At 42.8% G+C, this 142788-nt stretch overlaps 5 protein-coding genes and 1 long non-coding RNA gene across 13 annotated transcripts in view; 2 read left to right on the top strand and 4 right to left on the bottom strand.

Annotated features, from left to right (window-relative positions):
- The window catches only part of ACIN1 (apoptotic chromatin condensation inducer 1), a 36635-nt gene extending 3602 nt beyond the window's left edge, over positions 1 to 33033 (bottom strand). The window contains exons 1-14 of one of the 7 annotated variants that reach the window (XM_081290506.1): positions 32793 to 33033; positions 31298 to 31363; positions 28347 to 28458; positions 27806 to 27925; positions 21110 to 21198; positions 18830 to 20098; positions 17659 to 17874; positions 14953 to 15068; positions 6885 to 7026; positions 3447 to 3489; positions 1517 to 1647; positions 1266 to 1418; positions 360 to 501; positions 1 to 69 (exon numbers count right to left, since the gene is read on the bottom strand). The exon at positions 1 to 69 is cut by the window's left edge and continues 77 nt beyond it. In XM_081290506.1, the coding sequence (XP_081146632.1) occupies positions 1 to 69; positions 360 to 501; positions 1266 to 1418; positions 1517 to 1647; positions 3447 to 3489; positions 6885 to 7026; positions 14953 to 15068; positions 17659 to 17874; positions 18830 to 20098; positions 21110 to 21198; positions 27806 to 27925; positions 28347 to 28458; positions 31298 to 31363; positions 32793 to 32972 (2848 nt within the window). In that variant the 5' untranslated portion in view covers positions 32973 to 33033. Of the gene's footprint in view, positions 70 to 359; positions 502 to 1265; positions 1419 to 1516; positions 1651 to 3446; positions 3490 to 6884; positions 7027 to 8477; positions 8704 to 8783; positions 8935 to 14952; positions 15069 to 17658; positions 17875 to 18829; positions 20099 to 21109; positions 21199 to 27805; positions 27926 to 28346; positions 28459 to 31297; positions 31364 to 32792 lie in introns of those variants that run through there. The other 6 variants (XM_081290508.1, XM_081290509.1, XM_081290507.1 and 3 more) reach the window with 6 other exon arrangements.
- A 93-nt stretch (positions 33034 to 33126) lies between these two features.
- Positions 33127 to 36059, top strand: LOC308646949 (uncharacterized protein C14orf119 homolog). The gene is made up of 2 exons (XM_081290545.1): positions 33127 to 33435; positions 34545 to 36059. Exon 2 carries the CDS (start codon positions 34546 to 34548, stop codon positions 34972 to 34974), a length of 429 nt encoding a protein of 142 aa, XP_081146671.1. The 5' UTR covers positions 33127 to 33435; position 34545; the 3' UTR covers positions 34975 to 36059.
- Positions 36060 to 36282: 223 nt separating this feature from the next.
- CIROP (ciliated left-right organizer metallopeptidase) lies at positions 36283 to 41879 on the bottom strand. The gene is made up of 14 exons (XM_081290546.1): positions 40620 to 41879; positions 40423 to 40507; positions 40287 to 40338; positions 39850 to 39993; positions 39467 to 39592; positions 39048 to 39132; positions 38759 to 38904; positions 38506 to 38680; positions 38260 to 38329; positions 38088 to 38184; positions 37714 to 37986; positions 37274 to 37503; positions 36927 to 37106; positions 36283 to 36445 (listed from the first exon to the last, which is right to left on the bottom strand). Exons 1-14 carry the CDS (start codon positions 40912 to 40914, stop codon positions 36295 to 36297), a joined length of 2109 nt encoding a protein of 702 aa, XP_081146672.1. The 5' UTR covers positions 40915 to 41879; the 3' UTR covers positions 36283 to 36294.
- Positions 41880 to 51832: 9953 nt separating this feature from the next.
- CEBPE (CCAAT enhancer binding protein epsilon) lies at positions 51833 to 53374 on the bottom strand (the record flags this gene model as incomplete). Its single annotated transcript, XM_081290541.1, has 2 exons — positions 52793 to 53374; positions 51833 to 52168 (listed from the first exon to the last, which is right to left on the bottom strand). The coding sequence occupies exons 1-2, from the start codon at positions 53300 to 53302 to the stop codon at positions 51833 to 51835; spliced, it is 846 nt and encodes a 281-aa protein (XP_081146667.1). The 5' UTR covers positions 53303 to 53374.
- Positions 53375 to 58598: 5224 nt separating this feature from the next.
- Positions 58599 to 118576, bottom strand: SLC7A8 (solute carrier family 7 member 8). Of its 2 annotated transcripts, XM_081290522.1 has the most exons (12): positions 118107 to 118576; positions 117454 to 117642; positions 100019 to 100223; positions 97903 to 98054; positions 72369 to 72494; positions 70648 to 70801; positions 69984 to 70107; positions 68284 to 68387; positions 64329 to 64425; positions 62378 to 62527; positions 61164 to 61341; positions 58599 to 60658 (listed from the first exon to the last, which is right to left on the bottom strand). In XM_081290522.1, exons 2-12 carry the CDS (start codon positions 117602 to 117604, stop codon positions 60492 to 60494), a joined length of 1608 nt encoding a protein of 535 aa, XP_081146648.1. In that variant the 5' UTR covers positions 117605 to 117642; positions 118107 to 118576; the 3' UTR covers positions 58599 to 60491. The 2 variants fall into 2 exon arrangements, with proteins under 2 accessions (XP_081146648.1, XP_081146649.1); XM_081290523.1 differs by lacking the exons at positions 97903 to 98054; positions 100019 to 100223; positions 117454 to 117642; positions 118107 to 118576 and adding an exon at positions 83610 to 83748 and having other exon boundaries at positions 58600 to 60658.
- On the top strand, positions 93900 to 104550 carry LOC308646951. The gene is made up of 3 exons (XR_014021535.1): positions 93900 to 93990; positions 99990 to 100190; positions 103888 to 104550. It is a non-coding gene; the product is annotated as an uncharacterized lncRNA (long non-coding RNA).
- Positions 118577 to 142788: the final 24212 nt, after the last annotated feature.

Here is a 142788-nt window from a genome sequence, read left to right as displayed (position 1 = left end):
CAATTGTAATGGAAACTCCAGACTTCTGCTGGCTAATGGACCGACGAGTTAAAGTGTCTCCTAAAGTCACTATCAAAGAGAGCACAAGAATAGCTTTTACCTCTAAATATTGACTCAAGCAGCCACTCTTCAATCTACATGTGCTGAGCATCCATAATGTACAAGGAACAATGCTAGGCTAAGATTCAAATATTAAACAGATTCTCGCCAAGCTCAAGTAGCTTTAATATCTAGAAGGAGATGGACAAATATGGGAAAAAAAAAAAAAAAAAGAACTAAAAGGTAGAAAACATCAAATGCCTACAGAGGTCCAAATGAAGTGCTTTGGGAATCAGTGAACTGCATTGTATTTCATTCACCTTTCTTTACTTCATGTTCCACAGGAGGTGGCAAGGCTACCTCTACTGACACTTGGGGAGGTACAGGGGGTTCTGCTTCAGGCTCCTTTTCTTCTTCCTCTTCTTCTCTCTGCCCATTTTCCTGGCCTTCTGCAGGTACTACCTATAAAGGTACAAGATAACAGAGGGTGTGTCTATCAAAACCATACTAGTACATTCTTTTCAGCCTCTAGTGCTCTGGTGAGACAGTAGTAGAGCCAACCTAGAAGGTTCCTTCTGCTAAGGGGAGAGTTTTATTTTCTCTTTTTTGCAGCACTGAGGATTGAACCCAGGAGCCCTCTACCACTGAGTTACATCCCTAGCCCTATAGGGTCTTGATAAGTTGACAAGGCTGGCCTTGAACTTGAGATTCTCCTACCTCAGCCTCCTCAGTAGCTGGGATTACAGGTCTGAGCAACCAAGCCCAGCTAAGGGGAGACTTTATTATTTAGTTAACTCCCACCAGATCCTGAGATTGTTACTACATCAACTTTGTCTTAAGAAAAACTAACACAGGTCAGGCATGGTGGCACATGCCTATAATCCCAGAGGCTTGGGAGGAGGATCATGAGCTCAAAGCCAGCCTCAGCAACTTAGCAAGACCCTGTCTCTAAAAGAAAAACTAATATAGAGGTAGGCAATTATTTGTGGTTAAGGCAAGATAATAAAACATTTAGGCTTTGCAAGCCACATGGTATCTTGCAACTTCTTAACTCTGGTGAGGTTGTGTTCAATAAAAATTATTCACAGAAGGCAGCGGACTGGATTTGATACTCTGACCAATTAACCCAATACTTTAGAGTTCTTTTCCAAGTTTTACCTTAGCTCCTCACCTGCCTGTTCTGTGCCTACTACCCTTCCCTTGATGCTAGAGTGTAGAAGCCTTACCTGAGTGACTGTCCGGCATATTTTCAGCCCCTTGTCATGGGTCCCATCGTCACCATTACGCTCTGTCTCATCCTCAGAGATGCGGGAGTCATCAGCATGAAGATCCACAACAGCCTCCTGCCCCGCCAGGGGTTTGATGTCGGGGATGAGGCTCTGGGACACAGATACCCCCCTCCCCGTTACACTGGGCCCATGTCTACTCCCACCTTAACATGTCTTGTCCTCCCTTTCCCTGGCTCTTCCCACCTCACCTTGAGTGATTCAGTGGTGATACTGATGGAGGGCTTCTTCTGTGTGGTGGCTGTGCTGGCTCCCCAACGACGTTTCCGACCAGGCTGGCCACCCTCTGTGTCACTGTTTCCAGCTGGTACCCCCTTGGTAGCTGCTGTCCCCAAGAAATAGGACCCAACAGTTAGATGGTCTCAGGCCCTCTGCTGGTTCACACCATAATACCCACAGGTTGCCTTCGACTGGAGTTTTAGTAAAAGGTTAACTTAAGAAACCATATTAAGGGGATGGGGAAACCACGGCTTCAGAGTGACCAATAAAAGGTCTGTCCCTTTCTGACAGACAAAAACTATAATCTATAAAAGCAAAAAGGGAGAGATAACTAACTAGTTTGTTGAGCAGTTGTTATTTTGGCATTAGGGACTAAACCCACAGGTGCTCTACCACTGACCAACATCACCAATCCTTTTTATTTTAGGGCAGTGTCTAAGTTGCCCAGGCTGACCACAAACTTGTGATCCTCCTGCCTTAGCAGTTTAAGCTTTATTTATTTTTCATCAAATGATAGAGTTTCTCTCTCTTTTTTTTGTAATGGGGACTGAACCCAGGAACTCTACCACTGAGCTACACTGCCAGCTGTTTTCTTTTTTTTTAAATTTAGCTTTTAGTTGGATACAATATCTTTATTTTACTTGTTTATTTTTATTTGGTGCTAAGGATCGAACCCAGGGCCTCCTACGTGCTAGGTGAGCACTCTGCTCCTGAGCCACAACCCCAGTCCCAGTCCCAGCTGTTTTTTATTTTATTTTTGGACTGGGTATTGAACCTGCGGTGAGCTACATCCCCAGTCCCTTTCATCTTTTGAGATAGGATCTTGCTAAATTGTTGAGGCTGCCTTGAACTCTAATCCTCCTTCCTTGACCTCCTGCCTTGGTGCAGTTTGAGCTTTTAAATGGTAAGCAAAAACATCTGACGTGGCAGAGAAGACAGCCTAGGTATAGGAATGCATAAAAAACAAAGAGATGTTGGGCATGGTGGTGCATACCTGTAATCCCAGTGACTCAAGAGGCTGAGTCAAGAGGATTGCATGATTGAGACTAGCCTTAGCAACCTAGCAAGACCCTGTCTCAAAATAAAAAACAAAACAGGTTGGGAATGTAGCTTGGTGGTAGTGGTAAGGTTCCCCTGGGTTCAGTCCCTAAAACGGTGGTGGTGGCAGAGAGGGACCAAATGACCATGTCATGTTAAAAATCTAAGCAGAATTTAAAATTAAAATGTGATCTCATACTGTAATTCTCACACTACAGTTTGATATCTAAATTATAAACAAACAACTATTATACCTTTTTTTGAGGAGGGGGTTTAGGGAGGATTGAACCCAGAAGTACTCTACTACAGGGCTACATTCTCTGCCTTTTTAAAGATAGGGTTTTGCTAAATTATTCATACTGGCCTCAAACTTGCTATCCTTCTGCCTCAGCCTCTTGAGCAGCTGGTATTAGAGGGGTGCTCCATCACACCCAACTTATTATACTTTTGTAATCTATAGAGTTCCACATTGGAAAACTATTAAGAGCTGGGCATAAGGACAGGTGCCTATAATTCCAGCTACTTGGAAGGCTGAGACAGGAGTCCTGATTGTGAATTTGAGGACACACTGGGAAATATGGCAGACCTCATTACAAAAACAAAAAGGCCTCTAAAGCTAGGTGGGAAATGATCTGAAACACAGTGCATCTCATTAAAATATAACTGGAGAAACATGACAAGGACTATCTAAAATTTTAAATTTCAAAATGGAACCCAAAATATGTCAGGTACAGATTTGCTAGGTGAAGGGGCAGAGAAGGGATGACTAAGAATTTCACTGAGAGAGAATGGGACTCCATTTCTCTATGAACACTGATGTGATGGTATTCCTGGCCTTTATCAGGGATTCAGGGCTAGACTTACAGACAACGGAGATCTTCCTCTTGAATGATTTGGGCAGCGAGCTCTGTATAGAGAAGATAAGGGGGAGAAAGAGAAAGAGAGACACCCCACAGAGAGGGGGAAGGAGGTTAAATGGGGCAGTCTTAGCATAGGCTCCAAAGACACACAGAAAGAGACAGAGAAAGATAGAGACACAGAGACAGGGACAGAGACCAAAACAGAAGCGGCAAACGGCAAAAACGAAGCAGAATCAATGCAAGTTAGAGAAAAAAAATAAAAACCGAACATCAGCAGGGAGAAGACATCTATTCCATACCAAACCTATGTATTAGCTTTACCAGAAATAAGCTGGAAGAGGAATCAGCAGCTTCTCATACCTTTATAGATGTTGGGCATGCCCTCTTCCACTATCTCTACAAGTTGAGGACACCAAGCCCAACAAACTGTGCCCAGAACTGGGTCATCTACTCTCCCAGGAACTTCCTTGCTAACCCAAGGAAACAAGGAAAATCAACTTTGGGATGGCAACTTCAGCAGGGCAGTCCTCCTTTTCTCAACCCCCAGCCTGACATCCACTAATAATGTCAGGCTTTGGAATGCTAGAGGGCAGGCTGTCAGGACTATCTAGGCCCCCACCACAGGAAAGGGGCCACATCAGACTCACTAGACATGAAAGGTGCCTCTAGTAAAGGGAAGTTTGTGTGAAGGACAGGCTGTCCCCAGATACATTATCATTCTTTCCAACCACTGTCTTCAGCCTCGCAGAGCCTTACTGTTTTCTCTCCAATCAGGGCTCAAGCCTTAGGGGCTCTGCCAAGGACCAGAAGACAGTTTGGATATGTTTCTCCCCTAAAACACTGAATGGAAGAAAGACTATGGACAGAACTAAGGGGGATGGGGAAGGGCAACAGAGATTTTAGGTGCTTATTTCTGGAAAAACTAAGACTACCCTACCACCCTTCTAAAGGGTAGGGCAGAACCCATTGATGAAATCCCTTTTCCCTAACCACCCCCGGCCCCGTTTGTGTCGTCTAACCAAGTCTCCTTGGTCTCTGTTAAGGGCCAGCCTGACCCTTAGCTGGGCCGTTCTCGATGGGTAAGTTAGTGAGGAAAAAAAAAAGGTCTTAATTAAAACAGGAAAAACATGAACCAAATAAATAAATCCAACAAAGAAATCAGAAAAATAAGGATAAAGAAAAAAATCAAAATAAAAAAGATTAAAAAAAAAAAGGAAAAGAAGAAGAAAATAAAGAAGAAAATAAACTAGGAATATGACAAATGTTCCAGGTACCATCTCACACCTGGGATCTTCAGTTCAGCCAATCGCACCTCACTGTGTACTGTATCTAGTCAACCGCCGGTCCAATCAGAATGAGCCCTCCCTGCTAGGCGCTGTGCAATTGGTGGGGGGTTGGGTTGGCAAAAAAGGTGGGCGCACGGCGTGGTAGTCAGCACGGCACTGCCAGAGTCCTCCCAGGGGCGCAGGGGGGGCGGGAGGGAAACGTGTGGGGGGACGCTGCCCAGTTTCCATGATGTCAAGACAGTTCACTGGCGGTGGCCAGGCTCAGCGAGGGGTAGAGGGGGGAAAGGGGCAGAGACATCAGTCCTGGCCCAGTAGGGGCATCATCTTGCAGTCCCTGATGAGATGGCCTGTGAGTAGCAGGAATGGTCCTTGCCTTTTATCATGAGAGCAAGCAGGACCCTATGTCCACCAGTGGCAAGCGGCAGCAATACCACCACCCAATACTTGGAATCCAGGTGATGACTCCAGAGTCCCTTTCTCCTCTGCCTGTAACTGGGGAAGGGGTCCTCTCATCGAGTGGGATCATGGAGCCTCTGATGAAGGTAGCCTGGGGTAGTAGGTGAATATCCCCAGGACCTGGTGCACATTCAGCAGCAAGGTCAGAATACTTTTCTTCTGAGTTGTGGGCAGCATCTCCTCAGGGACTCCAGCTGAGACAGTGGTTGCAGTCAGGTAGATGAATGAGCCCCTGCCTCCAGGGATGGAGGAGAAGTTGGAGCAATCAACATGCTGCCCTTCACCATGGACAACAGGGACCAAAGGAAAGTCCATCTGATGAGCAAGTGGTGATACATGGGCTGGGCTGTCATCAGCATTAAATCCCTGGGGCACAAACCCTAGACTTCTCTGCAGGGTTCCTAGTCGTCACAGCTTAAGCGAGGGCCCCACTCAGTGTTTTACAGCATGGCACTGTGATCACAAACATTGACTCTTTAGGTTGTCTTGGTGCCCTAGATGGGGATCCCAACAGTCTGTAGCAAACAAGGCAACCCACAATCCTTGATAGGGCAAGGGCATGTGGGCAGGCGCCCCAGCACTGGCACAAGCTCTTCTTGGGGTGTCCCAAGTAGGGAGATGATGCAAGTCCACCCCTTTCCAAATGCTTTTTCTCAATACAAGTCTCTCCAGAAACAGTGCTCTTCTTGGCCCCCTGATGTAAGCAAGACAGGGAGGCAAAAGGGGGCCCATCACAGGAGCCCACATACATGCCCCCCTCTGGCCAAGACACCTGGATAGCAGACTTGGCTCTGATTGGGCAGCTCAGTAGCAGCGGGTGGGTCCAGAGGAAGAGGCGGCATCAGCGATTGGCCAGTTGGGCAGGGTTATATTTTACGGGCGGATTACCGTACATGAGGTACTTGGACAAAGTTTTACGGGGAAGAAGGACCTTGTAATAAATAATATTCTGCACATCAAATCACTTTCACCGGCCCCCGCCCCCGCAACACACACCAGAGAAAGGCTACACACACAACAGTCCCTCCCACCCGTTATCCCACTCCCAAACCCAGCTAATTATATTATTGTAAGAGCCAAGAAGATTTCGCTGGCTCTGATGGGGGGAGCCCCCTGAATTGGGTGCAGGACACCAGAGAGTATATATGCCAAAAAGGGAGGCCAGGGGGTTATAGATATAGAGAAAGGGCCTTCTGGATCAGTCCAAGTGCTACCTTCTAAGGAGCTACATATCTGTAATGAAACCACTGGGGGGCAGATGAGGAACAAAAATTCCTCAGCATGGCTCATCTGGTGAGAACCTCCAAAGCCCACTAGATGGCGTTGACCTCCATCAGGCTTTTAAAAAGGAGGGAAAGCTCAAGGAGTTATCTAGAGCAGCTTGGGAAAATAGCAGGAAAAGCTGAGCCTGGGTCTTAGAAACTAAGATTCATTAACAGACTTCCAATTAGCTACAAACTTCCAGGAGTCTGGACTATACTACTTCCCCCACAGGGAAAGCATGAATAAACCCTGTCCCCATCACAAGGGTCTCCCTTGCTAAACCAGCGAATTCTCCCTTGGCCCTGTCTTGATCCAAGGACCTGCCTCATCCCCTCTTTAAATTATCCCATTTTGTAAGAGGGTTCACCAGAATGGTCTACTCTTTCCCCTAGGATCACTTCAGCCCACCCACCCCAACAGGTGGCTTGGATATTTACCTCTTTCTTCTCCTCATCTTCAGCGCTGACTTCTGGGCGGTCATCGTTACTGATTTGGTCTGCAATAGGCATTGGAGGCTCTGGAACCTCATTTTCAGGTCTGTTTTCACTTGTGTCCATTGTCACTTCCTCCTTCTCCTCACTGACAGGATGGGGGGAGGTTTGGAGGGGAGAGCAGGAAAGAACCAAGGGGAAGAGAGAGCAAGATGTCAGATTTTGGATAATGAAACCCCCATGCCTCATCACTTGGGTAGAACTGGGATGGCCACTTTTCAGATCAGACTAGAGACCTTGCCACCATAGGAAAAGTGGGAAACTTGGGGGGAAAAGCATGGATTATAGCTACAGCACCACCCACTGCCTACATGGGTTATTGCTGTGGAGCTAGGACGCCACCTATTCTTAGATAATAACTCACCCAGAGTACTCTTACATGAAAGAAAGACTCTCCTGGCTGAAAATGGTCCCTCTAAAGTGACTGTGATTTGCCCACAACCCCGTGGCCTCCATATCCCCCCGACTACAGGCACCTTTACCTTGTATGAGAAAGTATGGGGACCTGATTCCTTAAAAACACAAGAAAGAATGGCCATGGCTGTGGCAAATGATCCTATCCTTGTGTTTAATCAATTGCTTAATAAGTAAAGGCCTGCTGACCCACTGGATCTGGAGGCACCAGAACAGTGAAAATGGTAGGGGTGGGGATTGCAGGGGGAATGTAGGGCTAGTTAAGGTTTGAGCTTCAACAAGGATCTTTTCTCATTTAAAAGGAAAAACTAAAACTGCTGAAGAGTACAAAAGCTCAAAGAATCAGGCCACTTTTACCTGCTCAGAGGTGTAGGAACCTTTCTTATATTCATTTGACTTTTACCCAGTTTGTCCCCATTCCCTCATTCCAACTTCCTAGAGATAAAGAGAGCAGGCCTCCCAGTAAGGACACACCTCCCCCACAGCATGTAGCTCCCCCTACCAAACACTGAACCCACTCTCCCACTTTTAATCACACAAGTTGGCACCCACTTTAGGCAAAGAATCCCAGAGCTTCAGTTCAGATAAATTATCTTTCCATCTTTGTTTTTTGTCTTCATTTCTAACTTCTATCTTTAATTTTACTCCTTCTAGTACCCAAATATCAGGCCAAAAAAAAAAAAAAAATCCAATTTATATGATCAGGAGCCCAAGCGTCCCCAGGCCGATAACCACCACCAGAAAATTCAGCATTCCCAACAGACTGCTTGACACTCAGAGGTCAGTATAGCTTCCCAACGGGAGTCAGAGAAGGATGCACAGGTTAGGGGGAGGGGAAGTTGGGCCTGTGCCCCCAGCTAAGAGGCCCCCACAGAAACACGCGATCCAACTACTTGAATCTAGAAAAGGCTTATATATATATTAAAAAAAAAAAAGGCCTATTTCCCACACAGTGAGGGCAAGTGGGGCCAATCACAATTCGGGCAGGAAGGACAAAGGGGGAAAGCAGAATGACTGAAAATAAACCAAAATGAAAGATGGAACGAAATCCATGAGGAAGAGAAGAAAGATGAGGTGAGCTAGAGAGGTGGGGAAAAGGGATACATGGAAATGTGAAGCTCTCACCCTTCTTTGCTTTCTGATAACATGATTTTTTTTCTCCCCCTGGAAGTGCTGTTTATCCCTTTCTGGAATGGAAGAAATAACAAAAACCAAACAAAAAATCCTAAAAAAAAACAACCAAAAAACCACCTTCCTTGTTCCAAGATCCCACCACCTCCTCCCCAGCCACCCGATCCAGAGAGAGAAAATCAAGATGCAGCAACTGGGGATCCAAAAAATGGTAAATGGAAGGGGAGGTGGTGGTGGTGGTGGTGGTGTGGGGAGGCTAAAATAGATCTGGCTTTTAAGAGATAAGCGTTAAGTCCTCACGGCAAACCCCGAGTTCGGCTGGATTGGTCTCTCTGGAGGAGGAGGAGGAAGAGGGCCAGGCTGCTGGTAGTGGCTGGCTCTATTGTATTGGCGGAGCGGCAGCGATCAGCCGGAGACATGCAGGGGAGCCATCTTGCCACTTACCCAGCAGCCCGTGTGTGCGGATGGGGGAGGGCCCTGCTGCAGCAGGGGAGGGGAAAGAAAAGAGGGAGGGAGCTGAGTGAGCAAGGTTCTTATCCTCTGGCAGGCCACAGGGAGCCAAATGCTGGCTCAAGAGGCCTGGCCTTTTTCCTTCTTTTCTCAGATTACAACAGCTACTGAGGCCTAGACCCAAAGGGCCTGGGGGATAGGGGGAGGTGTGCTTTCCTAGTCTTCCCAGGGGCAAGGGAGGGGGCTGGGTGGAGAGGACATAAAGTTACAGCTCCTTGATTGGAAGACTCCAGAGAATAGAAGAAAGGGAAACCAGCAGAGTTGGGAGTGAAAAAAACGATTAAGGAAGATAGATAACGGCATAGTTAAAAAATGATTAAAGAAAACCAAAGCCTCCATTCCTTCTACAAATGGAGGGACATGAGCAATATTTTTATGGGCCCACTACCCTCAACCCAGGAAGCAAGCATGGAAGACTAGTCATATGCTTAAGGTGGGGAGGTGGGAATAGAATTGTCACTATCCAATACTATAGTCACTATCCAATCACTGGCAGCTCACCCAGGCAATGACCACGTGTTACTATTCCATCCAGTCTGTTTCCCAGGATAAGGAGGGAGAGAGAGTTCCTTTTCAAAATACCAGTAGAAGGGAGGGTGGGTGTCTCTGAAGAGATGACAGACAACTTTGTTTCACAGAGTCTTTAATAAGGTCACTCTGCCCCAGGATTCCCTGGAGCCAGTTAGGAAAAGGATAACCGGGGCAATTGGACCTTGCATACCTGAAGCTTAAAGGCTACTTTTTGGAGTGGACTAGACACTGGAAGTGAGAAAGCTGCTACTTGGGACAGGGGAAGGGAATATCAGCTGCGTAGAAAGTGATCAGAAACAAAACAAAAAATATTAATTGTGGGCATTTTCACCAGAGCACATGTTAAAGTGTAAAACAGACCATAAAGACTGAAAAAGCACTCAGCAGATACTCAAAATGCTTATTTGTTGATTGCAAAGGTGCTTTTTTCGTATTTTAAGGGCAGCAGAGGTTTAATACCAGGACAAGATTCTGTGAACTTAATCAAAAAGCTCAGGTTTTGTCTGTTTTTGCGGTGCTGTAGAATGAACCCAAGGTCTTGTGTATGCTAGGCAAGTCCCCTACCACTGGGCATTTTTAACACCAGAGGTTTTAGCCAGGGGTAAAATTTCTTACTGCTGCTTAAAGTCCTAAACTACATGTTTTAAGTTAAGGATTTTTTTTCTTTTTTGGTGCCAGGGATAGAATCCACAGCCTTGTTCATGCTACATCCCCAGCACACCTCCCCCTATCCCCCAGGCCCTTTTGGTCTAGGCCTCAGTCATGTTTATAACTTTAGAAGTTCCCTTTCAGACAGGTTCAGTGCTGCATGCATGTTATCCCAGTTTACTCCTGAGGCTGAGGGTGGAGAATACCAAGTTCAAGGTCAGGCTTAGTGGCAGAGTACCCCAGGATTTAATCCTTAGTAGTGGGAAAAACAAATAAGCAAAAAGTATTCCCATTCACATATGGTCCTTGTCTGCTCAAAATATAAGAGAGAGAAATCTGGATTAGACTGGCTAGGACCTGGCACCATCTTCTTTCAAACTGTGATAGTAGACAGTTTCTGATCCTGTGTATGTTTCTTAATCTGTACAGTGTGGTTAACAATACCTGTTTCATGGAACAGTGTAATAAATGTTAGCTCCAGTCTGGCCTGGACAACACCCCAAAGTGCAGAGGTGCACTACAACACATGTTCGCTATTATCTCATTTGATGCCCCTTCTGAAGTTCTTTTTGACTCAGATTAGTCTCCTCTTTCTCTGAAGCCAAATTATTCAGTGATTAGCATGAAAGATTTTCAGCAATGCCCTTATTACTCTCCACAAGGAAGACTAGTTTGCTTGCCCCTTACTCCCACCATTCAGACTCTCAAGGGGAGGGACTCCATCCCTTGGCTCCTAGCCCACAAAGAAATGCTCTTTAAATATTTCTCAATTAGTGTGCCACAGTGGGCACCAAGTAGATACTTATCAAATGCTTGCTGACCTAAAAATTTCTTTAAAAAAAAAAAAAAAAGACTATTACCCATCAGAAAATGTTACCTTCAACATCCTAAACATTCCTTGTCATTCTAAAATACATTCAGCTGCTAAACTGCCTGTCCAGAAGTAGCTTACTTGGAGGAAGAACTTTTTGTTATTGAGAATTTTATCTCATTTTTTTTTTTAGAATATGAATTTTACAATTTTCTCCTTGGCCTTCTTAAGACACAGGAGATCTATTTCTTCTATTTCCCTTTGGTTGATTTTGTGGGATCCAAGAATTTCTGAGACCTTGTTTTCAGAAGATAATAAAGAATCCTTGAAACTGTCCCATCCTTTTTAAACAAAAGGCACCTCCCTTTCTTCCCTCCACTATTTAAGTTCTTGCACAAATATTCCCAAAATCTTTTTAAAAATCTGTGAAATAGTATGGGGAAAGGGGGTGAGAGATGGGGATAAGCTATCCATAATTAAACAGACAGCATTAGAGCCCAGAAGAAAAGGATGGAACCACTTGGAAGTTAAAAACATTTTGTAGTTCTATGTAAATGAGATTCAAAAGAATTAATGGAAAAAAATAAATTCCTATAGGCATATGTGTTTGAATTTTAGCTATTACAGAAAATTCACGAGAAGTTTATGAACTAATATGGAAATTTAGTAACAAATACTGGGACTTAATACCCTCAGGAACTTACTAGTTCCAAGTTAACTAAGGACAGTATGATTTTGGAAGGTATGTCCTTAGATACAAAGTTCTCAATGAGCAAACTCATAATACTTATGACAAATTATGTTTTTTTTAATTTATGCATCACTTGGGATACAGGCATTGTAGATCCCCTGGAAAATATCAATTACATTGTAATATTGGTTTACAGAAACACTCCCTTAGTATCAACAGCCTTAAGTTGCTAATGCCTGCTAAGTTTGTGTCAGAAGGTTGTGTTTAATTAATTCAGGTTTGAATTAACTACTACTAAATGATATAGCTGCCTATACACTTTTATTATCCTTTTTCCTTTTGCCCCTTATTGTTGGTTTGTTTGTTTTGTGGTATTAGGGATTGAACCCAAGGCCTCATGCATACTAGGTCAAATGTTCTACCACTGAGCTACATTCCCAACCTTTTCTTTAAGACAGGGTCTTGGGCTAGGGTTGTGGCTCAGAGGTAGAGTACTCACTTAGCATGTGTGAGGCACTGGGTTTGATCCTCAGCACCACATAAAGTAAAATAAAGACATTATGTCCACCTATAACTAAAAAATAAATATTAAAAAAAAAGGACAGGGTCTCACTAAGTTGCCCAGGGTAGCCTTGAATTTGAGATCCTCCTGCATCAGCCTTCCTGGACACTGGGATCCCCTACTGCTTTATAATGTTAAAAAAAAGAGTACTATAATTTCTGTTGTATGAGGAAACTTCTGTTAAGGCCATAGGAGGGAGAAGACTAGATTTTGGAACAGGGATTGATTGAAATAGGATTGAGGGCTTACAAATCCCTGCTCCAAGTAATGAAGAAGACACCTGACCTCATAAATCTAGAATTCCTCAGGCACTCATAATGTGAACAGGTTTAACCAAGTACAGAAAATAAGTTAGCCAATCTCTTCCAAATAGTAAGAAGTCCTGAAGATAAAGTCTAATTTATTTTTTAACACTTTACTGCTGTTTTTTAAAAATCATTGTCACTTCTTGTTGAGAGAAGACAACAAAGGTTAAGCCACAAATGGTTTCTTCCATTTGGTACTATTGATCCTACTTTTAAAGTTGGCTAGGGCTCTAGAGGGCTCCCATACTAAACACTAGCACTGTGGAAGGTGAAAAAGACTAGGAGAAATGTTGTGAGTCAGGAAGAATGAAGGCAAACTTCTCAAGCATTCATTCACCAAATTTAATATTAAAAATAGCCTATGAGTTTAGGCCTGTGGGCATGTTTTTTTTGTTTTGTTTTGTTAGGCTGTTGAACAGACTACCTGGCAGGCAGCAGAAGGAAAGAAGGTAAGAGGGATGTGTCTCAGCTATTCCAAATGTAGACTGCATCTCTAGTCTACAGGATGCTCAAATGAAGCTTGCCTAGGCAACAATGGACAATCTCAATATTTGCTGATGGTGTCATTTCCCTAATACTTTGTCAAAATCAATGTGACTAGATTATATCATAGAATGAAGGTCAAAGCCACCTTTACCCGGGAAGGAAAACTCATATGACTCCAAGCTTCATTTGCCTTGGACTTGAATTGGAAAGTTGAGAAATAAAGAATCTTCCAAACAACATAAAATGCTTTTCTGTTGCTAGGATCTTACAAACCCAGAACTTTAAGGCTAGCAAGGAGCTTTTAAGAAAATTACTGTTTCTTGAGGTGCATAGGAAGAAGTTCCTCAGGGCAAATTAGTAGTAGGTTGTCAATACCCACTTTGAAACTGTCAACATTTTGAAAAAAGGGCATGCTGTAGCTTCATGGAATAGGGGAGGGAGAGGGAAAGCAGATGTTATGTCTGTATGAGTTATATGGAAGGAAAGATATCACCCCATTTTCTCATTGATGATATAACTGAGGAACTCTAAACATCTTCCAGTATCCGCTGAGTTTTCTTTTATGGTCCTAGAAGAAAAACCCTTTTCCAAAGGATAATATACCCATCTCAAAAAGGAAAATCAAACCAAAAAATGTAATGGCCACAAGATGGCAGAAGAAGCAACAATATGAGAACGGACAGTAGCAAGGCAGAATCTATGTTATGGCATATGAAACCATCATTAATATCACAAGGATATGAGATAATAAATCATGTCCCCTGCCCACTAACCTCCAAAATTCAGAGTCAAAAGACAATCTGAAGGTCTCCTAAGTGTATAAATTATCATATTATTATACACAGGAAAAATAATACTGATAGTAACAGTACTAAAATGACATAAAAACAATTATGGAACAACTTGAGGCTAATAGTCTGCATAAGACATTCTCTAAAGCAGTTCAAAATTCCGGAAAAATAATACTGATAGTAACAGTACTAAAATGACATAAAAACAATTATGGAACAACTTGAGGCTAACAGTCTGCATAAGACATTCTCTAAAGCAGTTCAAAATTCCTGATGTCTAAAAGCTAAGCGATTCTATTTCTATAATGCTTTTTCTCCCCCCCATTTCCCATGAACCGTTGAAACCATGAATTTTGACTCAATGACTTTTCTTTTTTTGGTACTGGGAGGGAAGAACCCAGAAGTGCTTTACCTCTGAGACCCATCCCTGGCCCCTTTTTCAGTTTGAGACTTTAGTGTCTTTCTTTAAATTAGTGTCTCAAACTGAAAAAAGGGCCAGGGATGGGGCTCACCAAGTATCACTAAGTATCTCACTAAATTGCTTAGGGCTTTGCTTAGTTGCTGAGGCTGGCCTGGAACTTGTGATCCTCCTGCCTCAGTTTCCCAAGTCACTGTAATTCCAGGCATGAACTACCACACCTGGCTTCAATGACTTCTTCTTTAAAAATTTTTTATTTGTTGCTTCAATAACTTCTAATTTCAAGTTCAGAATAATGAATAATGTATTTATTCAATTACAAATTTAACCTGATATAATTATAAGATCAATCGAAGAATCTTAGGGGCTCAGGAATCAATATCTAACTTCATAGGAACTTCATATACTGCTGCACTGTGTGCTGAAAGATTGTGCTTCTTTACAAACCCTCAATATCCTTTGTTTAACTGCGTGGCCACAGGTGTAGTTAATAAATATGAGTTAAAGACTGCATTAAGATTCCCTGAGTTGACTCCTTTATACATCTTGAGTGAGGAGATAGAAGCTTCAGTTGTTTGCTCCTTAAAGTAGCTACCCTCCCATCCTGCCTTCATGTTTTAAAAGGAAACTAGGGCTTCTCAAAGAATCCTAGGCAGCAAAGATTGGTCCCACATTCCTAGTTCCTTTTTATACCCCAGTCAAGATTTATCACTTACACAGTGGGATGAATCCTTTCTGATTCTGGTATATAAGAGGTCTGAGTTTCTGGGGTTTGAGGCTGTGTGGCAGCTGGTGGCTCTGCCTCTTCAGCTTCACACTTCTTTGGGCTCACCTGTCAGGAGATAGCAAAAACAAAGATAACAAAGGATTTAATTCAGTTGGTTCCTTTTCTTTGATCTGGAGCTGGAAAAAGTCAGGGCAGGATGAAAAAGAGCCACGTCTCCAGTGGACTCTGAACACAACTCTTCTATGTCACAGAATATACCTAATTTTGCTTAAATGAAACTCTGTTGAGCATAATTATTAAGTGCTTTTAGATTCTGCCATTCCTGTATTGCTACCAGTCTAAAGAATAATTGGGCCTACCTTCCTTCAGAAGGACTTCCAGCATCAGAGTACTGGAACTGCACTGAGTGTGACACCCTGATTTGCCTCAGTAAAATGAGGGCCTATGTAATTACTTGTCAGAGGACATTGATAAGTATGGACCACTGCAAGAACTTGGGGAGACAGCAACAAGGTGTGTTAAGTCCATTTTGTCAAAGGGACTGTTTGTCAAATAGTCTTCCTCCGGTTCCCTTTGACAAAATGGACTTAACACACCTTGTTGCTGTCTCCTTTCTGATTCTGGTAGATAAGAGGTCTGAGTTTCTAGGGTTTGCTGTGTGGCAGCTGGTGGCTCTGCCTCTTCAGCTTCACACTTCTTTTTATGATGACTTCATTTTTTTTAAGTTGTTGATGGACTTTTATTCATTTATTTATATGTGGTGCTAAGAATCAAACCCAGTGCCTCACACATGCTAAGCAAGCACTCTACCACTGAGCCACAACCCCAGCCCCCAACTTCATAGATTTTGACATAACTGAGGAAGCTCTTATCTAAAGTCTTGGAGTGGTCACTTTGTGAATGTGTGAATCACTAGAATACCACATAATTTTATAAAGAAGAATGGGAAGGGGACCATTCAATTACACCATTTAAGAAGCTAATTAAACAACTGGAGGGAAGTTGTCAATATCTGATGGAGAAAAATGTACAATCCAGTTTCATGTTTATCCATGCTTATTATTATATTTCACTCAAAAACTTGTTTTTCATTTTGATGGTTTAAATCTGTTCTGCATTCTTGAGTTTCTCAGACACTGAATAAGTAATTATCTCGATCAGACATTAATATATAGAAGAAACACAGGCTGAGTATGTAAGTGGATGACACCATTTGTAATGTTACATATTAATAACTACCATTATAGTTAGACAAGACAACTAATCTTTGCTCTATGTAAAAAGATGAAGGGTAGGGCTGGGGATGTGGCTCAAGTGGTAGCGTGCTCGCCTGGCATGTGTGCGGCCCGGGTTCAATCCTCAGCACCACATACAAACAAAGATGTTGTGTCCGCCAAAAACTAAAAAATAAATATTGAAATTCTCTCTTAAAAAAAAAAAAAAAAGATGAAGGGTAGGAATTGGGGATGTAGCTCAGCGGTAAAGTGCTTGCCTCTTGTGTGAGGCACTGGGTTCTATCCTCAGCACCACATTAAAAATAAATAAAGATACTGTGTGTTCATCTACAACTAAATAAATATTTTAAAAAAAGATGAAGGGTAGAATAAAGTGTGGACATTTAAGAAATATGAAATCTGTTCCAAAGCTATTTTTCTTTTTTGGTACTACAGTGTTTGGTACTAGGGTTTTTGGTATTAAGAGGTGTTTAACCACTGAACCACATCCCCAGTCCTTTCATTTTTTTATTTTGAGACAGGATCTCATAAGTTGCTGAGGTTTGCTTTGAACTTGCAATCTCCCTGTCTCAGCCTCCAGAGTAGCTGGGATTATAGGCATGGATCACCACACCCAGCCCAGTACTCTTTTTCTAATCTCTAACAGAATAACATGATGAATCTTGTATGGGAGTAGGAAATAAAATTTTTGAAGTAAACAAAGCCTATTTAACAGAATTATATTGCATAATATTATAACAATAAATTTTGTGTAGAAATGTAAAAAAAAAAAAAAAAAGACAAGAAAGTCAGGCGAGTATATATACAGTACCAGCTCTACCACAAAGTCCTCTATATCTGCATTATTTCATCTTAGAATGTTGACTATAATGTAGCTTAAAGAGAGATACCTTTTTTTTTTTTTTTGGTGGTACTGGGGATTGAACCCAGGACCGTGTACATGCTAGGCAAGTACTCTACCAACTGAACTTTATCTCCAGCTCTCAAGATAAATACTTTTTAAGACCTTATTTCTAAGTCAGCAATCATTTCATTAGGGTTTTTTTTTTTTTTTTTTGGTGGGGGTGGTGAGCGGTAGTGTTGGGGATTGAACTGAGTTTTATCCATGCTAAGCACACACTCTACCACTGAGTTGACTGGGGATATATCCCAACCCTTAGAATTCTTTTTTGGAGAACCGATAAAAGTCTTCCTTTGGGGCAGATAAAGGAGAAGTTCTGAGCAAGAACTGATGCTGAGAGCCCTGGAGATGAGAACACTGCTTCTCAGCCTCATGGAGAACTTTTATAAACCAGGGAGTAGAAATGAGTTAAGTAGGATTAACAGGTGTCCCCTACCCCTACCCTCTACATTTCTTCTGAGGTTTGTCCAGACTGACTTCTCAATTTTACAGTTAAGACAAAAAGGAAAACTATGCCTAATTCTCCATCTCCCTCTAGGGAAGGGTCACGATAGCCTACCCGCTCAGGCTGTAACTTCTGGGTCATGAGCTTTTCGGCTGGATCAGGCTGGCTCAGATGCCTCACTTGGATGGATGAGGAGGTGGAAGTTCTCTCCTTTGGCTCAAGAACCTGCAGCTGTGGCATTGGTGGAACTGCAATCTCCTGACCAGAAGAGGGATCTTTGGTTTCAGTGTAGCTGGTGTTGCTGTCCCTGGAGGCTCCAGGGCTCAGAGACTGAAGAAATTAAATGAAACGCATAGAAAAGAAAATTACTTTATATGGTACATCGTGTGTGTGTGTGTGTGTGTGTAGATGAATGGTAAATAATCAGTAAATCATTGAGTTTTCCAACTTGTGTTAACCCAATTCATACCTGAGATTTTTTTTTTTGGGGGGGGGGGGTACATATTCATACAGAATAATCGGTTTCACTGTGGCATATTCATGTGAACATATATGTAAGCATAAGCTGAACAATTTCACTTCTTACCCTCTATTCCTCCCTCCTGCTTCCCTTTCACTACCCTAATGGTCTCTGTTCTACTTTCATCACATTCTTTTCTCCCCCACTATTTTTTCTTCTATAGTTTCCACAGATGAGAAAAAACACTTGACACTTTCCTCTCTCATTTATTTTGCTCAAAATTATGGTCTCTAGTTCCAACCATTTTCTGAAAATGACATAATTTCCTTCTTCTCATGGCTGAATAAAAGTCTTTGTGGGGGCTGGGGTTCAATCAAATCTTAGCACCACATAAAAACATTAAATTATTTTAAGTATGGACCACTACAAGAACTTGGGGAGAAAAAAAAAGTCTTTGTACTTATTATTCCTGCTTGAATTACTGATCTCCCTTACTACTTATCAACAAATTTACTAGGTTCCAACTAGATGCTGAGTACTGGGATACCCACATTAAGGCATATCCATACCCTCAAGAAATTTATGTCCAGTACAGCATGAGAGTAACTTTCTTTGGAATCAAATGGACCCAGAATGGAAAACAACTCCAGTCAGGGGCCAATTAATTGAAAATTACACTCTGGGATGAGGGTAAATGATCAGTGAACTGGGGACTAAGTGAAGCTTTTCCTATTCCTGTTAGAAATTATGACAGGTTCTTCTGGGCATGAAAAACACTGGCTTACAGACAGAATTTCAACACACACAGGAATCTCTCATACTCACTTTTCTGCTGCTGCTTGATGCTGAATGGGAACGGGAACGAGATCGGGAACGTGACCTAGATTCTGATGTTGACCTGGAGCCTGTCTTGGGTCTACCATGAGGGTTGGCGTGAATTCGTGCCTGGGATATATCTCTCTGCTTGGATCTCGGAGGTGAGAGAGACTGAGAGCCAGAGCTATCAGGAGAACGAGACCTAGATCTAGAACTGGAGGAAGAAGAAGAGGAGGATCGGCTAGAGGATGAGTCAGCTGACTGTTTCAATCTGTGGCTTGGGAAAAGATTATGTGAAGCCCTTCTGCCTTCCTTCTGTTCCAAAGATGGTTGTTTCAGAGATTCCTCAGTAATGCCTTTGGGTGATGTTAATTCCTCCATTTTTAAAGGGACTGGCTGAGCAGATTTTTCTGGCTCAGTTTCAAGACCTTTGTGGGTTGAGTATTCAGCCAATGTGCTTTTCTGAAGTAGAGGCAGAACATTCTCTTCTGGCACTTTCTCTGCTGGAGATTCTGCTTTGGTGTCTGCAGGACTTGACAAAGACGACAGGCCACCTACCAACTGCACAGTATGCTGAGATATTAAAAGCTGTCTGGTCTCAGCATCTGTATTAGGAGATAACTGGACGAGGACAGGGGGTGCTGGGCCTTCCATGGGTTCTATTTCTTCCTCACTCTGGAGTTGTGTATGAGGTGGTGGAGAAGATGCTTCCTTGGTAAGTAAAGGTGGGGGAGTCTCCTCCTCACTGGCAGTTTGCTCCAGTGGTAGCACAAGAGGGGCCTTCTCTAGATCTTCGGTCAGTAGAGGAGGGGAAGGGGACTGTGATTTTTCTTCCAAGCCTTGTGAAAATTTTATTTCTTCTCCTTTCTCCTCAAGGGGGGAAACTGATTGCATCTCTTTCTCTTGTTGCTGTTTGGTGAGATGACGAGTTCTAGCTTCTTCCTGGGATCTTGTAACTTGTCCTCCTCTCTCTAGCCCCTCCTGTTCCTGAGCTCTTATGGTTTTGGGTCTCTCATCAATCACCTCCTCTGGTTTTGCTCTGGGCATCACATCTCCCTCTTCTTCCTGAAACTGTTTCAGGATTGGTGCCTCCCTAGATTTTTGTCCTTCCTCTTCTTCCTCTTCCTCTTCCTCATCTTCCTCCTCCTCCTCCTCCTCTTCTTCCTCTTCTGTTTTCAAATTTCGATCTGCTCTGACCCTCAGATTTCTAGAAGGTACTTCTTGATTCTCTTCCCCCTCAGCAGCTTGACTACACTCAGAGGATTTAGCTGCTCTTGCCTGAAAGAAAAGATATAAAACAGTTCCAAATATATTTGCTCACAATCAATGGAGAAAAAGCATCCCATTTGATACTCCCAAGAATAAGAAATTCAATGATATACAATTTTGTTAAAACAGAATCAGGTATGACAGTAGATAACTATGACTAATGTGGGTTCCTTATGGGAATCAAAATAACAGTAACCAAAAGGAATAATGAAGCTGCTTGTAGTTCATTTTTTAGCTTCAAGTTTTTAAACATCTAGAAACAGGGAGGAAAACAAAAATACTGTCACATAATCTAATTATTTTTATCATTTTAAAAAATATTTTTTAGTTGTCAGTGAACCTTTATTTTTTTATATGCGGTGCTGAGAATTGAACCTAGTGCCTCACACTGCTAGGCAAGCACTCTACCATTGATCTACCACCCCAACTCCTATTTTTATCATTTTAGTATATTTCTTTTCATTCTTTTTTCCTGACCTTTCTTTGCATGGTCTTAATCATGATACACATATGCCTTTGTACTCTGCTCACTTAACATTATTCTAACAGTTTTAAAGTTTTAACCAAAAAATTAATTATGCTGTATCTTTTCTATTAATGTGCTTTAAAAACACGACCAGGGCTGGGATTGTGGCTCAGTAGTATAACATTTGCTTAGCACATGTGAGGCCCTGGGTTCAATCCTCAGCATCACTTAAAAATAAATAAATAAAATAAAAAGCTATCGTGTCCAACTACAACTAAAAAATCAATATATATATATAAAAAGAATGCAGACCAACCTAACTTTCATATATCTATATATATGCTTTGATTTCTAAAGACTAAATCAGACCTAAAAAAACATACAAAAAAACCAAAATAGCATAAAAAAGTGACAAAGAGAAGTGAGAAGATGACTATATAAAAATTTATAAAGATACTACCTCTAAAACAGTTTGAGGAGGAAAAGGAGGAGGGGGAGATATTTCAAAGCACCGCTCAAAGAGGTGACTGAATGCTTAGGAAGTATTTGATTACCTGTCTGACCCTAGATGATCGTCTTTCTCCTTTTCTTGGTTTCTCATCATCAGATTCACCTTTCTCTTCAGAAACAGAGGAGCCTTTTCCTATCAAATGAAAGAAAATCAAGTCAGATTTAATGTCATGAACACTCATTCATGACTTTCTAAAATCCAACAAACTGTAGCATACAAGCTGTTTTGATATGTATCTTTTATCAATATGTATCTTTTATCAATTTCTTTGGCTTCCATGTTCAAAAAAGACTATACATAGCCCTGAAAGTCAGGGTATTGATTATTCCTGGTGTGCATGTCTAGAATATTTTCAACATCACATACATAATACATGAGTTATGTACCACAAATAAGATAAAACTAAAATAACTTTAGAGACTTCAAATTGTCTAGCAGGAATATACAAAGCACTTATTTCTACAAAGTGTTTTGTTATTCTGAACCAAAGCTCAAGACTTCACTCTGTTCTAGGCCCATTTTTCAAAACACCCTACTGCTACTATTTGCTAATTTTGATCAAAATATTATGATTAAATAAACCAGTCAATTTGTACAATGATAAATTCAAGAAAAAAGGAATTAGATGAATGGTTTCCAGGGCCCCATTGTTCCTAGAAATCACTTGAGCTTAACTGGACAGGGCTTCAGAACTGAGTCCTTTTGAGTATATATTATATGTTGGAGCTCAAGGAGAAAGATTTTTTTTGGGGGGGGTGGCTGTTAAAATAAAGTTTGTAAACCACCAATCTAGGTCATTCTGAATGATAATTCCATGTAAAACTGAAGGTTTCACTAATATTCTATGAAGGAAGACAACTTTAAGTAAATCACTTAAGTAATGTGAGTTTCATGTCTTGGATAGGGTTGAACTTGAAGTTTCCTACCAGTATTAGGACTACGAGTATAGTTCAGTGATAGAAGGAAGAGATAAGACCTTGATGCTAGTTGAGAAAAGAGAATAACTCAGTGGTAAAGCACTTGTCTAGAATGTGTGAAGACCTGGGTTGGAACTCCAGCATTGCAAAAATAACAAACAAAAAGCACAAAGGTAACTAACTGTGCTTCAGATTTAATCGACTAGACTGAGTTCAGTTTTGGCACAACACAAAAGGTTTAAATGATCCAGAGAACCATGTTCTAAATTAATAGCATCTGAACTAGTGCAGATAAAGCAGATGGTAAAAACTAATTCCAGATCTTCTTATTTCTATATCCCATTACTCTAACATGAACTAGGCTTTGCTACTGTAGTGACCAAAGCAAAAAAAAAAAACAACAACAACAACAAAAAAACTAATGAAATGACTATAAGACAATTTTGTAAAACTTTATTTCATAATCACTTGATTAACAGGCTCTCAGATTATGACTTTATGTGCAGAATTATGATAATTATAATGATTATGATACTTATAATTATGATACTTATAATGATGGTTCAGACTCTGACCACCGAACTGTACCTCAAGTTCTTATTTTTTATTTTGTGACAGGACCTCACTAAATTGCTGAGGCTAGCCTCCAGCTTGCAATGCTCCTGCTTCAGTCTCCCAAGTAGCTGTGTTTACAGATGTGCAACACAATACTCAGTCCTCACTGTAATTGACAGGGCCTTGCCAAGTTGCCCATGCTGACTTCAAACTTGCAATCCTTCTGCTTCAGCCTCTGAAGTTGCTGGGATTACAGGTGTGCACCACCACACCCAGCTATATTTTAAATATATATATTTTTAGTTGTAGTTGGACACAATACATTTATTTTATTTATTTATTTTTATGTAGTGCTGAGGATGAACCCAGCACCCGGCATGTGCTAAGTGAGCGCCCTAACATTGAGCCACAACCTCAGCCCCTATGATATTATTTTTGATACTATTAAAACTACATTTGATTCTGGATTTTTACTCCTCTGGAAACACTTAGGTCATCAAAAGGATTTGTAGAAACAAAGCAGAAAGTTTTGGTCATCATTGTTTTGTGAAAACCAGACGAACCCTTCAAATACGAAACATAAATAAGAGGTGATGAATCTCTAACCACTTAGAAATGCTACAAACTCTAAGAAAAGGGCTGGCTAAGAAAACCCATGGCTACAACTTTGTTAAATGAATCAGTATTCTGGGGCTGGGGTTGTAGCTAAGTGTTAGAGCACTTGCCTAGCACGTATGAGGCACTGGGTTCAATTTTCAGCACCACAGAAAAATAAATAAAATGAAAGTATTGTGTCTATCTACAACTAAAAATATTTTTTAGAATATCAGTGTTCTGAGAAAAATTTCATATTCTGAACATATATTTTAAAATATTTTTGTATTTTCCCAGATTGCATTTCTTCTGGAAAAAAGATAACTAAGAAAAATACATTCAGGGATGACATAGAAGGAGATATATAGACAACTTCTGACTATGGAGAGTGGATACTAACTCCTCAACACCTTAAAAAAATAAAACGAAGCCAGGCATGGTGCGGATGCCTGTAATCCCAGAGTCTTGGGAGTCTGAGGCAGGAGGATTGCAAATTCAAAGCTAGCCTCAGATAAGCGAGGTGCTAAGCAACTCAATGAGACCCTGTCTCTAAATAAAAAGCCACATCTGGGCATGTGGCTCAGGGGTCAAGTGCCCCCAAGTTCAATCCCCCGGCCCTCCCCGAAAATGTCTAAGTGGTGGAAATAAAAGAAGTCAAAAGGAAAGTCAAGGAGGATTTTATAAACTTCCTGTTTGGGATACTGCCTGCAATACAAAACAAGAGGTTACTGAAATATGACAAAGATCCAAAATGTATTTTGGTACCAGGGACTGAACACAGGGTCTCCAGGGGCTCTTAACCACTGAGCCACATCCCCAGCCTTTCTTATATGTTTTTTTTTTTTAAATATTTATTTTTCAGTTCTTGGCAGACACAACATCTTTGTTTGTATGTGGTGCTGAGGATCGAACCCGGGCCGCACGCATGCCAGGCGAGCGCGCTACCACTTGAGCCACATCCCCAGCCCTTATATGTATTTTTTTGAGACAGGTTTCACTAAGTTACTTGGAACCTTGCCAAGTTTCTGAGGCTGTCTTTGAACTTGCAATCCTCTTGCCTCAGCCTCCCAAGCTGCTGGGATTACAGGCATGCACCATCACACAAGGCTACATTCATGTTTTGTTTTTTGTTTTTTTTAAAGAGGAGAGAGAGAGAGAGAGAGAGAGAGAGAGAGAGAGAGAGAGAGAGAGAGAGAAGGGGAGAGAAGGGGAGGGGAGGGGAGGGGAGGGGAGGGGGGAGGGGGAGAGAGAGAGAATGAATTTTTTTAATATTTATTTTTTAGTTTTCAGTGGACACAACATCTTTATTTTATTTTTATGTGGTGCTGAGGATTGAACCCAGCGCCTCGTGCATGCCAGGCGAGTGCACTACCACTTGAGCCACATCCTCAGCCCAACACATTCATGTTTTCTAATGCATTTTTCATCTCTTTAAAAAAAATATGTATACACACACACACACACACACACATATATATTTTTAGTTGTAGGTGGACACAATACCTTTATTTTTATGTGGTGCTGAGAATCGAACCCAGTGCCTCACACATGCTAGGCAAGCGCTCTACCACTGAGCCACAATCCCAGCCCTCATTTTCTTTTACTTCTGAATATTTTTTACCCCCATCAATTATAGCCACTGGAAGAATCCTAATAATGACATAAAACAGGGAAGAGAGTGGCTAGCCTTACTCTAAATCTTTGCTTTTGAAACCTTATTTTTATTTCAATATCGATTTCTCACTTTCATTTCAAACTACACTTAGAATTGAGAAAACCTATCTTCTTTCTTTTTTTGGTCCTATTCATAATTTTAAACAATTCCATCTTTTTTTTTTTTTAAAGAGAGTGAGAGAGGAGAGAGAGAGAGAGAATTTTTAATATTTATTTATTATTATTATTTTTTTTTTAGTTCTCGGCGGACACAACATCTTTGTTGGTATGTGGTGCTGAGGATCGAACCCGGGCCGCACACATGCCAGACGAGGGCGCTACCACTTGAGCCACATCCCCAGACCTCCATCATTTCTTATAAAATAAAATTTAAAAAATGCTCATATTTATTGGTTTGGCACTTAAAGTCTTATGTGATATTATCCCAATCTATCTTTTAGATTGTTTCTACAACTAGTCTCAAATATGAAATAACTTTATTCTGCCATACTACATACTACCTCTTCTTTAAAAATATCATAACCATTTCTATCTCTATGCCTTTGTCCTTTCTAATAATATCCTGTGTTTTCTCTCTTTTTTTAATCAGTACTGGGGAATGAACCCAGGAGTGCTTTACCATGCCTAGTCCTTCTTTTGAGACAGGGTCTCGCTATATTGATGAGAATCTTGCTAACTTGCTGAGGCTGGCCTCAAACTTGCAATCCTCCTGCCCCAGCCACCTGAGTTGCTCACATTATAAGCATGTGCCACCGCACCCAGGTTAATATATATTTTCTTGACTGGCTTTTGAGAAAAAAAATATTGACAATTCATTTAAACAAGAGTGTCCCCCTCCCTGTTGGGCACAGTAATTCCAGTGGCCCAGAAGGCTGAGGCAGGATGATTGTGAGCTCAAAGACAGCCTCAGAAATTTAGTGAAACCCTAAGCAATTTAGTGAGACCCTGTCTGTAAATAAATATGGAAAAAAGGGTCTCAAATGTGGCTCAGTGGTTAAGCGTTTCTGATTTCCCCAATACCAAAAAAATCAGAAAAGCTTTCCTCTTCCTCTTGGCATTACAGTCAAAAAGAGCACTCAGACTAAGGAGGACCATCTGAGGGTCTATTACTTTCATATTTGAGGAGAAAAGAAGTCCCTGAAGGAACTTATTAATAATTCCAACATGCTGCCGGTGTTATTTTATTGAAAAAATTTTCAACTCTCCATCCCTCTGGTGGTAAAGTCTCAGCTAGGAGGGCATCTCTCCAAGACCTATTTCTGAAGCCCAGATCTTGAGCTGTGTGGAGGTAGGACCGAACTGTGTTAGTGGCTTCTTCATGTTCTAAGATCCTGGTATGGAGAACACACCCAATCATATTTGATCTCTGCTACATGATATGTGGTTCAGAGGTTCAAAAAGTGAGGTTCAAAAGCTGCCTCACTTACATCATTTCAAGAGTTGCTGAAATTCAGAATCTCAGGCCTCATCCCTAACAATCTAATAACATGCATGTAAAAAAGTTTCCAAGCCAGGCACGGTGGCACATGCCTGTAATCCCAGCGGCTTGGGAGGCTGAGATAGGAGGATTCCAAGTTCAAAGCGAACCTCAGATAAACAAGGTACTAAGCAACTCAGTGAGACCCTGTCTCTAAATAAAATACAAAACAGGGCTGGGGATGTGGCTCAGTGTTTGACCGTCTCCGAGTTCAATCCTTGGTACCAAAAAAAAAAAAAAAAAAAAAGTTTCTAAGTATTATAATACATATCATGGATAGATAAGCATTGGTTTACATGAAATGGCTTTCTCAATATTGTTCTGAAATTAATGAAGAAAATAAAAATTTAAAAAAAATTTTCCCCCTCAAAATTCCCTATGGGTCTAAGAATAGGATCAAGAAAAATAGGCACTGAGCAAATCAAGATCCTAAAATTAGACTCTAAGGTCCTCCATTTTTCCTCACCTTTCAGGAGACTTCTCTCTCATTACATACCTCCCCCAAATCTATTTTCATTAATGAATCCTACATTAATCAAAAGTGCTGGAAACTTCCATAAATTCTTAAAGTGTTGAATAGGTGGCACCCCTACTACCACTGATGACTAACAGCAGTGATAATATTCAAAATACTTGTTAAATTACATACTAGTTTAATACATCTACCTACCATCCACATCTTATAAATATAAACATGCTCTCCTGAAAGTATAAAAAGTCTTAAGTGGTTGCCAAATAGCAAAGGCTATTATTTATAGACTTCTGCATGAGATACAATGCAAAATTGTGTGCCTAATATTTTTTACAACGTGAAAAAATTAATCTTGCCTGAACCAATCCCACATACTAGGTTAGAGATCTTGATAATATGCTCACTTATTATTCTGCACTGCCTTTCAAACACTTAGCACTACTATAATTATGTAATTATTTTTTTTAAAGAGAGAGTGAGAGAGGGAGAGAGAGAGAGAATTTTAATATTTATTTATTTTTTATTTTATCGGCGGACACAACATCTATAATTATTTGTTGAAAGTCCATCCCCTTACTACACTCTTAAGTTTTCTTACAGCTGACTTGGCTTTTTCGCTAGCATTTTCCTGGGGCCTGGCACATGCCAGGTATACAACAGATACTCAAAAAAATTTTTTGTTGAATAAATTAATAACTGTAGTGGGTGCCTAATTGGAGGAATGACTGGATGTATAACACATACTATACACAACTGATAAAGAGATCAAAGTAAATTGTGACCTGCTAAATTCAGAAGTACAAGAGACTGAAGAGGTAGATGAGTAGAAAAATCATACTGCCTCAAAATGCTAAAAAGTTAACACAACACATAGGTGAAAGCAGACTTCAAAAAAGACATAATTTCCCTGAAAAACAGATGTCAAATATCAATGTAATGGAATTTCCCTGAGACTTTCATGAAGGTTTAGCATGAAAGGAGGCATAACTACCTCCCCCCACCAACTACGCAGGATTGACAAAAAAGCGCAGCGGGGAGGGAGATACGTACTGGGTGAATGTCTGCTGAGCTCCAGCTCTGGTCTCTCCAGGCTGCTCTGAAAGTCAGGAGGCAGCAGGGAAGCCACTCCCCCAGGATGGATCATCTCATCCTCCGACTCAGCTGAAGCTTCTGCAAAGTACAGATTGGGTCGGGGCAGGGAGGGAGTGAAGGGCTCAGCATTTGGGAATATGTAGAGGAGTGAAGGATGTCAGGCAAAGTCATAGATACAGAGATACACACCAAAAAGAGCACTGTACATAAAGGAAAAAAAAACTCCCTAGGATTAAGCTCTACCTCATCTAAATGGTAGTTAAATTTACTTATAACTTTTCCTATTGGCAGGAAACCTAACAAGACAGTCAAATTAAGTGTCCTTTCCCTGACAAAGTAAATATAACTCACTTGTTTTCATAAACTACAAAGCAAATGAGTAGTAGTCTCAGCCTTATTCCTGAAATTGCCTAGTTAGACAGGCCTATCTACATTGTGACAGGGATAAGAATAAAAAAAATAAATAAAAAACTTGTTATAAGTGACAATCTGGGCTTACCTTCAAGTTCTGCAGCTTCTCGAGCTTCACGTTCCAAACGCTGTCTAAGTAGCTCCTGCTGCTTTTCCAGATACTGCTTTATGAAACTGTTCTGGCTCATTTCCTCGCCAATCTGTGAAGCGGAAATGGAAAAAGATGATCTAGGAAAGCAAATCAGGAAAATGCAAGGAAGAAAATTTCACAGAGCAAAGGTCTACCCCATAAGCGGAGTCCAAGAAAGATAACAAAAGTGTTAGAAGGTTGTTCTCTGACTATTCCTTTATTAAAATTCAGCCTTGTGAGTAGCAGAAGATGGCAAAAAGAAGAAGACATTTTTTATTTTAAATATTTAGTTCCCGGGCTGGGGATGTGGCTCAAGCGGTAGCACGCTCGCCTGGCATGCGTGCGGCCCGGGTTCGATCCTCAGCACCACATACAAACAAAGATGTTGTGCCCGCCGAAAACTAAAAAATAAATATTAAAACATTCTCTCTCTCACTCTCTCTTTAAAAAAAAAAAAAAAAAATATTTAGTTCCCAACCAAAGAGTGATGCTGGTGCACAACAACTTACAAAGAAAGAAGAATTCCTAGAAACTATGTCCTTTCTTTGGTGCTAAGGACCAAACCCAAGGCCTCATGCATGCTAAGCTCTCACTTTCCCAATTAGTTACATTCTCAACCCAAATTATGCCTTTTAATCTAAATTCTTAGATAATCTAGAACATTCTGTAAAGATATTCCAAATTAAAACTGAAAGGATAAGAACACTACTATTTCCTTCAAAAGATCAAGTTCCCGGATGGGGTTGTGGCTCAGTGGTACAGCTCTTGCCTAACACAGGTGAGGCACTGAGTTTGATCCTCAGCACGACATAAAAATAAATAAGAAAAAAATGTTAAAAAAAAAAAAAGATCAAGTTCCACCAATGTGGGTGCAGTGGTGCACACCTGTAATTCAGGGACTCTGGAGGCTGAGGCAGGAAGATGATCCAGCCTCAGCAACTTAGCAAGACTCTGTCTCAAAATATAAAGGGTTGAGGATGTGGTAAGCACAGTGGTAAAACATCCTTGGGTTCAATCCTCAGTACCAAAAAACAAAACAATAAAAAAGTTCAAGCCCTACCAATCCATCATGTTGTCAAACATCTCCAAAATTCAAGTATAGTATTTAAAATTATGAAATCAAGAGACTAAAAAAAAGAGGGATGCTCATTCAGCACATAGGCAGAACTCCATTTTCCCAGTACCACCAAAAACAAAAACAAAAACCCTCACTACATTTCTTCCTGGAGCAAAAAGAAATCCTTGGAAATAAAATTTAAAATCCAGGGACTTATTCCTTTTCCCTTTTTTTCTGTAACACAGATTTCCACATAACTCTTTTTTCTTTTCATGTCCTCCTCCCTAGAACCTTTCATTTTGTGAGCGGGAAGGCACTGGGGAATGAACTCAGGAGCACTCAACTACTGAGCCACATCCCCAGTCCTATTTTGTATTTTATTTAGAGACAGAGACAGGGTCTCACTGCTTAGTACCTCGTTGAGGCTGACTTTGAACTCACAATCCTCCTGCCTTAGTCTCCTGCCTCAGCCTCCCAAGCCGCTGGGATTACAGCACGTGCCACTGTACCCAAGCCCTAGAACATTTCTTGCTTAGCATGTCCTGTTAGAACATCAGAAAAAGCAAAGAAACCCAAATAAATACTTCCTATGTTATTAGTCATATTTCTTAAGCATAATGTTTATTTTCATCTAAAGTAGAAATTAATCCCTTGGTATTCAATGGACAGTGATAAAATGTGGGCTGCATGTATTAGAGAATAAGCATGTTGATTACAAAACTTCAAAGACCAAAATGCAACTAACAAAAGGAATACAACTGAAATTGATTAGTTTATGCAGTTTTTTTTATACTTGTTAAGATACCAACTAAATCTCTGAAAACCGGCTAGATCATGATACTTACAGCTTAATGAGATGGTAACAAGGGAGTAGAAGGTTCTCTTATTTTCCACAGTATCCTGGGACTTCATCTAGCACTAGGGTTGCTCAACACTTCATTAACAAAGACCTGGGTTTTTCCTTTAAGTGTGTGACACATTATAATGACAGGATTTTAAAAGCTGACAGGAACCCCAAGAAATTGTGCAGTCTAAGAATTTTTGTTTTTAACGACGGAATAATGTCTTTAGAGGAAATCTTATGCAGAAGCTCAATATAGAAAACAAATAAAAATGGTAATTTGGTTTAAGAGAAAGATACAAACTTTGGTTTAAGAGAAAAATACAAACTAATTTGGTTTAAGAGAAAGACACAAACTTTGCTTACTTCTGAAGAAGGTATCTTCTTTGGTAATCCATAAAAGCAGCTACACATAATTCCAGAAGATTAGTTATGAAACTACAGTTCTAGTCCAACCATTGCTCATATTACAGGTAGGGAAACTGAGGAAACCAAGGCCTCCCAAGCTTAAGTTTCTTCTCCTAAATAGCAAAGCTATTAGTGATGTTTAATAGTGACCACATATAGTTAGTAGGTACCAATAGAAAGGGTGGGTGATTTACAGAGATTGAATTTTTGGAAAAATTATGTCAACCAAAGTTCCTGATCAGCAGGTATTTTCCTACACTGTCCTACTGGTGACCTACTTTACATCCGCTACTTTTCCCAAACCAATGGCAAATAAATGATGTCAGACGCTTATACTACATTAAGCCATACCTTTTGGCACACACCACTTCAAACTAACAGGTTAAAACTAACAGGTAGCTCCTGATTCTGTTTTTCACCCCAAGCCCTTGTGTAAAACTGGGCTTGTTTAGAATTCAATTACCCTACTATGAGAATACTTCCAACCAAAGGAATTTAGGAAAATACTGGTGAGAAATTAAGCTTCAAATATACAAAACCAGGTCATTCCATGTGTGTCTATCTCCAAACAGCCCATTCTATCTAACAAACTTTTTTTCTTACCTGGGAATTTGGCTGGAATGCAGCATGGGGTGTTGAATGTTTCTGTAAATTTTCTAGCATTAGAGCCTGGTACAGAGAAGGGCAAAAGTCAGAAACCAGGGGAAAAAAAAGGAAGAAATCAAATCTCCACCCCTTCCACAACCTTTTCATTAAATTCAATAACTTAAATACACATTTAAACTGTACTTCTTTTATGAAGCCCTGAAAGCTCTTTATTAATACTGTTCTCATTCATATTCTGAAGACCCTTAAAGATGGCCTTGGTTACCCCTCCTAATCTACAAATGTCAAGATACAGGCATACAGACAATCAGTGACCTGGTTATATCATAAATCAGTGTTGGTGTGACAGACTAGTATTACAATCTCAATATCTTTGCACTTTTAACTAGAGCCCCTTCTAAAACTCCCCATACAGGTAAGAACATTTCAAATACTCAAATAAGCTTTGAATACATAAAACCAACATGGGGCTGCTGTTTGGGGCCAGAATGAATTACTTGGATCAGTTACCCAGGACTAGAACTACTTGAGTGAACTTGTATATTCCAGCAGAGTGACACCTAGACTTATCAAATTTACAAAAATTTCAAAAAGAAGGCTACATTAGAAAATGACCACAAACCCTGTAAACTGTGGTCTGACCTAATCCACAACCACCCACACAAAACCGTCAGCTTCTGTATAAGCAACGGTTTGCCGAGTCAATCCTTGAGCTAACTTAGCCCTAATGGGTACTACCTGCCACGTATCCTAATGAACTGTAATTAAAGCCAAGACACTTCATCTTCCCTCCATTTTCACCAAACCTATACCCACCAATCCATCTACCTACCTCACGACAAGCCCACCCCCCTGTACTCAAATCGATTCAAAATCTCCAACATATACTAACCTGACTCACTTTCTCTCAACATTCACCAAATCCTTATCTACTCAAATTGCTTCTGGACTCCCTATAAACTAGACACCCCACTATCACCAAGTGCCTTCAAATCAGGGTCTCTTCATCTCACCTCCTAATCTAATCAAGCATTTTTACCCTATCCCAATCGTATTCTTGCAGATACAGATACCAACCCCAGTTACCCCTCCGCCAACTGTAACCCTAACTCGGACCCAGACCAACTCGCCCCCCTCAGGCCAGCAACGCTGGTGGTTGTAGTGGGATTTAACTCCTTCTGCAGCGCATGCGCCGAAACCACAGACACAAACAAGGAGGGGGTGGGGGAAGGAGGAAGGAGCTTAAGACACTCCAGGAGAGTAGCGCGCACCCTCCCATTTTGGGCTCGCGCTGCTGCCGTTAAGGCGGGAACCGGCGCGGTCTCTGTTCCAGCGCGAGCCTCACCAACTACCGTGCGCGCGGATCCGCAGGCTCGCGCTGGCGGCCTGAGAGAGCTCGCGCGGAGCCCGAACACTGCGCCTGCGCCGCGGCAGAGACTAGTCTCTACCGGGTCCGCTCCCCTCCGACATCCAGGCAACGCCGACTTCTCACCCCTTTGAGCCGCTTAACCAGGGCACTCTTCTGCCCGCTCTTGGCTAGGCCTCGCTGCTCTAGTGCGGCCTTCAGGTCGGTCACCCGCAGCGCCTGAAGAGGCTTCCCGTCCAGAGTCACCTCCTCCAGCTCCGCCATCTTGCGTGAGGTACTCGGGTCCGTCCCGACGGCTTCGGGCATCTTCGGTAATTTCCGCCAACGCCCTTCGAACGTACCGAGCTGACCCCGCCCACTGCCATAGTCTGCCCCTCGATTACCACTCAAAGCTCCCCGGATTTTTCCGGAACTGCTCGGGTATTTCCGTCTTCACATCGGCACCAATCGGTTCTTTGCCTCCGCCCTGCAGCTTCTCCTCCCTCACCCTGCTTTGAGGCTCGGTTATATTCGCCTTGCCGAGGCTTTAAATCGAATCTATTCGGAAGCCCTCGACTTTGGCATGCCCGTAATCGGAGATATTCGGCCATCTCCGGTCTTGGAGCTGAAGCGCTGGGGCTCTTGGGTGTTTGGGGCTGGTTCGAGACCGGAAGTGCGTGGGCTGCCGGGCTGGCCCTGTTTAGGGCTTTCAGGAAATATGGAAGCAGCGGCGATAGTTGGAGTCAAAGAACTCTTGTGACAGTCTCCGTGTTCTCTGAGACTCCAGGAGGTAAGAAAGGAAGAAGTCCTTACTTGGGTCATACTCGGTGTTTGCCGATTACCTTAGTAGGGCAAGCCTCGTGCTTCCTTATGGAAATAACTACTGTCCCCCATCTTCCGAATCCCCGCCACTCCATCTAAGGAATAAGTTACTCGTGGCTTCCAAAGCGGGCTAGAGGCAGCACTATGTCTTTAGACACAGATAGTGAACTGACTGATTCATAACACTGAACTTGAGTTTGCTGTGAAAGATATGGGACAAGATCCCGAAATTTTCCCTTTCTTGTTTGGCCACTTTGAAAATGGCAGTCACCTTGAACAGTGTTTCGATACTTGAACCGATGTTAATTGTTTAGGGTTCCTTTATTTGTCATTGCAAATCTTCCAACTTAAGAGCAGAAGAAACACAAACAGCAATATAGGTCATGGACAAATAATTTAAGGTTTTCATTGCTAGAAATTCAGACTGTAGTGCTGGAAACTACTCAAATCAAATTGATCGTTCGATTGCATTCAGGTGTAAAATGAATAGGAGGTCACCTATAGGTATATAAAGCATTAAGGAGCCTGCCTGGTGGTACACATCTCGATTTAGAAGGCTGAGACAGGAGGATTACAAGTTCCAGGCCAGCCTCAACTTAGCGAGACCCTGCCTCAAAATAAAGAATCAAAATGACTGGGGATGTAGGTGAGTGGTAAAATTTCCCTGGATTTCATCCCCAGTACCACAAACACGTTAAGAAACACAAAAACACATTAAGGAAAATAGTTCAAAGACAAATTGTCACACATCAGTATAACACTTGTTAGACCCATATAAGTCAACAAACCAACTTGTTTTTCAGACCCTTGAAGACCTGGCTTCTCTTGGTTTTCTAATTTATCTAATTTGGGACAAGGTCCTCACTCTGCTGTTTAGTGTTCCCTTGTGCTTTATAGAAAATATTAAGGGGATCCTGGATTCATGGATAATATGAAGTTCTTGCAAACTTCAGAGACTATGCATATTGCAAAAAGGCCCTTTCACACTATATGATGTTTTCAATGTTTTTGTTGTTGATGTGACAGGGTTTTGCCGTGTTGGCAATAAGAGTGTATAACAGTGCTTTTATGTTTCAGGATGCCACTGGAATCATCTTCCTCTTCAATGCCACTATCCTTCCCTTCTCCATTACCCTCAGTACCAGACAATATTACCAACTCTTCCCCTCCCCCCATGTCTTACATCACTTCCCAGGAGATGAAGTGTATTCTTCACTGGTTTGCCAGTTGGTCAGGTCCCCAGCGTGAACGTTTTCTACAGGACCTGGTAGCAAAGGCAGTGCCAGGAAAATTACAGCCACTGCTGGATGGTCTGGAGCAACTTAGTGTATCTGGTGTAAACCGACCACCTTGTATCTTTGAATGTCAGCTACGTCTTTGGGATCAGTGGTTTCAAGGTTGGGCTGAGCAGGAACGCAATGAATTTGTCAGACAACTGGAGGTCAGTGACCCAGACTTCGTGGCAAAGTTTTACCAAGCAGTTGCTGCTACGGCTGGTAAGGATTGATAGACATTCAGATCAAAGAAAATAACCACAGCCGGTGGAGTCAAGACCATCTCTTCACAGTGACTCAATTCAAATGTGTCACTTAAAGATTTGGGGATAGTATCTCAATGAGCTGACTGAACTTACATATGAGTATAGGCATGGTTACTTCAACGTTACCAGCATTTCCTCTGGATTCCTAGCGAAATTGTTATCCATTTAAGCAGATCCAAATCAGTCTCCTAGTTTGCTTCCTTCCAAGAGATGTCAAAACCTCATAAATGTAAATGACTTTTGCAACTGTAACTGAAAGGACCTTCATGTTACAACTGAAGTCTGTTGCTGGCTCATGAAGGATATAAAGTAGAATCCTTCCATAGAAACAGGCGAGAAGAACAAGAAAAAGTGTTATTTGGGGGAAGGGTACTGGGGATTAAACCCAGTGTTGCTCTATCACTGAGCTATACTCCCATTCCCCTCTCCCTTTTTTTGAGACAGAGTCTTACTAGGTTGCCGAGGCTGGCCCCAAACTTGGAATTTTCTTGCCTTAGCTTCCCAAGTTGCTCATTTATGGGCATATGCTACCATGACTAAGGAAAGATATTTTTATAGTTTGGTGGGATTCTGGTTTTACTACCCTTCCCATACTCTAGCATAATTATGCAACATCCCAACCACTGGGTCTCCCAGTGGAGATTTAGTAAAATTATGGAAAATCAGGAGAGGGAGATAATTAGTTACTCCCTCCTTCACACTGTTTGACCCCAATTAGCAATGAAAATTGATAAAATACCAAATTGTAATGAACTTTTTCTAAAGCACACATGATATTCTTGAAGTCTGTAGCAGATGTGTCTGTTGTTGCTCTACAATAGTATGTAAATAGCTGGATGTGGTGTTACACATCTGTAATCCCATCTACTAAGGAGGTTGAGGCAGGAGGATTGCAAGTTCCAGACCAACTTCAGCAACTTCTTGAGACCTTGTCCCAACAAGTAAAAAGGGCTCAGTAGTAAAGTGTCCCTGAGTTCAATCCTTAGTACCAAAATAACAAAAAAACAGTGTGAAAGTAAGTGATACTTTACAGGTTAGTTTATTTTTTTGTACCAAAATAAATTTTTATAACCATGAGACTCCAGTTTTTCACCCCACCCCTCCATTGCCAGACTAGTATGAAGTTGATAACCTGGAAGGAGGCATTCCAGGGAAAGTAGGAAGGTGTACACAACAGATTTAGTTGTGTCTTAAATAATCTATGCTACATCCTGTCATGTTCTGGGTAACATCATGCTTCTTTTGTTCTTCCAGTTGGGTCCCTTGTGTATCATGTATCAAGTAATGTTATGGGGCAGATGGTCCCACCTGAAGAGTTGCTTGTTTCTGATAGGCCACAATTCCTATTGCACCCACCAGAATTAGCAGCAGTAGGCAGAGTCCCACAGACAGAGTGATTTGGGTCGTGGAAGGATTATGGTCCCAGGAAACCAGCAACCTAGGAGCACAGAATGTGGCCAAGAGTAATGCCTCAGTTTAGGAGGTGAAGGTTTACCATTATATTACAGAACTCATGAAACCCTGCTTCATTCAAGCAGTAAGTTAAACAGGAAATCTATAAGAAGCAGTATAAAACCTGAATGTAGGAATAAGACCAAGATCCATCAGCAACTTAAATTGTTGGAAGGAGATCTGTTAGGGAAGTGCTTAAGGAAAGAATCAGATTCTGGTATTTGGATAGCATCTCTGGGTAGATGTTATGTAAACATCTAAGGGATCTAGGATTCTTCAAGATGGGGGAACTCTATTATTTGTTGTGAGGTGTCATAATGATGGGTCCAAGGTGATCATGTTAGAGATCCTTATTTTCTGAAATACGTAGCCCTGTCTAAAACAATATGCACTAACGTGCTTAATAACTGCAATTTTGAACATCTGGAGTCCAGGGATTCAAAAAATTGCTTGGAATATTGTCTTACTTGATATATTCTGTGGTAAAACTGGCTTCTCCATGATACACTTCTAAGGGCTTCTCCTGGAGAGTCAGGGTGAGGGCCTTGTACAGCATAGCAACCGAAGGCCCTTGGCAGCCAGGGGATTTCCACATATGCACAGTGAACACCAAACTAGCGGTAATTGATGGGCTGTGGAAATAGCACCTAAATGGACATTTGAGTCTCTTAATGGAGGAATATTTCCTGGAAGAGTGTATGTCATAAAACAGGTGTAGACTTAGGAGTAAGAACAGAAGGTCTTCCGAGGAGAATAAAGAACTTGAACGTTCTCCATGGCCCACTGTATAAATGGCCTGATCTGTTCCCTTTACCTGCCAGTGCCACCTCTGTTCACCAGGGCCTGCAGTACTGCTTCAGCCAGCTCTTCTTTCTGTTCTTCCTGCAGTGTGTGGCCTGGGGGTCCAGCTAATCCTAAAGACAGCTTGAATAGCACGTCTTGGGTTGAAAGATTCACAGGTAGAGAAGTAACAGAGTTGTTACCTTCATTGGCCTGACATAGCCGACCTTGGGGACAGTAGAGAAGACCATGGTACCCAGGTATCTGCAAAGAAATTCATAAAAGGCTTAGTTATAGCCTCAATTACACGTTCAAACTTTCCTTCAAAGGAATACATTCTAGAGTCATGGTCTCAGTACTTGGTTAAAAAAAAAAAATGACTATCACAACAGGTTGTACAATCCTACCAACCATACCAGCATTTCTAACTTCTCTTTGCCAGTGTGCCACAACTCTTCCTCTTAAGGTACCCACCTGAATAGCCTTTCCTGGATGACACGAGACCCAAGGTGATCCCTCTACTTGCACCTCATATGCTCCTCTTTGGGTACATTGATGTAAATAACAACGGCCAGTGAGCTTTGCTTCCTTGAGATTTGGGATCTGAGAGGGATGGCTGGTCTTATCCCCAGGGAGCCGTTGTAAGGTGAGGTTGGCAAGGAAGCAGCGACTCTGGGAATGGTAGATCTCCCCATGGGGATTCTCTGTACCAGCTGGGAGCCCATTTTCCTTCTTCCAGCATTCACTCTGAAAAGGCAGAAAGTAGGAAAGTGTGTGATTTGATTCCTTAGAAGTTGACTCCCTTCCAGGTATACTCCATTGTTAACCCAGCTCACTGGTCTACTCACTCTGTTGGCAAGGGCCTTGTACATGCGGCAGCCTTCCAGTGTGGGATCTGAGGAACATCTTCCCTTGTCCAAGTGCAGGTAGTGGCAGCCCATCCCACTATGTGGAAGGAATGGTAGAGTGACACTCAAATTACAGACGGTTGTTCCATCCTCTACCACTCAGCACACATACCTGCCAGTACAGAAGAAGTCTGAGGAGCTGGTCCCACATGTGGTCACCAAGCCAAATTCTAGACCAGATCCTACAGGAAAAGAGAGGAGAGCCTTCAACAAATGAAGCCCTACACATCCCTCAACACCAGCTATGCACAGCCTGAGTTTCACCTTAGCAGCAGATGATCCCTTCCAACCTATCCCACTTCCCTCAGAGCTAATGTGGGTCATGAGTATTACTCTGCAGATCTCCCTTATTTCTTACCCTTGCCCCACAGCAGCTCCTCTGCAGCACTATGGTTGACCTGATACCAGCCTGAATCTTGGAAGGCAGCAAGAGTGACTGAGTCAAGTCGAGTGCGCTGGGCACCATTGAAGGTAGCAGCCATTATAGAACCCTGGAGCAGTCTGGCCTCCCAGTGTGAGGACGAAGGGCCCTGCTAGAGGAGGGAGCAGATAGCTGGTTGTGTCTCCCTACTCCCTCTTTCTTCATCATCCCACGGAGTTATCACTCTCACCTCTTCTTCCAGGGGAACGCCCAGAGAAACCCCTACTACTCCCAAGTGTTTGGCCAGGCTGTGGCTAACAGTTGGGGTGGTGAGAAGCAGCTGTCCCCACTTATCTCGCCTTGTCACTTGTTGCCTTGTAGAACAATTCTCTCTAACTGGGTACAGAAAGAGAAGATGGCAATATGAGGAGATGAAAACCTAGGAAGTGTGAAGTACAACTGAAAGGAAGGAGGTCATAAGATGGTTAATTCCCTCTGGTTGACACTGCATAATTCTCTCCCTCATTCCTCCCATTTACTGTTGAGTCCGGAGGGGCAATCCCGCCACTTCTTGAAGAGCTGTCCAGAGAAGCCCAGGATATGGAGCAATTCATGAAGTGTGGCCTAAGGACAAATGACTTTAGTGAAGGGGACTGGATTTGCAGCAGAATTAACCAACAGATTCTATAGCCAAATCTACCCATTCAGCTGTTTTAAAATTTCGAGATGGGTCTTGCTAAGTTGTCTCCAACTTGCAATCCTCCTGCCTCAGCCTCCTGAGTAGCTGACATTATAGGCACATGCCCCTGTGCCCAGAGCCATCAGCTCCATAGAGCATGAGGTACCTTCTGTCCCATCCTCAGTAGGTTCTTTACTTCATGGAAAGCTGTGTGACCTGTGTCCACTTCCCCTGCCCCTCCACCCATTTGCTTGTCCTTAATCATCATGCACCAATTACCATTACAATGTCACCATGGCTGAGGCTGGGGCTGACAAGATGTTGGGCACAGTAGACAATGGTACCAGCAAGGGGCCTGTCTTCTGAGTCCAGCTGGCAGCAGGCAGAATAGGCTATGATAGAGGGCTACAGATGGGCCAGGAGAGGGTAGGGGTGGAAAGGAAGAAAAGAGATAACAAGATGGAAGGAATCTCCCTGAAAATGAAGGACCTGGAGATGGTAGAACTCTGAAGGGTGTAACCAAGGCATGGTTTGGTGAGTTCTTAGCTCCTGTGCAAGAAGCACAATTTAATAAAAACTGCATCAATCCTCTCTACCTCTCCTCATGAGATTTAAGATTAAGGGAGGCACAGCAGGGTAGAGAGATTTGACTTGAACCTCACCTCTTGGTGGCACCTGGAAGTGTGGGCAATCAGCACATATAGGAGAAAATCAGTGTTCTGGACCCCAGGCCCATCTGGCTGGACCAGTTGTGGGGGACCCTGCTCTGGCCACAAGGTATAACCATGAAGATGGGCATCAGGTATCTGTAAAGGAGTCAGATGTGGCATCTTGCTCAGCAGAAGGATATGGACAGTGGGAGACTAGGTGCTAGGAGGAAAGGAGAAGAGTATCACTGTCTTAGTGCCTTCCACCCACCCATGAGAATACAGATTTCTGCCTCTAGCCACCTGACTTGCTTCAATATATTTTGGGGTTGTGGTAGAGAGGGACCAATTATTCCACATTGTTATCAAAGCAGAATTGAGTAATTCTGATGCTAGAGGTCCTGGGGAGGTCTAAGAGATCTTCAGATCCCTAAGATTGGAAAGTCTCTTACCTTTGCTCCCAGGCAAGTCTCTCCTTTGTACCCTGGGTTCAAGAGGCTGCACCTGCCAAGAGTATCCGTGTTGAGCTGGAGCCATTTCTGGTATGTTGAAGGCTTGTTGTATGTTCTGTTGGTAACATGAACTCACCTGTGGTAATTTGGGGTATCTGGGTCTCCCCAGACAGCATGACAGTACTGTGTAGGATCTCGACTCAGAAGCAGGGGTCCTTGCACTGGAGGGACTTAATAAGATGAGGCCAATTCTGCTTCAACATCTCTGAGTTCAGTTTGGTGCTGGTCTTGGCCTTCCCTCCCTCTCTGGTCCCCTCACATCTCCTTACTCACCTGCTAGGACACCATGGATTCGCTGAGTGGCTTCTCTCACTGCAGTCAGGGCTCGGGGTCTCCCTCTCATTACATCCCCCTCAGGATCCCAAGCTCCATCAGATGTAGGCTCTCCTATATAGTAAGTTTGGATTCGGAGGGGTTGAGGATCAAGGGAGTTGGGGAGGGTGAGGTAGGAGGAGCGGAAGTCTGGGGCCATTTGGGAGAAAGGGGGCCTGAGAAGTCTCACAGACTTCTGAGTCTCGTCATGTAGACATCTGCCTGTGGCTGCCCCAAGGAGGAATAGTAGCAGCATCTTCTATCAGTAACTTTCCGCAGTCTGCCCTGCACCTTGTCTTCTGTTCCCTTCTTCCCTGATTCACTTGTTTCTGCCTTTCCTATCTTTACTCTGTCTCTACATCCCCTCCACCACTCTTGTTTTTCCAGGATTTTAGTGTTGTTGACTAAATCTACAGTTCCCTGCTAGCAGGTTGGATATGAACCACAAGGACCAAAGCCATCCTCTTCTGGGGGTGCCTGAGGTGCAGTGCTGGGGGAGGGGAGTGTTATCTTGAGGCCTCTTCTGATCTTTCCAGGGATAAGTCTTCCTTTTCCACTGTGGCACCCTTTCCTAACCCACTTTTATCTGACATCCTAATTCTCCTGCCTTTCTGAGTAGAAAATCTTGAAAGCTCTCCAGAACTAAAAAATTTGGTGTCAGCACAATGGTGGTGGTCGGGGCACTCTGCATTAATGCCTGCAACACAGCTGGGCAAACAGGCCTCTGCACTTCACTAGCCTGTGTCACAAATGGCAGGCTTCTAACTAAATTGCAAGACTTGTAGGTATCTCTTACATCTGTGTAGGTCTGTCAGTAGGTGCATAACAAATATGTGTTAGTTGACTGATGCATTCTATGGGAGGCTGTTGTGCTAGGTCTGTGAGACTTCACAGAACCTTCTTAAAGGCCTGCAGGGTAAGGAAAATAAACTCTTAAAATGGACACTAATAGTTGTTCAAAGCTGTTTTTAAGAGAACTTGGAACTCTTTGTTTTGTTTTTCTCATTCTGTGCTTTCACCTCCTGTCCCTTGCCCCATTTGGATACCCCCTCCTCCCCTGCCTGGCTAATTCCTACCTTTCCTGCAATCATTCTGGGAAGCTTTTCTTAACACCTCCAACTCAAATTCCATACCTGCCAGAGATGGAGGGGGACCACCTCTGCAGGAGGGGCCTCTCCTCCCACAACCAGCTTGTCATCCTCTGTTTAAAGGGTTGGCCTAGTGTCTCTCCCTCCATGTTTTAAACTGCTTGGAGTACACCTGCTTCCTATCAGGCTCTGGCACAACCCATAGAGTGGAGCCTTCAGTGTGTGGATAAAGGGGCAAAACCTACTAATCCCATTATTAACTTTTGAGGAAGAGGGTCAGGTTTAGCATGGTGTTGCATACCTGTAATCCCAGTGAGCCTGGGACAGGAGGATTACAAATTCCAGGTAAACATCAGCAAGACCTGTCTCAAAATAAAAAATTTAGAAAAGGAACCAGTGTGGTGGTACACGCCTGTAATCCCAGTGGCTTGGGAGGTGAGGCAGGAGGATCGCAAGTTCAATTTAGCAAGGCCCTAAGCAAGGCCCCAGCACCCCTGGGTTCAATCCCCGGTACCACATAATAAAATAAAAAATTAGCCAGGCATGGTGGCACATCCCAGCGGCTTGAGAGGCTGAGACAGGAGGATCACAAGTTCAAAGCCAGCCTCTGCAGTGGCAAGGTGCTAAGTAACTCAGTGTGACCTGGTCTCAACAAAATACAAAATAGGGCTGGGGATGTGGTTCAGTGGTCAAGTGCCCCTGAGTTCAATCCCCAGTACCACCACCCCCCCAAAAAAAAGGGCTGGGGATGTCTTCAGAGGTGAAGTGTTTACCTAGTATGAAGGAGGCTGTGGGTTTCATCCCCAGTACCAGGAGGAAACAGAAACACACACACATACACGAAAGGGAGGAGGATGATTGTATTCAGAGTTGTGACAATAAGTGAATATTTATAAAGTGCTGAGAACAGTGTTTAGCTCCTGGAAAATAGTCAAGTAAAGAATACATATTATATGTAGACTTTCAACTTTAAGAATTTTTAAAATTTAAACATTATCAACATGTGTACAAATCTTTAGGAGACTCTAATTCTTTCTCTAAGGCAAACCTAGTCTTCTCCAAGTGTTTGAGGTCTTTTTTCTCCTCCAGAGTTCTAGGGGAATATATTCCTGATTAGGATTCCTGTGACGGATTCAAATTCTGACTGCCTGGTTCTCCACTTTTCCAGGCCTAACTCTGCAGGCCCACCTAATGCTTTGCTGCCCCCTTGTGGCCATGATGAGAGGGCGCTCCTCTGCTGGGTAGGGGTTGATCTTGACTACCTACTGTGGGTGGAACTTTGCACACTATAGCAGAAGAAACACAGAATACCTTATTTCCCCTCCCCTGCATTCCTGTGAGCAGGTTCTGTGAAGCCTCACAAAGGATGTGTCAGTCAACTAACATATTTGTTGAGGACCTACTATCAATCCTATGCAGATGTAGGAGACCCTGGAAGAAACACTTAAGTGATTTCCCGTTGAGACACCTCTTTCCTTCATTTGCACTGCAAATTCTTTCAAGTTCCAGGTTATTTTCCTGTTGAGACTTGACTTCTTCTAGCAGAGCTGGCTAATTTTCCTACTCTGTATGTATATGTATGTGTGTATATATATATATATGTGTGTGTGTGTGTGTGTGTGTGTGTGTGTATATATATATGTTAGAATACCTTTATTTTTTTTATGTGGTGCTGAGGATTGAACCCAGGGCCTAACCCACGCTAGGCGAGTGTTCTACCGCTGAGCCACAACCCCAGCCCATACTCTGTGTTTTCCAATAGCATTTCTTTCACATATTTGAAGTAGCACTGCTTGTATTATCCTGACTTTTGGGGGCTGTTTGTTTCCTTGCTAGACTGGGGGTGGGGTTTGAAGGGGAGGAAAGAGCAAGGATGTAAAGACAGAGTGATAATAAAATCATTTTATTGAGCACTACTTTATGCCTAGACATTGTTCCAAGAACTTTATACTCAACCAATTCTTCCAGCAACCTTACAAGGTAGGTGGTATTATCATTATTATTACCCTCCCAGCACAGCACAGTGAAGTTGGCAATGTTCATAGATGGCAAGTGGCAGTATAGGATTTGAACCCTCATGGGCCCTTGAGCACAGGTGTTACCCACAATGCGGTGCTGCTTCTCAGGTGCATAGAGTAGAGAGGAGGCAGCATTGTGAGGAGAGAAAGAGGACATAGAGAGAAGACTAGGGTGAGGAGAAAAGCTGGTGGCAAGCAGAGGGAACAAGGATACAGAGAGAGAATGTTGGGATACGAGAGGATGACCTTAGATGAAAGAATAGAAGTAAGAGTGGTGGGATGAAGGAGACTGGCATGGAGGGGGAACTTAGTGATGAGGGGAGAGGAGGTGATGAGCTGGGTGGGTACAAGAAGGGATTGATAAGGAGCACAGTCATCATGAATGTGTCATCACCCACATGGACGCTCTGCCAGCATGCTGGCCTTTTGGTTCCTTCACCCCCTAACATGCTCCTCCATCCCACTCCAGTGAGCCACTCCCAGGGGTATGCCCAGAGGCTTATCACCAGAAACTGTAGCACCTACGAAATAACTGAATTGAACATCCCCTCTATGATATGATCTTTTTTCTTGGTTCACTTGCGAAGTTGGTTCACTGCAGCTGTTCAACAAGCATTGTGGGGAACCGTGTGATCCTTCCCATCTTTAGGTCTCCCTTTCTTTGCTTTGGGTTGCAGTTTCACCACTACAATCCCTCTTTGATAAATGCCCTCCACTCCCCTTCCCTCTCTGTCCTCCTCATCCCACCTCTCTGGTTAAGTGCCAGTCCTAGATGGACCCAACATTTGCCAGTACTAGGCTCCTGGGCAGCTAAAGATCACTGGATCGAGTGTTGTCACTGTAAAATCCTCATCAGCTTTAGTTGTGTGCTCCCAAGTCAGAAATCACAGCGATCAGTTCCCTTTCCACCCTCAGCAACTGGGATTTTTAAAATTTTTTTTGAGGTTGGACAGAACACCTTTATTTGTTTATTTTTATGTGGTGCTAAGGATGGAACCCAGTGCCTCACACATGCTAGGCAAGTGCTCTGCCACTGAGCTACAGCCTCAGCCCCAGCAACTTGGATTTTATACCTTCAAGCTTCAAGCCTCCCATTCAACTCAGCCACTTTTAGTTACCTCTTTTTTCTTTTCTTTTCCTGTCCCTCCACCCTTTCTTTCTTTCCCCCGGTGGTACTGGGGATTTAACTCAGGGTGCTTTATCACTGAGGTACATCTCCAGCCCTTTTTATTTTTTATTTTGACACAGAGTCTCAGTAAGTTTCTTAGGGCCTCACTAAGTTGCTGAGGCTGGCTTTGAACTTACAATCCTCCTGCCTCAGCCTCTGGAGTCACTAGGATTACAGGTATGGGTCATGGTGCCTAGCTAGTCACCTCTATTTTTGTGTGTGTGTGTGTGTTTAAAATAAAAGCCATAAGATAGAGACAACCTCAGCTTGCCACAAATCTATTTGTGTTGGTCCCCATTGCCATTTCTTCCTTTCTTGTACAAAACCAGGAAATGTCCACTTCTGTTGGAAGATTAGCCCTCCCTTAACACTCTGAACCCCACCTGTGGGAGCTCTGGCCTCAGCTTCCCCTTGGCCTCTTCCTGTGCAACCCTGTCCCACTTGGGTCTAGTCTGCTCTGCCCTGGCTGTAGCCTCTGCCCTGAGAGGAAGAACCTGCTTAGGGACCTTTGCATATACTTGTCTCTCATTAGGAACTACTTTATGTCCTCAAAGAAGTCTTTCCAGATCCTCACATTTAAATCAGGTGTTACCAGTCACTCCTCTCCTTGTGTCACATAACAATGCCCACAATCTAGAATGATATATTTGTTGGGGTATCATATTTGTCTGTCTTCCCTCACTAAACTCCACAAAGGACAGGGACTAACCTTATTTATCCTGTAGCTCCTACAATAAGTTAAGTGCCTGGCCCAGATTAAGTGTTTAATGACTATTTTTTTAGTAAGCGAATAAATGTGGTGAGGGGGCAGGAAGGAGATAAGGATGGAAGAGAGGAGAGGAGAGGGAGAGTGAGGAAAGGGTGTAATGAGGGTAGGAGGCAAAGATGAGGCTAGGGATAAAGGGAAGCGCCTGGGAGAAAGGGTCCTTCTGCTGGGTCTGGTTGGGGCCTTACTGCTGAGGAGTTTGAAGGCAGGGCCGGTGGGCGGGGCTCCACTTTATCTTGGAGCACAGCCCTAACCTCAAATGGTGACAGAGCTGGAGCCAGCAGGGGTTTTGCAAACCGTCCCGATTGCAGCAGGCCAGCAGTCTGCGGGACGGGCGGGTGGGGTCTGAGCTTATCTCCCAAGTACAGTCCTAACCTCAGATGGTGACAAAGGGGGAGCCAGCAGGCGTTTTGCAAACCGTCCCGATTGCAGCAGGGTTGGATAGCCTGGCCAGAGGTCATAGTGCCACTAGGTACGGGGGACTATCAGGATTTGGACAATTTGGGCTTTCAGGGCATGGGGGATGAATCCATTCTACCTCAACAGAGCCCTGTTGCTTCCTAAAAGAGAAGTGGAAAGCTATAGCTCAGCTCTGAAGGTGGGCTTCTCCCTTGGAAGCCTTCCCTTTCCCTTCCTAGGACCTGAAGTCACAATTGGAGGCTTTTTTGATGAAATCAAATTGCAACCTTTTCCTTTGAAACCATTTTTGCCCATGGGAAATATTTCTCATATGCCATTGAGGTTTTCTGAGGCAGGACCACAAGTGCTTATGAGAGTACCTGACAGAGGACACTCAGGAGTTCTGTCTCAGGTTAGGCTACTCTCACTTTGAAGCAGACCAGACTGAGTACTGGGTCTGCTTGCTGGGGGCTAGGTTCAAGAAGAATGCACAGGCCCTCAGCCCCTGCATCTTCTGTACCTTCATCCTAGGTCTCCTCACTGGCTTGAAGCAAGGCAAGGGGTAGAGGTGAAGAGGCCCCTTTCTACCCACAACCCCAACCGGGATCTTGCAACATTGGGATGGGGGCCCTGGGGGCCTAGGCATGTGGCAATCTGTACGTGGGGGGTTGGGAGGTGTGCTCTGAGAAGGGGGTAGCTTTCACAAGTTGCTACCTCCGCCTGTCTGACCTTGACAGGCTCACCTTGGACAGCTTCCGCCCCGTTTTTTTTTGTTTTGTTTTGTTTTGTTTTGTTTTTAAATACTGGGCATTGAACCCAGGGGCTCTTTACCATTGAGCTATATATACTTCAGTCCTTTCTATTTTTAGTTTGAGACAGGTTCTCACTAAGTTGCTGAGGCTGGCCTCAATCTTTCAAGCCTCCAGCCTCAGCCTCCTAAGTTGCAGGGTTTACAGGCCTGCACCACTGCGCCTGATAGTTTCCTCACTATTCACAGTGTCTCCCACAGTCTTTCTTCTCAATGACTTCCCATGGCCTGAGATCCTACTCAAGAAGGAAAAGTGGGCCCAACTATGGGTTCTAAAGCAACAAGAGTGTATATGTGCTGTTGGGGCATTGCTTGCTGGTTTTCAAAGATCCTCTGTTCCCAGTCCTTGAGCCTTTCCCTAGGCATAGGTGGCCACCTGTCCCCTTCTGGGCTCCTTTCCTTGGGGAAGCTCTGGGAATCTGACTTTAGGGGCTAAGTCCTGCTTCTTAGTACCTATCCTCCTGGGCAGAGGAAGTAGGCAGAGTCATTTGCAACTACCTTCTGCAGCAAAGGAAGTATTTTTCTTGCTTGCCACTTGTCTTTCTTTCCATTTGGCCAGTCACGCTTGGTTTCCTTTCTTTTCCTTCATCTATGGACACCTTTTGCATTTGTTCTTCTCTCTGCTCACTTTTCCCAGTTGTACATCAGCCTCCTTCTTGAATATTTTTGTTTCCAGTTAAATATCACTTCCTTCAAGAGGCCTCCCTTAACCACCCCAGCTAACATAGCCTTACTACGAGTTTATTTGGTATTCCTCAAGGGTATGTTCAAATAGAGTCATGCAGAATTGAACGAAGGTACTTTATAACGGTAAAAGAACAGGATCTGGGGAAAGCTACAGCAGTATTGAGTTACCCTGGTCTCCTGCAGCAGGGGTGCCACTACCCATCAGGCCCTAAACGCAGGAGAGGCCCTGAAAGAGGGGGCAGGAAGGGTCCACTCTAGCACATCCATCTCCTGCCAGTCTCACCCTCTCCTACTGGGGAAGCCTGTTGAGGTAGGAAGGCAACCACCTGAGAGCTGAGCAGGGCAGGAAAGTTAGAGGGGGAATCTAGATGGGCCAAGAACATTAGGCCACCTAGTTTATTGCCTTTGCCTTTCCCCTTCAGCTGATCACTTGTCCTGTTCACAGATAGATGCTTGACAGATACTCATCAAATAAATTACTTTGGCCAAAAGCAGTTGGTGTCAGATTGAAAGTCTCCTCTAGGCCTTGTGCCTTCTGGCTGCAATTCATCTCCCTGGATACAATCTGACAGAGAGGAGTGGGGTATGCTCCCCATTGCCTCTGGCTGGGATGCCAGTGGAGAGGTGAGGATGTGGCTCTCCTCTAGATTCTGGGCCAGTCAGAAAGCCTCCAGCAGGCTCTGGTCCTAAGGAGCTGACAGGTGGGCTGGGAGCTTGGTGGATCTCTGGGAAAGAGGCTTGAGGTATGTTGGGGCAACCCAGGTCCCATCTTCCAGTACCTTGAAAGGAAGTCGAGGGGCAGTGGTCTTAGCTGAGAAGAGGAAATCCGGAGGTTGAGTCACTCACCACGTTCTGTACAAACCCCCTTATGCAACCCATCCCTCTTGGCTGAAGGGAAGGTGAGAGGATTCTCCCAAGCGCCTGCAGAGACAGGAACCACTCCCTCCCAAACTCAGGTGGCTCCTGTCGATCCCTCCATTGGGGGTTCAGGTCTGTCCCCTCAGCCCACATCCAAAGCAGGGGGAAAGGGACAGGGTCCTGGCTGGGGTAGTCCTGGTGAACACAAGATGCCTGAAGATGCAGGAGGTATGGGAGGGGAGAGGAAACTGGGTTGATCCAGATACAAGTCTGTCTCCCTCCCAGGGAGTTAGTTATTCCTTCATGTCTAACTCAAGCTTTCCCAGCAGTGAACTAGGAAAGACTTCAGCCCTATATTCTGTCCTGAGTCTCTGCCACTGTCGGGCAATTCATGATCACTTTTTGCCCCCCCCCCCCAGCTTGTATTGGGGATTGCTCTACCACTGAGCCACATCCTTAGCTCTTTTTATTTAGTTAGTTTTATTTTGAGACAGGGTCTTACTAAGTTGCCCAGGCTGGCCTCAAACTTGTGACCCTCCTCCCTTAGTCTGCAAAGTCAAGGATATTACAAGCTAGTGCCACTGTACCCAGTTCATAATCATTTATTTTCTTTATTTCTTTGTTCTTTTTTTTTTTTTTTTTTTTTTGTGTGTGTGTGTGTGTGTGTGTTACCAGGATTGAACTCAGGGTACTCAACCATTAAGCCACATCCCAGCCCTATTTTGTATTTTATTTAGAGACAGGGTCTTACTGAGTTACTTAGAGCCATTGCTGAGGTTGGCTTTGAACTCTCCAACCTCCTGACTAAGTCTCCTGAACTGCTGGGATTACAGGCATGCACCACCATGCCTGGCTCATGGTCATTTCTTGAACATGATTCCTGTCCCTACCTGAACTGAATGTACTTGAGGATAGAGACAAGTGCCAACTATTAAGACAGTCAACTGGCTGAATGAGCTTCAGGAGGCTCTTATCCTCTCTGGCCCTCACTGCTTTATCTATAAAATGTGGCTCACACTATCTTGCTTGTCTGAGGGCAAAGCTCACCAAATGATCTCTTGAGGTCTTTTCTAGCATCTCTTAAAATCTGTGATTTTGCCTGGCATGGTAGTGCATGCCTATAATCCCAGTGACTCAGGAGGCTGAAGCAGGAGGATCACAAGTTGGAGGTCAGCTTCAGGAACTTAGCAAGGCCCTGTCTCAAAATAAAACATAAAAAGGACTAGGATGTAGTTCAATGGTAGAGTGCCCCTGGGTTCAATCCCCAGAAGTAAAACCAAACCAAAAAAATGAAACTAAGCAAACAAAAAAGACTGCTGTGATTTTTTAAAAAACAGTTTTAGTTATAGATGAACATGATATCTTTATTTATTTATTTTTTTATGTGGGGCTGAGAATTGAACCCAGTGCGTCACATGTGCTAGGCAAGTACTCTACCACTGAGCCACAACCCCAGCCCCAACTCTGTGATTTTTATGAAGCTACTTTTTTGGTACTAAGGATTGAACCCAGGGAACTTAACCTCTGAGTCTTTTTTTTTGTTTGTTTGTTTGTTTTAAAGAGAGAGTGAGAGAGGAGAGAGAGTGAGAGAGAGAGAGAGAATTTTTAATATTTATTTTTTAGTTCTCGGTGGACACAACATCTTTGTTGGTATGTGGTGCTGAGGATCCAACCCGGGACGCATGCATGCCAGGCGAGCGCACTACCGCTTGAGCCACATCCCCAGCCCCAACCTCTGAGTCTTAATAGTTGGCACTTGTCACTACCCTCAAGTATATTCAGTGAAGGTGGGCACATCCCCAGAACTTTTCATTTTTTATTTTGAGACAGGGTCTTGATAAATTGCTTAGGGCCTTGTTTAACTGCTGAGGCTGGCTTTGTATTTTCAATCCTTCTGCCTTAAGATGTGTGCCATGGTGCCCAACTATGGAGCTAAATTAGATTCTGCCTCTAAACAGTCCCATGATTCTTGGTTATTTCCTTCCCCTCTCCAAGGCCTCAGTTTCCTTATCTGTAAAATGAGAATTTTACAGTTAACTTTCAGTTATAGCAATGTGGAATCATAACAACTATTCATGCTTATGATATGCCAGGCTCTGTTTTTTATAGGTACACATCTGAAATCCTAGCTACTGAGGAGGCTGAGGAAGGAGGACCACAGATTCAAGGCCAGCTTCGCAACTTAGTGAGACCCTATCTTAAAGTAAAAAAATAAAAAGGACTGGGGATGAGGCTTAGTGGTAGAGTGCCCCTAGTTCCATCCCCAGTACTGACTATGAGATGGGCACCAAAATTACTCCCATTTTGCAGATGAAAAAGCTGAGGCAGAGAAAGAAGAAGTAAATGGTTCAATGTCACACCACCAGTAAATAGCAGAGGGAGATGCAAACTGAGGCTCTTAATTACTGCACTCTTCTGCCTCCAAGGCTTTAATTCTGTGAAAAAGAAACTGCTTTAAATGTGGGTGTTTACTGGCACAGGCACACTGTCCTCCTCCTCCTCATTATCAATGCTCACATACAAATCAAGTCTCCCAGTTGAGCCTTTCCCAGGTGATAACTGATTCCTCTCCCAAACACTTAAATTCCCCACTTTTAGGGAACCAGAGCCCCTAAAATAGGGGTAAAGGATAAAGATGGAAGTAGGTAGGTGGAAACAGTGGTGAGGAATGTCACCATTGACAATGGTGAGGCTATCAAACTGAAGAGAAGATACAGAGTGCTGGATCAAGAGCTAAAGGACCATAAATATGGCAGAGCCATCAGGAATTTTCCTTGATCACCTAGGGCAGGAGCTTTCAGACTACACCTTCAGGCGAGAGCAGGCTAGCACAGAGACTGTATGGTGCTGAAATTGCCCTACCAATTCTAGGGCTCTGTCAGCAAAGTATCCAGAGTTGCACCAGGTTGTGTGTGTGTGGTGTGGGGAGCCTCCCTTCTGCTTGCAGAAGGACAGAGTGGGTGGCTCAAGGGAGAGAAGAGCAAGTTCAAGGGAGAGAAGAGCAAAGTGACAGACATATGATCTGGCTGTGTGGTAGTTTCGAGAGAGCTATAAGAGACAAGACATATGTAGACCCAGGCACACGGCATTACTTGGCCTCAGGGTCCCCTGTGCTAAACATGTGCATGCACATGAAAACACATGTGCACACGCACACACACACACACACACACAAACAGGCCCAGGCCCAGGCCCAGTGAACAACCCCAGCAGCAAATCACAGTGCAATTTATTCAGAATCATTATGGGTCCTGCCTTCCTTAGCCATCAGCTGCCATTGTCAATGGTCTTGGATTTGGTCTGTGAAGGTCTAGGGTCCCAGCAGAGTAAAGATCTCCAGGGTCAAGCCAGGGGTCTAGTGCCCACAGTCCACCAGTCAGATTCAGCTGCAGCCCCCTACACCCTTGATGAGGTTGGCAGCCTCAGGGATCTGGCGAAAGAGGTTGCGAAGGGTGTCCAGCTCCTGGGTGAGCTGCTCAACACGGCTGCGCAGGCGCTCATTCTCCGCCATGTACTCCAACACCTTCTGTTGTGTCTCTAAAATGCGCCTCTTGGCCTTGTCCCGGCTCTTGCGCACTGCGATGTTGTTGCGCTCCCGCCGCAGCCTATACTCCAGGCTGTCTTTATTCACTGCTTTCTTGCCCTTGTGCGACGGGCCGGCTGGAGAGGGCGCCTTGAGAAGGGGACTGCAGGGGGGCGCGGCAGCAGCCAGAGGGGCCTGGAGGGGAAGGCACAGAGGTATGGAGTGATGAGGGCTGACCAAGAGGTCAAGTGGAGACGAAGTAGGAATCTCAGCAGCGGGGCTGGGGGGATCCCTTGGGGGCGTCAAAGAAATCTAGGGTTCTGAGCCAGCTCCTGTTTTCAAGGTAGACCTGTCATTGCCCTGCCTTGGTGAAAGATAGTAACCCAGATGCAAAGGGTCCTCTCCCTCACACCAAAATTCCCTTTTATGCTCTCACACTCTCCAAGGACACTTTTCCTCCATTTATCTGTGGTGAGTCTCTTGTACAATCGACAGGCATTTCCTCTTCAGAAGCGGGAGGCAGAGAAACAAGAAGAGGGGCATGGTGGGCAACAGGGAAGCTGGCAAGGGGTCTGACATCAGCTAAGATCAGCCAGCCACGGGGGTTTCAGGACAGAATGGAGTTCAGGGTGAGAGTGAGTTCACAGAGAAGGAAAGAGTGGGCTCATGGTCTGGTAGTGAGCACAAAGAACCTTGGGTGAGTCCATTTCACAGAGCAACACCAAACACAGACTCAGCATAAGCAATGGCCTCATAATTCCCCCATCCACATAGCCTTGCTGCAGCCCCTGGGTAGCAGGGAAAACTGGTTGCTCTTACCTTGAGGACACGCAGGGGCTGGCCGGGTGCTGCCAGGGTTGGGGGCAGGTGCATGGCTGTCTGCCCACAGTGTGCCACTTGGTACTGCAGGGGATTGTAGCTGCCTCGACTAATGCCTCGGCTACCCTCTGGCCCCCGAGGCTCCTCCTTCACGGCCACAGCCCTAGGGTCGTAGTTCCCTGGGCTGCTGTAGATGCCAGGTCCCAACGCCTTCCTATCTGGGCCGAAGGTATGTGGGGGATAGGCGAAGGGTCGCGGGTCAGGCGGCAGGTAGTGGGGAAAGGCAGGAGTTCCAGGGACCTTAAGGCCTCGGGTCTCAGGCGCTGGCTTCATGGCAAAGAGGTCGGAGAGTAGTTGTTCCTCCCCAGACTCGATGTAGGCAGAGAGGTCGATGGAGGCCTCATGCTCACACATGTCCCCCAGCTCCCCAGGCCCGGCTCGGCCCTCTGAGAACTCAAGTGGCTGATGGCCACCCCGGGGCTCACACTCATAGTAGGTCCCGTGGGACATGGCCGGCCCGCCCCTTTGGCTCCCCGCCCCTGGGCCCTGCTCTTGGGGCACCCCTTAGGATGCTCAGCTTGCCTTCTGTCGATCTCCCCCTGCCCTAGATCTGCCCTCTCTGGTCTACTCTGTCACCCACTCATGTGCTGCTTCTCTCCTCTCTCCTCTGCTCTGCTTCCTTTTCCTTCCTCTGCAGTCAATGCCTCTCTTCTCTTCCCTTTTTTCCCCCTCTCTCTCCCGGGGGTGACTTAGGGAGGGGCTGGGCACACCCCAGAGGGAGGGATGCAGGCCTTTGAGAAAGGGGGGCCCCTGACCTAGTTAACAGCTGGAGCACTTTGGTGAGGTCCAAGCCAGGTCTGGAGATGCACAGGAGCAGAGGTTTTGGAAATACCTCCACTCCCTTGAGCCCAGGGATTCCAAATCCTTGCTGAGGATTCCAAATCCACACCTCACTCTGAACATTCTCCTCCTTCCCAACTGTGCAGAATGAGGTGCCAGTTCAGAGTGAATAGAGAAAGCTCTCTTCCAGTGCCGACCCCCAGCTTGGTCTGAACTCCTCCTTTGACACGCCTTCCTCTTGGTCCCCCCTCCAGAGCTGAGCTCCACCTACTCTGGGGGACAGTCGTTCCTTTTGTAGCCCCACCTCCCAGACCATTCTTCTGAGTGTTGGCCTGGAGGTGTTGTTTGAGGGGTATTGGAAGTAGTGATAGATCCTGGGAACAAGCTATGCACAGAGGCCTGGTGCAGAGTGTGGTCATTTGCTAGGTTTATGCATAGGGTCTGTGCAATAGCCCAAACACTAACATGTTTCCAGCCCTCACTACCTCTAGCAGTCTGGCATAGTCCCTGACTGCCTGGGAACAACTGAGGTGCCTGGTCAGGACTTGGGCCCTGCACCCCAAGCCTGGGGGGCCACTGCCCCCAGAACTTACAGACATGCTCCTCGGGTGGCTTCAGCACCTCTCTCTTCCAACTGCCCTGCATTGCAAAGATTCAGGCAGGCATTTTGCCCCCCACTTTGGGCCTGAGGCTCTGCCCCCCACTTCCTGTGCCCTGGGCTGCCAGCTCAGGAGCTCGCTGCAGCTCAGTTTGCTGTCTTTCCTTTTGCATGGCCGTTTTCTGACCTCCAGCATGTGTCTCTTGGGTCCACTTCCTCTTGGAGGCTTGAGATGCCTTCTCTTTTGTCATTACCTCTTCCTGGGGCTCTGTTTCAGAGTCTTTAGGAGAAGCCCATAGCTCCCTCTTTGCATTTCTTGATATTGTGCTGTCCCCCAGCTTTCTTTTTCTCTTTCCTTTGGGAATTCTCCACTCTGGCATGTTGGAGACACCTGCTATGGCCCTCCTTTCACCTGTGAAGCTTCATCTTCAAAAGGGGCCTAGGTACAGTGAAAAGAAAAGGACACATAAGAAATATGTTACTGGCCCTTTTGTTACCAGCAAGTGCTATAGTGTCTTGGGGTTGGTGGGGGGCAGTGCAGAAGTTTTTATAGGCTGGGTCACTATGAGTGTGCCACAGTAGGGCACATATGGATGGGCTACATGTCACATTTGCCAAGTCTTGATAACATCCTCCTTCCCATCCTCCCTACTCCACACCTGTCCCAGGTGCTTTTTTGTGTAGTTTGAAGTATGGACAGATATTCTTTATCATTAAGTCCTGACCTGGCATGCTCCTAGATACAGATCTCAGAAAATAGATAGGAGATTTTTCTTCATTTCAAAGGACTCCAGCCAAAAGAGGTACCAAAGCCAAGTGACTTCAATTTGGTGGCAGTGCCTGAATTGACCACTAGGTGACAATATTGGCACAAAATTGTGGATTTGGGAGTCTGCGGTTGTTTGGAATCAGGTGGACTGCAGAGGGCAGACTTTCTCAGCCCTGGCACTGGCCAAGACTGTTCAACATTGGGAAGAGGAGGAAAAGGGGTAAGGATGGGGGGCTTGCAGTCAGGTTACCAGGATGAGGGCTTGCTGGGAGCAATGCTGCCAGTGTTTGTCTCAAGGAGGAAAATTTCTACCCTCTCTCTGACTTTGAAATAATGCTAATGGTGAGGGCTTGTATTTTCTGACAAATTATGCTTTTTTGGTGATTGAAACATTCCCTTTTTCCATGCTGACCATTTTGCTGTTGTTAAGTAGGAAGGAAGGCAAGGCAAGCAGTATTTTTATTCTTGCTTTATCAAGAAGGAAAACAAGACTGAGCTGCCCAAGGTCATGTGAGGATGCCTTACTGATTTCAGAAAGGGTCTTGGGCTTGTAAGTGAAATGGCTTGGGGCCAAAGGGATGGGGAAAAGGTTGCTGTGTGACTCAGTACCTCCTTCACCCGCCTTGGGCCACCACAGGGATGGAGAAGTCAGCGTCAGCAGCAGTGAAGTGGGTGCTGGAGGAAGTAGGGTGGTGTGTGTGTGCAAATAGAGCCTGCAGGAAATGAGAAAGTCAAAGCTTGGGCCATGGTGAGATAAGGGATCTTAGCCCCTGGCCTCCCTGGTGGGTGCTGACGTTACCTGCACACTGCCATCAGTGTTGCCCAGTAACTGAGGGCTTGGCGGGGACAGCTGTGCTCCTGACATCAGGGCCAGGGAGGGGGCTCCTGACAGGATAGGATAGGAGTGAGGTGGGAGGGCAGTGCCTATCAAGGGCCCCTCCGGGATTCTTGCTCAGGAGTGGAAAATTTTCTTTTCAGGGCAGCAAGATAATTTTCTTTTCATTGCTGCAGCTGCTACCTGTTTGGATTATCTAAAATAATGAGTGTCATCTCACACTCTGTGACTGATCTCCTTCAAGCACCACGTCTTTGGTGAACCAAGGCTTCTCCAGAGAGAGGTGACTGAGCATGGCGATGGAGTGTTAGAAAGGGCTCAAATCAGCCTCTGTCACTTATTAATGACCTTGGGCAAATTACTGAGTTGTAAAATGGTAGTAGTAACACCTCCTTCATAGGGTTGTTTAATTAAACTTTGAATAAGATAATACATGCAAAGCAACTAGTCCCTGTAAATGTTGATCTTCTATCTCCCTTCCTCTGATCTCTCTTTGCAGTTCTTACCGTGTCTCCAAAGTGCAGACCTACTACCTGCTGCCTTGTATGTCACCTCACTTCCACAGATAGGCTTTGAGCACATAGGTACCAGGCCCTGCCCAGGCTCTGCCATGTACTGTACACATTCTTGGCTTCTTTTCACTGGGGTCAGCTATTTGCTCTTTTTTTTTTTTTTTTTTTTGGTACTGGGGATTGAACACAGGGGCACTTAACCACTGAGCCACATCCCCAGCCGCCTTTAAAAAAAAAAAAAAAAAAAATATATATATATATATATATATATATATATATATATATGAGACAGGGTCTCACTGAGTTACTTAGGGCCTGGCTAAATTGCTGAGGCTGGCTTTGAACTCGTGATCCTCCTGCTTCCACCTCCCAAGCCTCTGGGCTTACAGGCATGTGCCACCATGCGTGGCAGCTGTTTGCTCTTTAAAGGTAGCATTGAATACATATTTTGGACCTCTTCAACTGTGGTGACCATATTTCCTGAATTAAATTAAGGACAGGTGAGGTCAAATGAGGTGGCACATGCCTCTAATCCCTGTTACTCAGGAGGCTGAGGCAAGGCAATCACATGTTTAAGTCTAGCCTGGACAACTTAGTAAGATCCTGTCTCAAAATAAAAAATAAAAAGGGCTGGGAATGTAGTTCAGTGGTAAAGTGACCCTGGGTTCAATCTCTGATACCATAAAACTAAGAAAGAAATAAAGAATTAAAAAGGGCTGAGGATGTGGCTTAGTCGTGAAATGCCCTGGGTTCAATCCCCAGTAAGACACACACACACACACACACACACACACACACACACACACACCCCTACCTTAGGGGGACAAAAAGCAATTGAAGTCTGTGCTGGCTTTGAAAATTCAGGAATAATTTTGCCATTCCCACAGCATATAGCAAAGTCCTTGGGCACAATGATCAAAAAAACAGTGACTTTCAAAAGGTCTCCAAATTCTCTAAATTCAGAGCATCTGAAATTCCCAGCATTAAAGTGATTGGCAGGGTTAAGACAGGGGAAAGGCCCAGGTTAAAAATAAATGCATGTGGTCCAGGAGGACACCCACTTTTGCCCATCTGACCAGGTTGAAAAGATCAGCAGGTATCACTTTACAGAGAGAGGGGGGCCCCAGGGACAAGTGTCTCCCTGGAGGGGGGACTGGGGAGAGCTGGACCTACCAGAATGGGGTGACGCAGAGGAGGACTGGGGCAAGCCAAGAAGAGGAAAATTATATGTGTTGAGGAAGGGGGCCTTGGATAACAGCCTCCTGTACAGGACTGGCCTCTTCCCTTTGGGGACAACTTAATGCCAGAAAACTGAGAAACAACAACAAAAAAAATCACACACAAAAAAATAAGACTGAGAAACGGAGACTGGGTCCAACTCTTTCTCCTTCCTTCCCTCCCCCCCCCCCCCTTGAAATACTGAACAGAAGTGACTTGCCCAAGGGCACAGTTCTGTTTAGTGAATGGCCTGGGCTTAGGAGCCATGTGTTTGGCCTGCCAGCTCAGTGTCCCTGTGGATGGCGAGTTTCCAGCCTGCCTGGAAGAATGACAGCCACAAAGCAGGAGAGCTGGAGGACCAGAAGTGGAGGCGTCCCACCTGCCTGTGTCCTCAGTGTCCAGATGGTGGCGGGTGAAGTCTCAACCCCCACCTCTCATGGGCCTGACCTCTGTCAGCAGTGCTCACTCAGGAATGATGCCGTCTCAGGACAGGCTGCTGGGAGGGCTGCCCAGAAAGGGAGGGACAGAGCAAGTACTGGGTCTAGTCCCATCAACTTCCTCTAGTAGTTAACCCTAGACACCAGGAGGAACTTGGCCTACCTTAACTTCTCCTCCTTTCCACTGTCCTAGTCAAATAATCCTCCTAGTCTTCTTCCCAGATGTTTCTGTATGGCTGAGTGGACCAGCCTCACCTCCCAGCATGCTCCTTGGGCCCTCTAAGTCTTTCCATAGACCCAGCTCATCACTTCCTTTCCCATTCTGCTCAGACTTTGAGGGGCACATCCCTGCTTTTGCCTCCCTCTACTAGCCCATGTCGCATCTTGGGTAGTGATTCTTTCTTCCCAACTAATCTGCAGGTTCTCAGGATGGCACAAAGAGCAGGAATTTAATAACATTTTGAAGTCCTCAGGAGGAATGAGAGGTGACTGTTGATTTATGGGGTTCCTGAGTATGGAACCCCATAGAGGCATGGAGAGGGGGCTCTTAGGAGGACCTTCTAAGAAAAAATGCCCAGTGATTCTGTTTCTGAAAGTCGTTTAATTATCAACACAATCAACTTCATTTGCATTTAAAATTTTATTACATGAAAAGAAAAGAAGAAAACCTCAAAGGAAACAAAACTTAAACCAACTCAATGACATATTGTCATTAAGTTTCTAATGCCACCCCCCCAAACCACCTTACATTTAAAAAATCCAAAAGAAATAGAAATACTAGTTTCAAAAATATTTATCCAAAAAAGTAAGGCATCCACTTTACAAAAAACAAAATAATAATAACAAATAATGGAAGGAAGGGAGGAGACTGGAGGAATGAGAAGAGAGGGAAGACCAAGAAGATGGTCTTCTGGGGGCCCAGCCCAGCCAGTATCCACTCTGGGAGCCATAACTCAGCCCAAATCTAGCATCTCACCAATGTGGAGAGGCAAGCTGGGGCAGGAGCGGCTCCCTGGATATTCCAGTTTAAGCAGATGGGAGGGGGAAAAGGGAATCTTGCTTGGGATAAAAGAATTCTATGTCCCTAGCACAGCAAGTGGGGTGGGGGTGGGGGTGGGGTGGGAGAGGCTGCAAGGTCAGGGCAAACACCATCCACTGCTTTGGAGTACTGGGAAAGGTCAGAGCCCGCATACCACAAGGTGCTTTTCTGAAGATCTTCAAAGTGGCTGCCATTGTGCCACTGTTGTCTCATCCTGCCCCAGGTGAGACCAGAAAGGAGGGAGGGGTCATTTTAGTTGGGGGAGGGGAGAAGAACTGGCCTTCTGAAAACACTCTCTTCCCGAAATAGTCCCCCAGCCTGTGGAATGGGCAGCTCTGGGGATGTGGGAAAGCACCTTCCACACAGGGAAGGCATTTAATATCAGGTCTGTCCTGAGGGTTAGAAATAAGGGAGTATTTTTAGGCCCAGTTCTTGGATGGAAGGTGACTTAAGGCTGATTTGGCTCTGATTTCAGGCCTGGAGGCTTGGGGATCCTTCGAACTGGGCCCCTGAGCCAAGGTCCAGGGAGGAGGAAAGGACATAACTGGTAGCCGGCAGTGCTGGCTCCACAAGGGTATGTTAGGGTGCAGCTTTGGGGATAAGGGGGCCACTACTTCTTCCCATGGAGATGGGGAGGGAGGAGGAGCAGAATGGCTTTGTCTTTAGGAGAGACAGTTACGTGATACTGAAATAAAAAGCCTTTTTGGCCTGGGGAAGCTTTGGCACCACGTTGGGGGCAGGATGCAAGAGGCAGGGGCAGGGCTGGGGCTTCTGCCACCTGAACCTTTCCCATTGTGTTCCACAGGCTTGGGGTTGGGGAAGAGGCATCCTTCTCCTTCTTGGTCCTCAGCTTAATGGGAAGGAGGTGTCACAAAAGAAGGCTTTCTTGGATAGGGAGCCCAGGGTGGATGGGTGGAGGAATGGTAGGATGAGACAGAGAAGGCAGCAGAGGGACGCATCCCCTCTACTTTTGGGTCCCTAGTGAACAGAAAAATGTATGGGTCTCTCCAGTTGACCTTAGGTGGTGACAGACTCTCTTGAGTCTGTCTTCCCAAACCGAGTTACTGTGGTTCTCTCTGAACTGAGGCCTCCTCTGGGCTCAGGGGTGGGGAAGGAAGGCAGTAGTGAGCTCAGGTGCTTAAGAGACATCTGAGGGTTGGGCCTGGGAGGGAGGCCCTGTAGGGCACCCTTGGCATCTCCACTCTCTTCTAATGGAACATGGGAAACCCTTGTGTGAGGGCCTTAGACACAGGCCCTGGGATAAGAGGCTGGTTCTTTGGGTACAAATGTCAGTGTATTTGTTTCTGACTTCTCACCACCCCCACACACAGGTCCTGGCCCTGCCTGATAGAAGCAGAGGGGTGTGTGTGTGTGTGTTGGGGAGACCCAGGCAGGGAAAAGGCAGAGATCAGGATGAGGGAGGGAGTAGCCAGCTGAGGGGATGGTGGTCCTCAGGGCTGGGGATGCTCCACTGAGTCCTGGTCCTTGGTGGGAGTGGGTTGGTATATGGCCTGCTGCTGCTCCTCCATGTCCTCATTCACCCCTTCTCTTTCCGACCCCCCCTCCATCTGGGGGTACACAACCACGCACATCTTCTGGCTCACCAGGGTAAGCAACTCTGTGAAAGGAGACCACACAGAAACCGGGTCAGTGCTGGGTATCCTGCCAACAGGGCCAATAGGACCATGGCTTTAACCAGCTTTCCACCCCAGGCTTTGCCTCAACAGAGCAACCAGTGCCTTTTGGAGATTCTGTCTGGGAAATGGCCACCTCATCTGTCTCCTACATCTTTTGTTAGCTGCCTCTCACTCATCAAGACCCCAGCTATCCACCTTCCCTATGCCCACTGACCCCTCACTTCCAGGATCTGCACTGATCTATAGCCAGCCTGGGGTGGTTTCTGCAGGGCAGCTGGTAGGCTGCCTGTTCTCCCAGGGCTAAAGTCTATATGGAAATCTCAGCTGTTCTCTGCTCAGGGGTCTCTGGAAAGATCTGCTGTTTCTGCCCCCAACTCCTTCTCCAGACCCTGTAGGTGAAGGTAAGCCTAGGCTTCCTGATCCTGGGGGGCTCCCCAACCAGGTGACTCCATTCCAGCCCAGGAGTTCTCGCCTTCACCAACTCACCAATGAAGTCGTTGAAACACTGGGGCTTGTGTTGCCAGTAAACACCCAGGAAATAGACAGGCACTCCTGTCAGCATGATGGCCAGGCCAATGCCGCACACCACTGGCTCCGACCACAGGCTGAAGACCAGCAGGAAGGCCCAGAACAGCAAGTAGATGATGGGGAATAGCAGGTTGATCTGAGGAGCAGAGGTACTGTGAGCTGCGTGGCCCCCACCATCCCCAGGATCGGGGAAACCTCTCTCACCCACATCCTTGAGTGCTAAGGCTGGGCTTCACTTAGCTGTGTGTTCCACAGGGCTGATGCTATGTCAATAAATGTTGATGAACTTGGACAATGGGACAGGAAGAGGATGGGGAAACCAGGGAGGGAGCCATCCTTATTGCTCATGTCCTCCCTCCCAGGTGGGGTCAGATAAGGCTTTGTCATCCAGGCCAAGTGCCTGTGGCAGCCAAAGAAGCCCATGAGGGTTGAGAAGCTTGCTCATATGTTCCAATGTATTTGCTAAGGTCCTGGGTGGAAAAGAGGCAGGAAGACAATGACCTAGGTCTGTCTGGCTTCACTTCTAGGCTCACTGTGGGAAACGCCCATCCCTCTCACCAGGTTCAGCCCCGTTTTGTTTCTCTTAAGCAATTTTGAGAAAAGAAGCACACCAAGACCCAAGAAATCAGGAGAGTGAGCATGGCATAAGGCAGGCTGGGGCCCTGACTTTAGTTCAGAAAGAGTACTAACTCCATGGGCTTCACCCATCCTCATTGACCATTTGTGAGTCCTGATTTCTCTTCCTTGTCTGCTCCTCTCAGAGGAGATAAGGTGATCCTACCTCTTCTTCCCTTTAATCCTACCTCTTCTTCTGTTTACTTGTGGTGATGGTGATTGAAGCCAGGCCCTGCATATGCCAGGTAAGTGCTCTAGCTAATCCCCAGCCCTTTTTATTTTATTGTGAGACAGGATTTTGCTAAGTTGTCCAGACTGGCCTCAAACTCGTGACCCTCGTGCCTCAGGCTTCCAAATCACTGAAATTACAAACATGCACCATCATGCCCAGTTTGCTCTGGTCTTATCTCCAGTGGAGAAAGGACTCTCATTTACATACTACTACCATCACAGAAATGGTCATCTGTGGCCAATAGCCAAGAATAGAGGTAATTCAGAAATGTGCTCTGCAGCTAGAACCAGTAGAGGAGGGGAATTCCAAAAGGACATTTTCTCACCTTGATGGGGCGGGGGATGTCAGGCTTCTTCCAGCGAAGGACTATTTGTCCAGCAACTGTGACCCCATAGAAGAGGTAGTTGATGAAGCCCACGTAGTTGATGAGAGTGTACATGTCACTGGTGACTAGCATCAGCAGGGTGGAGATGCACTGGGGAAATGAGGGGGATCATCAGTGATCAGAAAGGCATTTGTAGACTGAAGGAGATGTTCAGAGGTCTGGAGCAGTTCCCTTCCAGACAGACTGTACCATTTTGTAATGGATGTTTCAAGACAGAGACTTCATGACTACTTTTAATAGCCCAGGTGCTACTATACCTTCTTTGCTAGGAAATTCTCACTTATTACAGGGGCAAAACCAAAAATATTTAACCACTGGTATGGAATAGGGACTAACTACTCAGAATGGACACCTGGATTGGCCAGACAGGTGCCACTGACTTGATGTCAACCTGGTCTCATTTGTATTTCTCCCTGGTTATAGCTCAAGGTAATTTTTTTAACCCCTTAGGGAAGATTATTAACTGCAGATTAGAGTTTTATTCTTGTTGTCACCCTTTTCTCCTAGCTAAGTCATCTAATTTGTTTTCCTATCATTTTTTCTTTAAAAGCAAATATTAACCCTCATAATATCCTTGAGGTTTTCATGATGAAGGTCACTTTCCAACTTCAAAATTATCTCTGTGGCTTTCTCAGAACATGCTATACTCTGATAATCTGTGAAGGCCAATGTGAGATCTAATGGTGAGAATAATCAAGGTTTTTTTTTTTTTTTTTGGTGGTACTAGGAAATTAACTCAGGAGTGCTCTACCACTGAGCTGCAACCTCAGTCCTTTTTGAGATAGGGTCTCACTAAGTTGTTCAAGCTGGCCTTAAATTTTTATCCTGATTCTCATGCTTTAGCCTTCTAAATAGTTGGGATTATAGGCATGCATCATTATGTACTGATTGAGAAGGTTTTAATGGATGAATAGGCCTGATTCTGGCTATACTTGTCTGGCAGACATAGTACTCCACCAACAGTACTGTTAAGGCATGTGACCCAACTGTTCTCTCCAGCCACCTCCTAAAACTAACCAATCAAGATGACCTTCATCCTATACCTGAACATTCTGAAACTTCCCCAATGTTGTACAATGTCCTTGACTCCTAGGAGCTCTGTTATCCAATTTCTAACTACTTCTCCAGTAGGCCAAAGTAATTATTAATGTTTTATTCAGGATCCAGAAGAAAAAAATAAAAAATAACTTAAAAGACTTAATCAGGACAAGTTTTTATTCCTTCCTTTAGCTCTCTCTAGATGAGTCTACTCTAGGGACATGTTACCCGCATGTCTTCCCCATCCCCAAATTCCTTTTCTTCAACTTCAGTTTATTAGTCTCCCTCTATGATTTTTCTTATTTGATGTACCCTTAACACTGAATTAATTTCAATAAAGTTTCCCAAGAGACTGGCAGGATGTCCTGGGGCAAGAAGCTGGATAGGGAGAGGCAGGCACATGCAGTGATTAGCTGAGAGCAGAGGACCAGAGCTGAATCCCTGCTGTATCCCTGCTGTAACAGGTGTCAAGAGGCTCAGGGGAGCAGAACTGTCTCTGTGAGGTCATAGAAACCAACAGCAGTCACCTCATTTTGCTGTAACAGGTGTCAAGAGGCTCAGGGGAGCAGAACTGTCTCTGTGAGGTCATAGAAACCAACAGCAGTCACCTCATTTTGCCCCCAAAGGATGGGAGAATGAAAAGAGCCTAAAAGCCTTAAGGCGTTTCAGAGTCTTTTTCTCATTCTATCCCTTGATATTGACAAAGCCAATGAATACAATTGCCAGATTATTTATGGCCCATTGAAATTTAGGAGATCAGAGGGTGACAAGGAGGTGTGGGTGCACTCCCACTTGAGAGGATTACAAAGAGAGGGAGGGTATGTATTAGGCCAGCAGCATGAGGGGCCCTTACTGTGAAGAGTAGGGCTGGGATTGGGGTGCAGCGCTTCACGTGGATCATGGCCAGCACGCTGGGAAGGTGGCCTTCTCTGGCTCCAGCAAAGAACAGCCTGGCAGGGAGAAAAGCAAGTCAGCCTGGGAGAGCCCATGGACCAGCAAGCCTAGACTCCTTCTCTATGCCCACCTTTTATCCACAGAGCAGCACCCCTCCTCCAACCAGGACAGCCTCTGCATTGCACCTTCCAGCCCACTAGTCCTAGCACCCATGTTCACAGGTGTAGGTGCAGAGACACCACAGGCAGCTAATGAGTGAAGAGGTCTGCCTGGCTCAGGGTACTGATGATGGCATTGTTGCTCTTCTTCATTTCCAATGCCTGCACGGCTGTAGTAACAAGGCCTCTCCTTTGCCTAGGGTCTTCATCCCTTTAAAAATGTGCCTTCCTACCTTCAAGGAATAAAGATTCCCTTATATACTGTGACCGAACTGCATGTGGAATAATTTAAAAACATTCTTATCTTACTTCTATGGAGGTGGTGGACTGGAAAGGGGCAGTTGGAACCTGGGCACACGGGATACGTTTTGGATGTGGTTGTGTGGCTGTCTATGATTGTCAAAACTCATCAAATTGAACACTTAGGATCTGTGCATTTTATCGCAGATAAATTGTACTTAAAAGTTATATACTTAGGGCTACTTATTTTATTCCTAAAAAGCCATGCTAAAGAAACTAATAGAAGCCAGGCATAGTGGCACATGCCTGTAATCTCAATGACTTGGGAGGCTGAGATAGGAGGATCACAAGTTCTAGGGCAGCCTCAGCAACTTGGTAAGACTGTGTCCCAAAAAAAAAAAAAAAAAAAAAAAAAAAAAAGGGCTGGAGATGTGGGTTAGTGGTAGAGCACCTTGGGTTCAATCCCCAGTACTGCAAAATAAAGAAATGAAGAGTAAGGTGGTAAAAGGCATGTGTATACAAAGACATTCTGATGAGAATAAAAAACTGGAAATATTCTAATTTAGCTGAAATGTATGAGATTGATTTAAAAAAATTATGGTATATATGAAATGGAAAATTACAAAGTCATAATAATGTTTTTCGAACAAAAACTGATTACATAAGAACAAGCTTACAACACCACTAAATGAAAAAAGTGGATAGAAAACTGATTCCAATTAATTTAAAAATTATTTATGGGCACAGAAAAATACTCTAAAATGCCAACTGAGTGGTGGGATTGTAAGAAAGATTGATTTTCTTCCTTAAACATTAGAGAAAATTTCTTAGTTCTGGTGATGAGGATTGAACCCAGGGTCTTGAGCATGTTATACATGGGCTCTAACACTGAGTTATGTCCCCAAACCCTAGAAAAAACATTTAAAATTCTAAAATGAAACATTTATAATCAGACAATTATATTTAATTTTTAATTTCTAATTTATTCATTTTTTGCAATACTGGGGGTTGAATCCAGGGCCTTGAACACACTAAGCAAGCACTAAACCTCTGAGCTCCATCCCCAACCCCTAAATGTTTTGAAAATTAAATTTTTTTGAGATAATTATAAATTCATATATAGTTGTAAGAAATAATATACGGGGAACTTTACCTAGTTTTCTCTATTGGTAACATCTTCCAAAGCTATAATATAATATCATGACTAGGGTACTGGAATTTAAAAGTTTTTTTCTTTATGGTGGTACTAGGGATCAAACCTAGACAACTGACTTTTTATTTTTTTAAATATTTTTTTTAGTTGTTAATGGATCTTTATTTAATTTATTTATATATGGTGCTGAGAATCAAACCCAGTGCCTCACATATAGTAGGCAAGTGCTTTTCCAGTGAACTACAACCCCAGCCCAGGCTTTTTATTTTTGAGACATGGCCTCACTAAGTTGATGAAGTTGGCCTCAAAATTGCAATCTTCCTGCCTCAGCTTCCTGGGTCACTGGGATTATAACTAACTAAAAGTTTTTTAAAAAGAGAAATTGAAGATCCTCAGCACCAGAAAAAGGAGAAAGAGAATGAGAGGGAGAGACAAAGAAATCATAACATAAAATGCATAACAGAAAGTATAAGTTGTTAGCAGTCATTTACATAGTAGTGAGGATTAGATCACTTTTTTTTTCTTCCCTTTTTTCTAGGGAAAGAAGGACCTAACTAATGAGAGGAGGATTGTATGATAACAGGAAGAACAGAATCAGAACACTAGGGAGTTCTGAAAAGAACTGTCACTTACTTTGTAATCTGTGTATGGGGTAGGGTGGAGCTAACAATAGCAACTTGTCACTGTGTTGGCGTTGACTGTGGCCTCAAGTACCCATAGCAGCTGCCATCATGAACGATCTAGGCCAATGTCACTGATTTCATGCGGACTCATGCATCCCCCCCTCCCCCACCTCCTCATGCTGCTGGGCCTCCACAGAGCAGCCTCATGCACAAGGAGGAGCCAAGGCTCTGTGGGCCTCATCGTGCACATAGCCAGGGTCTTGCATTCACATCCCTCCTCCACATGCAGCCAGGACTTGGTGTAACTGTCCAGGTCCCACAGCGTTTATAAGTGTCAAGTTTGCAAGAAATAATTCTGGCTGGGCTAGCTGACAACGGAGGAGACAATGACATTAAGCATAACACGCACCCACACACACTCAGACTCCTGGGGAAGGATCATCCTCTCCATACCCCAGTGCACAAAAAAGTGAGAGGAGGGAAGGAGGAGGAAGGAATGAGGGAACTGGAAGATGAGCAGAGGAGGCCTTGGGGGTTGAGGATGCACCTCTGAACCAGAGGCCGAGCACACTCCACGCTCCGTCTCCTGCATGCACACACAACCATACCACATGCACGCAGACCGCTGTATGGCCGGCCTGAGGGACAAACCCCACTCTAAAGCGACTGTGGGCTGTCACTGTCCTCCAATAGATCTCAGAGAGTCTCATGGGTCACTGCTCTTCCACCGCTTGCCCCCGGCTGGGGCCTCCAGGTGGCCACTGCTCCTGTGTAACACGCACATGAGGTTGCTGTGGGTGAGTATCATGGAGTCCCGGGGCACAGGGGACACCCACACTCCATCCTTCCTCTCCTGGATCCTGAAAACATGGCATTCCCTTGTCATTTCACAGGTTCTTCTTCTTGATGTGACAGGAAGCAGTTGAACTCAGGGACTCATCTTTTGAGTAGGACTGTGTTCACAGGGCAGGAGGTGCTTTCTAAGAACTTTGGGGGTCACACAAATGGAAATCATCCAGCATCTGCTAGCCTCAACAGCCCATTATGGAGATGGTAGGAAGGGACACAGAGGTGCCAGACTCCTGAATATGAGAAGATGGGAGTGGGTGGCTCCAGGCCCACTCATACTTCTGGTTTCCTAGAAACCAGGGGGTTGGCTGAAAGGCTCTCTCACTGATGAATGCTTCTTTCTACTCTTCGCCACCCTCTCTCTTCAGATTCTCCACTGAGACTTGTGGGTGGCCTCCTGCAGTGCTGGCCTGTAGAGCAGGGAGTAGCCCTGTATCTTCAGGGCACTCAGAGTGATCCCATCCCATGTGGAGTCTGCTTCCAGAACATTTATGGGAGATAAGGCCCAGGAGACCCCAGGTACAAGTCTCCATCCTGGTCTCTTTCAGAGTGGGGTTCCTTTCTCGCCAGCAGCAGCTTATGTCCAGGCAAGTGAAAAGGGGGCTCTAGGACTGTAGCCAAGACACCATCCTGCTGCCCACCACAGCCCTTGCTCCTTCTGATATGTGCAGGCCACTACATGTGAAGCACTTAGGACCTGCATACCACACACCTTGTAGGTCACCACATGAGCAGCATAACCCCTTGGCACCCATACTCACACGCCTCTGCAGAGCCACCACCCAGGTGCCCATACAACCCTTGCAGACAGAGACGAGCCACCATAAACACACAGAGCAATGTGCACAGAGAAGTGGCCCTGGCTTAGGGAAGGACCCAGATAGCACTCACCGGGAAGAGGTGAAGAGAGACCCATTAACTCCTCCAAATGTGGACAGGGCAACAGAAATGGGCATGATCCAGGCCATAACACCTAGGAGCTTCTCTCCAAAAGTCTGGGAGAGAAAACAAAGGGATTAAGTGGAAAAGGAGAGCTACAATTCCCCACCTCCGGTTCGCTCTCCACTTCTGGAGTGTTTGTTTCTCATCCCCATCTGCTGATTCTCTCTGGCTAAGTTCCTCGAGAGCCTCTTCCCACACTCTTCCACAGTGGTAACTACATATTGGAAGTCAAAACATGCTTTGGGCTAATTATATGGAGAGAGTATGTGTAGGTAATAGTAATAGTAATGAAATGACACTTACATCCTTGTTTAATGAATGAGGAAACTGAGGCACATAGTGATTAGGTAGCTTGCCTCAGATCACACTCCCAGGAAGTAGAAGGGCCAGGATTGGAAGCTGGGTGGATTTAGGCATGTACCCTGCACAATTTCTCTGCCCAGGGAGGGACACAGGCTTGTGAGTTGGGTAGATCTGGGTTCAAATCCTGGCCCCACATTGAGCAAGGTTTTGTTTTTTGTATGTTTGTTTTCTGGGGATCAAACCCAGATCATCATGCATGCCAGGCAAGTGCTGTACCACTGAGCACTTTTACTCCTGGCCCCAGATATGTAATTTTGGGGCCTCAGTTTCTCGTCTATAAAACAGGGATTAATCCTGACTCATAGAGTGAGAATTTCTAAGTCCACAGAAACAAATTATATTGATGGAAAAATAAGAAGCAGCCAGAATTTAGGCTGAGAAAGAGAAGGCTGTGAAGTTATAAATTAGTCTTCTCGTATTGAAGGAAATAAACTGTCTGGGGACCAGTCTTCTCTATAATCCCTGAACCAGATTTGAAGCACCAGGGAGGAACTATTTAGAATAGGCATTCTGCTGGGGAAGGCCTTTGGTCACAGGCTCTGAACAGTCCTTAGAGATGGGACAAGTGATAACATGTTTGGCAGAGTGGGCCCTTCTCAGATATTAAGGATCCTGGTCCCTTGGCCCTTTCCCCAAAGGACATATACCACTCCTATCTGCAAACTGCTTACCAGCACTCACTTCTCCCTGATGAGGGAAGGAGTCAGTTTACACACTACTTTCTCTCCTGGGGATTAAACCCAGGGGTATCTACCATTGAGCTACATCCCCAGCCCTATTTATTTTTTATTTTGAGACAGGGTCTTGTTGAGTTGCCTCAAACTTGTGATCCTCCTGATTCAGCCTGGAGATTCCAGGTGTGTGTCACCAAACCTGGGCAGCTTGCATACTTTCCAGAGGCAGGAATGAAGGCAGAGAGAAATGGTGTACCTTGTGTAATATCATATCTTTGTGAGGAGCAGTCTGTCTCCTTGACACAATCCTCACACCCAGAGTTTAAAGTGCCCTAGATCAGGAGTTGGCAAACTTGTTCTGTAAAGGATCAGACACTAAGCATTTCTGCTTTGCAGGCAGCTACTCAGTTCTGCCATGGTAGCTGCCCTGGAACAAACCCAGCCATCCTGGGCACTTGCAGACACCCTGTCAAGGGCACATGTGGATTCTGCCCTGAGCACTTGGGATGATTTCCAGTTCCATAGGGCCATGGGTTAGGGAAAAGTCAGTGGGCCTAAGGGGGCAAGTCTGACAGGAATCTGGTTTGAGAGAGTGGGAGTTTGATTTCTTACCACAGCAACTGCGTTTGAAGCCAGCAGCTCCTGGGGGGACATTGCAGTGACATACGCGATATTGGCAAAGACATATACAAATGTGACCAGTGGGATGGAGATGAAGATGGCTCTGGGAAGGTTCCTGTAGAGGGAGAGGAGGTAAGAGGAAGGCTGTGCTGGGATGCCTGCTTTGCTATGGGGTCTGCACAGGACTGCCACTTCTACAGGCTCCCTCTCCCCAGGAGGTAGGTTGTGTCTCAACCAGGACAGGATAATTTAAAGGAAATGAACAACTTAGGCTAGAAGTATACTCCATACCTGCTGATCTCTTCCTGACCCAGATCTCCACCATGCACCCTTCCCCCTGCCTCCAGATACAATGACTGGCCTGTCCTGAAACAGGTGAATAAGATGCCCAGAGGCCTCATGGGGCACAGTTCATTCTCTAAGGGAGTGGTGTTATCTGGCATAGCTTTCAGCTTTTAGCTTGCTTTGGGACAGTCACAAGACTGACTAATGGCTTAAATTCCTGGGAAATAGACTATTACTCCAAAATGGCCACAGGCATGGTCAGAGCTGAGGTGATAAAGAGAAGTGGGCAGAGCACACCTGGTCCATTTTTTAGTACCATGTGTTGTAGTGTTCCATGGACAAGAGGAAGAGCTGGACTATTTCAACTCACTTGTAGGGATCAACAAGTTCCTCAGTCACGTAATTAAGAAAGTTCCAGCCTCCATAGGCAAAGGAACCCTGAAGGAAGGCCAGGGCAATGAGGCCGATGTCAGGTTCTTGGAAATTCTCAAAGGCGTTCTTTGGCTCCAACCAGAAGTATTCTCCTGTGGACACAGAGGGCAAGAGGCTGCTCAGAGAGATGAATTCAGGCCTGGCAGCCCCTGGCCTGTCCCATTTGGCCTCTCACCCCTTCCAACAGCAAACCTCTGTTTAGTCTCCAATGAACCTACTGTACTGGAGTATTGAAGGAATGGGGCTAAAAGGAGCAAGAAGATCCAGGTCCAGGACCTCTCAGTACCTGGTCCAAATCAGGTTCAGGTTCAAAGTACAGTTATGAAATTATCCTTTTTTACAAAGGCAGGTTCTTGGATGGAAAAACCATAGTAAATTGGGAGGTTGGATTACTGGCTTTGAAACACAGGAATGCAGTCACTGGCCATCACCACCTTCCTTGACATCTAAGTTTGTACATTTTCATAAAAAAGGATTAAGAACAACAAACAAAGGGCTGGGGATATAGCTCAGTTGGTAGAGTGCTTGCCTCACATGCACAAGGCCCTGATTTCAATCTCCAGCACCACAAAATAAAAAGAAAAAAAAAAAAAAACAATAAACAATCCAACATAAGGTTCTATAATGCTATATTAGTTTGAGCTTGTTTTGCTTACTTTGTTGATATCCTATTTCTTTCTAATGTGTTAGGTCTCTCTTTTCAGAGGCCATTAGTAAAGAGCCTTTAAACTGTCTTCCCAGTGCTTAGCACAGTGTCCTTCACACAGTGGGCCCTCAGAAAAGGTTGCTGGGCTGTAGGAGTAGCTCAGTAGTAGAGCACTTGCTTAGCATGAGATTGTGATGAGATAGGAGCAACTAACCACTTATTCATCTGTAACCCTGTGTTTAGACAGGAAATGAGGAGATTAGTGTGACCAGGAGAAAGAATTGAGACCAGATTAGGAGGAACTCATCACTATCTTTGATAAGATAGCACAGTGATTTCCTTAAGTTTAAATTCCTGAAAACAACATAACCTGATAAAGGACTTATTCCATTAAATCCATCCATTGTATAGCAGAAACTTGTTTCCTGGAGTAAACATCCAGTCTGGCCACCCACTCTGGGCTTGTGGGCAGATGGGAGGTCTCTCTGTCATCAGATTTTCTCCATGAGGCAGTGGCGCTGAGCACAGCCTTGTGGTGCCATGGGCCCCATGGAAACCAAATAGACTCATGCTTTGAAAGGACCAAATCCAGTGGGGAATGCTGGCAGGGGGCCCGGGAATGTAGAGCTCTCTCTTGCAGAGATTATGAGTAATTTTGAAACCTATAAAATTCTCCTTCTCTGTTCTCCATTTTAAGATATATATAAGGTACCACAGAAGATGGGGGGGGGGTCCCTGGACTTTGGGCAAAACAGCAATAGAGACCAGAGATTCGGGGTTACTACCTAGCCATGCTAAAGTCATGAGGCGAGCATTGTCATGGGGGCCAAATGAACCTTTGCAAGCTGGGAGACATTCCTTATCCCCAGCCATCCTGGAGAAATTGGCTTCTCATGCCTTCTGACAAGTGAGTGAAGAAGAGATGCCTCAAAGCCAGAACTGGGAACCCTCAGGGTGTGCACATGCAAGGGGTAGAAAGTTATGTGGGGCCCTTGTGTTCCCATGACACTCACCTTTGCAAATCTGTACAACACCCATGATGATGATCAGGGCCAGAGCCAGGAGTTTCCCGGCTGTAAAGATGTCTTGAACCCGGGTGGCCCACCGCACACTGGAACAGTTGACCCATGTGAGAAGTACTGAAATGACAGAGCCCCAGACATGCCTTCAGCAGCTGCAGAATGCCCACTGCACAGGAGCCAATGTGCTCTTTGTTCCTAATGATGGGGTTGTAACAGGCGAGCCAAACATCTCAAAGCTCAGTCCCAGTGACCAGAAACTTTGGCTCGGTTAATAGGTTACAAATGGGGATTACGTGCCCCAAATTAGAGCTTGGTCAAAGCATGCCCTGTCCCAGGGCTGGAAGCCAAAAGACGGCAGGGAAGTGTAGGCACTAGCTTTGGCTGAGGGAGGGGAGATCAGCATCTGATCAGGGCTTAGTATGAAATGTATTATCTGTTCAAGGCAAGTGCTGAGCTGCTGTGTGACTTTTGGATGTCAACTTCCTGAGCCTGATTTGGGGACAAGAAGGTAAGGGACTCTTTTGCTATTTAGATTTATTAAGGTGCAATCTACATTTAGTAAAGTTCACTTTTTTTTGAGTTCAGTTTGATGAGACTTGAAAAATGTATTCTATTGCTTTATCACTACCACACTCAATATCCAGAACATTACCAAAACTCCAAAAAGTTGTCTACGTGTTATGCTCCTCTGTACTCAGTCAATCCTCTTCCCTTACCTCTGGCAAATACTAATTTGATTTTGGTCATTATAGTTTTGCCGTTTGCAAAATGTCATACAAATGAAATCATGGAAATGTAGGGTTTTTTGTTTTTTGTTTATTTTTGGTACTAGGTATTGAACTGAGGGAGGCTTAACCACTGAGCCATATCCCCAGCCCTTTTTTAGTAGTTTATTTAGAGACAGGGTCTTGCTGAGTTGCTGAGGCTAGCTTTGAACTTGTGATCCTCCTGCCTCCCAAGCTGCTGGGATTACAGGCACCTGGCATACTTAGGGTTTTGTTTTCGACTTTTCTTAACATAATGCTTTGAGAGCTACTCATGTGGTTACATATATTAGTAGCTTGTTCCCTTTTTATTGTTAAATACTATTCTGTATATGGATGTATCGGTTTTTTTCCATTTGGATGGATATTGGGTTGTTCTCATTATGAGCTTATTATGTGAATAAAGCTACTATAAAGAATTGTGGTCTTGGTGGTTGGGGTGGTAGTTCAGTGTGCCAACACATGTGAGATGCTGGGTTTAATCCTCAGCACCACATAAAAATAAATAAATAAAATAAAGGTATTGTGTCCATTCACAACAAAAAGAAAAGAATTGTAGTCTTTGAGTGGATAGTAAAGGGGTGGGGGGGGTCTCATTTTTCTTGAGTAAATACTCAGGAACAGGATTCTGGGTCATGGGTCATTTAACTTTGTAAAACTGCCAAGCTGTTTTACAAAGTAGCTAACTTTTTGCATTTCTACCAGGAATGATGAGATTCCTGTTGTTCCTGTGCTTGTCAACATTTGGTATTGTCATTTTTTTAAAATGGCAGAGTGTGTTGGCACACAACTATAATCCTAGTGACTTTGGGAGGCTGAGGCAGGAGGCTGAGATCTCAAGTTCAAAGCCGCCCTCATCAATTTAGTGAGGCCCTAAGCAAGTTAGCAAGAACCTGTCTCAAAATAAAAAATAAAAAGGGCTGGGGATATGGCTCAGTGGTTGAGTACCCTGGCTATTTTATTAAGTGTATAATAGTATTTCATTGTGTTTTTGATTTGCATTTCCCTAATGACTAGTCAAACAAGTTTTCATGGCCTATTCGCTAACTATCTGTATACATCTTTGGTGGCATTGGGGGATTTCAGTGTTGCCTCCTTATCTGGGGGCTACCACAATAATCCCAACAACACAAAACCTGCAAGGGCTGGATGAAAGCTCAAAGGCTAAGTGCTAGCAGGGGAAGGCTCTCTCTGCTTTACCCTTGTTCTACCCAAGCCACTCACCAGAGCTCTCTCAATTTCCTTATGGTCATAAAGTGCTTGAGAATAAAGGAGGAAAAAAAAAAGAATCCTCTTGCTTCCCCCTCTTCCTGAAACAGTGAACAGGACACCCCACACACTACTCAAAGGTATACCTCGGGCATTTGTAAAAGCATGGGAGTATTTCTGTTTTCTTAAATCTCTCTCCAGGGCTATGACTTCATTTGAGTGGCTGATTAAGTAGTATTAATATCTTATCCTTAAACTGTACTTTTACTTTCCAAGTGTTTTCCAACTTTACTTGATTCTGCAAACATTTCAGCAGGTTAGGCAAGTCCTGACATTATTATTAGTCTGTAATTTCTCTCTCCGTACCATCTCCACCTGGCAAACTCTTTGTTTATCAAGATCTAGTTCAAATGTCACCTGTTCCACAAAGCTGTGTGATTTTATTTATTTCTAACAACATTCCTGCAAGGTAAGATATATTAGCCATGTTTTATAAAGAAGGTACAAAGTTTGTCTTCTTCATTACAGCAATCTTAGCCTACCTTATTTATATCTAATTGGGGTATTTCTTTATATTAAAATAATCTTTGGACTGGGGATGTAACTCAGTGGTAAAGCACTTGCAAAGCCCTGGACCCAATCCCTAGCACCACACATACAAAATAATAATAACAAATAAAATAAGCTGGATGTGTTGGCACACGTTTGTAATCCCAGTTTGAGGCCAGCCTGGGCAATTTAGAAAGATCCTGTCTGAAAAAATAAAAAGGTCTGGGATTGAAGCTCAGTGGCAGACCACCCCTGGGTTCAATCACCAGAATTGCAAAAACAAAACAAACAAACAAACAAAAGATAATAATAAATAAAATAAAATGATGGTCTGGCTCAATGGTACACACCTGTAATTCCCACACCTAGGGAGGCTGAAGCAGGAGGATCAGTCTCAGCAATTTAATGAGACCTTCAGCAACTTACTGAGAACATATCTCAAAAAGGGGTAGCAATGTAGTTCAGTGGTAAAGTGTCTGTAGGTTCAATCCCTAGTACCAAAAAAAAAAAAAAAAAAAGGGAGTTTGTTTCTCTCTCTCTCTCTCTCTCTCTCTCTCTCTCTCTCTCCTTGTAGACTAGGAATGCAGGAACTATAATTTTTTTCATTTTTTAAAAAATATTTTTATTAGTTATTGATGGACCTTTATTTATTTGTTCATATGTGTGCTGAGAATCAAACCCAGTAGTGCCTCACACATGCCAGGCAAGTGCTCTACTACTGAGCCACAACCCCAGCTCTTTTTCATGTTTTTGATCCCAGGGCACATACTGGTGCCTGCAAATAAAGAAAAATGCCACATTCCCATTAGTCTTCCAATCTCACCTCCTCTACACATTCCAGTCTCCCTGTTCTCCAGGAATGTTTTCAATAGGAGACAGTAAGTCCCCAATTAGTTTGAGGGAACCAAAAGAACAACAGGAAGCTCAACTTCAAGAGTAAAACTCCTGACTCCTCGTGGAGAAGCTGTAATCCAAGATGGTGTCATATAAGGAGAATCAAAACATGTTGTTAGAGGAAAGATTTTTAAGTGCCTGAACAGGGAGAGGGAGAACATTTTGTAAATACTCGAATGTTCCAGATGGACAGAGACATCCTGATAAATACACATTGGTTATCTTACTCAATTCAGTAAGGATTTCAAGATCATGTGTCTGGTGACAATCCAACCAAAATCACTCTCAACAACTGGGACTGTGATCTCAGCTTCTCCCCAGGGACCTGAGACATGCTGGGTACCAGGCTGGGTCTCTGAACCCAGGAATCCAGGCAGACACAGCAATAAGGACTAAAGGACACAGGAGGTGGTTTATGAAAGAAGGAAGGTTGGAAAACAAAACCCAAGTGGCTCGAGGATGGGATCTTGACCTTAGAGAAGAAAATCCTCTTCCCCCAAGGGAAGGAAAAGGCAGGGAGGAGAGAAGACAAGAAAGTGCTGGGAGAAACAGGAGCAGAGTAGGAAACTTGAAGAAATCCCTATTCCTAAGAGCAAGAGGGAGAAGGTCGCCACTTCATGTATGCTGGGAGAGAAAATCCTCTCTTTACAAGATGGTCCTTGTCATGGCAGTCAGAAAGATTCCTCAGACTGACTGTCAGCTCCATGATATTCTCCAGTGATTGAGGTATCTGATGATTAGGGACACTCGGTCAAACAGCCTTGCTGTCAGTGTCTTGTTTGGCCAGGCTTTATCTCCACAACATCACAAGAACCTTACCCTTACCCTTACCTAATATTTAACCTCTTACCTTCACAGAGATCTTTCAAAACTTAAAAGAGAAATTCTAAGAATGAGGTGGTGATAGGTAGGTTGGCTGTGCCCCCTAATCTCCTCAGAACAATGCTGCTGGCCCTAGGTCTCACCCTTTGCCCTGCAGTTGGGCCATCACAGCATGTGACTGAGCGAAGACAGGGCACTTTGAGTCTGCTGGTGCTGCAGGACAGCTTCCCTCAAAGCAGCTGAAACCTGAGCCTCCTTCCAGAGAGGAAAGGTCAGAGAGTGAAGGCAATACTGGTTGGGTGTTTGCCAAACCCTGCCCTGCTCAGGAAGCTGGCTACTGCCACCTATCTGCCACCCACCACCCCTTTCTGTTGCTGGCAACTGAGGCCCCCCACTGCTCAGCTGGACCCTGTATTGTGTGTGCCTGAAATCCAGTGACCTCAGAGAGGCCACACATAGATGGGGATCTACTGCAGCCTGAAATGGGAGAGTTTCCATCTATTATCCATCCATCATTTACACAGGATCTACCAGTGCTAGGCACTCTGGTATGTGGGGAAGTTATAAGTAAGACACAAGTCTCTGCCCTCAGGGAGTAGACAGTGTAATGTGGGAGACAGGGGAGCTAAGAGATGATCACAAAACAATTTGTCGATAGCAGAGTTATTCATGGAAGCTGGTGGCATCCCTTAGAAGCCCCTAACTCAGCCCTAGGAAATTAAAGATGCTTCCTATATGAGGAGGAGGAGATCCTAGCAACGTGAGTTTTCACATTTTGGTCCAGCTAAACAATAAAAAATATAAGACTTTGGTTCTTGTCCATTGTAATCTAGCTGTGGGAGTAGCTGCTGCTTCTCTAGAGGCCCCCATAGAATCCCAGGCTTATCTGTTTCTCTTAGGTATTTTTTGCCTCTCTTTCCCTTTTGTTTCATGGGAAAAAAAAAAAAAAAGATGAAAGACCATCCAAGGCTGGGTGTGGTGGCACACATGTATAATCCCAGTGACTCGGAAGGCTCAGACAGGAGGATCTCACATTCAAACCTAGCCTCAGCAATTTAGTGAGGCTCTAAGTAACTTAGCAAGAACCTGTCTCAAAATAAAAAATAAAAAGGACTGGGGATGTGGCTCAGTAATAAAGCACCCCTGGGTTCAATCCCCAGTACAAAAGAAAAAACTAACTATTAAGGACATGAGGCTTCAAAAAGATGCTGAAGTCAGGGGTTGGTTCTTAATCCACTCAGAAGAAGAGTTTTAACATCAAGGTGACAGGAGAGATACAAAGAACGGGGGAAATTAGAAACCAGGATTTAGTGTCCTGCCCAGAGCCTACAGCTCCTTAACTGACAAGTAGGCAAGAGGGACCCAACCCTTCCTGACCTGGGAAAGCTATGACTAGCAGAGATGGGGAGATACTGTTCCCACCCTGGAACTTTGATTGCTCACTATGTAGCTGGTGGGCAAGTTCTGTTCCTTGCAAAGAAAGTGACCTCAACTCCACCTCAAGCTTAACCACCAGACTTTTTTGTTTTTTTGTTTTTTTGTTTTTTTTAAAGAGAGAGTGAGAGAGGAGAGAGAGAGGGGAGAGAGAGAGAATTTTTAATATATTTTTTTTTTTTTTTAGTTCTCGGCGGACACAACATCTTTGTTTGTATGTGGTGCTGAGGATCGAACCCGGGCCGCACGCATGCCAGGCGAGCGCGCTACCGCTTGAGCTACCTCCCCAGCCCAACCACTAGACTTTGATTCCTTGGTATTAAGAAACCTCTCCTTCACTTCCTCCCAATGATGACAGCATCTCATGAGGACTTTGGAAGGCAAATAATGGCCATCCCAAACATGTCAACATTCTAATCCCTGTGATTTGTGAGTATTCAAAAGGAACTTTGCAAATATGATTCAGTTAAGGATCTGGAGACAGGGAGTTTATCCTGGATTATCTGAACAAGCTTGATGTAATCACAAGAGTCCTTATAAGAGGGGGACAGGAGTTACAAAGAGAGAAGTGATAATGGAGTCAGAGGTCAGAAAGAGAGGGAGAGGGAGATGGGTTTGAAGATGGTATGTCACTGGCTTCGAAGTCAGAAGGGGCCATCAGCCAAAGAATGCATGACAAGGCAAGGAAATAACTCTCCTCAAAACCTCCAGAGGCACACAGCCTTGCCAACACCTGAGTTTAGGGCTTCTGGCCTCCAGAATTGTAAGATGATGAATCTGTGTAGCTTTAAGCCACTAAGATTGTGGTGTGGTGGCATGTGCTTGTAATCCCAGTAACTCAGGGAAGTTAAGGCAGGAGGATTGCAAATTCAAGCTAGCTTGGGCAACTTGATGAGACCCTCTATAACTTAGTGAAACCCTGTCTCAAGACAAAACAAACAAAAAGGGGCTAGGGATGTTGCTAAGTGGTACGGTGCCCCTGGGTTCAATTCCCAGTACCATACACACATATACAAAGAAAGAAAGAGATTATAGTGATTTGTTACAGTAGCAATAGGAATGAAAAATGAATATAGGGACAGACATAACACAGAAAGACTAGAAAGCAGGGACACAATCTCAAAGAGAAAATCTTTTAAAGAGAACCAGGTGGAGCTGGGATGTAGAGTATGTATATATAAGGCCCTGTGCTCAATCTCTAGCACCAAAAACCACAAACACACACACACAAAAAAAAAAGGGCAAACAGGCACACACAGTGTACCATGTTGTCATGGACAACACCAGACTCCAGGGGAATGTCTGTCACAGGCCTTGCAGGATAGTAGGAGATGGGAAAGGAGGGGCTCTCTCTAGTAAGTAAGTAGCAAAGATGAGTGACCCTGCATTTTAGTAAGTAGTAAAGATGAGGTCACCAATGTGCAGATACAGTGGGCAAATTTCCACACTATATGACAACATTCCAATTCTTCCGGATTCTCAACCCTGCCTTCTCTTCTTTTCCTTGATAATTCAATACAGTAAGAAACCAGCTTGCCCTATAATAACTCTAGCAATGCTTTTCTTATCTCCTCCTGGTACAAAAATTCAGCGTAAAAGACTCCATAGCCCTTCTTCATCTAATCCCAGGTTTCCCTCCATATTCCATACAACTTCAAGCCATATACAACTCAGTTGTACATACAAATACAGGCCTAAGAATTACAAGCTTCTTTGAAAACAAGTGGAGAGCCAGGATCGTCACAGGTATGATTCCCTTTTTCTTTATCCCATAATTGTGTTGGTCTTATTTTACTGACCAGAGACTACAATCAAAGGCTGTGAGAGGAATCAAGATGGAAAGTCAAGCATGGCGTAGTGGCACATGCCTGGGATCCCAGCTACTCAGGAGGCTGAGGCAGGAGGACCACAAGTTCGAGGCCAGCCTGGGCAACTTAATGAGACCCCCAGAAACTTAGCAAGACCCTATTCCCAAAAATACAATTAAAAGGGCTGAGGATGTAGCTCAGTGGTAGAGTGATCCTGCATTCCATCCCCAGTACCAAGAAAAAAAAAAAAAGCCAAGAGATGTTATCTCCAAAGTCTTGTGTCCTAGTTCATTCAAGACAGAGGGTATAGAGTGCATGTTCAGTGTACCATGTTGTCATGGACAACACCCATTCTGTGATTTCTCTAGGCTGAGTCAACCTAACCTGACTCAGTGGGTGTGGGACACATGAAGTTAGGGGATTATATATTCTGGAAGGGAAGACTGGGAGCGACACTATGGAGGAAATTTTACCTCAATATATTGTAGACTGGAGGTAAAAGAGGCAATTTAAAATTAATCTCTCTAGATAATTTTGAAATAGAACATCCAAGAATCACTAGAATAAACAAATCTTCATTTAGAAAGTTTTAAGGATGGATCAGGGAGTTGTGGGCTGCTTTGAAGTTCCTGCAACATCAAAGCTAGGAATTGTGACCTATCACTCTTCCCCTTGACTCCACTTAGTGACACCTGGTAAGTGAAGGCCCACATGGGATTCTTTTCCAAGGTACTGGGGATTGAACCCAGGGGCACTCTACCACTGAGTTATATCACTAGCCTTTTTAATTTTTTGAAATTTTAGGACAGGGTCTGGCTAAACTGCCCAGGCTGGCCTTAAACTTGTGATCCTCCTGCCTCAGCCTCCCAAATTGTTGGGATCACAGGCATGTGCCACCATGCCCAGCTCCATGTGGATTTCTGATGCTTTTTGAAGGCAGAACAAGCAAGTAGAGTTCAGAGTAACTTGTATACGGAATGAAGTAGTATGAAGAGGCAGGCTTAATAGCAGACAGAAGGAGACAGATATGGCTTCCTCAGAGAGACCTGGCTGGTCTGACTCTGAGAACCATAGAATTTAAAAACTAGAAATTTCCAAAGGACCTAGTTCCCCTCCAAGCTTGGTCTGTTACTCTCAAGGTGCCTGGACAAGTCAGTTAACCTTTTGCTGCTTTCCTTTCCTCTCTGTGAAGTGGAGACATGGTCCATATGAATTGTGAGAGTACTCTTAAATCTTCAAGAGTCAGAAGCTACGGAGTTCTATTGTTGGACAGAACATTAGGTACCTTTTGGTAAATATTCATAGAAATGAAATAAAAAAGAGGACATGATTTTCTCAGGATTATGCTGTCAATGAGAGGACAAGCAGAATGGTTGGGAAAGGGAGTGGTGTGATTGGCTTTACAGGGGCCAAATTGCATATTTGGCATAATTGCTTTGCCTGTCCTTTTTTACTTCCTCCCATCCCCTTGACCTTTTTCCAATTTCTAATCTGATTCATCTTTTTCTCAGGATTCTCCTTCATAAATGACCAACCCTGAGATCCTTCAACCCATGTACAGGCCTGTACCCTACTCCCACAATTCCAGCCTCATGAGCAATCAGAGACAGGAATGATCTTAGAGACCTAGACCTTATTTTATGCTTGAATGAAATAAGACCCCAGTGTGGGGTTGCAGGCACAAGGATGGAGTTGGGGCTGTGGAGTTGGTGAGCATAAGGGTAAGGCACCAGACCAGAAGTGAGAGGGTCAACCCTCTCAACAGAAAAATGACACCAGCCCTTATGATTCAGGTGTCTCTGGAGTGCTGGGCAGGAATGCCCTGAAGAAGGCCAAGGAGGAGTCTCCTCCACAGACCCAGAGGAGAATGAAACTGCCATGTGCTCCCATGTGCCAACTAGCAATGGACAACCATCAATGTCCTGCTGGCTAGTGTGGTGTGCAGACCTTAAAACACTGTGTGGAACAGTAGGTGCTAAAGCTATTGAACAGGTGAATAAATCTATACAGAAAATATCAGGGAGCTGACTATTGAACCACTGCACTGTTCCAGGGAATAAGTATCAGGGTTTTCTACATCATGACATCATAAGACGGCTTTGTGTAGCAGGGAAGGCAAATGCCTGAGATGGCAGAAATGGGTCCCTGAGAAAGCTCACAAAGTAAAGACTATCCCCAGAGACCTCTGGATGAGTGTTTTTAAGTACTCCCATACTCTGGATATAGGTCTCTGGCTTCTTGCTAAGTTGGGCAAGTAAAGGGTCGTTTTGTGCCTTTCTCAGTAAGCCAATGAATGCTTTTCCACATGGATCCTCAGACCGATCTCATTCCTTCTACCAAGCCAGCTGCTGCTCCATGAACCATACTATTCTGGTCTGGATGAAATTTAAAATAGGGCCATTTGGCCAGGGGACTAGACTGGTTATTATAAGAACAGTGCTAAGAAAAATGAGCCAGTTGGGGCTTTCCTTGTACAAAGTTGTCCCTAAAGACAGATATTCCAGGCCTGTACCCTACTCCTACAATTCCAGCCTCATGAGCAATCAGAGACAGGAATGACCTTAGAGACCCAGACCTTATTTTATGCTTGACTGAAATAAGACCCCAGCTAATTAGTGGAAAGGCAGGACTGGGACAGCTCTCCTGACTCCCAGTTGCTTATTTGGCCAAAGCCCCAGTCTTCCTTTCATCATATACACATCAGTCTTGTTTCCCTTCATCCAACCCACACATTATCTCCTTTCCCTGCTCCTGTCAGTGATACCCATGGTCACTACCACAGTGCCACTTGGGACTGTCATTGACCCCAATCCAGATTGGGGTCGGGGCAGCATGCTAACATGTAAAGATGCTAACAAGTAAGATGCTAACATGGTAAAAGTGGAAGAATAAGATGGCTGCTCCCCAGAAACCAAGAATTGGGCACATTACCTCAGGGCTTTAGAAAATCATTTCCCACAGGCCAACTAATTTCTCCACCTTATTTATTTATTGGTACCAGGGATTGAGTGAAGGATGCTTCATCACTGAACTACATGCCCAACTTCTTGTTTTTTATTTTCACATAGGGTCTTGCTAAGTTGCTGAGATTGGCCTTGAACTCGCAATGCTCCTGCCTCAACCTCCCCAGTTACTGGGATTACAGGGGTGCACCACCATGCCTGGATGTTATATCCCCACATCAACTATATCTTATATCCCCCATATCAATGTCTGTCACATATTTCCCCCAACATGGGGACCTCCATTTGGATTTCTTGGTCTGTCTGTCTGGCACCTTTCTCAGAAGTGGGCTGGAGGTAGCCTGAAAAGACTTGTTTTCCTTCAACATCACTAGAATCAAGACTCTCCAAGGAAGTGAAAACAGACAAGTAGGAAGGAGAAAAATGTGCAGAGATGCCAAAGTCCATAAAGGCAGATGGCAAAAAAGAAAGGGAAAGAGTGAACATAAGAAATAACAGGGGGAAGGAAGGATGGGGTGGAACAGCACAAATGAGAGAAAAGGAGCTTCAGAGGAACAAAACAGAAGGCCAAAATGGGAGGGGGCTGGGAGAAAGAAAAAAAGAAAGATATAAAGGACAGCTGCTGAAAAAGGAAGCAGTGACGCCACTTTGTAGAAGTCGGAACGCCCTGTTCCTCTCTAGAACTTCAAAATAAGCACCTTGCTGGGATGGAGCTTCCCAGACTCTGAAACAGTCATCAATTTCATCAGGCTCATGGGCCTGCCAGAAAAGTTGGTTTCTTAGTCTCACCTTTTGCTGGGGCGAGCACTTCTCTGCCTTCTGCTGCGCTCTGGCAGGCTTGCCTCCCTGGCTCTGGAGGTGCAGCAAAAAGGTGAGGTACTGCCCCTCAGCGCAGCCCTCAGGATGCCCTGCGGAGCAGGGGCAGCCGCCCAGGGGCGGGAGGGGGTGTGGCCACGCTCCGCTCTCTCTCATAGGCTGGCCAGGGCTCCTTGGCCTCCGAGGCTGCTCTAGGGAGGAACTGGGCACGAGTTTCTAATTGTGGAAAAACTGCCTGGGTTTGGCTGGTCTAACCTCATCTGTTTCCAGATCTTGGAGGTAACCGGTGCCTGCTGCCAAAAGGGACTGATAGGCAAAGAAAACACCGAGCCTCTGAGTTCTAATGCACACAACCAGAGGCACTGATAAGGTTCTAGTTTGGCCCACGCAAATGGCAGACCGCAAATGGCAGACCTGAAGGAGCTGTCTTTCCTCCACAAAGACCTCAGCGAGGCCTGGGGGCAAATGGGGTAGGGGCGGTGAGACAGAGTTAGCTAGAACCCTCCCAGATTCCCTCCCTTCTCCACCGCACCCCCCCCCCCATCAAGACATTGTTCATATGGGGAGAAAGGCCAAATTATAGTCTTCAGGCACCCTGCCTACCTAAAACAAAGGTTCCTATTATGTAATATAACTTGACCATTGAAGTTATACATGTAAATAACTGGACTGCTGAAAGATTAAAACATCAAAACAAAGAAATAGCAAGCAAAAAAAAAAAAAAAAATCAAAGCAGCTTTCTTCATAAATTACGCTTTGATCCCAGTGTCTTTAAAGTACACAGTGGTGAGTTTGGTTTTGAAATAGATCTTGCCTACCACAGTAGAGTTAACGTTTTCCCTTCTTCAGTCCTGTTCATCTGAAAGCACTGACATTTCAGAAATATCAGAAACTCCTATAAGGAAGAAAAGGTGTTCTGAGCCTTCCCTCCCGAAGGGCCTCTCTCAAGCAAGCAGAGGAGGAGGGGTCAGAGAAAAAGGCCCAGAATCACACAGCTTTTCCGGATTCTATTAGCTAAGCTCTGGCCCCCTGCTGTCCCACCCCCTCCCTACTTCCCCTTCCTTCTTATCCTGCTCCCCTCATTGCCAGCTGCTGAACCTGGAGTTTCTGCTGAATCACCAGCCAGCACTTAGTGGAGCCAAGAAGCCTGAACACCCAGCTCAGCGTTTTCCAAGAGCTGAGTAGTTCTCCCTTCAGCTAAACATGGCTCCTGAGCTTCTGGTGTCGGGGAGAAGAGAAAAAATGAAGATACCCAGAAAGTCAGATTTGCCATGCTGGGCCACCTGGCAGAGCCTCATTTTAATCCTACTCATTATTTTTCCAGCCTGGACCTGAAAAACTTCTGTTATTTCATCTACTATTGCCCCAGACACAAGGTGGATGGAGTGGTTCTGATGACTCTGCACTGCTCAGCAGGGTTTGCCTGACTGTCCAACATATTAAGTTTTGGCGTAGGGGTCCTAGGAGATCTGGTGGGTTCTTGGACTGGAAGGCTGGTGGACTTTGTTAGTGTTCATTGAAGTCTGTAAACCTTTGTGACCTAGATCACAAAGATAGGGGACAGACAGATGAGAATAATAGGCACATGAAGTTAAGGGAATAATTCTATAAAATGGACTCTGTGCTGACCCCCACATGCTTTCTTTTCCAAAAAAGCACATTTACCTGCAGCCCTGCCTGGTTTAAATGGACAAGCTATGTCACATTGCTCAACAAACTACCTGTTATCTGCAGGAGAAATGCAGGCCTGAAATAATGTTGATAATAGTAACCCAAATTACCCTGAAAGGCAAGACTTTTGTGACCCTTTTCACAGATTAAATCCTGAAACTCAGGGAGATAAGGATAATTCCTCCTAACCATAAAATCTGTAAGAATTTATGGTTAAGGCCCCTGCGGTGGCACAAGCCCATAATCCCAGAGGCTTGGGAGGCGGAGGCTTAAGCAACTCAGTGAGGAGCTAAGCAACTCAGGGAGACCCTGTCTCTAATAAAATACAAAATAGGGCTGGGGATGTGGCTAGGTGGTCAAGTGCCCCTGAGTTCAATCCCTGGTACCAAAAAAAAAAAAAAAAAAAAAAGAATTTATGGTTAAGAATCCAATTAGAACCAGTAGTATGAGCCAAGGTGATCTCAAGTTGTCATGGCAGTAAACTTGACAGTCTCATATCAACTTGCTGTCAATCAAAAGTCAAGAGGTGGACCTGGGTGGGACTCCTGGAAACTTCTTTAGGATCCCCAGTAAAACTGGAATGTAGGAGAAGCACACTGTTCCTCTCCTCTCTGAGAGGACCCACTCTCTCCCTTGAGAGTGTCCCCCTTCCCATTTCTTATCCATTCAATAAACTCATGCTTGTTACTCTGAGCAACTGTCTGAAATCTTTCTGACTTGATCACAAGAATTGCAATTTGAGGGAAGGGGTCTTCAGGCTGCCTCCGTTTCTGGGAAGTCCCCAGCCCTGTAATAACAAAGTTCTCAAAATGATTCAGTGATAACCCAACCCTGAAGACAGCGCTCAACCTTGTAAAACTCTCAAAACAAACCTTGCCCTTTCTTCTTTTCCTCAAAGCTCCCAGTACCACTGGTCCTCCTTCTACTCCTATAAGTCTTCTGATTTTGTATTTGTGAGTAAATGATATAAATTTGGTGCGTCATATTAACCCTTAAAAGTTCAGCAGACACGATTAATGGTTAACTTAAACAAAAAAACACAAGCATAAGCTTCCCTGGGAAAAACAAAGTGATCCTTGAAAGTCAGCAATAAAAAGGGCAGAGGAGAATACAAGTTTCTTGGCTGCTACCAAAAAGGAAGCAAGTTGGTACCACACCTGGTAGAATGTTAACTCCTGAAAAACTTCCAGTTTGGGGGGACCTCAATTCACTTTATTGTTTCCCCATGCAGGGGTGGAGATGATCCCACAAGTCCCCACCTCTCGTTTCCCAATTTCCAAGGCATGGCCTATGTAGGCATGCCCTTTGCATAGCAAAACTTTGGACCAAGAGTAAATTATGGAGACCAGGAGAGATACTACAGGGATTCACGAAAGAGGAGGTGATATGGGATGAAGCAAACTGAAACTGAAAAGATTCTGACTTCTGGGATAGCCAGTGGAGGGCAAAAGCCTGCTGAGAACACACAGGACTGAAACCAGTGGAACAAAACAGAAGGCCAAAATGGGAGGGGGCAGAACTGTCCAACACTAATGGCTCGCTAGGGGAGAAGACCTTCATAAAACTCTTGAATTCTTTGTGATATATGCAGTTGCTTACTATGATGTATAAATTATAAAGCACTGTACAAGTTGTTCTTTTCATTAGAGCTTAAGACTGAGTCCCTATTACAGAAGCATAATATGAGGTTAACAGAGATACCTTCATTTCCAGGGCTATTAGAACTAGGAGGCCTGTGGTGGAGGGAGGTGAAATGGCACTAAAGAATGTGTAGTTTTAGGGCTGAGGTTGTAGCTCAGTTGTGGAGCACCTGCCTATCACATGTGAGACACTGGGTTCAATCCTAGCAAAATAATAAAATAAAGATATTGTGTCCATCTACCACTAAAAAAAAAAAAAAAAAAGAATGTGTAGTTTTGCAGGTTATAGTAGTGCATGCCTATAATCCCAGAGGCTCAGGAGGCTAAGGCAGGAGGATCCCAAGTTCAAAGCCAGCCTCAGCAAAAAGTGAAGCACTAAGCAACTCAGTGAAACCCTGTCTCTAAATAAAATACAAAATAGGGCAGGCGATGTGGCTCAGTGAACAAGTGCCCATGAACTCAATCCCTGGTACCAAAAAAAAAAAAAAAAAAAAAAAGGTGTAGTTCACTCTGCCATTATAAACTTGAAGTTCAAAGGCATAGGGGTTGCCTCTTGGCATCGGATCTTAAGTGTTGGAGTGAATGGGAAGGGTGGCAAAGATAGAGGGGCCAACTTAACCAAACTAAACCATACCCATGAAAAACCATTAACAAAAAGAACAAAATTTTTAAAAGACATTAAAATATGATCTAGTATTATCCTTGATTTATTACACATATATCCTCAACAAAATGCACCATCCTTGACTCCTTCACCCTTAGTCACCAAGTCTTGCCAATTCTATTTCCTAAATACCTAAAGACATCTATTTTTCTCAATTCCTACTGCCCCATCCCTGAGTCACATCATTGTCATCTCTATCCTATATTCCTGTCCCTGCACTGTAATGTTTTCTTGCTCTGACATTTCTCCCTGGACAATCCATCCTGTACCCTTGCAGCATGATTCTTTTAAAATAGAAATATGATAATGTCACTCCTCTGGTTGAAAACCTTCGATTCAGCTGGGTGCTGTGGGGCATGCCTGTAATTCTAGCAGTTTAGAGAGGCTCAGGCAGGAGGATTGCGAGTTCAAAGCCAGCCTCAGCAATTTAGTGAGACTCTGTCTCTAAATATATATTTTTTAAAAAGGGTGGGGGATTTGGCTCAGTGGTTAAGTGTCCCTGAGTTCAATCCTCAATAAAAACTTCTTTGCTCTTGGGGTAAAGTCCAACCTCTTAAGCATGGCCCAAAAGGCCCTTCACAATGAGGTTCCCATGTCTGCCACATTTTCTACCTCCTAATCTATGCTGTGGTGTAGGTGTACAGAACTACCTGAAGTCCCCCTGAAAGGGCTATGTCCTCAGACCTTGTCATTGTTAATCCTTCCTGAGAGAACATTCTCTTGGCCCCATCTCACTCTCCCTTCCCCTCCATGCTGGACAGTTTGCCTCATCTCCAAATGGTCTTTCGGCCTAAACTTATATGTTCCTTTCTCCAATATTTTCTTCCACCCTCGTTCCCTACTTCTATTTCTCTTTCAGCTAACTCTCTAGATATTGTCCTCTTGGGAAACTTACCATTTCAAAACTGAAATGTTCTATCTACTTGTTGGAATTATGCACTGGGCTGTGAGTTCCTAAGTATAGGAACTGAGTATTCCCATGCCTAGCACAGTGCCTGGGTTATAAAAGACACTCAGACATTTGAGAATGATTGAATGATTCTGTATCCCCTGGGGTACCTATAGAAGACACACAAGTAGACTCAGTAAAGAGTTGTTAAGAGAGATGACTTCATTTTCTACTGCTGCTGCTTCAAATGAGGGGTTTTGCTTACTGCTGTATCCCCTGTGCCCAAAACAGTATCTAGTATGTCACGGGCATTTGATAAACATGACCAAGAGTTCCCATCCCTTTATAAGTTTCACTGCTTTAGAGCAGGCTTTTGAATAGGATCCAGGGGTAATGCCCCGGGCAAGACTTCTAACCAAAAACCTGTCCAGCTCCCCTCAGGGCCATGGGAGGACCTGGAAGGCAGAGGTAGAAAACATTTAACTGTTCATCATGAGCACTGAATACAGTTAAGCTGAAACATTCCAGACAAACTAGATTCTTCCTCCTTGGTGGTCAAACAATTCAACATGCTCAGCTGATTGTACTCCTAAAATCTTCTGGTATACATGCTAGCTACTTGGGAGGCAGAGGCAAGAGAATCACAAGTTCTACACTAGCCTCAGCAATTTAGTGAGACCCTGTCTCAAAATAAAAAAGAGCAAGAAGATGAGAAATTTAGCAAGGCCCTAAGCAACTTAATGAGACCCTGTATCAAAATATTAAAAAGGGGCTGGAAATGTAGCTCAATGGTAGAGTGACATCAGTCCCCAGTACCAAAAAAAAAAAAAAAAAAAAAAAATTGTAACCTCTCTAGCCTAGACAAATACTTAGCCTGTTTTTCTCCTGGTTTCAGGTTTCACCCAATTCTGAGCCTAATCATGTTTACTCCACTGCTCAAATTCTTCAGTGATTCATTGGATAAATCTGCTTTCTCTTAATTTTTGTTTGTTTGTGGGTTTTGTTGTTGTTGTTGTTTGTTTGTTTCGTATTTGCAGCACTGGGGATTGAACCCCTGAGTCGCTTGGCCACTGAGCGTCTCCAGCCCTTATTGATTTGAGACAGGGTCTCCTTGCTGAGGCTGACCTTAAACTTGTGATCCTCTTGCCTCAGCTGCCTGAGTATAGTTGTGTGCCAAGCATCTGGCAAAGTCTGCTTTTTTGGGCATGATATACAGGATCCTTCAAGATCTGACTTCTTTTTACCTGTTCAGTGTCATTTTCTATCACTCTCTTAGGCTCCACCCACATAAAGCTACTTGTTTTTCTCCAATAAGCTGTTTCTCTTTTGATCCCAAGTCTTACCTGACTTGGTAAGTCTGGCTGTCCCCTACTTTCTGCCCATCTGAAGCCTTTCTTTAGTTCAACCTGAAAGCCTTCCCCAGCACTCACCTCCCAATTTCAAAGCTCTCTCTGTGTTTCATTTTTTAAATCACACTTTATTGTTATTATTTGTTTCGTTTTTTATTTTTTTTTATTGTCATTAATTTGTTGGTATGCCAGTCAATAGACTTTAATCTTTTCCAAGACCATATAAGTCATACCTCCACTACATGTTCAATACGATGCATAACTGATGAGCTTTCTGGTTATCCACTTCCAGAATAATGATGAGCTTTCTGGAAATCCACTTCCAGAATAATTTTAGTCTTAATGTATCATAAAAATGAAAAATGAGCTGGGCATGGTGGCACACACCTGTAATCCCAACAGCTGGGAGGATGGAGGCAGGAAGATCACAAATTCAAAGCCAGCCTCAGCAAAATGCAAGGCATAACTCAGTGAGACTCTGTCTCTAAATAAAAAACAAAACAGAGCTGGGGATGTGGCTTGGTGGTTGAGTGGCCCTGAGTAAAAAAAAAAAAAGAAAGAAAAAGAAAAATGCAGTGCTAGTTGAATTAACCCTTGAGTAAAACTTAAGAGATTTTCCATATACTTAGATTTTAAATGTTGGCTAGTTAGAAGATATTTAGAGAAAACAAGGGGTCTTAGATAAATGGGAATCAAATCTAGACCAGTCTGTATTTGTCGGAATTCCTACCTACAAGATTGATCAGACACACCCAGAGAACTCTTTGGGGACTAGAGAAAGACAAGAAGGCAGTGGCACCCAGGTATCTGAGGCAACATGTTTCATGTTTGCGATGAGAAGTCTGAGGCTAGAGAATATGAAGGCTCAAGGGATGATGAACTGAAGTTAAGGGATTAGAAGCGAGGAAAGACTGTAGAACCCTCAATGCCAAGGGATTAATTTACAGGAGATTTACAAAACTGACAACATCCTGCACCAGGCAGCTGGAGTCTTTGTAGAGGAATTGTAGAGAGCAACTCAGGGTTAGAAGAAATAAAGGAAGTTCTTTCCTTTCCAAATAGCTCAAGAAAGAAGTAGAAATCTGAAGCCCTAGAAAAAAAAGTAGCCTCTTAGGAATCTCAGCAGAAAGATAGAAAACAAGATAAGCATTTTTTTTTTCCTTGTGAAATGCATGCAGGTTATTCTTTTCTGGAAGGAGAAGGAATTTCTTTAGGGCAAGACTTACAGGGAGAACAGGGGGCATTAATGAAAGGGGCCAGGCAGGAAGTCCCAAGGGGGAAAGACAGGTCCCAAAGGAAAGCCTGTGATTAGGAAGTTAAGATGCACAGATCTGGACTGGGGCAGGGGAATGGCTCAGTGGTAAAGCGTGCTTCCCTAGAATGGGCCTGGGTTCCATCCCCAGCACTGAGAGAAGAAAAAGGAAAAGAAAGGAAGGGAAGGAAGGAAAAAAATACCAACTACTGTTTCAGATTCAGCTCCTACACTGAACTCCAACAGATCAGGGTTAAAGTCAAAATGAAGTCATTTATACTAAAGTTCCATCCTACCAAACTGAAAGTAGACTGTTTATCTGACCTGCTGAGAATCAGGACTAGAAAGATAACAGTCAAATTGTCCAAAAAAGTCAGATTCAATTGATATGATAATGAAGTTCTCTTTGCTTTAATCCTTACACAAAGAAGTAATTTGAAATAAACTGATGATGATTAGATAGTTATTTTCTTTTTATTCTGTCTCTCTGTCCCCACCTTATAAGGACAGTAACTTGAAATGACTAATTGTTTCTGCTTTCTTTAAGTCCTTCTTTGTCCATAAAATCAACTTCTTGCCTAGCTTGGTGGCACACACCTATGATCCCAGAGGCTTGGGAGGCTGGGACAAGAGAATCTCAAGTTCAAAGCCAGCCTTAGTAACTGAGAGGTGCTAAGCAACTCAGTGAGAGCATGTCTCTAAATAAAATACACAATAGGGCTGGGGATGTGACTCAGTGGTCTAGTACCCTAGAGTTCCGTCCCTGGTACAAAAAAAATCATCAAATTCTTTTGCTTGGACCATTGGAATGCTTATTCTCTTTTATGGAATGAATTGTTGCCAAATTGTACAATGAATAATAAAGCCAAGGGCTGGGGGTTCAGTGGTAGAGCACTTGCCTGCATGTACAAGGTCCTGGGGGTTGGGGGACTGAGAAAAGCCAGTCAAGAATTTTGTCTGTTGCTAGCATGTTGGTGTACATCTGTAATCATGGCAACTTGGGAGCTTGAGGCAGGAGGATTGCAAGTTCAAGGCTAGCCTCAGCTACTTAGTGAGGCCCTAAGCAACTTAGTAGAGCCCTGCCTCAAAATTAAAAAATAAAGGGCTGGGAATGAGGTTTAGTGGTAAAGCACCCCTGGGTACCAAAAAGAAAATAAGACTGTTGTCTTTTGACACTAGAAACCCAGTAACAGACAAATGATGGGGTTACATGATAAAAGAGTATGTTGCAGAAATAACCTGTCAATAAGTATGACTATATACCCAGATAAATCAATAGCGGCATTTTATTTAGAACTGTAATGATATATATTCACTATTACTGCTAGATAGGTGTTCAGGGACTCCAAGATGGCAGAGGCAGGGTACAAGAAATATGCCACTGGAGGACAAGACAGGGAGAAGAGTCATCATGTCCCTGTTTATGTTAAGTTTTATTATACATTACCCATGAACTCCTGCCACAGGTTCAGGGTTTTTTTTTTTTTTTTGTGTGTGTGTGTGTGTTTTTGTTTTTGGAACCAGAAATTGAACCCAGGGGCAGTTAAACACTGAGCCATATCCTCAGCCTTTCTAATATTTTAGAGACAGAGTCTCTCTAAGTTGCTTAGGGACTCCCAAGTTGCTGAGGCTGGCTTTGAACTTTTGATCTTACTGCCTCAGGCTCTGGAGTCACTGGGATTATAGGTGTGCACCACCACACCTGGCCTACAGGTTCCGTATTCTAAAATAACCAATTGGGGTAAAGTGGACAGCATTTTAATTAGGTTTTCTAAAGTAACCAATGGGGAAAATTGGACACTGTTCTAATGAGGTAATATAAGGTAGCTAATGGGAACAAATGGTAAGGTCTTCAATCCGGTCCCATCTCTATAGGGAAGAGAATGCCTCACAACTCAACACACAAGACACTAATTCCCAGACACCAGGACCCTGAACCTCTTTCTTTTGCTCAACCCATCCCTCTCTACCTTATACAGTGTGTTACTTTGACCTTCTCCTTCAACAAATCTGTACTTTGCCTGTTACTTCTGTGTGTCTTGCTCAATTCTTTGTTCGAGACACACCTGGACCCCAACTGGACATCCCCAATACTAAGGCCACCAGACAGGGGAGGGATCCAGGTGAAGATAAGGGTGATTTTCTCTGTTGACTCTCTTTTATGTCTGACTTGAATCTTTTACATGGAGAATATAATCATTTACTAGGGAGATAATTTTAAAAAGAAGAAAAGAGAGACAACAAGGAAATAACAAAAGGCACTGGAAACCAAGTTTTAATACCTCCCAGTCCCCTTTCCTAACTCCCTTTTTCTGCTAATATGCTTGCTCTGGAGAAGGGAGAAAGGCTTTTCATTTAATTAAAATGTAAAAATACTTTCCTTTTTTGCTGCCGGGTGGCCAGGGATATTCTGCTGACTCAGCAGTGAATAATCAGCTTTGACCTAAATAATAGAATAACTCAAAGTGGCGCTGCAGTTGCATAAGCGAGATCCAGATCTGCAGTTCCTTCTCTCTCTCCCTCTCCAACTACCCCGCCCCTCACCACCGGGCTCCCGGGCTCCGGCAGGCAAGCCAGTTACAGCAGGTTCTTTCCGCCTCTCCACCCCCACCATCTGGCTCATCACAACTTCATTTCTCATCCAATTGCTTCCAAAAACGGCCCCACCACAGAACTATTCTTGACCTCATCTCCTGCCTCATAGCAAAGCCCAACCCTGAGGCTTTGCCACATCCGCTTTTCCCTGCTAGGCTCTGTGCCCTGTCCTCTAGGACCTAGCTATACACCAGTGACCTCTCCACGGAGGGTGGCCCAAACCTCTCATTGCTCAGTGGATGAAGCCCATCAACAGCATGCCAAAATGAGACAGCAGAAAGCAGAATTTCCTAGGTAAATACGTTCTCATCATAACTAAGCTCTTTACAGCTTCTGCCAGGAGTAGAGCTAGGTTGAGCTTCTCCAGGCTTGATTTCCAAAGAAGGCTGTACCAGGGCTCAGTGGTACTGCACTTGCCTAGCAAGTACAAGTCCCTGGGTTCAACACTAGTCCTGCAAACAAACAAACAAAATATTGTACCTATTTTATGCAGTTAACTTATCTGGCACCTGCTAAGAAGATAGAGTAGGTTGGAAGATGGTGGGATTGGGTGAGTCAGAGGGCTGCTGGAATAAAAAATGTTAGTGAAAAATGGCATCCACCAAGCCTTTCTGACAGCCTGGTTTTTGTTTCACTGGATTGCTTAAGAGATGATTTGAGGGGCTATACAGAAGTGAGTTTAGAAAACAAGTATTCAACAAACCAGAAAACAGAACCTCTGTACATGTACTTAAAACAACTGGGAACATTGGGCCTAAAGAAGAGAAGGAAGAATTGTGTGTGTGTGTGTTCACATATGTGGATGTGTACAACATCCAGTGGCCTTCACAGCCACAGGAAAGGGACACCGCAGAGCATGAGAAACAGAGCTGTTCTCCATTTCCCCTAAAGGTGACATGAGGAAGAGGCTTAAGTTTAAGACTTTCTTGGGACTGGTGAGGTTAATGCAGAGGTAGAGCACTTGCCTAGCATACACAAGGTCCTGAGATGATCAATTCCTAGTATAGGACAAAAAAAAAAAAATCTGATTACAAAGGTAGAAAAATACTTGAACATCTCTTTCTTTTTTTTTTTTTAAGAGAGAGAGAGAGAGAGACAGAGAGAGACAGAGAATTTTAATATTTATTTTTTAGTTCTCGGCGGACACAACATCTTTGTTTGTATGTGGTGCTGAGGATCGAACCCGGGCCGCACGCATGCCAGGCGAGCGCGCTACTGCTTGAGCCACATCCCCAGCCCATTGAACATCTATTTCAAGGGCACTGAAAAATTCCTGTCTTTGGAGGACAAGATTGACACTGTCAAGTTGGAAGTAATTTCCTTGCAGTTCTACTTAGAGGACAGGCCAGATAGGTTTTATTGAATCTTTGATGGTGGTAAGAGAAAGAGAAGGATCTCCTCATTTTTGTTATCAGCCAGTTTCTAAGTTTCTCCTGGCTTGGTGCTAGCAGTGTCTAGGTGAGGGGTGAGCTGCAGAGGGGACTGTATGCTATGACTTTCTGGAGTTGGATACAAGCAGGAGCACTCTATTTTTTTTTTTTTTTAGTACTGGGAATTTAACCCAGGGTTGCTCTAAGTCACACACTTATTTAGTTAGTTAGTTTTCAAATAGGGTCTTGCTAAATTGTCTAGGCTGAACTGGAACTTGTGATCCTTCTGCCTCAGGCTCCAAAGGTACTGGGATCATAGGTGTGTACCACCACACCAACTTAAGCTGGAACTCTAATCTCCTGGGAGGATTGGGCCCATCCTGAGGGGAAGCCCAAGGCTGCGCTACCAGTAGTCTTTGTGAAACTGGTCAAACCCTTGAATAACTTCCTGGAGTGTCTTTTTTTTTTTTTTTTGGTAAGGGGATTAAACCCAGGGATGCTTTACCTCTGACCTACATCTCCAGACCTTTTTATTTTTAAAAATTTTGTGACAGGGTCTTGCTAAGTGGTTTAGGGCCTTGCTAAATTGCTGAGGCTGGCCTCTATCTTGATATCCTCCTATCTCAGCTTCCCTAGTGGCTGGGATTATAGGCGTGTGCTGCCACACCAGGTCTCAAAGATCTTTCCTTTGGTGTTGGGGATTAACACAGGACCTGCATCTGCCAGTAAGCTAAATCAGCAACCCATGGGTTCTTGATTTCTAGTAGGAGGGCAAGGGTGGCCTCTTGTCTGAGATACTTCAGCAGCATCAGCAAGAAAAAGGAAGCTGTCTGTGTGCATAAGACACAGAAACAGCAGTGACCAGCACTCATGTGCTTCCCCTTCCTCCCCCTGTTAGCTTGTCTGATGGCAAAACCAGCAACTTTTCCTGCATTCCCACGCCCTCCATCCTCCCCTTCCCTCAGCTGTGGATCCAGCTAAGAACCAAGAATGTAGTGGCCTTGCAGCTTGACATCCTCAGTGACTGACATGACTGGGACACAAGGTGCCCACTGCTGTGCTGAGTGCATCCCATTTCTTCTCTCACACATTTCACACCCTCCTGAGACATAGGGTTACAATTTACAATCCACATCTGACAGTGAAGTGGGTTGAGTAACTATGCCAAAGAGTCAGTTAGATGGTGTGGAGTGGAGATGCAGGCTCAGGGGCTCAGCCTAGTTCAACAGGACTGACCAAGCACAAGGAATAAAGTCCCAAACAAGGGTCTCAACTCCACATTAGAACTTTGTGTGTGTGTGTGTGTGTGTGTAGCTAGGGACTGAATCTAGGGCTTTATGCATGCTAGGCAAGCTCTCTGCCACTTAGCCTCATCACCAGCCCCTCATTAGAAGTTTCTTAGGTGGTGGGGTCTCTCCCTGAATTGACCTCTACTGCCAAAGAGGACAAATTTGTCAAGGCTCCAGATGCTTGCCTGTAAGAGGTATTGGGGTAAGTAAATGGTCCTCCCTCCCCGACCCACCAGCATGATGGAAAAGAAGTGCCTGACTTGGGAAAGTTACAGCCAGGAGCATTCCTATCCTCAGCTAAGTATGTGAGTGTTAGAAGTTGTAAGAAGGCAGGGACCAAGCCAAATATGAAGTATGACCTCTGAAACATGTCCAAGTAGTTGCTTGAGAAGTTGGTGTTTGATTAAGGATGTAGAATACTCCAGGTCAAGGAGACCACAGAGGTCAGCACTGACACTTCCTAGAAACATGGCTCTGTGGAACTTCTCGCTTAAGTTTTTCTACCTTTTCCAGCTCACAGAGATCTTTCCCCTTCCCTAAATTTTTACTGAAACTGACTAAATCATAGCTACTACATCTGTTTATATGACTTTCCCCATTTATAAAGCTCATCCAAGTGGGGTCCGGTGGTACACACCCTGTAACCCTAGCAACTGGGGAGGCAGAAGGAGGAGGATCACACGTTCAAGGCCAGCCTCAACAACTTAGCAAGAACTGTCTCAAAAGATAAAAATGGCTGGGGATATAGCTCAGTGGTAAAGCACCCCTGGATTTAACCCCCAGTACCTAAATAAATAAATACTTAAGTAAAAATTAGCCAGACGTGGTGTCACATGCCTATAATCCCAGCAACTTGGGAGGCTGAGACAGAAGGATGGCAAGTTTGAGGCCAGCTTGGGCAACTTAACGAGACCCTGTCTCAAAACAAAACATAAAAAAGAGCTAGAGATGTGGCTTATGGTTGAGCACCCCTGGGTTCAATCCCTGGTACCAAAATTAATCAATCAATCTTGAAAACTCATCCAGGGCAGAGACCAGGGACAAAGTCTCCCAAGAAGTTTGCAAAGTATGAGTTGGCCAGTTGAGGTAGAAGTGGACCAGACCTTCCCCTACGAAGCCAAAGCAGTCTTCCTATGAGCAGCCAGGAGAAACTGGCAAGGTGTGCTATGCTGGAGAGGGAATCAGAAGACCTGGACGCACTCAGGGCCTGTGTCCTGGGGTAAGCTACTTGCTTGGCTCTCTGTTTCCTTATCTCTTCTAGGAAAATGATAATACTGGCCCAGCTTACCTCATGGTTTTATCATGAGGCTCAAATCAGATAATATAGGTGAAAGTGCTTCATGCTAAGAGCTCTGTCAGTAAAAATGACTGTTCCTCCAATAAGTTTCTCCTTCTTTTTAAAACATCAGATAATTATATGCAGAGTCCATGGTTCCAAAATACACTTGTAAAAAATGGAGAGAAAAATAATGGGGGGGAAAAAAAAACAAAAACAAAAAACCAGGAGAACAGGAAGGAAAATCAGATGCATGCAAGCCAATACTTACATAAACAGATGGCAGCCAGGAGACGAAGGCCAGACTCTGGGGGGAAGCAGGTGGGGAAGAGTGGCTGCAACACATAGTTGGAGAAGGTGAGGGCGATAACGGCTTGGTTGGTGGGGTAGATCACCAGCACAGCAATCCACAGCCTCAAGAACCTGAAGGAGGAAGAGGACAGCCCGCCAAAGGGCACGGCAGGAATTCAGTCATCAGAAGAGAGCCTGGGCAAGTTGGTGGGCAGCCATGAGCAGAGACAGGTAGATTAAAGGGGTGTGTTTCCTTTTTTTTTTATTTTCAGGGATGCTAAAGAGCCCAGCTCCCACCCCCACCCCAAACGAGACACCCAGTGCTCTGCAACGGCAGTAAAACTGTTTAACAATGGAGAGCTAAGTTTCAACTAGCACCAACACCAGTCTTGGCATCTTTCTCTCTCCCTTCTCCTTTCATCATCTCTTCTCTGCCACTGTGGCCCCCAGCATTCACTGGGGGAAAGATTAAATTTGCAACCCAGGATTCTGACAGCCAGGACATGCTAAGGGTGTGGCTATATTAGCAACTGCTGGGGGAAGCATCTAGTGGGGTATTCCAGGAAGTGGCTTTCACACCCATTGACCCATTTGTGAGAGCTGAGCTCCTTGGCAGGTTTGAAGAACCTGAGGAAATTCCAGATTAGGGCTTGATTCTAGAGGGAGGGCATCATCCTCAGTAATATGAAAAGAGGGCACACTTACTGGCCACTCTCATTTCTCTTTTTCTTTTTTTTTTTTTTTTAATTGGTTGTTCACAACATTACAAAGCTCTTTTTTTTTTTTTAAAGAGAGAGTGAGAGAGGAGAGAGAGTGAGAGAGAGAGAGAGAGAGAGAATTTTTAATATTGATTTTTTAGTTCTCGGCGGACACAACATCTTTGTTGGTATGTGGTGCTGAGGATCCAACCCGGGCCGCACGCATGCCAGGCGAGCGCGCTACCGCTTGAGCCACATCCCCAGCCCCATTACAAAGCTCTTGACATATCATATTTCATACATTAGATTGAAGTGGGTTATGAACCCCCAATTTTACCTCAAATGCAGATTGCAGAATCACGTCGCTTACACATCCACATTTTTACATAATGCCCTATTAGTAATTGTTGTATTCTGCTACCTTTCCTATCCCCCACTATCCCCACTCCCCTCCCCTCCCATCTTCTCTCTCTACCCCATCTACTGTAATTCATTTCTCTCCTTGTTTATTTTCCCATTCCCCTCACAACCTCTTATATGTAATTTTGTATAGCAATGAGGGTCTCCCTTCATTTCCATGCAATTTCCCTTTTCTCTCCCTTTCCCTCCCACCTCATGTCTCTGTTTAATGTTAATCTTTTCTTCCTGCTCTTCCTCCCTGCTCTGTTCATAGTTGCTCTCATTATATCAAAGAAGACATTTGGTATTTGTTTTTTAGGGATTGGCTAGCTTCACTAAGCATAATCTGCTCTAGTGCCATCCATTTCCCTGCAAATTCCATGATTTTGTCATTTTTTAGTGCTGCGTAATATTCCATGGTGTATAAATGCCACATTTTTTTTATCCATTCATCTATTGAAGGGCATCTGGGTTGGTTCCACAATCTAGCTATTGTGAATTATGCTGCTATGAACATCGATGTAGCAGTGTCCCTGTAGCATGCTCTTTTAAGGTCTTCAGGGAATAGTCCGAGAAGGGCAATAGCAGGGTCAAATGGTGGTTCCATTCCCAGCTTTCCCAGGAATCTCCATACTGCTTTCCAAATTGGCCGCACCAATTTGCAGTCCCTCTCATTTCTCAAGATAAAAAAAGGCCTACGTTTTTGTGACAACTTTTCCTGGAAGTCTATCATCAGTGTTGTCACATAGCTCTATTTGCTTTGGCTCATACTCTTGCCCACCAAGATCAGTGAAGAGATTAAAATTACAACCCAGTTCTCCATCACTCTTAGGAATATTAAAGGGACACAAAGCTACACTAGCGACCATGACATGGAGGCAAAATGGCAGCACCACGCAGAGACTGCACGTTGAGACTAGAAACCCCCAATCTGACCTGTTTCTGAACCACCTTTCTCCTTTTCTTCTAGACCACTTAGGCCTCCGCAGATGTGCTTACCCTGCCAGTCCTCCAAAGATGTCCTTGACATAGGAGTAGTCACCTCCAGATTTGGGGATGGTGACCCCCAGCTCAGCATAGCAGAGAGCTCCCACGGCTGTGATGATGCCTGTCACAATCCAGACAATGAGTGCGAGGCCCACAGAACCTGCGTTCTCCAGCACACCCTTGGGTGAGACAAAGATTCCAGAGCCAATGATGTTCCCTGTAGAAAGCACCAGGAAAAGCAAGTGAGACAGTGAGGTCAAGACATGGCAGGATTGGCCTTTGTAGGGTGGTCACATCTCTGATCCAATTCTAAATTGCCTATGAGATAAGTAAATGATCTTCAGCAAATGTGTCTAGCAATAATTCTCCCTAGAGTAGGGATACCTCTGAGCAGAGAATTGGCCAGGAACTTGGTTAAAGTACTTTACGTGCTTCATTTAATTCTCCAAACAACACTCTGGAGTCAATAATAACGTTTATTATATTTTACAGAGGAGGAAACTGAGTCTTAGAGATACCAAGAGAGTTGTCTAAATCTACACAGTAGTAAATGATTAAGCAAATACTGAATCTCAGGATACTGTAACTGGGCTACACATGGTCCACCCAAGGTGACAAGGGTCTAAGATTGGCAGATAATGTCAGGACTGGAAAAGTGGGCTGCTCTCAGAGACCATCTGCCAACTAGAAAGCTTAAAAAAGGAGCCAAAGGGCAAAATCTTTTGGACACCCCATGACTGGAGGTTTTCAAAACCTATGAGTATGGACAGCACTCCTGGAAGCTTGGCTTCTACCCCAGACACAACAGCCCCACCCTTAGCGAAGAACATGAAATAACCCCATAAAAACATTCCCCGTAGTCTGGAAATGGTTTGTAGGAGTACAATATGCAAAGCCTCAGTACTACATTCTTCCAAAGGTCATTCCCCTCCATTGTTTCATTTGACCCTCACAACAACCTTTCAGAATCCAGGAAAAGGAGGAAGGGCAGACATTACTCTCTATTTTACAAACGAAGAGACTAAGACACAGTGGGGTTAAGTGGCTTCCTCCAAATTCCATAGTTACTGATGGGTAAAATTGGATCTTGAAGTCAGTCTCCTGATGTTTAATCCAATGCTCTTTCCACTAATCCACTTCTTCTATACACACTGGGCTGGTTTTCTCTGAGAGATGAGGCCAGCAGCAAGTACAGAATGAGGACTCCTGGGCTGTGTTGAGCAGGGGAGGAGAAGGAGTGTGGGGCAGTGCCTGACATGCTTCTTCCCAAGTTTTCCTTTGTCCAATTCTTATGATTAAAATGATTAGAAGTGGTAATAGGGTCCACTGGACAGTGCTTTGAAAACTCCAAGCCCTGTTCAGCTGCATCACTAAATGCCTAAGGGAAGAAGCAAGACTAAATGAATCCAGGTGGAAATGCAGGGCTGAAGTATCATGAGGCACGGTGGGCTTGACAGTGTTCTGGAGACATCTTCAATTCCCAACATCTCCTTTTCATGGTTTGGAGAGTGTAAAAAGTCCTATGCTTAGCCAGGTGTGGTGGCGCACACCTGTAATTTCAGGGGCTCAGGAGCTGAGGCAGGGGGATCACAAATTCAAAGCCAGCCTCAGAAAGGTATCAGACCCCTAAGCAACTTAGCAAGAACCTGTCTCAAAATAAAAAATAAAAAAGGGTTGGAGGGCTGGGTATGTGGCTGAAGCGGTAGCGCGCTCGCCTGGCATGCGTGTGGCCTGGGTTCGATCCTCAGCACCACATACAAAAAAAAAAAAAAAGATGTTGTGTCCGCTGATAACTAAAAAATAAATATTAAAATTCTCTCTCTCTCCCTCTCTCCCTCGCTCTCTCTGTCTCTTAAAAAAAAAAGGGGGGGGGGTTGGGGACGTGGCTCAGTGGTTAAGTGCCCCTGGGTTCAATCCCCTGTACCAAAAAACAAACAAAAACCAAAAAACAGTTTTATGCTTGACTTTTCTGATCAACTATAACTCAACCTCAATTAATTCCTGATACTTTCACTTTTTTTTTTTTGGCCATGCTGGGGATTGAACTCAGGGCAAGGCAAACACTCTACCAACTGAGTTACATATCCCTACCCTCCTGATAATTTCACTTGTAAACCAAAATTCAGTTTACTTATTTATTTACTTACTGACTTACTTATTGCTGTGGCAAGAGTGAACCCAGGGTCTCACACATGCTAAGAAAGTGCTCTACCACATAGTTACATTCCCATCCCCAAAACCCAATTTTAATCCAGGGTCAGGCATCCAGTTATTGCACTTAAAGGGGAAGAGAAGAGAATATTCACGTTCTAAAAGCATGATGTTCTATTCCCCTGGGATGCAGAATATGCTGTCCATTTCCAAACTAAAAAATTGTCACGAGATGTATAGTAAGAATGCAGAACAGGTCCAGAGGACTTAAAAACAGCGAAAACCAGAGAGACTGAGATATAGAATCAGCATAGGGCCACAGCTGGGAACAGATGAAATGGAAGCACATTTCTTGTTTCAAACATGTGTACTTTCTTTCGGTGCTAACAGTCTATCCCAAGAGAACAGAGCTACTTATAGAATGTAACTAAAAGAAGAAACAATCCCTCATCATCAAATCTGTGATACAAATATTAGGCAAAAAGTGAATAGATAAAAGATATCCTGAGTAGCACAAGTTTGTTTTTGTTTGTTTGTTTTGGTACTGGGGATTAAACCCAGGGGCACTTTATCACAGATATATCCCCAGCCCTTTTCATGTTTTATTTTGAAACAAGGCCTTGTTAAGTTGCTTAGGGCCTCACCAAGTTGCTGAGGTTGGCCTCAAACATGTGGTCTTCCTGCCTAAGCTTCCCAAGTTCTTGGGATTGCAGATGTGTGCCACAGTGCCCAGCCCAGAAGTTCTTTCTTTTTTTATTTTTTATTTTTTTTTTTTGGTACTGGGGATTGATCTCAGGTGCCCTTGACCACTGAGCCACATCCCCAGCCCTATTTTATATTTTATTTAGAGACAGGGTCTCACTGACTTGCTTAGCACCTTGCTTTTGTGAGGCTGGCTTTGAACTCACAATCCTCCTGCCTCAGCCTCCCAAGCCACTGATATTACAGGTACATGTCACCATGCCCGGCCACAAGTGCTTTTTCCCCCTCCATATTTTTTTTATCCGTGCATTAAAGTTGTACATAATGGTGGGGTTCGTTGTTACATATTCGTATATGCACATGTGGCACAATTCTTAAAAGATTTTTTTCCTTATATGTTTATGTAAAGTTCAGTGATAGGAATGAGAGGACATCTTTCCATCCTCTTCTCTGCTCAACCAGTCCCCACATGTGCTCGGCATGATGTGTTGGCTTAGTGTCCCAGGACTCAGGACATGTTCATCCCGTAACTCCTCACCTGCCAAAACTAAATGCACAGCTGTTCTCTGGAAGACATCAGTGCTGGGAAATGAAAGAACTAGGGACAGAGTTCCTAATAAGAATAGTAAATTCCTAGCCTACCAGGAAGTTATCAAAAGAGTGATCTACAGAGCATTTCAAAGTCAGCCAAGAAGAGAGCAATAGACCTAGGGTTATAAAACCAGTTCAAGGGGTTACAAAAACAATCAATAGCACGAGAAAAACAAGGTTTGACTTTGGTCTTTAAGATACTGAAAAAGGAGGAGGGAATAGCTAGGCTGTTTCTTAGAGCTGGGAACGGTTCCGAGGGGGAATGTGAGGGTGGGTGTTATTTGAAAGATCTGACCTTCTTAGGAATGAAGAGTCAATGTTCCACTAAGGGTTCTTGGAAAACAAACATGGCAATAGAGATCAGTAAATCAGATTCAGTGAGTCTCTGCTGTTGCTGTGACATTTCCAGAGTGTGTGTGCTCTCCTTCTCTTTCTAGGTCACAGGAGCCACTGGAAGATGGGATGTGAAAGACTAGAAGCCACTGGAGGGGTCTGGCCCACTTCCTGCTTCCACTTGTTCTTGGAGGCTCTGTGACACTTTCCAAGGAGCTGCCATGATTGGGAAGGTCTTAGTAGATTGGCATTGGGACCGGAGTAATTTTATAAAAAGTGCCCCCCATCTTAATTTTGGCAAAACTAAAATTACAAAGAACAGCTCTACTAGCTTGAACTGAGTGCTCAGGAGCTGGAAGGAATGCTTCTCTGATTCTAGGAAGAAGCTTCCTAAAAAAAAAAAATAATAACCTGGGGCTGGGTTGTGGCTCAGTGGTAGAGCGCTCGCCTAGCACCCGTGGGGCCCTGGGTTTGATCCTCAGCACCACATAAATAAAATAAAGATATTGGGTCCGACTACAACTCAAAAATAAATATTAAAAAAAAACCAAAACCATAACCTGAGAACATTTCTTCCACCTTAGTTGCTTCTGGAACTTGTGCAGGAGAGGATTGTTGCTTACAGCAGAGCAATGCTCTGGAGCTGGCAGATTTTACATTACATGCTCAAAAGCAACGTCTACAACATACAATCTTTAGTATAATTATTTGATTAATATTTCTCTCTCCCACGGTACTGTAAGCTGCAATAGCAGGAACTGTGTTTCTTTCCCTCATCTATGAAGTGTCTCCTAGTAGACAAGACACTTCATAAATGTTTACTGAATAAATAATGTCTGACATCATTTACTGCATTTTTATTTGGAACTTCCAAATCCCGTAACAATGTTGAGTGTGTATTGTACATAGGCAAACAAGTAAATCAACCTACTTATTTCAGTGCTGAGTAAACTAGACTGGCTATTATTATCAACTCTAATTCATAGGGAAGAAACCAGGTCAATTATAATATTCCCATTTTCCAAATAAAGAAAATGAAGGAGAGGCATTATTATTCCTATTTTATGGATAAAGAAACTGAGATTCAGAGAAGTAATTACTTGCCTAAATCACAGGGTAAGGTAGTAGTAGCTAGACTGGAACCTAAATCTTCTGCCACAATCTCAAGCATTTCACTTCCCACAGATACTGGAGTAACTTCATGCCCCACTCCACACAGGCAAGGGGAATAGTTTACACACAGCACTTATTAAAGAATAAGAACATATTGCTGGGTACAGTGGTACACACCTGAAATCCCAGCTACTCTGGAGGCTGAGGAAGGAGGATCACAAGTTTGAGGCCAGCCTCAGCAGCTTAGCGAAATCCGTCTCAAAAAAAAAGACAGGGGATGTAACTCAGTGGTAGAACACCCCTGGGTTTGATCCCCAGTATCCCTCTGCCCACCAAAAAAGAATTGGAACAGATATCTGATTCCTTCCTTCTATCTCAATGGTGATTTACAAAACATTCATGTCCACTACATTACTTGAGTCTGATAACTACTTTCTTAGGTGGGCAGGGCAAGTAGCATCATCCCTATTTACCTTTGTGGGAACTGAGGCTCAGAGAGAAGAGACTTGATCAAAGTCACATACTGCAGAAGTAGCAAAGCCTGGACGAGAGACCAAGTCCTTGGACTCCTGCCAGGGTTTCCTGCAGACTCCATGCTGCCTCTCCTCTAGAAACTGCAGGACACGCACTTCAGCTGGAGGGCTTCCAAACTTGGACACTGTCCAAATGAGACTTTCCTAGAGTAGCTTTGATAAAGGAGAACAGAGAACCTTTCTTTCTTTTTGGTACCGGGTATTAAACCCATAGGCACTTAACTACTGTGCTACATCCCCAGCCCTTTTTATTTTTTTTTCATTTTTGAGACAGGGTCTCACTAAGTTGCTTAGAGCCTTGCTAAATTGCTAAGACTGGCTTTGAACTTGTGATCTCCTGCCTCAACCTCCCAAGTCCCTAGGATTACAGGCGTGCACCACCATGCCTGGTGGGAACATTTTTTGATGCTGTGGGGATTTTTTTTTCTCTATTGTTTTACTCTTTTACACATTGTCTATAAGGCCACTTAAGTGTGTGATGCACACCTGTCTGGTAATGCCTAGGTAATTGAGGTCAGGGTTTTACTCCTGCTTCCATCCACCCCAATTAACAAAGTAATCATCTTATCACACAGATCTTCTTTAGTGAAAAATGGATTCTGGGATGCCTGGACAATGAGGCCCAGCTTGGCTTGTTCTTTCAAAGAAAAGCTAAGCAAACCGTTGTATTAAAAATGGGCCAAAAGGGCGGCGGGGCGGGGGCGGGGCAAGTTGTATCAGCGGGCAAGTCTTCACTAGAAAAATTGCCGGAATTGAGAAAATCCACATTTGCCATGAATAATCACTAACCTTCCCACCTGTATGTCAATACTCATGTGACTCCCATTAAGGCATTACTCACATCCAGGCCTGTCCACACTAGAAAATCTGTAGCCATCAAAGTATTTCCTAGGGCATGGAATTATAGACTTCTAATGCCCAACAGACCCTCAGATCCAAAGGCTTTGGCTTTCCTTACTTTTTCATGTTAGTCTTAAAGTCTAACCACAGCTTCCTGTTGGGGCTTGGAGGTTCTGGCCATTTTCATGTCCAGAGAAAGCTGAAGTGAATCTGCTTTGTGCTTTCTCCCTAAATGGCTAGGAGACTCTCAGAGCTTTTCAGGACTGAGGGAACAGTGTGAAAGCAGGATCTGGCACACTGGAGAGGCTTGACCCTCACCCCAGGCCTGCAGGCTCATGTGCCTCTCCCTGCACACACTTTCCCATCAGGGTTGTACAAACAGCTGCCACAGGGGTAGGAACAGGTCAAGACTCCAACATATTCCCTTCAGGACTGAATGTCCTGCAGATTGGAGATGTGGACAGCATGCAGGACTCTGCTGTTCTGGATTCCTTACTGGAAAGCGCAATAAACTCAAGAGTTGGAGGAGCTACTGGGTTCTTACTTTGCCACTTAGAAGCCCTGTGATCTGAATCACTTCCTTCATGTACAGAATGGGAATAATCATTCCTGCTCTGCCTACTTACAGGGTTGTTGTGGGGCTCAAGGGAGATCACATCCACATGAGGCACTTTATAATCTATGAAATACTAATAAAGATAAGGACATACTAGGATCTGTAGCAGTAGGGATAGGCACCAACTGTAGAAGAATCCAACAAGCTCGCTTAGGAGTCTTGGCTCTGAAACAGCACTGTACAGCCAGGACCATGAAGCATTCTCTGAGTCATTTGTCTACTTGTCTAGATATAATTTTTAGATGCTGCAGGTAGGCGGGCCGCAGGTAATTGCATTTCAAAAAGTATTTATTGAGCGCCCACTCAGTACATGCTTGCTTTGGAAGGTAATTGGGAAGCACTTGTTCACACATGGTCTTTTAATGAAATAGAAGGACATAACTACCACCCACCAGCCAATGAAAGACAGGCATTGTGGCCTGAGGGGCAAAAAGTACTCAGTCTCAAAAATGCCCTGCAAGGACTTAATTTTGCCTCCAGTGTTTCCCTGCCTGATTGGAGAACCACGCAACTACAGGGAAAGACTTTGACTTCCTAAGTGGCTTTTCAACCAGGGACAATTTGCTCCTCATTTTCAGCTGACAAAGTCTGGAGATACTTTTGGTTTTCACACTGGAGTGAGATGTTACTGGTACTTAGGGTGGCAAGGCCGGGAATGTTGCTAAACATCCTACAAAGAACAGATCAGCCTCACACAACAACGCATCTGATTGCTCTACCTTCAAGCTTTAATGTCATCATCTGGTAATCTGGTAATCTCTCAAGTCCCTAAATCCCTTTCAGCTTTGAATGTGGATTTTTTTTTAAGCACAAAATGTATGGTTCATGGGAATAACTCACTTTTAATTGGTACTGGGGATTGGACCCAGGGGAGCTTTACCACTGAGCCACATTCCCAGCCTTTTGTTTGTTTGTTTGAGGCAGACCCTTGCTAAATTGCTGAGGCTGCCTTTGAACTTGTGATTCTCCTATCTCAGCCTCCAGAATCACTGGGATTACATGCAATTGATTCATTTTTTAACTGACAGCTATTATTCAACAAATACTTTCTAAGCACTTACATGTGCTACACTGAGAATGTGGAGACATGAAATTGAGTAAGACTCAGTCCCTGCTCTCAAGGAATTGTGTGAAGACATGTGTATGCACACATACAGCTAACAACACCAGATAAAAGAGAAGTTAAGGATGTACTATGCAACATTTTGACACGGTATTAGGGATGAAAAAGACTACTGGTTGCAGGGGAAAGCTGCTAATGAGTACATAGATTCATATCAACAGAGAAAAAACGGAAAGGCAATTGGCTAGTTGCTGAAATGGTCAGTTCTTCCCATCATCCAATCAGTGCAATCAAAATTTCTCAACCAGAATTAGTGAGTGTCTGAGTTGGGAGTTGGAGGAAAAGTAGGGGTGATAGAAGACAAGCTCAAGAAGAGAAACTAATATTTATTGAACACATACCACAGAATAGGGGCTTTGTTTTAACACTCCAAAAGAAACTTTCATTTAATAGCTAAGTAAACTGATAATTAAGTTGTTCAAGGATAGGAAGAGTGTACACGGGGAAGCAGTTTGCAAACCCAAGATTATCTCCAAAGCCGGTCCTCCTCTGATGTATCACTGATGGCTCCTCCCTCTCTATTTGTTACAAGTCATGGAAAAATTCATCTTAAGCTTTCTACTTCCAGAACCTGGTCTCAAAAGCCCCCTTAAGGCAGCCTGATCTGCCTATTTCCGATACTTACTAACCACCCTGCACAGAATTATATTCTACAAGAAGTAACTAAAGTATGCATTTCACAGACGTGCAAGTAGGCACCTTTAAGATAGAGATAAGGAAAAGTACACTGATAATTCTGCAGCAACGATACTCCAGGCAATCTGCCTTCACAATATGCAGCTCAGTATGAGGCTGCCCAGTACATCTTCAGGCGTACTCTAAAACTCTCTCCCCAGAAGTGACATCACTGATGATGCTGAGTTATTTAAAGCAGGGAGCCAACCAATGGGAAAATTTATGACTGTGACAAAGAATAAGGGATGAGATGTGATCAATAAAGCTTCAGTCCAAACTTCAATCATTCTATAAATAAAACAGCTTAATATAGACTTGAGGGATTATTCTGCTTCTTAGAAATAAAATTCACCATTGCTTAGCACAAAGCCTAGGGTATAATGTACTCAATGAGTGTTTGCTAAATTATGGAATAATCTCCAATCCTGTGACCAGCAGCCCCCACCTTTTTCCTAAGTGGCAGCTTGCAGTTTGCCATTTCTAGAACTCCACAGAAAAGGGACAGAAGTGGAGGTGAGTCTCTCTAAGCAAATTCTGGGACAGGAACAAGATATGGTTCTTCTTGCTCTGTATGCTCAAAAGGGAGATAAATATCAGAAGAGAGGTCTGGGGATATAGCTCAGTGGTAGAATATCTGTCAGTCTGAACAGACCCTGGGTTTAACCCCTAGTACCAAAAAACAAAAACAAAAACAAAAAAACAAAAAGAGAACACACATACACACAAAACAACAACAACAAAAAGCCAAACACAAAAAAAAAAAACACAAAAGAGAACAGTTTCTAGACCCCTGAGTTCCTAAATTGTTCTTGTTTTCTTCTTTCCTTCTTTCCTTCCTCACTTTCTTTCTGTTTTAGTGTACTGGGGATTAAATCCAGGGCATTTAAGTATGCTAGAAAAGAGATCACTAAATTGCCCAGCCTGGCCTCAAACTTGTGATCCTCTTGCCTCAGTCTCCCAAGCAACTGGAATTATAGGTATGCACCACCACCCTAGGCATGGTCCTTGTGTTCTGTAGATTGGAATCTACTCCTGGAATAACTTGCTCCTGGCTGCTTTTCTAGATCCTCCCCTTGCCCCACAAAAGCAAGGAGAAAATAATGAGAGCAACAACAGATTCCTGAGACACTTAAGCTTGTAGGCAGCTGGATTAACCCTCAGAGGAAAGCAGAAAACCCTGGCAGCTTGGCAACTTTTGAGAAGTCCCAAACCTCTACTCATTTCAATAAGCTGATTTAATTCAGAAAAGTTGTATATTTGGTGCTAGCCTCTTTGAAAAGGTCATCCGATTTTGTACAGCATGTTTTTATTGTTGTTATTTTTCCAAATAAAATGGGCTTTTTGGTTCTTTCTTTTGAACTCCACTTTATACCTGCTGGCTTCCTCTTTTCTTTCCTGGACTCTTAAATATCTCCTGCTAGCCATTCATTCTGTTTAATTCTGCTCGTTGAGGGAACATTATGTAGCCCTGACAGTACCAGTTTCAATAAAATTGGTCCCTGAGCTCTCTGGTTCCTGGAAGTGGGAAGTGTGTAAAAAGATCCCTGGTCTCAACCGCCTTGTGCTCCATGCTATAGAACACTGCAGTTAAATCTAGTAGCTTCAAAGTTCAATGACCTAGGGGCTGGGGATGTGGCTCAAGCGGTAGTGCACTCGCCTGGCATGTGTGCGGCACGGGTTCGATCCTCAGCACCACATACAAACAAAGATGTTGTGTCCGCCAAAAACTGAAAAATAAATATCAAAAAAAGTTTAAAAAAAAAAAAAAAGTTCAATGACCTTGCTTTGCCTATTACCCAGTCCTTTACGTATTTGAATCTTGCGACCTTGCATTTTTCTTTTTTCTAACTTTCTTTTTCTTTTCTTTTCTTTCTTTCTTTTTTTTTTTCTTTTCGTAATACTTGGGGTTGAACCCATAGGTGCTTTACCACTGAGCTACATCTCCAACCCTTTTCATTTTTTTTATTTTGAGACAGGGTCTCACTAAATTGCCTAGTCTGGCCTGGAACTTGTGATCCTCCTGTTTCAGTCTCAGGAGTAGCTACAGCTACAGGTATGTGCCACTGCACTACCTGAACCTTGCATTTCCATAATGCTATTTATTGCCTGAAACTATTCATAAAGTACTCATCAAGTACCATGTACCTGGTTATAGCAAGTGCTCAGTAAACGATAGCTACTTCTTATTACATTGCTGGCTATAGACCTCCTACTCACCAAGATATGTTTCTTTTGAAAAGTCTCTCAGCTGGCTTTTGTCCCAGAGTTTTCTTTGAGAATGATGAGAGTTTTAATTATATTTTCATTCTGAATGAAACAAATCCTAATACTCTTATGTCTGTCTGTCTGTATTTGTTTCTTTCTTTTTTCTTTTTTTTTAATATTTTATTTTTTAGTTGTAGTTGTACACAATATCTTTACTTCATTTATTTATTTTTATGTGATGCTGAGGATCGAACCCAGGGCCTCACACGTGTAGGCCAGTGCTCCACCGCTGAGTTACAATCCCAGCCCTCTTTTTTCTTTTTAATGTAAGTACAAACTTAAGAACCAATCTTTCTACTCCCTCCACCTGGTCGGCATCCAGCAAACATTTTAGGTATTAGAAGCTAATACAGGGGCTGGGGTGGTGGCTCAGTGGTAGAGTGCTCGCCTAGCATACACGTGAGGCACTGGGTTCGATCCTTGGCACCACATAAAAACAAACTAATGTATCCACCTAAAACTAAAGATACATACATAAATATTTTAAAAAGAAGCTAATACATTATTTTAGAGTCCAAAATGTGAAATATTCTAAAGTGGTTTAGACCACATGGGTCTGAAATCTTTTGGACCTGTCATTTTTTCCATCAGCTTAACACCATTTGAGTACAATTATGCCTATGGCCACATTTCTCTGTTGAAAGATATCCTTTTTAAAAAACATTTTTCCCAAAGTTTTTCAGTATTAGACATTTACAGTCCTTCCAGATTCTAGTCTTGAGCTGTCTTCCTCCATGGCCCATTCCACCACCATGTGACACACATCATCCTTTCTCCTGTGGTTACCAAGTAGAAATAGGGTATGGGGAAGCATTTTGGCTCTGGAGATAGACCATTCAGTTATCAACTGTGTGAACCTCAGCAAATTACCTATCAGCTTTGTGACTCAATTGTCGCCTATTTACAATAACAAAACAATAAGATCAATTTTCGTAGGATTGTTGTCAGTATTAAATAAGATAACATATGTAAAGAGCTTACAGCACAGGAACTAGCATTTAGTAAAAGCTGGATACTTTTTTTTTTTAACTGTGTTAGTTGGGAGACTATGGTCTAGTACCTAGACCTGTATCCAGTATCACCTTGCAGTAAATATAACAAGTTTCCTCATGAGCATACAGTGTACTAAAAACAAAAAGGTCTCACAAATTATGAACATTTTTTTCTTAGGCTCTATATACTCTTGTTTGTCTTCAGATCTAATTTTAGTGCCTGTATCTAAATACATGACTAATACACAGTTCCAGACAGTCAGGAACTCTAACGTGGCTGGAAGGTGTGCAATGGAGGAGTTAATGGGAACACAGCTCAGGTTTGCCCCAAGTCTTTCTGCAATTGCACCGGGAACACTGCCTTCCTCCACCCTGACTATCCAGCACCCCAACACTGGGAATACATTAATTGCTTCATCTACAAAAATGAATAAGGACCCCTGCCCAGTTTCTACAGGAAAACATCCCTTTAAGACATAAAAATAGAAATAATAGAAGATCTTGGTTCAAGATTCAGACAAGTTCTGGGTTTGAATTCTAGTTCCAAGACTTTTTAGTCTTGTGACCTTCTACAAGTTGCTTATCCCTTTGAGCTCCTATTTCCTTATCTGTAGGAAGAGATAAGTACCTACCACATAGGGTTTACTGTGAAGGACAAACAGATTTTGTACCTTAGATAACTGGATGAGAATGCCTGTCAGGTGATATATTAATTGTTGTCATTATTAATAAACATGTCATCAACAAGTGAATTTTGCTGGTCTTCACAATCTTTTTAGATTTGGGGGTTGAGGGGGGCTTGATGTAGTGGCATATCCTGCAAGTTTGAGGCCAGCCTGGGCTATTAAGTGAAACCCTGTTTCAAAATAAAAAATGAAAAGGGCTAGGGGATGTAGCTCAGTGGTACAGCCCTTGCCTACTATGTGCTAAGGCCCTGGATTCAATTCCCAGTACCACATACACACACACACACACACACACACACACACACAAAAGATTTTGGGGGGACTCCACATTCATGATGAAATCTAAGGTCATCTGCTACCAAGAGTTAGGATAAAGGTGCTGTTAAAAACTAAACAAAGACTAGAGGTATAGCTCAGTGGTTGAGCACTTGCCTAGCATGCCCGAGGGCGTGGGTTCAATTTCCAAAATCACATACGCACAGACATCAAAACATACCAACAAAACTGTCCAGGTTGATGAAATTATTCCTAGCTTAAAATGTCCCCATTGCCCATCAGATAAACACTTCTTATTACTAATGTCTTCAAATTTTTGCCCAAGAGCCAATTAAATTAAAAAAATCATTTGAGTAATTGTTCTGCTAAGCAATAAAGATTATGAGATATATAAGACACTATTTTTCTTCTTCCCTTTCTTTCTTTACTATTTTCTTTCTTTCTTTCTTTCTTTCTTCTGGTGCTGGGGATTGAACCCGGGGCCTCACATATTCTAAGCACGTGTTCTACTGTTCTACCATTGAGATACATCCTCAGCCAAGACACTGTGTTTTTGTTTTTTTCCAATGCTGGGTTCTAAGCAAACACTTTACCAATGATTACACCTCCAAACCCCAAGACAATAATCTATGCTCAAGGAAATAACAGTTTAGTCATTGTCCTTTTGCTTACAAAGTATCCCAGAATTCCCAGTACCTTAGTATCTTTTACTCCATTTTTTCCCCACATATTTTCAAGAGGCTTCTTTGCCGAGCATGGTAGCACACACCTGTAATCCCAGCCATCTGGGAGGCTGAGGCAGGAGGATCACAAGTTTGAGGTCAGCCTCAGTAATTTAGCGAAGCCTTAAGAAATTTAGCTATATGCTGTCTCAAAAGAAAAAATGAAAAGGGCTTGGGACATAGCTCAGTGCTAAAACGCCCCTGGGTTAAATCTCAGTTCCAAAAAAAAAAAAAAAAAAAAGGCTTCTTAATCTGCTTGCTAGTGAGAATTATTCCTTGTGCTTCCTGACCTAACTTTGCCCTCCCCTAGCTCTTACTAAGACATGCTGTTAATGTTTCTTTTTAATAAATATGAATCCTATCTTCTCACTCAGATAAGTAATTCCAGGACATGACTCCTGTAAGTTCGTTTTATATTTCCATAATACCTGATATTCTGTTATTTCTACTTTCAATCATCAATGATAATTTTTATTTATTTTTATTATTTTTTAAAAATATTTATTTATTTTTTTTTAGTTCTCGGCGGACACAACATCTTTGTTGGTATGTGGTGCTGAGAGGATCGAACCCGGGCCGCACGCATGCCAGGCGAGCCACATCCCCAGCCCCAATCAATGATAATTATGAATGAAATTTTATGAGCTTATATGAAGTATATAGTTTAACTTATCCTTCTAAGTCAGTTGGGTATGAGACAGATTTGGGTCAATGCTGCTTTCCCATATCATATCATCTGATTCACTTAGGAAATTTCCTGTCTCCTTTTGCCTTTTAATTCACTTTCTTCCATAGTGTTGACATTGAACAGCAAGCAGATTACTGAATTCTGCATGGAAAATGCCAGTTCTATTTTTGCATTTATTTTGAAACCCTGTTTCAAAATAAAAAATGAAAAGGGCTAGGGGATGTAGCTCAGTGGTAGAGCCCTTGCCTACTATGTGCTAAGGCCCTGGATTCAATTCCCAGTGCCACACACACACACACAAAAAAAAAGATTTGGGGGGGACTCCACATTCATGATGAAATCTAAGGTCATCTGCTACCAAGAGTTTTCCTTAGTCAAATACTCAAAGAACAATAGACTTGTTAGGTTAGGATAAGGGTGCTGTTAAAAACTAAACAAGGACTAGGGGTATAGCTTGAATCATTATCATCCACTCTGAAACCCCTCTAGAAGAGGACAGGGCAGCACCTCAGCACATCTGCAACTCATAGCCAAGCAGCAGGGAAAGCAGAAAGTATTTTGCCCCTACATCATCCTAAAGGGAACAATTATATCTATCCTAATTTGAACTGAGGTAGAATAGTGCCAGTTACCTCTACAAGGATTTTTTTTTTTTTTTTTTTGTGGTGGTGTTGGGGATTGAATTCATGCCCTTGTGCATGCAAGGCAGGCACTCTACCAACTGAGATAAATCCCCAGCCTACAAGGATTCTTATACTTTCGAAAAAATCCTGATTTTTCTGAAACCACATATTATATTTGAAATCTCTTTTCACCACAGAATACCAGTATCATTGCTCGTTACTGTAATGTCACCATGGGGAACCCTGGCACTACTCACATTGAAATACTATCCATGGGGCTGGGGATGTGGCTCAAGTGGTAGCGCGCTCGCCTGCATGCGTGCGGCCCGGGTTCGATCCTCAGCACCACATACCAACAAAGATGTTGTGTCCGCCGAAAACTAAATAATAAAGATTAAAAAATTCTCTCTCTCTCTCTCTCTCTCTCTCTCTCTCTCACTCTCTCTTTAAAAAAAAAAAAAATACTATCCATGGGGCTGGGGATGTGGCTCAAGCGGTAGCGCGCTCGCCTGGCATGTGTGCGGCCTGGGTTCGATCCTCAGCACCACATACCAACAAAGATGTTGTGTCCGCCGAGAACTAAAAAAAAATAAATATTGAAAAATTCTCTCTCTCTCTCTCTCTCTCTCTCTCTCTCTCTCTCTCCCCTCTTTCACTCTCTCTCTCTCCTCTAAAAAAAAAAAAAAAAAAAAGAAAAAAGAAATACTATCCATGAGGTAATGGACAAACCAGTAGTAATATTCACCCAGATGAAATTGTACTTATTATATCAGAACACTCCCATTTCTTCATAGTCTTAGAAAAAAAAAATTTTAAGAGACAAAGACCTCAGGACATAGGCAACTTCCCTCTAACTGAATACCTGCATTTATGGAGGGATGGGTAAGCAAGGCTGAAGTAGGAAAAAGGAGGTTTGCTTGTGTTGTGCATGAGGACTCTGTGTATCAATCAGAGCCTTCCCAAAAGGAGGAAAATGCTTAATCCATTCAGTCAAATTGAGGAAAGAGGCAACAGGCTCTAGGCTATGTATAGATTGCAAATTGGCATGAGCTATACCTATTAAGTTCCTGGCTGATCTCATTTTACAGATCAATTGAGATAAAGTAAAGGAGAGGCAAAGAAAATGTAATAAGAAAAAGTAATGAGAGATTAAGATCATGACTGATTTTTTAAAAAAATATTATATATATTTTTTATATAACTGTAGAATGCCTGGAAAACCTCTATGAGTTAGAGAATTAGAAAAAGTAGATCCCATTTTGAAAGGGACTGGAGATAACATGATCACTGAAGTCTGGGTGTGGAGTTGAAGAGGATTATCTGAATACTGTACTGATTTTATTTGAGTTCAAGGGTGTTCTCCAGTGTCACTTTGCTCTCATGCCAAAGTGTCTCTGAGCTACATGAAACATGTTGTTGTCTAGAGAAACTGGTTTATGGGCCACAAGACATTTTAAGCCTTCACAAAGGAACTCTGGAGAGAGACCACACATCAACACATTGGGCCTGACCATTCTGTACCCTTCTTGTGGGAAGAAGTAAAGCTGTCTATCAAAGATAGTAGAGAAAACTCATTCTCTGAAGGGCAGGAATGTGCCATTGCTTGACATCCATCCTCAGAGCTTCTCTGAAAAGAGGAAGCTGTGTTGTCTTGAGCTGTAATTGGGGCCTGGGCTCTACAGAGGGTCTTTGAGAGAGATATCATCATGGTCTGCACTGGCACTGAGGGCCACCCAACTCCTTACCTTCAAAGCCTCCAAGACAGGACACATTTTACTCATCAATTCCTCCTGCACTTTACATTATAGTTACTATTCCCTTTGAGAACTTACAGAGTCTTCTGTATTAAGAGATAGGTGGATTCTACTAGTCAACTAGAGAAAACTGTAAACTGTAGAAGACCACAATCTGTCCCCTTTTTCTTCCATAATTTCTTCATCTGTGAAAAGTGAATAACAGCCCTGTCACATCTACTTCACACAGTAAAAATGCTGCATAGGATGGAAAAGGCTATAAAAAGTCAAGGGATTATTATGGTGGTTGTTGCTATTTTTATTACACATTCCCTAGTTTCATCTAACATACAACAACAAAATATCTACTAAATATGCCTCAAAAGCCATTTTACAGCCTGCGGAGGGTGTTTGCATAAAACCAAGTTTAAAAAAATCCATGTCCCTCAGCCTGAATCAGAACCTCCAAGTGAAGAGCCAGGTCACCTATATTTTTAACAAGCTCCCAGGCAATGTCGGAAGGCATAATCAGCCAGGTTTGTGACCCTTATTTGCTCCATTCTACGAAGAGACCTGTTTAGCCTGGTTTGGAGGAAGAGGCGTATGACAAATATGACTTCCATGCCTCTCAAACTTGACCAGTGGAGGTGGGTTAAAACACAGGTGACTGACCATACTTTTCTAAGAGTAGGAAGCAAAACCAGTGCTTCAGAGGGATTAACATCCCACCGAAGGACCCCTAGAGTGCGGAAAGGGCGGTAGGTGGGGAAAAAAATTGGACTCACCTACAATGATACCACAAGCACTGACCAATCCGATCTCTTTCTTCAGGGCTACTCCGCCCCCTCCGGAACCGGCCTCGGGACTGGCCTCTCGCTCGCTCCCACCTGGGTGGTTCTTCTCGGTGTTATTTCGGTGCCTGGCTCCTTTTTCCATCTTTCTTGTTAGGATTGGAACCTCCAAAAGCTCTCTCTCTATTTAAATGCATGTGCGGGTAGATAGAGAGAGAGAGAGAGAGAGAGAGAGAGAGAGAGAGAGAGAGAGAGAGAGAACCTTTAAAATTAAAACGCCCTTTTCCAAAATAGGGACCACTCCTACCCTCTAAAAAAGACAAGCAGATAAAAGGAAAAAGTGAGATAATAACTATTCTGTATTGACGCTTTCTTATCACTCCTGCTTATGATAAGGAACATGTTGTTTAAAAAAAAAAGAAAAGAAAAAGGAGATGGGGGCTGGGGATGTGGCTCAAGGGGTAGCGCGCTCGCCTGGCATGCGTGCGGCCCGGGTTCGATCCTCAGCACCACATACCAACAAAGATGTTGTGTCCGCCGAGAACTAAAAAATAAATATTAAAAATTCAAAAGAAAAAAAAAAGAAAGAAAGAAAAAGGAGATGGGAGAGGAGACATAAAAATTTACATATAAAAATAGAACTGTACCAGCGACTCCAGCTGGAATTCTCCTGAAAGGGGTGTATCTTCGGAAATCAGGATGGTTCTGCTCGGTGGACCAGGCAGTGGCTTATTTCAGACGCTTCAAAAAGACAGTCGTCTGGATTTCCTTGCAGCTCTCCTCCTAACAAAACAGAATGCCTTTACCTCCCCCTTAGTCTTTTCGTTTAGGATGAGGCTAACAGTAGTTTTCATTAACTGGAGGGTGGGAAAAGGCAATCCTCAGGTACTTTCTTCTTTTCCCAGAAAGACAAAAGCTGTGGACCTGAGCGGCTTGCTCTAGATCTGCTTTCCACCTGCTGTGGGATTCTTTCCCCTTCCCGTCTTCTGCTTCCGCTTTTCCCAGATGTCCTCTCCTTTTTTCCGCTGGTCTTCTCGTCCTTTTTTCCCAGGGTCGGATCTCCGCTTACGGCACGGACTGCTCCATCGCTCCGGGTTACGGGAGAGTGGTTCCTCCACACGCGAATGTGCTTCCCTTTTAGCTAGGGGTTTTATTTGCTGACCCAGGCTCCGCCTCCACCTCCTGCGTTCCTCTCCATCCTCAGTCCCTTCTCCTCCCTCCTCTTCAATTTAAATATTAGCACAGAGCACCCCCCCCCCCAGGATCTCTGACAAAATGGATTAAAACATTTCTCTTTGTAATCGGGTCTTTCTCCTTGTAATTAAGTGGAAGTAAAATCCTTTCGCGTCAACTGCTCTGGGAGAGCTCAGTAACCAGTATTGCACTATAGGTCGTACCGCATTTGTGAGCTTTATAAAATAAAGGAACAGTGGTGCCCAGGCTTTTAATGCCATCAAAAATGAACTGGCCAATGTATTGAAATATTTAGGTCTGGATCATTGGAGGATAAAGGAGAGAAGATTGTAGGGATAACATCTTTAAGAGTCGTTTCTTGAAATTAGAGGGAATCCATGGGTGGGGGAGGAGAGTAGAAGGAATTAAAGATAATGCAAAAATTTCATTTAGTGTTATTGTGAACTATGAAGGGGGGGGGGCAAAATCACCAGGAACAGGTGGCCTCACTGCTCACAACTCTTATTTAGGTACTGAAACATAAAAGCTATGACTCTGAGCCTGGTGTCACACTTTCCAATATTTTTATGTCTGTAAGTTATTTGAAAAGTAGACATGGGAATGATCAGAACCCCACTACTCAGGAAGCAGAATGACAGACGTTGAGAGATGACTAACATTACCATATTGATATTATACCTCTACTTTCCTGAAGAATTTCACTCAAAACTGTTGCTTTACCACGGAAGCAGTGATGTCTATTTCCAATTGTAAAATACTTGAAAAAAAAAAAAGTATGAAGCATTGTAGCAGACAATACTATAAGTTTAAAGTTATTGTGGAATCCTATTAAGTATATTATGAACAATTATTTTATTTTAAAATGGGTCTAAAAAATAAAAATTCCTAAACGGAACAATTTACTACAGAAACTTAGACTTTTTGGAAAATGTTCCAAAAGATTTGGGGTTTTAAGGAAAACAAATACTTTTTATTCTTTAAATTGGGGTTGGATGAGCTATTGTACCAAAAGCTTTTCCAAATGGGGTAAAGTCCGACAGCAATCTTCTTTTCAGTCTGCTCCTTGATCACTCAGCAAGTACTAAGATGTTTCAAAGGTTAAAATTTCAACCCTTCTCCTTCTGCTGGTTCAAGATATAGCAATTTGAAAACCTCAGCAAAAAAAGAAAGAAAGAAAGAAAGAAAAAGTGTGGGTGGTGTATAAAGGATTTTCAACAAAAAAGAACAGACAAGGCAGGAATATATAGCACAAAACTCTGTGGGAGAGAATGAGTCATGGAAAATGAAAAAATCTGAATTGCCTCTGGCCTTTCCTGACAACCTTAGAAAGCACTGAGGAAAAATTTGATGGATTTATTTTTAAACAATCCTATTTGAAGACTTCTGCTCAGATTTCAACATCAAGGGATAAAACAATCTTTCTGCTTCTCAAACGTGAGTTCTTCTAGTAATGCTTGTAGTTCTAATTTAAATAGTTTAGACTGACTATGGGATAAAATACAAGTATGATGAATCTGAAGTCTCTTGCTAAAACAAGTGCAAAATGACAGTGGGACTATAAGCTTTAGCCCTCTATTTCTGAATTATGAAGCTAAAGGTGGTTGTGAGATCAAATGCATTTCTGGGATACAATGTAGCACCAAACTGGTTGTTGAGGATTAATATTTCTATTTTTGTAGCACTTGGAATTTATAAGTAACTTGACAGTCTATTAATGGTGTAGTTTAAAAGCTAGGAAAGGAATCTCTTATCCTTCAAAGGGACCATTCATAGTGTGTGCCTCTGTTTAGGTTGGGATCTTTTTGTGCAAAATTTCATGAGACTTAACATTGAATACATGTGAGAAAGAAAAGTCTTGGTGTAATATGTTGAGAAATATCTGTAAAAAAAGGATTAATTGAAGTTATTACATTTTGAGCACTGAATTCTTTTTCATCTATGTTCATTTTACACTTATCTTTATATTTTTATTTTACTCTACATTTATATATGCATGTATGTTTGTGTTTATTTATTTCTGGTACTGGGGATTGAACCCAGGAGTGCTTTGTCACTGAGATATATTCCCATCCCTTTTTAGTTTTTGAGACAGGGTCTCACTAAGTTACTAAGGGCCTAAGTTGCTGAGACTGGCCTGCAACTTGTAACCATCCTGTCACAGTCCAAGTTCCTGGGATTGCAGGTATGTGCAACTACACCTGGCTTATTCTACATTTAAACAGTGCTTTGTAGTCTACAAACCATTTTGAACAATATCTCATTTTTCCCCTCCTCATTAAATATCTTGGGTAGACAAAAACAGTTATTTTTTTAAAAAATATTTTTATTAGATGTTGATGGATTTTATCTATCTATCTATCTATCTATCTATCTATCTATTTATATGTGGTACTGAGAATCAAACCCAGTGCCTCACACATGCTAGGACAGCGCTCTGCCACTGAGCCACAACCCTAGTCCCCAAAAACAATATTTTAATGATTTATTTTTTATTTTTGTGGTGTTAGGGAGTGAACCCAGGGCCTCACACATGCTAGGCAAACACTCCACCACTGAAGTAAAACCCCACACCCTATTGTATAGAGTTTAAAGTTTAGGTAACTGAGGTATCAAGAAGTATCTTGAAAGAAATACCTGGGGTCAAAGACCAGACACTTAATCTCTTCATGGGCAAACAGGAGATCAGTGGTTTACACTGATTATTTTTTTTCAGGGCACTATAGCTCAACTTCTTTCACCCAATGGAAATAGAAAATTTTTGAGTATTACCTGGGCCCCTGTCATGTTTTCTAGAGTTGGTGTCATAGCTGGGCCCTTTAGAGATCCACCTTGATGCCAACATTTTTGTGAAATGAGACCAACTGGACTTAACCTGGGCCCTCTATATTTGTTACCTTTTTTTTTTTTCATTTTTAGCTGTAGATGGACACAATACCTTTATTTTGTTATTTCATTTTTTTTGTTTTGTTTTTTAATGTGGTGCTGGGGATTGAAGCCAAGTGCCTTATGCATGCTAGGCAAGCGCTATACCACTGAGCCACAAACCCAGCCCCCATTTGTCACCTTTTTGACACAGTCCCTGGCTGGTCTATATCCTAAGAACTTAGTACAATTGTTTCCAGCACCTAAATGACTATTCCCATTGTTTTGCAGGCTTAAACTAGGAAGAAATTGATCCCTTTAACTTGGAAAAAGGTGCATGATGGAAGGGTCGTTTTCTTACTGTGTGGATTTAGGCAGAGAAAGGCTGTATGTGACTGACACCTACTGCACAAAAAGGGAGATGGCATGGAACTTGCTACTAGTGATAGTTAAACAAAAACACTGTCATGCTCCAGTATTCTCTTTTTGAAACAACACATAAAAAGTATCTGTTAATGTGAAAGAACAGAGCACAGAGCCCACTGCATTTCTGTTTTTTTTCCTCCAAAATCTGGGTCAAATAAACAGTACATTATTCTTGTTCTTTGTAACAAGAGTCTGAGGCCACTCAGGACCCAAACATCTCCCTGGAACCAACTCACAGCCCATGTTCTCACTCCATTCTTCTTCTTGTATCTGCATGTCTAAAATCAGAAGAAAACCCTTTTTTAAAAAAAATATTATTTGTTTTTAGTTTTTCGGCAGACACAACATCTTTCTTTGTATGTGGTGCTGAGGATCCAACCTGGGCCGCACGCATGCCAGGCGATGCTCTACTGCTTGAGCCACATCCCCAGCCCCAGAAAACCCTTTTTAAAAATAAAGCCTATGGTCCCCAAGATGATAGCTTCCTGAGCCAGTGCTTCTAGGAGATTTTATGTCATTTGAAAATGGAAAAAAAAAAACAGATGAAAATTCATGAGAAAGAAGAAGAAAGCAAAAAAGAGAAAAAGACAAAAAGGTCAGAAAGAAAGGAGGATGGAATGAGAAGACTCAGTTAACAAGACTCAGTTTGCCTGTTTGCCTTCTGGACATATTCATAAGTTCAAAGGAAAGTTGTATATTCTAGGGTTTAATGCAGTCCTGAGAATTTGGATGGAGCAGACTTTATTTTGTTATGATGGTTAATTACTTCATGCTCTTCTGGATGTAATGATGAATCCTTGCTTTGACATTATAGACAAAAATTCCAGCAGATTATCCCTCTGTCTGCTGCACTTGGCTGGAATCCACAGAGTCAACAGTACTAGTGGGAAAGAAATATAGATACACTCTCCATAGTAGGCTGCACACCTCCTTGACTCCTTTTCTGGGTCCAATCTGTCATGGGGCATTAATATTCTTTCTAAGGATTTACGTGACTCTAGTCTTAAGTATTTTTTTCTTTCTTTCTTTTTCTCTTTTCTATTTATTTATTTATTTATGGTACTGGGGATTAAACTCAGGGGCACTTTATACTGAACCACACCCCCAGACCTTTTTATTTTATTTATTTTGAGACAGGGTCTCACAAAATTGCTTAGGTCCTCCCTAATTTGCTGAGGCTGGTCTCAAACTTGCATTCCTCCTGCCTCAACCTCCTGAGTCACTAGGATTACAGGTGTGCACCACAATGCTCGCCTAGTTCTGAGTACTTAATATGAAAACTTCCACTTTGTTATTGGTTTTTATTATGTTTACCCAAGATGAATGCTCATATCTTTTAAGATGTGGGAGATCAATTCCTCGAGGGTATAGACCTGCTTTCTTCTTTGTAACCTGAGTCCCTAAGAATTTGGATGGATACCTAAAACAGTGTCTGGAGCTTAATTAATAGAATATGAATAAATGATGATGTACATTAATGCATAATAAATAAATTAAATAATTACAGACTGGTTAATGTGCCAGGTAATGGTAGTAACATGTAGACCTCAGAGTCTGGACAGGGAGGCTGGATTATAGAAAAAGGAGAAAATACAGTCAAGGTTTTAACTTTGACCACTATTTCATGTGGAATACAGATCTCTGTTCCTTTCTTTCTCCCTCCCTCCCTCTCTCTCTCTTTTAATATTTATTTTTTATTAAATTAATTAATGTTTTGGCACTGAGGATTGAACCTAAGGAGTACTTCATGACTGAACTAAATCCCCAGCCATTTTTAGTTTTAATTTTGAGACAAGATCTCACTAAATTGCCCAGACTGGCCTCAAATTTGCAATTCTCCTCCCTTAACCTCTTGAGCAGCTGGGATTACATGTACCACCACCCCCACATGAGCAAGATTTCAAGCAGGCCCTCAACATTGTGGTAGCTAATTCACACCTTCTCCTCTATTTATTTATTTATAAATACTTTATTTATTTAAATAGTTGTAGTTGGACACAATACCTTTATTTTTTTATTTTTATGTGGTGCTGAGTATCGAACCCAGCTCCCTATACGTGCCAGGCGAGCGAGCTATCGTTGAGTCCCAGCCCAACCCAAGCTTCTCCTCTTTTTAAACCAACACTTCTCTTCTCCCAAATCTTTACTTCCATAACTAAATGCAATGGTTTGGCATCTTGTTTAGTGCAAAACCAAAAGCACTAGCAGAAGATAAAAGAGTGGAGAAACTTTTATTATTTGCAGGAAGTAAGGAGAGCACTGGGGTTATTTGCAAAGAATGTTCCCGCTGAACAAAGAAGTCCTGGGGATTTTATTGGGGAGCCTGAACATGTCCATATAGGAAAACCCATGCAGGCACTGGCATATTTCTTAGCATGCTCAGTTCAAGGTCATCAACCATGTGTTTAAAAAGAGAAAATAGCTGGCACCATGGCTTGTGCCTGTAATCTAAGCTACTTATGAAGCTAAGACAGGAGGAATCCAAGTTCGAGGCAAGTCTTGGCAACTTAGCAAGACCACATCTCAGAATAAAAAAACAAAAAGGATTGGGGACATAACTAAGGGGTAGAGCACTCTAGAGTTCAATACTTGTGATGGGGGAAAAAAAAAAGATGACAGAAAAATGCTTCTGGGTAGGCTCAGTTCAGTATTTGAATGAGCCAAGTTTACTCTAGGTTGTCTAAAAGAATGTGTCAAGTTGACTTGATGACCTTGGCTGGTTCCTCCTAAGTCTTTCCAAGAGTTTTAGCTGAAACAAAAAGAAAGAACAACTTTGAAGATACACAAACAGTCTTATAAAGGGACTGCAGCTCCCCCTACTCCCCAGAAGCACAGGAGTTTGCCCCTAAAGTTGCCTGGCTTGCTTAGTGGCTAACACTTTCAGTTGACATCCTTGGTTATTATTTCATAGAAAATATAGGAACAGACAGAAGAGAACTTCTACATCCACTGTCCTCTAAATCTCTTAATCTGCCCGTGACTGCCCATGTACTCTGCTCTCTCCATTGAAATGGATGTGTCATCTGTGCTTTTATGTATCTCCCTGCATGTGTTCTACCTTCCCTACCCTATCTCCCTGCTCAGGGTCTTTGGTTCTAGAATTGTTCCTCTTTGCTGCATCATCTGTTTTCCACTCTTCACTGGATTGTTCCTATCAGCATAGAAACATGCTGTAATCCCTCCTACTAAAAAATGAAACAAAACAATCAGGACTTCCCTTTGCTCCTCGTTCCTTTCCAGCTACCACCCAACTTTTTTGCTCCTCTGTTTCCTCTTCCTTAACCTCCGTTCATGCTTGGGCCCACTGCACCAAAGCTTTTGTCCCCATTACCTGGCAGAAGCCATTCTTGAAAAGACCACCACTGGCCACCATATGGTCCAGTCTGGAGATCACTTAGTCTTCATTTTACTGATTTCACAGCAGCATGTGGCCATTTGATAGCTCCAGAGCTCCCAGCTTTTCTCAATTTCACTAACCTCCTGGAAGGCTTCTCACAGTCTCCTTTTTCTCTTCTGGACCTCTCCTCTTTCCTATCTTCCTTACTAGCTGGTGATCAATCCTTTTTATTTAATTTATTTATTTTTGTTACTAGGGATTGAATCCAGAGGCATTCAACCACTGAGCCAAATCCCCAGCCCTTTTTTGTATTTTATTTAGAGACAAGATATCATTGAGTTGCTTAGTGTCTTGCCATTGCCGAGGCTGGCTTTGAACTTGCTATCCTCCTACCTCAGCTTCCCAAGCCACTGGGATTATAGGCATGTGCCACTGTGTCCAGCTTTATTTTATTTAGTTGCCCAGGCTGATCTGGAATTTGTAATACTCCAGCATCAACCTCAAGTAGTGGGGATTATAGACACGTCACCAGGACCAGATCCAGTATGTTTATGAATGAAATAATCTGACATCTTGGATTTGCTTCAAAATAAGATAAGGGGCCAGGCACTATGATGCACGCCTGTAATTTCAGCTGCTTGGGAGGCTGAGGTAGGAAGATTGCAAGTTTGAGGCCAGTCTGGGAAACTTAGTGAGATCCTGTCTCAAAATAAAAAAATAAACAAACAAGGCTTGGATATAGCTCAATTCTGGGTTCAACTCACAGTATTGAAAAATAACAACAACAATGATGATAATAACAACAATAAAAATAATATAAAGGGAGGGAGGAAAGGGTAGATTATCAATGAAAGAAGGTTGGTAGTTCATACCATTCAAGCTGGGTGGTAATAGGAGTTTATTATATCTTTAGTTTTGTATATGTTTAAATTTTCCCATAATAACAAATAATTTTTTTCATGTTTCTTCACCATCATTTTTATAGTGCCTATAGCAGTGCTTAGCATATAGAAGCACTCAATACATATTTAATCAATATTCGTTGTAGGGGCTGAAGGTGTAGCTCAGTGATAGAGTGCTTGCCAAGGACACCTGAGGCCCTGGATTTGATCCTAACTACTGCAAACAAAACAAAACAAAAAATTCATTGCAAATGAATTCAGTGCAGAACATGGAGATATATTTTCAAGATAAGTTTTGTATCATTTATTGACAATTACTGGTTATATAAATTTCAGTTTTCTGAGGATTTTAGGGTTTGTCCTTCTATCTATGCATCTAAGAATATACTAATTATGGGAATATCAAAACTTTCATAGCTAATTCAGTGATACTATAACCTTTAATTGACATCAAACCAGTTTTTAAAAACATACCTTGGGGCTGGAATTGTGGCTCAGAGGTAGAGCCTGGGTTCGATCCTTAGCACCACATAAAAATAAAGGCATTGTGTTGTGTCCATCTACACCTAAAAATAAATAAATAAATATTTTAAAAAAACATACATTTATTTTATTTTACCTCTTCCTTACCAAATCATGATAATTAACTGCTATTTCCTATACCAGAAATGTGTAGGGAAGTTGGGAAGAAAACACAAGTCTGATTAGGTGAAAATTTATGGACCCAGTTACTTGAAACTTTCGGCAGGCTATAGTTTGGATATCACTGATGTAGATTATGTTATGTTTTAGGAGATTTTCAACACTACTCAATTTATCAAAGTAATAGAGAAAGAAATTCTAGTTGTTGGTTTTTTGGTACTGGGGATTGAACCCAGGGGTCTTTACCACTGAGCCACATCCCCAGTCCTTTTTTTTTCTTTTGAGACGGGGTCTCACTAAGTTGCTTATTTAAGTTGCTAAGGCTGGCTTTGAATTTGCAACCCTCTTGCCTCAGCCTCCCAAGCCTCTTGGGATTACAGGCATGCACCACCATGCCTAGTGAGGAAGAAATTCTAGTAAAAGTTGGATTACATATACCTAAAGATGCTAAATAAATTTTATTAGCATATTCAATCAGTAGTGATTAACTGGTTACTGTGCTAGACACTGGGGATATAATGGTGAACAAAGGCCATCTCCTTCAAGGACCTTAGATACAATCCCTTGGGATCTTTCTTTTTCCTCCTTTAATACAAGTAAAGCTTAATTACCTGGATGGCCCAATAAAGGATCACCAGATTTTTAAAAAATATTTATTTAGTTGTAGATGAACACACAGTATCTTTATTTATTTTTATGTGGTGCTGAGGATTGAACCAGTGCCTCACACATGCGAGGCAAGCACTCTACCACTGAGCTACAGCCTCAGCCCCATAGGATCACCAGATTTTTGAGGAAGGACTCAGTATAAAAGCAAAGACAATGACAAGTAGGTGATGCATGGAGCAGAAGAAAACTTTTCCAAATTTCAAGAGGTAAGAGAAGATGTCGCTTCCACACAACAAAAATAGAAACATTCAGGAAAGGATAGAAAGTTCTTAGACATTAAAATATAACAGAAGTTAAAATATTCAGGATAAATCTTAGAAAATAAAGTTGAGAAATCTGTAAAAGACAGCTTCAAAACAGTGGAGAGACAAAGCACAAGAAAACTAGAGCATTAATTCAGGAGTTCCCAACAGCTGGTTAGTAGGAGTTTAAAAAAAAGAGAGCCAGGCATGACCGTGGTGCACACCTGTCATCCCAGCGATTTGGGAGGCTGACGCAGGAGGATTGCAAGTTAGAAGCCAACCTCAGCAAGTTAGTGAGACCTTGCCTCAAAATAAAAAATAAAAAGGTCTGGAGATGTAGCTTGGTAGTAAAGAGCCCCTGGGTTCCATCCCTAAAGCCTAGTGCCTACCCCTCCGCCCCGCCCCCCCAAAAAGAACAGAGAAAATAAGGAAGATTAAAAGATCTTTTTTAAAAAATGTAAATAATGCAAGAAAATTTTCTGGAACAGAGGAAGGTGTGTGGGCTGACACAGCACTCTGAGTGTCTAGCTCAATAAAGGATAGAAAAAAAGCCAATGGTGCAAACCAGTAATCCCAGCTACTTGGGAAACTGAGGCAAGAAGATCCAAGATTCAAGGTCATACTGGGAAATTTAGCAAAACCCTGTCTCAAAATAAAATTTTAAAAGGGCATAGGATGTAGCTCAGTGATAGAGGTGGGAAAAAAAGAAATTTAAGGCAATAAGCATCAATACTATAAAGGCCAACATTAAATAATAAAGAGAACTATCAGGAAGACAAAACCTTGAACTTCCGTGCATTAAAAATAAGAGTGGAAATATATGAAGCAAAATCTGATAGATCAAATACAAATTTGATAAATATGTAATCAACAGGAAGTATTTTAATGCATTTCTGTTAGAAGCTGATAAATTAAGCAGCAAAAAAAAAAAAAAAAGTAGACAGGAAATAATTGAACAACAAAATTAGCAAGTTTGACTTAATAGATCTCCAAAAAACCCTGCATTAAAAAATAGAGAGAGAGGGCTGGGTTTGTAGTTCAGCGGTAGAGCGCTTGCCTAGCATGTGCAAAGCCCTGAGTTTGATCCTCAGCACTACATAAAAATAAATAAATAAAATAAAGTTATTGTGTCCAACTACAACTAAAAATAAATATTAAAAAAATAGAGAGAAAATATGCTTTACTCCCAAATATACATGGGATATAAACATTTCCTTCTACTGGGTCACAAAGGAATTCTTTTTCGGTAATGTTGATTGAACTCAGGGGTGCTCTACAACTGAGCTACATCCACAGCCCTTTTTATTTTTTATTTTGAACAGAGTCTCCTCAGGTTGCCCAGGTTGTCCTTAAACTTTTGACCCTCCTATCTCCCCTCCCCAGTTACTTGGATTACAGGTATGTGCTGCCACAGCACAAAATAACTCTTGAAATTTTATATATTTGCTCCCTGTCTGCTGGCGCCCCCTTGCTGGGAATTGAACCCATGGCCTTGTGCATGCTAAACCTTCACCCTGCCACTGAGCTAAAACCCAGTCCCTCAAAATTTTAAAGATACTTTTATTTTTAACAGTACTAGGGATTGAAACCCAGGACCTTGGACACACTAGGCAAATGCTCTTCCACTGAGCTACACCTCCAGCCCTTTTAAAAATTTTATTTTGAGAAAGGGTCACCCTAAGTTTGCCCAAACTGACCTCAAACTTGCAATCCTCCTGCTTTGGCCTCCTGAGTAGCTCGGATTGCAGGTATGCAAAACAGCACCCTACCCCAGCCAAGATTTTAAAGACTTGAGAACACAAATATAGCACACGGGTTCTTCAGTCAGGGTGCAATTAAGTTAGAAGTAAAAAAATTTAAAAGAAAGTTAAGGGCTGGGGTTGGAGCTCAGTGGTAGAGGGCTTGTCTAGCACGTGTAAGGCACTGGGTTCAATCCTCAGTACCACCTAAAAATAAATGAACAAAGGTATTGTGTCCATCTACAACTAAAAATAAAAAGAAGATTAAAAGACACATTTGCAAAATCAAAAAAGAACTAAGTAACTTGACTAAATAATAATAATAATGGACATAGCTGGGCGCGGTGGTGCACGCCTGTAATCCCAGCGGCTGGGGAGGCGGAGGCAGGAGGATCGCAAGTTCAAAGCCAGTCTCAGCAATTTAGCCAGGCACTAAGCAACTCGAAAAGACCCTGTCTCTAATAAAATACAAAATAGAGTGAGGGATGGGGCTCAGTACTCAACTGTCCCTGAGTTCAATCCCTGGTACCTTCCCCCCAAAATAAATAATAATAATAATAATGGACATAAACAACTATTAGCTAACATACAATGCAAGTACTACATATAAAAACCTTTGAGATATAGCTAAATTACTGATTTGAAGTAAATGTAAGGTCTTCAGTGCATTGTAGGAAACATGAAAGAGTCAAAATAAATGACTTAGACTGTCAAAGGCATTAACTGGAGTTTATGCCTTTACTTATAACTTATCTTCAACCATATCTCCCTTGTCTACTTCAAAGCCTCTGATATGCTTTGTTCCTATGATTTCCCGTCTCTACTTAAGTGTTTTGTAATCACTTTTCATCACTATAGTCTCTTTGTATTCAGTAATCCAGTTTAGTATTAATTTTCTCCTTCTTCATATAGGAACCTAACATGTTCAGTAATCTCCTTCCAATTCTCCCTGCACCCCCACATCTTAAATGCAAGCTGTGTTTTCCCTTGACAGCACCATAGCCCTCCCAGTGCTTGCTGTTCAGTAGAGGTGCTTTCTTGGCCTATTCTATGGGATCCTGGAAGGTGGAAAGGACTAACGTTTACTTAGTAACCACCATGTGCCCAACAATGGAGCAAGATGTCTACTTAATAATGTTTTAATTCCATTTAGCCTCCCAAACAACACTTCAAGGTAAACACATGTGGTTTACCATTAACTTTTCAAACCAAAGCCTAGACACTTAACCATTAAGTGCTGGAAAATTTCTCCCTTTCCCTCTCCATTTTAAAATGAGGTTTCAAATGCACAGGGGTGGATCCAGTGCAAAAATATATGGAATGCTTCACAAAATTTGTGTCATTGTTGCGTAGGGGCCATTGCAATTTTCTCTGTATCATTCCAATAGTATCTGTGCTGCTAAAGTGAGTATTTCTTTTCTTTCTTTTTTGAAGTACTGGAGATGGAACCCAGTGTCCTGTGTATGACAGGACATGCCACCATGGAACTATACCTTCAGCCCCTGGAAAATTTCTTTTTGACTCTAACTGCTAGTCCTTTGACTCTCTTATTGTCTCATTTGCAATAAACCTGCTCTTGATCATTGTCTTCTCTGCTCTCTTTCAGCCCCCTTCTCATTCTTCACTCTGTCTGAAGTGATCACCCTAAATGCACTGATCCAGCCCTTACTGGCTTCCAATCGTACTCTGCATTATAATGCTGCTCTCAGTGACTGTGGTCACATCTGCCTCCTTGCTGTCCTCAAATGCATTTGCCAAAGGGCTTTAGTCTATGTTCTTGCTTCTACCTAGAGGCTTCCCTTCCTTCTTAGCTTAGTTCACTGCTATTCTGCCTTCTGATCTAGCATAAGACTTACTTCTTGGGGCTGGGGATGTGGCTCAAGCGGTAGCGCGCTCGCCTGGCATGCGTGCGGCCCGGGTTCGATCCTCAGCACCACATACCAACAAAGATGTTGTGTCCGCCGAGAACTAAAAAATAAATATTAAAAATTCTCTCTCTCTCTCTCTCTCTCTCTCCTCTCTCACTCTCTCTTTAAAAAAAAAAAAAAAAAAAAGACTTACTTCTTCAGAGAAGCCCCTAGCCCTAGATCTTTGCCTCAGATTAGTCACTTATAATTATACATTTATTATACAGTGTCTGCATTAATTATGGTGACTTTATGACTAATGTTTATCTCCCCAACCAGACTGAAAATTCCGTGACAGCAGGAATGATGGTTCTTTCTGTTCACTAACGTCTCCACAGATCAGTACAGTATCTTGGACAAAGAAGGCACTCAGTTAAAAATTGCTAAATGAGTCAAGCTTGGTGTCACAGGTCTGTTATCCCAGCTACTGAGGAGCTGAGGTAGGAGGATTGCAAGTTTGAGGACAGCTTGGGCAACTTAATGAGACCCTCCTTAAAAATAAAAAGTAAAGGGCTGGGGTTGTGGCTCAGTGGTGGGGTGCTTACCTAGCATGTGTGAGGCCCTGGATTTGATCCTCAGCACCGCATAAAAGATAAATAAATAAAATAAAGGTATCATGTTCATCTACAACTAAAAAAAAAATATTAAAAGAAAAAAAGTGGGGGCTGGGGATGTGGCTCAAGCGATAGCGCGCTCGCCTGGTGTGTGTGCGGCCCGGGTTCGATCCTCAGCACCACATACCAACAAAGATGTTGTGTCCGCCGAGAACTAAAAAATATATATTAAAAATTCTCTCTCTCTCTCTCTCCTCTCTCACTCTCTCTTTAAAAGAAAAAGAAAAAAAAGTGAAAAGTGTTGTGATGTATCTCAGTGGTAGAGCACTCCTGTACTGCAAAATAAATAAATAAAATTGCTGAATGAATGGGTATGGGATATGGAAGTAGTTACACTTGGATCTATGAATCCATAGTTCAGAAGACAGATCTAGGCTAAAAATTCAGATGTATGAGTTAGTAGCACCTAACTGGTCACAGATATCCTCACCCATAAAGAGTGCTTCTGGTAAGAATATAGGATCCAGCTCAGAGTTATGGACATAACCACTTGTGTTAGCCAGCTTTCTATTGCTATCAAAATACCCAAGATAGTTAAGTTAAAAGGAAAAAAGGGCCAGGTGCAGTGGCACATGCCTGTAATCCCAGCAGCTCAGGCTGAGGCAGTAGGATCCCAAGTTCAAAGCCAGCCTCAGCAAAAACAGGGTGTGCTAAGCAACTCAGTGAGACCTTGTCTCTAAATAAAATGCAGAATAGGGCTGGGGATGTGGCTCAGTGGTTAAATGGCCCTGAGTTCAACCCCCTGTACCTCCCCCCCACCCCCCCGCAAAAAAAGAAAGGTTTATTTTGGTTTGTGATTTTAGAGGCTCAGGTCCATGGTTGCTTGGACCCACTCTTTTTGGAGGAGCAGAACTGCTCACCTCATGATGGCTGGGAAGCAAAAAGAAAGAGGAAGGGGCTGGGGTCCCAATATCCTCCTCAAGGGCAGGACCTCAATGACTTAATTTCCTCCCACTCAGTCCCACCTCCTAAAGGTTTCAGTAGCAGCACAGGCTAAGAAGCAAGCCTTTAACAAAAGGGGCTTTGGTATACATTCAAGATCCAAACATGAGCTCTAGTCATTCATTGGGTTTCTCTTGGTTCCCTGGACAAAGCTCTTCTTTCTTGTGTGTTTCCGACACAGCATCCACAGCCTTTTGCTATCAGCCATGCAGGAGACCTTGATGTTTTCCCCTCCCTCTTCCCCTTTTAGTGCCATATCAAATTGGTTACCAGTTCTGTGGGTTCTACCTCTGAAAATTGTCTCATAGCCATCCGTTGCTGCTGTCCTGTTGCAGAACCACCCATCTCTCTCCTGTCCCACTGCATGGTATACCAGTTAATCTCACTGTCTGTGACCTCCCATTACTTCTTTTGGCCCAAAGAGTTGTTCTAATAAACATGGGATTGATCATGTTCTTGTGCTGCTCAGAGGCCTTTGATGGCTCCCCATTGGATACAGCAGTGGTCCCTAAGGCCCTGAGGGGCTTTTAAAACTAGACCTCTCTAAAAATAAATAAGATGAGGGGCTGGGGATGTGGCTCAAGCGGTAGCGCGCTCGCCTGGCATGCGTGCGGCCCGGGTTCGATCCTCAGCACCACATACCAACAAAGATGTTGTGTCCGCCGAGAACTAAAAAAAATAAATATTAAAAATTCTCTCTCTCTCTCTCTCTCTCTCCCCCCTCTCTCATTAAAAAAAAAAAAATAAAAATAAAAATAAAAATAAATAAGATGAAATCAACCAACCAAACAAACAAAAAGATATAGAAACTAGACATGAAGGTTGTTCAATAAGTACTGAGTTATGATTAAAGTGAGAAGTTCTAGACTACTGCTACAGTAGGGTGATTATTTATAAAAATGAAGTACTATATATTTTTAAATATTTATTTTTTAGTTGTAGTTGGACACAATACCTTTATTTTATTTATTTATTTTTATGTGGTGCTGGGGATCAAACCCAGGGCCTTGCACATGCCAGGGGAGAGTTCTACCGCTGAGCCACAACCCCAGTCCTAGTCCTGTATATTTTAAAAAGCCAAAATGAATGATTTAGGGCCAGGGATGGTTGGGGGCTTCTCTAATAATAAGATGAAAGAATTTTAAAAGTTTTCACCATAAAGAAATGATAAATGTTTGAGGAGATACGTATTATATGATGTATATATGTCTCAAGAAATCACATGGTACCCTATTATTAATGTGTCAGTTAAAAATGAATTTTTAGTTAAACAAACAAACACCCCCACTAGACTCTGGGAAAGTGCTTTATGATCTTTCAGTTAGACCATCTCCTATGGTACCCTCTGGTGGCAAATTCCTGCAATAGCTCATCTTCATTTTACCCCCCAAAATTCCCTGAGATTGTAATTTAATGGATGTGTCTATTGCTTAAGAGGAATATTAGCTTAAGAAAAAGTCTAAAAACCTATAAAGAGGCTCAGTCTCTCCTTCAGTTTTGTCTCATAACATCTTCTCCCTGCCATCTCCCTTCATGCCCCACTCTCAGTTCCCTCCAGGCACACAGGACCACCTTATACTTTCTCCATATCCGTGCTTCTTTCTACTGATGCTTTTCCTTGGCCTGGAACACCCTTCCCCCACCTCTGTAGGAGGAAGCATCACATTGTTTAAGGCTCAAATGACTGTCCTTTTAGAAACTTGCCCAAATGAACCCAATTTCTCTTTTCTCTCTGCTCTCAATGACATTCTGTATCTCCTCAGGGAAGCCTTCCCAAAATGTGCACTCTCATGGATCCTGGTACTTTGTCTTTTAGGACAGTACTTAATATACCTTATGGCTATATATTTATTTGTGAAATTTAAAAACAAAAGCAAGAACTCTCTCCTACTGTAGTGAAGTGTCTTGAAGGCAAGAGCCGTATCTTTTACCTCGTACAAGTTAGTACATCATACAGAAGCTTACTAATATTTAGCCAGGTACAGGGACATGCCTGTAATCCCAGTAACTTTGGATACTGAGGTAAGAGGCAGGATCCAAATTGCAGCTAGCCTGGGCAATTGTATCAAAATAAAAATGAAGAATGGCTGCAGCTGTAGCTCAGTGGTAGAACACCCTGGTTTATTTTTATTATTTATTTATTCTAATCAGTTATACATGACAGCAGAATGCTTTTCCATTCATTGTACACAAGTGGACACAATTTTTGACTTCTCTGGTTGAATCCAAAGTAAGGTCACACCATTTGTGCAATCATACATGTACCTAGGGTAGTGATGTCCATCTCATTCCACCATCTTTTCTACCCCCATGCCCCCTTCCCACTCCCCTTTGCCCCATCCAAAGTTCCTCCACTCATTCCATGCACACACACCCATTATGGATTAGCATCCACTTATCAGAGAAAACATTTGGCCTATGGTTTTTGGGCATTGGCTTACTTCGCTTAGCATGATATTCTCTAACTACATAAATTTACCTGCAAATGCCATAATTTTATTCTCTTTCATTGCTGAGTAATATTCCATTGTGTATATATACCACAGTTTCTTTATCCATCCATCCATTGAAGGCCATCTAGGTTGGTTCCTCAGTTTGGCTATTGTGAATTGTGCTGCTATGAACATTGATGTGGCTGCATCTATGTAGTATGCTGTTCTTAAGTCCTTTAGGTATAGACCATGGAGTGGGATAGCTAGGTCAAATGGTGGTTCCATTCCAAGTTTTCTAAGGAATCTCCATACTGCTTTCCAGATTGGTAGTACCAGTTTGCAGTCCCACCAGCAATGTATGAGTGTGCCTTTTCCCCCACATCCTCACGAACACTTTTTGTTGTTTGTATTCTTGATAACTGCCATTCTGACTGGAGTGAGATGAAATCTTAGAGTAGTTTTTTTTTTTTTTTTTAAGAGAGAGAGAGAGAGAGAGAGAGAGAGAATTTTAATATTTATTTTTTAGTTTTCGGCGGACACAACATCTTTGTATGTGGTGCTGAGGATCGAACCTGGGCCGCACGCATGCCAGGCGAGCGCGCTACCGCTTGAGCCACATCCCCAGCCCCTTAGAGTAGTTTTGATTTGCATTTCTCTAATTACTAGAGATGTTGAAGAACACCCTGGTTTAAATCCCCAGTATTATGAAATAATAATAATAATGTTTATTATTATTGGGTGAATTAATATTTCTGAAGTTATCACAAGTTCTGCTTTGCTATATGTGTAATTATACATACATTTGGATTTCCTATTAGGCCATAGGGTTTTGTTGTTGTTGTTGTTTTGTTTTGTTTTTGTTTGTTTGTTTGTTTTGTTTTTTGTGGTGTTAGAGATCAAATTTAGGGCCTTGATGTGCTAGGCTTAGCTATCTACCACTGAACTACATTCCTAGTCCCAGGTCTTAGGCTTTTTGAAGGCATAACATTTCTCATGCCTTTATATACATTTATTTATTTATTTTTTTTTTTTTAGGTAGCTTTTTTTTTTTTTTATTGGTTGTTCACAATATATACATTTATATATACATTTCATCCCAATGTAGCTTACATAAAAGTGCTTCACTAGAACCTCAAGAGAATATAAATTCCATGAATGCCAGGACTTTTTTTTTTTTTGGTACTGGGGATTGAATAGAGGGGTGCTCAACCATTTAGGCACATCCCCAGCCCTTTTTATATTTTGATACAGGTCTCACTAAGTTGCTTAGGGCCTTACTAAGTAGCTGAGGCTAGCCTTGAACTTGTGATTCTCTCAATTCAGCATCGCAAATCACTGGGATTAAAAGTTTTTGCTAACATGCCTGGCCCCAGATCTTGAATAAGTTTTTCTAGATTAGGTAATAGTACAATATCAATGTTATTTTCTTTTCTTTGTTTTTTCCAGGACTGGGCATTGAGCCCAAGTTTTCATGCATGCTAGGCAAAAACTCTACCATTAAACTACATACCCTGCTCTGTTTTTAAAATTTTATTTTTTGGGGGCTGGTGATGTGGCTCAAGCGGTAGCACGCTCGCCTGGCATGCGTGTGGCCCGGGTTTGATCCTCAGCACCACATACAAACAAAGATGTTGTGTCCACGGAAAACTAAAAAAAAAAAATTAAAAAAAAAATTTATTTTGGGAAAGGGTCTCACTAAGTTGCTGAGTCTGGCCTCCAACTTGTGATCCTCCTGCCTCAGCTTCCTCAGTGTTTGGGTTTATGGGCATGTGCCATCTCATGCCTTGCTTCAACATTAATTTCTTAATTTTGATAATTAATTAAGAAATTAATTATATAAGAGAATATATTCTTATATAAGAGAATATATAAGAATATATATATAAGAGAATATATATATATATTATATATATATAAGAGAATATCCTATTTACAGGAAGTATATGCTGAAATATTTAGAAGTGGGCATTATGTTTGCAACTTATTCTCAAATGTTACAAGCAAACAATAATGGAGAGAGAAGCACAAAAGAAACATGGCAAAATGTCAACATCTGGGGAATCTTGATTAAGGTAAATAGGAATTCTTTGTTCTATATTTGCACTCTTAATCTGAAATGATCAAGTTAAATGTTTAAAAAGGGCATGGAACAGGATATAAAGTGTAATCCAATTTCTTTCTTTATTTTAGTATTAGAGATTGAAACCAGGAACGCTTTACCACTGAGCTACACCCCAGCCCTTTTTGTTTTATTTTTTATTTTGAGATGGGCCTCACTAATTGCTGAGGGTCTTGTGAAGTTGCCAAGGCCTGCTTCTTCTGCTTCAGCCTCTGGAGTTGCTGAGATTACTGGCTTGCCACCATTTCTGTGTTGGGGAAAGGAAATATAAATACATTGTTTTATTTTTATTATTTTAATCTTTTCCTTAGAGGTGCAGGATTTTATCTTACATCAGTTATGAGGACATGTCAAAGTGAATTTAATGGGAACTGAATATAAAGAGCATTCAATACTATGACATAATGATCTGAAGTAATTTTGAAGTTTTCTGCCTCTTGCTCCCTTTTGTGTATGTGTGTGTGTGTGTGTGTGTGTGTGTGTGTGTGTGTGTGGTTGGTCCTGGGGATTGAACCCTGGGACACTCTACCACTGAACTACATCCTCAGCCCTTTTTATTTTATTTTGGGATAGGGCCCTGTTATATATTTATAAATATGTTAATGATCTGTGGAAAAATGCACAAGAACTAGTACCATTAAAGTCATTGGAAAGGAGAACTTGTTGGCTGGGAGCAGGAGGGGAAAGGAAGCCAAATTATTCACTCTATGCCCTTTGACACCTTTTTAATTCTAAGTAAATAATTTGCCTGTCAAAGATAAACATAGTTTTAAAATAAAGAAATTTTAGGTTGGGTATATAGTTCAGTGGTATAGTGCTTGCCTAGCTAGGTTTTAATCCCAGCACCATAAAAAAAATAAAAATAAGAATGAAAAGCAAAATTTTGAATAATGAAGAATTTCAAACATACTCAAAAGTGGAAAAATAATTCAATAAACTCTCATATCCTAGAATCATCACCTAGATTCTATAATTTTTAAGATTTCACTTGCAGTGCTCTACCTATCCATTTTTCCTGCACTTATTGATAATTTTTTTTTTTTTTTTTTTTTTTTTTTTGCTACAGGTACTGCTCAACCACTGAGCTACATTCCCCAGCCCTTTTTAAATTTTATTTTGAGACAGAGTCTCACTAAATTGCTGAGGCTGGACTAGAACTTTCGATCCTCCTGCCTCAGACTCTTGAGACACTGGGATTACAGGTGTGTGCCACCCTGTCCAGCTTAAAAAATTTTTTTTGTTGTTTAAACCTCACTGGATGGACTTAAGAACAGAATGAACAAGACAGAAAAAACAATCAATGAACTTGAAAATGAAATAATAATAATAATTTGAACAGCACAAAGAAGTGGACCTAAAAATATGAGCAAGGCCTCAGAAATCAGATTTGACACTGTGTCATTTTAGTTCCAGAAGGAGATGAAAAAGAGCGTGAGACTGAAAATATGTCACAAAAAATAATGACTGAAATCCTTTCAAATTTGGTGAAAAAAATAAACTTCAGATTCAACAAGCTGAATGAACTCCAAGCAAAATAAGTTCAAAGAAATCTATGCCAAGACAATCATAAACAATAATAATAATTTTCAGGAAAAGATAAAGACAAAATCTTGATAGCTAGTGAAGAATGACACATTAACTACAGAGAAACAATGATTCCACAGACAGTTTATTTTTCTTAGAATTCATCAATACCAGAAGGAAACAATACGTTTTTCAAGTGCTGAAAGAAAAGAACAATCCATCCAGAATTCTATACCCAGCAAAAATATTTGTGAAATCACGGCATTCTCAAATGAAGGAAAACTAAGAGAAGGTGTTACAAGCAGACATGTACAGAGAAGGAATGACTAACACAAGTCCTTTAAACAGAAAAGAAATGATAAAAGAAGGAAATTTATGGGGCTGGGGTAGTAGCTCAGTGGTTGAGTGCTTGTCTCGCATATGTGAGGAACTGGGTTTGATCCTCAGCACCACATTAAATAAATAAATAAAACAAAGATATTGCATCCATCTACAACTAAAAACAATTAAAAAAAATAAATAAAAGAAGGAAATTCAGAACAACATTAATGAAAAAAATAACAGAAAGAGTAAAAATATAGGTAAATAGACTATTCTTCTCTTGAGTTTTCTAATTATGTTTCACACTGAATTATGTTGACACCACTAGGCTTGTTATGTACAATAAGAGATGTTATGTATGGTAATGTCTAGAGCGATCACTAAGACTCTACATAAAAATACATTATAGATACATAAAAGTGGAATTCTAAGAAATGTTCAGGTAACCCATAGGAAAGCAAAATATTTGAAACGGGAATGAAAAATAGAGGAATAAACAGATAACAAACAAAATAGCATACTTGTGTCCTAACTGTAAATAATTACATTAAATTTAGATGAATTGAAAGACAAAAATTCATAGAATAAATTAAAAAACAAACATGGGGGCTGGGGTTGTGGCTCAGCGGCAGAACGCTTGCTAGCATGTGTGAGGCACTGGGGTGGATTATCAGCACCACATATAAATAAACAAAATAAAGGTCCATTTACAATATATATATATGTGTGTGTGTGTGTGTATGTATGTGTGTGTGTATATATATATATATATAATTTCAAGTAAAGAAATTATCCTGAGTGTAAAGGAAAAAAAGGAACAATCTTAAATGATTACCTATAGTGTGGTTCCATCTTTTGTCTACTAAGTTACACAAGCAATTACAAAATATTTTTTAAAAAGCTACTCTTTGATGAATATTTTTGTTTGATAAATATGATTTTCATAGGTTATTTATGTTAACATGTAATGGGTTTATTATTGTTTTCATATGAATTAATAAATATTTTTAAGTTTCTCACTTTTATTTGCTAACTGGGTAAATATTGATTGATACAATTCACATTAAAAAAAAGTTCTCTGGGGGTGAAGTGGATCTTCAATAATTTTTTAAATGTAAAGGACTCCTAGAAACAAAAGTTTAAGAACCACTATACTAATGAATTCCTTAGGAAAACTTCATATTCACACTTTTTGTTAGCAGCCTTTATACCTGAAAAAAATATGAGCAAATGTAAAATTCTTGGATATTTTCTTTCTTTGAAAATGTTGTTTCAAAAACAAAAACAAAACAAAACAAAAAAAGAAAATGATTGGAAAAGACATACACAGGCTCAAGGTAAAAGGTTGGGAAAAAATATACCATGCACAGGGTCCTCGTAAGCAAGCAGGGGTGGCCATCCTCATATCGAATAAAATCGACTTCAAGACTAAGTTAATCAAAAGGGATAAAGAAGGTCATTATATACTGTTAAAAGGAACCATTCAGCAACAAGACATAACAATTATCAATATTTATGCACCAAATAATGGTGCTGCGACATTCATAAAACAAATTCTCCTCAAGTTCAAAAATCAAATAGACCACAACACAATAATTATGGGTGACTTCAACACACCTCTCTCACCATTGGACAGATCCTCCAAACAAAAGTTGAATAAAGAAACTATAGAACTCAATATCACAATCAATAGCCTAGACTTAACTGACATATATAGAATATATCAACCATCATCAAATGGATATACTTTTTTCTCAGCAGCACATGGATCCTTCTCAAAAATAGACCATATATTATGCCATAGGGCAACCCTCAGTAAATATAAAGGGGTGGAGATAATACCATGCATTTTATCTGATCATAATGGAATGAAACTGGAAATCAATGATAAAAGAAGGAAGGAAAAATCCTACATCACATGGAAAATGAACAATATGTTACTGAATGATCAATGGGTTACAGAAGACATAAAGGAGGAAATCAAAAATTCTTAGAGATAAATGAAAATACAGACACAACATATCGGAATCTATGGGACACAATGAAAGCAGTTTTAAGAGGAAAATTCATCGCCTGGTGGTCATTCCTCAAAAAAAGAAAAAAACAACAAATAAATGAGCTCACACTTCATCTCAAAGCCCTAGAAAAGGAAGAGCAAAACAACAGCAAATGTAGCAGAAGGCAAGAAATAATGAAAAACAGAGCGGAAATCAATGAAATTGAAACAAAAGAAACTATTGAAAAAATTAACAAAACTAAAAGTTGGTTCTTCGAAAAAATAAATAAGATCGACAGACCTTTAGCCATGCTAACAAAGAGAAGAAGAGAGAGAACTCAAATTACTAACATACGGGATGAAAAAGGCAATATCACAACAGATGCTACAGAAATACAGAAGACAATTAGAAATTATTTTGAAAATCTATATTCCAATAAAATAGAAGATAGTGAAGACATCGATAAATTTCTTAAGTCATATGATTTGCCCAGACTGAGTCAGGAGGATACACACAATTTGAACAGACCAATATCAATGGATGAAATTGAAGAAGCCATCAAAAGACTACCAACCAAAAAAAGCCCAGGACCGGATGGGTATACAGCGGAGTTTTACAAAACCTTTAAAGAAGAATTAATACCAATACTTTTCAAGTTATTTCAGGAAATAGAAAAAGAGGGAGCTCTTCCAAATTCATTCTATGAGGCCAACATCACCCTGATTCCGAAACCAGACAAAGACACCTCAAAGAAAGAAAACTACAGACCAATATCTCTAATGAACCTAGATGCAAAAATCCTCAATAAAATTCTGGCAAATCGAATACAAAAACACATCAAAAATATTGTGCACCATGATCAAGTAGGATTCATCCCTGGGATGCAAGGATGGTTCAACATACGGAAATCAATAAATGTTATTCAGGGGCTGGGGATGTGGCTCAAGCGGTAGCGCGCTCGCCTGGCATGCGTGCGACCCGGGTTCGATCCTCAGCACCACATACAAACAAAGATGTTGTGTCCGCCGAGAACTAAAAAATAAATATTAAAAATTCTCTCTCTCTCTCTCTCTCTCTCTCTCTCTCTCTCCTCTCTCACTCTCTCTTTAAAAAAAAAATAAAAATAAATGTTATTCACCACATCAATAGACTTAAAGATAAGAACCATATGATCATCTCGATAGATGCAGAGAAAGCATTCGACAAAGTACAGCATCCCTTTATGTTCAAAACATTAGAAAAACTAGGGATTACAGGAACTTACCTTGACATTGTAAAAGCTATCTATGCTAAGCCTCAGGCTAGCATCATTCTGAATGGACAAAAGTTGAAGGCATTCCCTCTAAAATCCGGAACAAGACAGGGATGCCCTCTATCACCACTTCTATTCAATATAGTTCTCGAAACACTGGCCAGAGCAATTAGACAGACGAAAGAAATTAAAGGCATAAAAATTGGAA

The sequence above is a fragment of the Spermophilus citellus genome (assembly GCF_964194105.1).
Source record: "Spermophilus citellus genome assembly, chromosome: 4".
Classification (NCBI taxonomy): Eukaryota; Metazoa; Chordata; class Mammalia; order Rodentia; family Sciuridae; genus Spermophilus; species Spermophilus citellus.
Note: the sequence above shows the minus strand (reverse complement) of the source record. Positions and strands in the feature narration are given on the sequence as shown.

Bases quoted from the DNA above. Each gene is read 5' to 3' on its own strand.
- SLC7A8 (XM_081290522.1), bottom strand. From the start codon at position 117,604: ATGGAAAAAGGAGCCAGGCACCGAAATAACACCGAGAAGAACCACCCA. The intron at 70,108-70,647 runs GTGAGTTGAAAT...CTCCCTCTACAG, and splicing joins GAACTTGTTGATCCCTACAA to GAACCTTCCCAGAGCCATCT. The intron at 64,426-68,283 runs GTGAGTGCTATC...TCTCCCTGCCAG, and splicing joins TCTCTCTTCACCTCTTCCCG to GCTGTTCTTTGCTGGAGCCA.
- CIROP (XM_081290546.1), bottom strand. From the start codon at position 40,914: ATGCTGCTACTATTCCTCCTTGGGGCAGCCACAGGCAGATGTCTACAT. The intron at 39,994-40,286 runs GTAAGAGACTTT...ACTCCTTTACAG, and splicing joins AGACTTGCCTGGGAGCAAAG to ATACCTGATGCCCATCTTCA. The intron at 38,185-38,259 runs GTATGTGTGCTG...CCTTCCACATAG, and splicing joins GACTTCTTCTGTACTGGCAG to TGGGATGGGCTGCCACTACC.
- LOC308646949 (XM_081290545.1), top strand. From the start codon at position 34,546: ATGCCACTGGAATCATCTTCCTCTTCAATGCCACTATCCTTCCCTTCT.